Source organism: Lynx rufus, unplaced genomic scaffold (genome assembly GCF_022079265.1).
Source record: "Lynx rufus isolate CCGP_SWC_20201006 ecotype Redwood Valley unplaced genomic scaffold, mLynRuf1.p SCAF_7, whole genome shotgun sequence".
Taxonomy (NCBI): Eukaryota; Metazoa; Chordata; class Mammalia; order Carnivora; family Felidae; genus Lynx; species Lynx rufus.
In genome coordinates, this window is record NW_025814889.1 from 123980291 (window position 1) to 124107330 (window position 127040).

A 127040-nucleotide genomic window follows, 5' to 3' on the forward strand; every position below is an offset into this window, starting at 1 on the left:
ATAGGTTATGAAGTTGAGGTCAGGACAAGAGGAAGAAATCAAAGTGTCACAAGGCCCAACACCAGTAGTGCACGCGGCATCTGAGAGACAAGGAAGTCAGGATCAAAGACCTTGACAGAGTTCTGTGATTTTTTTTTTTTTTTTTATCTTAAGTTGAGCAGGCTCACATGAACTCCAACCACCTACGTGAGCTGGGAATTCAATTCCACTGAGCCAATGATAAAACACACGCCCTCCAACAACGATGTAGATATGCGTGCACCCTGCTGAGAAGCAAAAAGTTAAATAAAAACGACCTCGTTTCATGAGCATTTTCTTTTTTTTTTTTTTTTTTAATTTTTTTTTTCAACGTTTATTTATTTTTGGGACAGAGAGAGACAGAGCATGAACGGGGGAGGGGCAGAGAGAGAGGGAGACACAGAATCGGAAACAGGCTCCAGGCTCCGAGCCATCAGCCCAGAGCCTGACGCGGGGCTCGAACTCCCGGACCGCGAAATCGTGACCTGGCTGAAGTCGGACGCTTAACCGACTGCGCCACCCAGGCGCCCCTCATGAGCATTTTCTTAATGCAAACTCATTTCCATATGAAACTTTGCTTTTTGGGTTATGTTTTTTGCCTTCACCTGTGGAAACACATCGTGTGATCATGTATAGGGCAATTTTTCATCAGGATCATCTGACAAGAATAATGCAGTACATTTTTAAAAAGTGTTAACCCTTTTGCTTTTAATTGTTACAATAGCTCAATAATAGATAATATTGCCACCATACTTTACAGATGAAGAAACGGAAGTTCAAATAGGATAAGCATGTCCAAAGTCACTTGGCTAGTGCGTGGATAGCCAGGATCTAAACACAGGTTAGCCTGACTCCAGAACACATATATTATAGTGCCTCCATATTATAGAGATCATGAAATACCTTAAATCAATGGGTGGGAAATACCTATCCAATAAATGATATTGTAATAACAAGTGGCAATTTGAAAAGAAAAATTAATTTAAGCCATACTCTCACACTACTGTACCAAAAAAAAAAAAGTTATCCAAAATGACAGAATAGGCGTCATAAGTGCTTTATTAACAGACTTCTCTCTTGCCATGTAGGAGGCTAAAATTAAATTGTCAGCCCTTGCAAATATCCACCTTCTCCTAGGTCCGTGCAATCAGAGGTCATTTCTATTTTGGTCTCTACCATGTCCCCAACACCTAGCATAATAATTGGTCCAGAGTGGGTGATAGGTAAATATTTGTCAAATGATAGAATTTAACATAATTTTCAAATTAAAAGAAAACATTATTGAATATTTGTCAAACCGGGAGAGGACTTCTAAAACTTACAAGCTATAGAAGAAATCACCAAAAAAATGGACAGATATAGTTACATTTTGAAAAGACATAAAAGGTAATCAATGGGCTGTAAAAAATATTTTCCACAAATAAATTTATCTTTACTCTAAAAAAAATACTGACATCCTAGTAGACATATAAGCAAAAGACACAAATAGATAAAAAGAAAAACAATGCAAGAATACATATAAATGCATATGCAACCTTGCTAGAATTTTTTTTTTATGTTTAAAGCAATGATACAGATCTTTAAGTATAGGTATATAAACATTGGTGAAACTTTTATCTCACATATAGCTATGGAACTGTAAACTGGTAATTTCAGAAAGCGATTGGAAGGTATATTTAGAAGACAAGTGACAATATATTTCAAAATATATTAAAGCATTTATAATGTTTGACTCAATGATTCCACTTTCTGGGAATCACTCCAAGGAACTAATCGAAATAGTGAAAAACTATAGCCATTAAGACGTTCATTATATTGTTTCTGACAGGAAAAATGGTAAAAGAAAGAAAGCAAACTAAATGGTCTTTGCCAAGGGACTAGCTAAGAGGATAAAAGTACGACCATGGATGGCAGGTTGTGCGTCTGTTAAAAAGACAGTTATGGACTTCTGCTTGTAGCCATAATAGAACGAGAGGGACTAGACTTATCTATCTTCTTCAGAAAATTAGAAAACTGACAAAACACATTAAATAGCTTTTTTTCAGTTATTAGACTTCAGGCAGTATGGGAGCATAAAGCCTAAGCGAACTAGAGTATATCAGAAAAAGTCCGGGGTACCTGGATGGCTCAAATCTCATGGTTCATGGATTTGAGCCCCCGAGTTGGGCTTTGCACTGACAGTGTGGAGCCTGCTTCAGATTATCTGTCTCCCTCTCTGCCCCTCCCTCGCTTGCACATAAACTCTCTCTCTCTCTCAAAAATACACAAAAAAGAAAAAAGAAAAAGTAGACTTCAGAACAAAGAGTATTACTAAGAATAGAGAGTGACGTTCCATGATGATAAAGGAGTCCACCAAAAAGACCTAACAATCTTAAGAGTGTATGCACTTAACGACAGAGCTCCAAAATACACAAAGCAAAAACTGGCAGAAAGAAGAAACAGACAAACCCTTAATATAGTCAGAGATTCAACATTCTTCTCTCACTAATCGATAGTTCAAGAAGACAAATAATCTGTAAGGATACAAAAGATCTGAAAAACACCATCAAACAACCTGACATTTTTTTTTAATATTCCACCCAACAACAGCAGAATACTGATTCTTCTCAAGTGCACGTAGAACAAGAACCAAGATAGATCATATGCTAGGCCAGGGGTCAGCAAACTACAGACCGGAAGTTAAAGCCCATCTGTTAACCTGTTTTTATAGAGAACATTCTATTGGAACACAGCCATTCCCATTCATATATTATATATTTCATGCTATAACAGCAGAGTTGAGAAGTTGAGCCTGTGAGGAGGTTTTGAGTATAAAGTCTGAAATATTTTCTATCTGGCCCTCTATTTTTATTTTATTTTATTATTGTTTATTTATTTTTGGGAGAGAAATAGAGAAAGCAAGCAGGAGAGGCACAGAGAGACAGGGAGACAGAGAATCCGAAGCAGGCTCCACACTGTCAGTGCAAAGCCCAGCATAGGCCTCTAACTCACGAACCGTGAGATCATGACCTGAGCCAAAGTCGGATGCTCAACCGAATGAGCCATGCAGGCACCCCTCTTTCTGGCCCTTTAAACGATGTTTGCCAACCTCCATTCTATGCCATAAACCAAAACTCAACAAATCTGAAAGAACTGAAATCATATAAAGTACACTCTTTAACCACCATGGAATTGAATTAGAAACTAATAACAGAAAGATACCTAAAAAATTCACAAGTTTTGGGAATTACACACTACATTTCTAATTGTAAACTCATGGGTGGAAGAGAAGAAAATTAGAGCAGCGATAGAAATCAGTAAGAAGGCATCGCTTGCTTAGTGGAGGGGCAGGGGACGGAAATAACTTGGAAGAGTCACAAGGGAACTCTTTAGGGCAATGGGAATGTTCTGTATCTTAATTATAGTGGTGATTAGGTAGAGGCATTCATCAAAATTCAACAACTGAACATTTAAAATGGGTGCGTTTAGTGGTGCCTGGGTGGCTCAGTCGGTTGAGCGTCTGACTTCAGTTCAGGTCATGATCTCATGGCTCTTGGTTTTGGCTCAGGTCATGATCTCCTGCTTCGTGAATATGAGCCCCTCATTGGGCTCTCTGCTGTCAGCGCAGAGCCTGCTTCTCATCCTCTGTCCCCCTCTCTGCCCCACCCCCACTCACGTGCGCGCTCATTCTCTCTCAAAAATAAAAACATTTTTTAAAAATGGGTGCATCTAAATTTTATGTAATTTATACTGAAATAAGTTTAATTCTTAAAAAAATCTGAGAACTAGCAAGAGGAAAATATTTATAATGGTTGGGTGAAAAGGCAAGAAAAAAAGCGTAGGCCATAATAACAACAGTGTCAACAAAATGCAGCTAAGTATGGGAAACAGCACACTACAGAGGTGAACGAAAGCTCTAAGCTCAGAAGACCGATTCCCCGGATTCAGGTTCTTATAGTAAGTTTCTCAATTTCACTATGCTTCAGTGTCCTCATCTGCAAAATAGGAATGACAGGATCCATATCATAAAATACTAGAGAAGATCAAACAAGTTATTAGATGCAAAATGCTACGAACAGTGTCTGTAACAAATATCCAATGAATGTTAACTATTATTATCAGAAGAAATGCACATGAGGGAAAAACAGAAAAGAAAAATGATATGGTAGCTGTGTTAGAATGGCTAATTATGGCAGATTGCAGCATATTTATTTCTCTAATCAAAATGACTGTACTCTTACCTCTGGGCTGCCATCCAGGGACATGCCATCCAGACGGAGGAAGACCCAGAAACGTCAGGGCCACGTGAGCCAGGGCCACATGAGCCAGGGGCACGTGAGCCACGGCCACGGCAGCCTCACAGCACCAGAAGCACCCAGGAGGCCAGGATAATGCTGGTGGCATGCATCACCACGGGATCAACTTTGACAAATATCACCCAGGTTACTTTGGGAAAGTTGGCATGAGGCATCACCACTTAAAGAGCTTCTGCCCAACTGTCAACCTTGACAAACTGTGGACCTTGGGCAGTGAGCAGACACGGGTAAATGCTGCCAAAAAGAAAACAACACAGGAGCTGCTCCTATCATTGATGTGATGCGATGGCGCTACTACAAAGTTTTGGGGAAAGGAAAGCTCCCAAAACATGGTGCCTGCCATCTTGAAGGCACCATGGGGGGAGAGGGAGCGGGGCTGCGGCTAGGTAGCTTGAAGCCACGTGGAGGGAGGTTCATTCAATGCTAACAAGTGCTTTTCAAAAAAAAAAAAAAGGCTGTGAATTATAGCTATATTATTTTATAATTAAATTTTTAAATTAAAAAAATCTCTAGAGGCCCCTGGCTGGCTCATTTGGTGGAGCGTGTGACTCTTGGTCTTGAGGTTATGGGTTCAAGCCCCACCTTAGGTGTAAAGATTGCTTAAAAATAAAATCCTAAAATAAAAGAAAATAAAAATAACAATCTCCAGGGGTGCCTGGGTGGCTCAGTCCATTTAGCATTGGACTTGGGGACTTCAGCTTAGGTCATCATCTTGTGGTTCTTGAGTTTGAGCCCTACCTACATCAGGCTCTCTTCTGTCAGCATGGAGCCAACTTCACATCCTGTCTCCCTCTCTCTGTCCCTCCTTTGCATGTTGTGTCTCTCTCAAAATTAAATAAACATTAAAATAATAATAATAATAATAATAATAATAATAATCTCCACATCTTGCTCCAGAACTGCTAATAAAGAGCCTTCCCAGTTTTTGCCAAAATACGGGATTAATGGAGCGGGGAGGGGGAGTAGAGGAGACCTAAACGGAAGGAGTCATTTTTGAGTGGAAAGAAGATATAGAAAAGTAAGATGTGACTTTTAATTTTACTTTAAGGCAATTTAAGTCAAAAAACTTTTAACTAGAAACTTCATTATTACCATAAGTGGAAAACCCTTATCATATGCCACAAATAGATAGTAGCCATAAAAATAAATGCATTAAAAAACAGTGTGAAAAAATTCTAGTTAGATACACTTCTCTTTTTATTGAAAAGGTAGATTAACATGTACTTATTAGAGAGACATTTAAGACAAACTTGTACCAAATTAACTTTCTCTTGGCAGAATCAAAAAGATTGAAGCAGAATTGAAAGGTCCAACATCTACACCAGGAAATGAAAGTTATTTAATATCTGTCCCTGGCCCATCTGACAGCAGCAAGGGGCATCATGGTGGATACACTCCTAGAAGTTGAGCATGAATTTTGGAGTCATATAAACCCTACCTCAAACTGACTCTGTCACTAGGACCTGCACCTGTAAATCTGGAAATGATGACCACACCCATGTGACAGGGTTAAATGAGACTGCATAATAAGCACCTGATAAGCTTTTTTTTTTAATAAAAATTTGTTTTAACACTTCTTTAAAAAAATTTGTTTATGTTTATTTATTCTTGAGACAGACAGAGCACAAGTGGGGGAGGGGCAGAGAGAGAAGGAGACACAGAATCTGAAGCAGGCTCCAGGCTCTGAGCTGCCAGCATAGAGCCTGACGTGGGGCTCGAACCCACAAACTGTGAGATCATGACCTGAGCCGAAGTCAGACGCTCAACCGACTGAGCCACCCAGGCATGGACCTCTCATAATATCCTTACTTAAGATTTCTTAAGCAAGTTATCACTGTTTTATATTTTATAATCTACAAGGTACATACTAAGCCCTCAATGTTTGCTATTCCTATTGTTGTCAAAGTTAATATTACCTTTATAACATGTTTGCCTTCATATTTTGTGATACAGCAGCCTCAACAGTATTACTCCATGGATCACTGCACTTTATAACTAAAAGTTATGAGAATATCTATTAACTGGTCAGAAATTCCTCTGACCTTTTACAGAAATTTCTCTCAATACTTTAAGGCTTAGAAATTTCTATATTCAAATTACCTAACTTTGGCAATTTTACCCTTGACAGCCCCAGATTTTTTTAAGCTTCTTATGCTTAAAATGTCCATTGGTGGGAATGTAAATTGGTACAACTATTCTAGGGGGCAATTTTTAGTATCAAAATCCTTTTAAAACATGTCATATTTTTTACCAAGCATTCCAATTTTTTTTTTAGAGAGATAGAAAATGCAAGACGCCCCAAGCATTTCCAATTTTAAAAATTCATTTTGTATATAAAGATTTATCTATAAGGATTTTCGTTGCAGCAATATTTATGATGGTTTAAAATTGGTAAAAAACTAAAGGTCTAACAACAATAAATCGAACAATTACAGCACAGTCATGACACGAGACAATGTTAATCCATTAAAAGACACCTTGCAAAAATATTTACATGGGAAACTGTTTACCACATATTGACAAGTGAAAAAGAAAGTTCCAAAAATAGTATTATTGTGTGATCCCCATTTAATTTAAAAATATATGTTAGATTTTGGGGCACCTGAGTGGCTCAGTCAGTTAAGCATATGACTTTTGATTTCACTCAGGTCATGATCTCACAACTGATTCTCTCAAGATTCTCTATCTCTCCCTTTCCCTCTCCCTCTCTCCCCTCCTTTACACATTCTCTCTCTCTCTCCTCCTTTCTCAAAAAAATAAATAAATAAAAATACATGTCAAATTTCAACACAGACACCAAGATGCTAGTAGTGATCTAGCTCATTAATGCATACAGGTTATTTCAATTTTCTTCCTTGACCTTTCTTTTAATTTTCAATCTTTTTTATAATGCACATTCATGGCTGTTGAAATCTTAACACAATAAAATTTCCTTTTTTAAAAAAAGCCCTCGAGGCGCCTGGGTGGCGCAGTCGGTTAAGCGTCCGACTTCAGCCAGGTCACGATCTCGCGGTCCGTGAGTTCGAGCCCCGCGTCGGGCTCTGGGCTGATGGCTCAGAGCCTGGAGCCTGTTTCCGATTCTGTGTCTCCCTCTCTCTCTGCCCCTCCCCCGTTCATGCTCTGTCTCTCTCTGTCCCAAAAAAATAAATAAAAACCGTTGAAAAAAAAATTAAAAAAAAAAAAAAACCCTCAAACTCTTCCCAGTAGTCAAGAGGTGGCTAGAACAATGTAAGAAATGTTTAAAGGGCGCCTGAGTGGCTCAGTCGGTTAAGCATCCAAGTTCAGCTCAGGTCATGATCTCAGGGCTTGTGGACTAGAGCCCCGGGTCGGGCTCTGTGCTGACGGCTCAGAATCTGGAGCCTGCTTCAGATTCTGTGTCTCCCTCTCTCTCTGCTCCTCCCCCCTCCACCGCCTCTCAAAAATAAATAAACATTAAAAATTTTTTTAAAAAATAAATGTTTAAAATATGAGTTCTACTTTGTTCTGCCAATACCGAACTCTGGGACTTCATCTAAGTTCTCAGAACCACAAATTTCCTAAGCTTTTTTTTCTTTTTTTTTTTTTTTAAAGGGGATGTGCAGGGGGGAGGTTTGATACAGGAGCATAAATTGGTATAGCCTTTTCTCAGAGGAATTAGTAAATACTCATAGAATTTTGAATGTATATACACTTTGATCTAACTATTCCAAACTATATATTTATCCTCCAGACAAACACGCACGAACACAAAACCTTGTGCATGTTAAAGCATTCTCTGCAGCACTAATCATGATAGCAACAAAAGCTGGAAACAATACCAATGCCTATCAAACAGGACAGCAGATTGGGGCACCTGGGTGGCTCAGTCGGTAAAGCGACCGACTTCAGCTCACGTCATGATCTTGCGGTCTGTGAGTTTGAGCCCCGCGTTGGGCTCTGGGCTGACAGCTCAGAGCCTGGAGCCTGTTTCAGATTCTGTGTCTCCCTCTCTCTCTGACCCTCCCCTGTTCATGCTTTGTCTCTCTCTGTCTCAAAAATAAATAAATGTTTAAAAATTTTTAAAAAGAAAACGAAAAAAAAAACAGGACAGCAGATTTAAAAAGGAATGAGATATCTGGGATGTATTAAATAGAATAAGCTAATGTGTATTGTTCCCTTTGTTTTTTAAAAAATCAAAAATTTCATCTTTAATTTAACCACACACGTACTTTTGCACAAATACACACAAATTTTTGGCAGGATGCATAAGGAACCTCTATCAGTAATGACTTCTAGAGAATGGGAATGAGGAGGTGGGAAGAATCTAGAACTTTTACCTTTGACCTTATACTTTTCTGTACCAACTGGGCATTTTTTTACACCATGAGAATATAATAGTTTTATCATTTAAAACTGAAAGGGAGGGGCGCCTGGGTGGCTCAGTCGGTTGAGCGTCCGACTTCGGCTCAGGTCATGACCTCACAGTCTGTGAGTTCAAGCCCCGCATCGGGCTCTGTGCTGATGGCTCAAAGCCTGGAGCCTGCTTCCGATTCCGTGTCTCCCTCTCTCTCTGCCCCTTCTCTGCTCATGCTCTGTCTCTCTGTCTCAAAAATAAATAAAAACATTAAGAAAAAAAATTTTTTTAAATAAATAAATAAAACTGAAAGGGAGAGTTGTAGAATAACATGATTTCCAAGATTCCTTCCAGCTCTAAAACTCTATTTAGTCCTAACGTAAATTATCAACATGTATGATTGGATCATGCAAAATATCAACTTACCACAAATTAAAATTTAACAAATATTATTTGAAATTCAATTCCTCTTATTTTCTGCTAGTGTCCAAAGTCAATAAAAGACATTGGGTGAATATTTTTTAACTGACATATTTTTATTAAGCAAACTCTAGGGAGATGTTTGTTTTTAATTAATAGAAAAGGGGCACCTGGGTAGCTCAGTCAGTTGAGCATCTGACTCTTGATTTCGGCTCAGGTCATGATCCCAGGGTCATGGGATTGAGCCTGTGTTGGGCTCTGTGCAGAGCACGGAACCTGCTTAAGATTCTCTCTCTCTCTCTCTCTCTCTCTCTCTCTCTCTCTCTCTCTCTGTCCTTCTGCCCTTCTCCCATTCATATTTTGTCTCTCCAAAAAAAAAAAAAAGAAAAGAAAATATGAACTACAAGATTATGGGTGAATTTAATTTAAAACAGGTTTAGGGGTGCCTGGGTGGCTCAGTCGGTTAAGTGTCCAACTTCAGCTCAGGTCATGATCTCACAGTCCATAAGTTCAAGCCCTGCGTTGGTCTCTGTGCTGACAGCTCAGACCCTGGAGCCTGCTTTGGATTCCGTATCTCCCTCTCTCTCTCTCTCTCTGCCACTCCCCTGCTCTGTCACTGTCTCTCTCTCAAAAATAAATAAACATTAAAAAAAAAAAAAAACAACTTTAAACTTGGAGTTCCTGGCTGACTCAATGGGTAGAGCCTGTGGCTCTTGATCTCAGGGTTGTGAGTTCAAGCCTCATGTTGGGCATGGGTTCAAGCCTCATGTTAAAAACAAACAAAAAAAGAGATTTAAACTTTCTAACTGCATAAATAAAAGTTACAGCACCCAGAGATTTTATCAGCAAATGCAGGTAACCATTTTACAAATCCAAAGTCAATTCTCAAGCAAGATATTTGGTGTCAGTTTGGGCAGGGTATAGGGAAAAGATCACAAATAATCCAAAATCACAGTTAAAACTGGTCAAAAAGAAGATATAATGTAAACTACAGTTGCAATTACATTATATATTTAGAAACACATTTATTGTTCTATAGCCAAAATAATGCAAGTTCTACAGCTTGGAAACATTAAACATTACATAAATTGCTTGATGAAAAACCACCAAAAAGTTAACATAAGAAAATAATTATGGCTATTCTTTTTAATGTTAATTTATTTTTGAGAGAGAGAGAGAGAGAGAGAGGGAGAGAGAGAGAGAGAGAATCATAGTGTGAATGGGGGAGGCACAGAGAGAGGGAGACACAGAATCCAAAGCAGGCTTCAGGCTCCGAGCTGTCAACACAGAGCCCGACATGGGGCTTGAACTCAAGAAACATGAGATCATGACCTGAGCCAAAGTTGGATGCCGAACCAAGCAAGTCACCCAGGCGCCCCTAATAATGGCTGTTTATTGTCTTACCTAAAATTTTTTTTTTTTTTTACACATTAAAATAGGACCAAGGAATCCTCTATTTGCTAGGTAGAGCCACATCTACTTTTTTTTTTTTTTTTTGAGCCACATCTACTTTTACAATTTACTATGATGGACACTAGAGAAGCTGGATCAGACACTTGAGAACTTACTTAAAGGCATCAGATGGCTACCCAGGCAACCAGGATTTGAGGAGACGACTCCAGAAAGAAAGGAAGTGTTGAGAAGTGAGCCCCACATTCTCTCTTGCTTTTCCCCTCCAAGTACTTGCTGATTCCTATGCCACAGGAACCTGCATTCTTGGAGGAAAGCACAGTATCAATTTGCTGCACTTGACAGGGCCACTGCTAGAAATACAAAAATCGGAATTCAGGAACGACTGAGGAGGCGGCCTGGGAAACACCATAGGCTTTGCATTGTATTTTCTGGATGCTCAAGCCAAGGTTTCCCACATCCCTGGCGTGCGCTCACAGGTGCTCTCATTTTCTTCTAACCTGGGATATGTTTTATGTAGTGGGAGATAGGAGCCCACTTCACTTTGCTGGAGATGGGTAACCAGTCAAGGCCAGCATCATTTATGAAGTAAACTAGCCATTCCCCTCTAAACGGAAAAACTGCTTTTGTCACGTATTAAATTGAGGTGATCTATTTCTGGATTCTCTCTGTTGTTACACTGATCTGTTTGTATATTCAAACATGCAGTGCACATTTATCAGTCCTTTTGACTGTTCATCATCTGAACCCGTTCCTGTATTTGGGGGAATCTCCATCTTAAGATTCTTATCCCCACCTTATGAGCCCAACCCTCACAAAAAAAGCTGAAAATGCCAGATAAACCCTTTCTCAGCTTCCCTTGCAGCTAAGATGCAGTAGCAGCTAGCTTCTAAAATGGCCCCAGTGATGTCTGACTCCTGGTATTTACATCTTTGGGTAATCCCCTCTCACTGAATAGGGTTACTGCAGAAGTGATGGTGTGTGATTTCTGAGGTTGGTCGGGACTTATTATGGCTACTCCCCGGCTTTTCACTCACTCTGGAGAAACCTGCCATGCAGTGAGCACACTCAAACAGCCCTACGAAGGTCCATGAGGTGAAGAACTGAGATCTCCCACCAAGAGCTATATGAGTGAGCCATCACAGAAGCAAACCCCGCAGCTTGTCAAACCTTAGATGACAGCATCGCACACTGACATCCTGACCGCAGCCTCATGAGAGACCGTGAACCAGAACCACCCAGTTCAGCGCTCCTGGATTCCTGACCTACAGATACGATGAGATAATAAACGTTTACTGTTTTAAGCTGTATAGTTTGGGGATAATTTATTACATGGCGATAGATAATACTTAGGGTCTGGCACCTGACCCAAGTTCTCTATTTGTTTTATATTCTTCAGTAACATCTTCTAGGTTTTTTTCATGTTGGAGCTCTTTCTTGTCAAATTACTCCTAAATATTTGATGGGTTTTGCCTCTAATATACATGAAGTCTTTTAAATTTCCATTTCTTTTTTTTTCCTTTTTTTAAAAAATGTTTTTCTTTATTTTGAGAGAGAGAGTGCAAGCGAGGGGCAGAGAGAAAGGGAGAGAGAGAATCCCAAGCAGGCTCCATGCTGTCAGCGCACAGCCCAATGTGGGGCTCAAACTCACAAACCATGAGATCATGACCTGAGCTGAAACCAAGAGTTGGACGCTTAACCAACTGAGCCATCCAGGTGCCCATTAAATTTCCATTTCTATGTGTTTTTTGCAAGATTAGAGCAAGTCTATTGGTGTTTATATATTTATCTCATAGTCAATAATTTACCAAACATTGTGTGTATGTGTGTGTGTGTGTGTGTGTGTGTGTGTGTGTGTGTGTATATATATATATATATATATATATATATATAATTTTTTTTCCTCCCTAACTAGAATCTCTTGGGTTTCCAGGGTATACAGTCATTTCAACAGTAAGAAGTGATTCCAAAATAAAAGACTTCCAACTTTCTTAAGGTTAATGCCAATTACTTCATGTTCTTGTCTTAGACCCTCCTAAAGAGTGTGGGACAATTCTGACAATAAAAGGCATGTCTGTCTGGTTCCTGATTCCTACTGAAACGGGTTTTAGTGTTTTGCTGTTTAGAATGATATTTGCTATAGGGGCACTTGGGTGGCTTAGTCAGTTAAGCATCTGACTTCGGCTCAGGTCATGATCTAGCAGTTTGTGAGTTCGAGCCCTGCATCGGACTCTGTGCTGACAGTTCAGAGCCTGGAGCCTGCTTTGGATTCTGTGCCTCCCTTTCTCTCTCCCCTTCCCCTGCTCACACTCTGTCTCTCAAAAATAAATAAACATTTTTAAAAATTTAGAATGATAGTTGCTATGATTTTTTTTTATCAAGGTATAATTTACACACAAAATCCACTTTTTTAAGTGTAGAGGTTTTTTTTAATCCATTAACCACCTCCAAAATCAAGATCAAAAGCACTTCCAACACTCCAAAAAGTCCCCTCATACTCTTCTGCAGTCATTCTCTTATATCTTTGCTTCAGTTTAAATAAGATACATGTACTTATGCAAGTCCACCATTAATATTTGTTCAAGCTCTGCACAGAGACCATATCTACGTTGTTCACCCGTATACTGCCGGCACCTTGCATGACACGGGGCACGTACCAGATCAACACTTCCTGAATGAATGGATGAATGACCCAACCAACAGATTCACCATGATGCTCACCCTCATTCCTTAATGCTCCCTGATTGCAACTGCTTTCCTGCCGTCATCTCCCTGGTCTGCATTCTCCCTGACTCCTCACTGTGGGACTACACCTGTCACCAGGTGAGCTGTCCAATGCCCCTGAGGGCACCCCTTTGCCTATATGGTTTTCTCTTCCAAGAAGAAGCTTACCAACAGCAACAACAACAAAGGCAGCTTTTTCCCGTAGTGTCCATGGACATATGGTGTCAAAGGGAAAAACTAAAACTAGAAAGCAAAAGAATCCGATACAAAGCTAGGGAGTTTAATAACAGCCTGGGGTATAAGTTCTGGAGGAACTAGACCAAGATGGGAAGTGAGAATCAACAATGGGTCAAAAATCAGAAGAGGTGGAGACCCCAGGGGAGAAACGGCAAGGCTGGATTCTTTCCTTGTACAAGGTGCACAGCCAGGGATCCCATCTTAAAGGGGCAGAGCTGAGCCAGACAATAGCCAGCCATCTTCTGCCAGACCATGTCTCAGGTCTTGCCTGCCTCATAGATCCCCACCATCATCTGATGAAGCCTCTACCCACAAGCAATGGATCTATTTTGGAAGTCATGTATCATTCTCAGTTCCCTCCAGGTGCAACACTGAACTAGCCACCACTGACCAGTTCAGATGGAATTCACAGTTTCAGAACTGGTTGCTTACTTGTCCAGAACTAGAGAAAAAGGTGAAGAAGTTGAGCTGTGAAATGCAGAAAAGTGAAAGAACCCCCCCCTTTTCTACAAGCAAAAATAATAATAATAATAATAAACAGGAGCTAAAATATACAAAAATGCAATTATTTGAGACTTCTGAATGTAATTTCCACCCTAGCATACTCAAAAAAAAAAAAATACAATCACAGAAGCATTTAAAAAAAACTTTGCAAGGTACCCTTTGCTTACTAATAACAAACGTTGACAATCTGGGCAGATGTAAATAATTCACCACCACAATGTGTAAACACCAACCACAAGAGTTAAGATTGGCCAACCTAAACAGGGGAAGTTACAAAAGATTATGATAGACTTTCAACTGAAAAGCTTGTCTTTAGGAATTCGGATAATTATCTAAAAACAAATTCAAAGTTCCATTTTTTTCTGGAGGAAGCGAGAAGGGACTGGTTTTTATTGGAAACGAGGTCGGCTTCGGGGGCGTATGGAAAGACTAGGTTAAAGAGACACAGAAAATATTTCCAAAGGCGCAAGCTTAGGGTGAGGGACTTCCCTCGCCGGAAAGCCACCTGGTGCTTTGTGTCTTTCTAAACGCTGACTGGGTATTTCTATGAAGTGACCAGGCTGCACACCCTCTCATTTGCAGCCCCACAGGTTTTGCTTTCAAATATCTGCAGGTGTATCCTCCTAAACAGAGTAAACGAGTACTTTTTTTTCTTTCTGTGCTAGACGGAATTTTACGAACACGCGCTCCACCTGGCTTATGGTAGGGATTCTAGGGCCGCTGGTCACCGCCTTTGAGCTTTAGGAGTTGAGGGCATCGAAGTTGTTCTAAATTTTCCTCAAAGGAAAAAAAGAAGCCCCACTCTCCTCTTCTACAAACCGAACCAGGGAGGCCACAGGCTCCGGCCACGGAACGCAGAGATGCAGTGAAGGCTCCGGCGGCTCAAACGATGCCGGAGGAGCCAGATTCGTATTTACCGACCAGAAGTGGAACCCCGACTCGGAAAGGCCGACCCCCGAACACTGGGCGGCTTTGGCCAGGGTGTCAGGGCTCTCCGGGCCTGTTTCTACAGGCTGTGATACAGTAGAGAGTCCTGGAATAAGTACAGACATCGACTACAAACAGAACGAGACGTAAATTCTAAACCACGCAGCACCGAATTCCCGCAAAGACACGTTGGGAAATGCGGAAGAGCCAAGCTACGCAGCTGGTCCGAAGTCCAAAGACTACGATTCCCAGCATTCAATACAGTGTACCTCCCCCACCCCTGTGCGTTGCATGCCGGTAATTGTAGTTTCTCACCACTCCCATCTAAAAAGTGCTCGGGCGATTTTCAACCTCTCACGTGTTTCTCTTTCCCCAGAAGCACTGCCAAAGAGAAAGCTGACGGCGAAAAGTCGCGCTGGAATCATTCCCACCGTGACCCCACGGTAGACCGGGAAAGAGTGAAGAACCGTTGCCATGACTACCGTTTCCCCTGGTCACGAAATAAACGCGCTCGAGGATCCGGAAGTGGTTCCTCTGCGACCTCTCCAAAAGGGAGGATGTGTTCAGTGCTGACGTTCATTGGGTCGTTTCACTTGGAGGCCAAAGCTTCCCAGGCAAAGGGGCGGTCCTGTGTGAGAGGGGCCCGCGGAGCCATTTGATTGGAAAAGAGAAGCTAAGGTTGACCAATCGGAGGGAGCCACGCTTCGGGCATCGGGCACCGCACCTGGACAGCTCCGATTGGTTCACTGCGGTCCCCCCCACGAGTCCCCATTGGGTACAGAGGGTGCGTGGTGCGGCACCATTGGTGGGTTCGTGTTTCCCGTCCCCCGCCCGCGAGAGGCTGGGGTGAAAAGCGGCCCGACCTGTTTGGGGGGTAGTGGGCGGATCGCGCGGCTTGCGGTGTGAGGATCTGAACCCCGTGGTGGGAGGTGGAGGCGGCTCCTGCGATCAAAAGGGACTTGAGACTCTCACCGGCCGCGCGCCATGAGGGCCCTGTGGGTGCTGGGCCTCTGCTGCGTCCTACTGACCTTCGGTGAGTGATCTCGGAGGAGCGGGCACCCCCGGACGCCCCCCTTCCAGCGCGGCCTCTTCTCGAAGGTTCTGGGGGCCTTGAGCCCGGGAGGGGGATAGAGGGGCCTCCGTTGGGCCTAGAGGGATCCATCGCCTTTCCTCGAAAGAGGCTCGGCTCGAGGGAGTTCGCGCACTCTCCTCTTCCTGTGGAAAGAAGAACGAGAACCGAGAACATTTAAATCCCTTGCAGATCTCCTAATATTCGCGCCTAGAGGTCTCAGCCAACTTGGGGTGGGGCGCCTCTCGGGCTCTTGGTCCCCCGGGAGCATTGCGGGTGCCCATTCCGGGGGACTTCTGTCAGACGCAGGAGCCTTCGGCCATCTGAGCTTGAGGACCCCCCCCCCCCCCGCGCCCCGCCACCCAGTCTGCCGAGTCTTTGACCCCGCGTTTCCTTTCTTAGGGGCTGGTCTGGGGAGCGTGGGGCTCTGAGTCAGAAGAAAGGCGGTGTCAGCGTGTTTGCTTCACTTTTGCGAGCTTCTTACCATGTCAGAATCTCATCACCTCTCTCCCCCCCGCTCAGTTGGGCCGGATTTCAGTTCCTCTCGCCAGAGGTTGCGCCAATTCTATTTGTATTCTGATCCGTGATACTGAAGGCCTAAGTTTTGGCGTGGTCACTTGGGAGGCCATGCCTTGGCCTGCGCAACACGTGTGAACGTAGAAGGGACCTGGTATCAAATCTGCTAAACTTTATTTATAAAGCTTCCCAGGGCTGCTCTAGAGACATGATGCCCGCTCCAGCCTCCGCATTTCAGAATCTACTGGAGGGCCCCGTGTCTGAACTTAAATTTAAATGTAAAAAGTATGCCAAGTGGGGTTTACATTGGGTGTTGAAAACTAGTGGATCCGTTCTCCCATGCCCACCTCCCATACTTACCCCCTGAATTTTGCAACCTTACCCTTGCCCTGTTTGGTCATACTCCCTTCTGAGAAGTACCCGAAGCAAAATGGTTACGAGTTTTCTGGTGTTAAATCTTCCTTCAGGGTCAGTCCAGGCTGATGATGAAGTGGACGTGGATGGTACAGTGGAAGAGGATCTGGGCAAAAGTAGAGAAGGCTCAAGGACAGATGATGAAGTTGTACAGAGGTTTGTGTTCTTTTGAAACTGTATGGTTGGGCCCTTGTGAATACTGGAATATAGTCGCTTCTTTTGTTGTCTTTTCTTCAAAGGTCCAGATGACCTGTAACACCCCAAATTTAAATACCTAAAAGGTCAGGGCGGGGAGCATGTTCATCCCTGAGTAGGTCCTAACTTGCCCCTAGGAATGACGGGTCAAAAGGGGATGAATTTCTTTTGAAAACTGTTCTGGTAACTAGATTGTGGAACACTAGCTCTGTGACTTTTCCCAGACCGGTTGGCTTTATATTCGGTAAGTGTATGAAGTTAGTAATTTTTAAGTAACCTCTTGCCCCCAGTGTGGACCCACATATCACAAGTCGCATGCTCTACCAACTGAGCGAGCCAGGAACCCCTGAATGTAGTAACTTTAAAAAAGATTGCTCTCAAATGAGCAGTGTTTTCAAAGTTGGCCCCTTAGGACTTAATTGGCAATTTTGTAGGCCATTAGAGGCCAAAGCTTCCCAGGCAAAGAGGCGGTCCGACATGTGAGGGAACATATAAATGGTTTTGCTTTTTATTTTTAGTAGAGGAAAATTGGGTTTATTTTCCTGACAATTTTAAGAACCAAGTATTCTAGCTCAGTTGTTAAGGTGGTAAAATTTTATTGTGGCAAAAAGATAGAAATAGCGGGTTAGTAATATTTTATAAAGGTTTCCATTTTACCCCTTTAACCCTTAGGGCAAACTTACAAGACCACTGGGCTCTCATAGATCTATGTTTTGGAGAGAACTAAATAAGCAATGCAGTTATTTGTTTGTCAAATTTATTTCCTTAGAGAGGAAGAAGCTATTCAGTTGGATGGATTAAATGCATCCCAAATAAGAGAACTTAGAGAGAAATCAGAAAAATTTGCCTTCCAAGCTGAAGTTAATCGAATGATGAAACTTATTATTAATTCATTGTATAAAAATAAAGAGGTAAGCAACATGTGGGTAGTATTATTTTGTCTCTGTACAAAAGCATACTCATTTACCCTCATAATAAATGTACTTACATAGGAATTTCAGGTAAGTAGTTATTAGCAAAGTTTAAATACCCAGTATGTATATATAAAAATGCTCCCTATGGTGGGGGCGGTGGGGGGGGTTGTTAGACATTTTTACCTTTTTCCTTTCCCCTCCAAATATGGTCATAGCCTGCCAAATAGTCCTGAGGGCAGTCACACAGCCCTGTGTGTTGCATACAGAAAGGTGTTTCTACTCTTACCTGTTTAGGTATCCTTTATGGTTGCTACAGTTCTTTGTGTAAAGAGCTGTGTACCTCCTTTTACCAAGAGAGTAAAGCCACTTCTGTACCATAAGGAGTCTTATTTCATAGAGTGCTTTTTAGAGTACAGAGGAGAAATAAAATGGATTTGACATTAAATCTGATGTTTTGTGTATCTTGAGGCTAATCTAAGTGTGTGTTAACTCTGGCTTCCATTTAGATTTTCTTGAGAGAACTGATTTCAAATGCTTCTGACGCTTTAGATAAGATAAGGTTAATATCACTGACTGATGAAAATGCTCTTGCTGGAAATGAGGAACTAACTGTCAAAATTAAGGTAAGCTTAAAACAGATTTAAAGCAAAAAGAATCCTTAGCGATAGGCAATCTCTATCAATCAGGATAGGCCAGGTTGTGCTGCAGTGGTAAATAATCGCCAAGCCTAGGGGCTTAAATTGGAGTTTAACAAAATATGGCTGTGGGCCAAATCCAACCTGCTGTTTCTTTTTATAAATAAAGTTTTATCAAAACACAGCCATGCCTATTTGTGTGTTATCTGTGACTGCCTTTGCACTACACATTAGGTTTGAGTGGTTGTGACAGAGACCATATGGCTCACAAGCCTAAAATACTTCCTCTCTGGCCCTTTTTCCGAAGAAGTTTGCTAACCCCTGGCTTAAATCCTCCATCAAGGCCACTGTGGCCTTTGCTTTGTATCATCCTCATTCCCGGACACAGGCCACTTGAGTAGCCACCATCTGGAGTGTAGCTGGTTGCCATGGTGCAGAGAGAGCACTTGGAGGGTCTCCCATCCTTTAAAGGCTCTAGCCTGAAAGCTACATTCCTGACTCCCTCCCACTTGGCAGCTCATTGGCCAGAACCAGTCACATGGCCTTAATAACCAAGAATGAAGTATATTCCTACTATGTTTCCAGAAGGCAGAGAGCTGGGAATATTTAGTGAAGGACATTTATCACCACAAATTGCAAATAGAGAAGTTTTGAATCCTTTTATTTTCTTTGAAAGAAATAGGCAAAATATAGAATTTTATTTTTCTTGAAAGTTTTTCCTCAGAAATAACTTGTTTTATTTAGGTCTGTCTCTGCCCTTTGACGTTTAGACTAGTCTCTGCCTTCTTTATATTGCTGCTTTCTCAAATACACTGGAACTTAAGATTTTCTCTATCAAGATGCTCATGTGTAAGAGACAGTAGGCCATAAAATAGTATAAGGAAAAATAACCCAGTTTAGTTTTCTGTATGGGAATTGATGTGGCCAAAAGCGGGTAGTTTCTGAATCTATAGCTTACCGTTTACTTGTCGTACAGTGAGTATTAAGCATATCTAACTATCCCGTTCTTGCCTTTCAGTGTGACAAGGAGAAGAACCTGCTGCATGTGACAGACACCGGTGTAGGGATGACCCGGGAAGAGTTGGTTAAAAACCTTGGCACCATAGCCAAATCTGGAACCAGCGAGTTCTTAAACAAAATGACTGAGGCACAAGAAGATGGCCAGTCGACTTCTGAATTGATCGGCCAGTTTGGTGTTGGCTTCTATTCTGCCTTCCTCGTGGCTGACAAGGTTATTGTCACGTCGAAACACAACAACGATACCCAGCACATCTGGGAATCTGACTCCAATGAATTTTCTGTGATTGCTGACCCAAGAGGAAACACCCTGGGACGGGGAACAACAATTACGTGAGTGTTACTAATTCCTAATGAGAATTAACAGTCCTGGTGAGGATCTTGACTCTGAGCAAGCAGCTTATTCTGGGCCTTCATTCCTTGCCTGTACAATGAGGAAATTGACCTATTCTCATCACTTGAGGAAATCTTTGGAGGCCCTCCTGAGGCCCAGACACAAAGAGTTATGATAGCTGCTGTACACAGAGAGCAAAAAGTCCAAAGGGTTAATTCTTCTAGGGGAGAAGGCAGATTGGAGGTCTCACAGCAATGGGTTGATTGAGGATTCCCAGGGAAGCAAGTCTTGGGAAAGAAGCGTCAGTGGATGTAAAGGCATAGGCACAGCTGTTCAAGGGATTAAAGAAATTCCTCTCAGTTGGTAGTGATTAATCATAGAATTTCTGATCAGCTTTTTTAAGGTTTTCTGAAGATCTGGAGGGTGGCAAGACTGGATGAGAGGAGACTCTGGGTGACCACTGAAAGTACTCAACTATGGGAGTAACTGGTGTTGGGGACAGGTTGGAGAGACCAGGTGCAAATACAGAGCTTGAAGAAAGTTAATGAAAGTTCTTCTGAAGAGAATGTCTCATTTGAGGATGGTTGTAAATTATTGAATCCAAATCGGAGTTTGGTTTAAGCCAGTAACTGTTGTCTGTATAGATGAGGCAGACCTTCTGCCCAGCATCTCTTGGTGTTTATAGCATGTGAAGGAGAACAGTTTCCTGCCTCTCCCCTGCCCCCCAACAAATACAACAGGATACTTCTACTTGCTTAATACTCCTGGAATGTCCGTATGAAGCTGCCAGCTTTGGGCCACATCAGAGAAACCGTATCTCGAGGTCATTTGACTTTTTTTCTTCCTGCCAGGTGAAAATGTGCCTACAGTCTCCACTTTTTTTTCATAATTCAGTTTTAAATTTTTCAACATAAGAATTTTTAAGTATTCAGAATGTAGAAAAGCATGTATCTATCATTCTGACCAGTGTTCTTCACTGAGGAAGCGAATAGTTCTGTCTTCATTTTCATAAATGCTCATTTAATTGAGATTAATTACATGAGTGCATTTTAATACTTCTACTGGTTTATTGTTCCCAATTTACCTTACTCTGCCTTTGTTAGTCCTAGCTCCGGCTCTCCTTAGGACACGTCGCTAATAGTCATGCCCCAGTGCCCTCTGTTAGGCGTTAGAGGAACAGAGGTAAATATCCTGTCTTAACTACAAAGAGATAGAAAAACAATGTCCCAAGAGGCGCTAATGTCGTAGGGTGCTGAGCCACAGGTGAGATTATCTAGATGGAAGTTCCATAAAAGCACACATTTGGTTGAACGTTCCATTCCCAGAGCCTAACACTTGCAGATATTTATAGAAGTGAATAAGTAAGGGTAATCAGGACAGTCTCCTGCAGGTAACATGGATGGCTGATCAGTGAGTGAAACTTGACGAGTGCTTTCTCTGCGTGAAACTGCCATTTTTCTTCAAGTCCTTTACCCAGCATTTATTCTGCAGATAACCATTTGAGTGCCTATTACCTGCTAGGGTTTAGAACTCAGTGGAGAGTAAGACCAGTGCAATCCATGCTTCCATGAGGCTCGAGTAAAGAGGAAGAATGTGAAATAATTTCACAAATGCCAGAAAGGAAGCTAGAGCACACTTCCTTTATCAGGAGGACCTTCTGGGGGCGCCTGACTGACTCAGTCAGTAGAACGTGCTACTCGTGACCTCGGGATTGTAAGTTCGAGCCCCAAATTGAATGTAGAGATGACTTAAAGTCTCGGGGCCCTAGGGTGGCTCAGTTGGTCAAGCGCCTGACTTTTGATTTTGGCACAGCTCATGATCTCACAGTTCGTGAGTTCGAGCCCCATATCAGGCTCTGCGCTGACAGTCAGAAATTCTTTCTCTCTACCCCTCCCCTGCTTGTGTTCTCTCTCTCTTTCCCTCTCTCAAAATAAATAAATAAACTTTATTTAAAAAACAAGAATAAAATCTTGAGGGGCACCTGAAGGGCTCAGTCGGTTAAGTGTCCAACTTTTGGGTTTGGCCAAGATCGTTATCTCACAATCTAACTGACTGTGCTGACAGTGTGGAGCCTGCTTCGGATTCTCTCGCTCTTGCTCTCAAAATAAACAAACATTAAAAAGTAATAATCTTTTTTTAAAGTTGGGAGCTTGCTGAAATAAGGGTAAGTTAGATTCAGATATTCTAGGAAGCAAGCACAGTATATGTTGGAAATTCCAAAGGCAAGAGGCCCATTTAAGGAACTGAAAGTCTAGACTGGAGAAACTAAAGAGAAGACAAAGTGATGAGGTCAAGGTTCCACTTTATATATATGACTTCATCTTCTATTTGACCAATGAAATAGAAGCCCTCAAACAATTCAGTTGCTACCTACTCTTTCTATTCCTAGCCCTAAATTAGGCCCCCGCATACCCTTATGAGAAATTTTGTGAGGATTGAATGAGATCATGAAAGGAACATCGAGTAAGTACTAACTAGTACATGTGCTTCTGTCTTTGCTACTGCAAGGGAGGTATTCTGCATTGTTCCCTAAAGCTGGTCACTACGTCCAATCTGCTGCTTCTCTCCTCCTCCCTCCTCAGAGGCTAAGCATGAATTAATTCCAGCCCCATTGTTTAAAGGCAGCCTTTCCCACATGCTCCCTCTTTACCATCAAAACCTAAACATGTTCAAGTCTCTGTGGGGAAGGAAGAGAGGCAGGTAGTGCCACACCCCCGTCTACTGTCAGGCATATCATGACTGTATCCCCACGTTTCCATTGAAATAAGTCCTCAGTAATCTTGTTGCTAAATCCATTGGATTCAGGGGGGTTTTAATTCACATTGGTCCCAGCAATAGAGTCCTTTTGTTCTTAGTTTTCCTCTTGTGTTTTGGTGTCTACTGCATACCCCTTAAGACAATCGCATAGTTTCCATGACCCTGGGTATCTTTTCGTTTCCTTTCCCCGTTGGTTAAATGTTGACAGTATCTCTCAAAGGTAACTCTTCAGCCCTTTCTCCTTACCTTTGTGTTCCTTATGCAGCCTTCCTACCGTCATGGATTCGGCTTCCAGTTCTTGGTCAGGGTCCTCAAATCTATATTCTTAGTCTGGATCAGAGGTCAGCTGACTTTTTCCTAAAGGACCAGCTTGTAAATGTTTTTAAACATTTGGATGGTAGAATCTGTCACATGTCACACAACTCTGGTGATCTTGCTGGAAAGCGACCATAGACAATATACAATAAGGGTGTGTCCCAGTAAAACATCTTACAGGTGCCAGCCATAGTTGGCAAACCCTTGGTCTGTATGTCCCTACTGGGCTCTGCACTCATATATCTAATTGCCTTTTAAATATGTCTGAGATGTAACCATCAGCTTCAACTTGGATCCACAACTGCACTCTCCTCCAGCCCCTCATCACCCAGATGTTGCTCTGAAACCAGAGCATAGGTTGGCATTTAGTCATTCAAAGGCACCGGAAAAAGGTATTGCAAAGGCTAAGTGATTTATTATGTGGTAGACATTTAGTTTAGCATTTAACTAACAAAAGAGTCCCCTTACCAAATAAAAGGGGGTGGGGAGAGGAGCGTAGGGAAGAAACGGCTAGGACTGCTTTCCATAGGAAAGTGCCATAGGCTTTGTCATCATGAACTATCTACCTGTTGGTGATGCTACTACATTGTAAGCTTTTTGAAGCAGGAAGAGACCCATGATGCAACATTGCCCATATTTATTAGGGACACTCCCGTACATGGGCTCCCCACTGGGTCTGAAGGTATGTTATGAGGTGTTTGGTGAGTGGAGGAGGGTTCCTGCAGAAAGGACAGTAAGTGAGGAAGAAGAGGAAACAACTGCAGCTTTCAGTGTTAGAGTTTTCGAAGCCAGTGCTGTTCAGTAGAACTCTGGAAATACTCCACCCCTGCACTGTCCAGTATGACAGTGCAACTAAAGAACTAACCTTAAGTTTTGTTTAAATAAAATGTGGCTGGTTGACTGTTTTGGTCATTGGAGATATGAACACTATTTTGGATTAGTTTTCTAGCTTTTTTAAGGAACATGTTTTTATTAAGGGTTCATTATCTATAGGAGAGGCTTCTTTTTTTTTTTTTTAAGATTTTATTTTTGGGTAACGTCTACACCCAGTGCTCGAACTCACGACCCTGATGTCAAGCATCTCCTGCTCTTCTGGCTGAGCCAGCCAGGCACCCCTGCATTTGCTTATCTATAATGATCATTTGGTTTTGAGAGCAACTATCAGAGTGCTTGTAATTCCATTTTTTTCTCCAGAATGTTTCAGTGCCTTCTCACCTTGAGCTAGCTTAACGTGTCAGTTCTTCAAATGAAAAACAAAAAAACTAACATGTTGAGAAGGTTGGGAAATTGGCACTTTTTATTTGGGACTAAGGATATTTTTCACACAAGGAATGCAAGGAAGATTCTTCCCTGTGTTGTAATCATATCTGGTATATGGAGCCATATATGGCTCATAAACCATCATTGGTGATGAGAGTTTTTAACGTGAAAAACGGGCCATCTTGGATTACGCCAAACTGTTAGCATTGTCGGGAAGGTATTTAGATTAATTTATAATCAAATCTTTTAAACCAAGGATGTCTTTCTAAACCTGTCTTATTTTCTTTACAGCCTTGTTTTAAAAGAAGAAGCATCTGATTACCTTGAATTAGATACAATTAAAAATCTCGTCAAGAAATATTCACAGTTTATAAACTTCCCTATTTATGTGTGGAGCAGCAAGGTAAATCTACATTGATAAAAATTCGTATGTGCTGTGTTGGCACATATTTAAATCTTTAACCCTTAAGAGCCACGTTTGCTCTTTCAGTATGGGGATACTCAGGGTTTTCTTCTGGAAGACCTGTTTGTTGGAGCTGTAATTTTGTTTCATATCCTCGATGAAACCAGGATTATTAAATAAATGAATTTCACCATAATTCTACTTCACTAGACTGAAACTGTTGAGGAACCCATGGAAGAAGAAGAAGCAGCGAAAGAAGAAAAGGAAGATTCTGATGATGAAGCTGCAGTGGAAGAAGAAGAAGAGGAAAAAAAACCAAAAACCAAAAAAGTAAGTCTGGTTAATCTCCACACTAAAATGCTGTTTAAGGTATGTTCAAGAAAATACAAAAATCCAAGTATGCACAGACTGATCTGGGTTCAGTTTTCATTAATTCTTAAAGGGCTTTTTTGCTCCAAATGGTAAGTCCATAGACCCAACTTTTAAAAACAAGGACTAAGTTTATTTGTTAGTATTTGTGTTTTCTGCCTCCGGAAAGTTTTAAGTAGCAAACACCGATCATTTTTATGAATAGTTTAAAAAGAAATGACATTTTAGTTAGTTAAAAATGAGGAAAAATTGGGGCGCCTGGGTGGCGCAGTCGGTTAAGCGTCCGACTTCAGCCAGGTCACGATCTCACGGTCCGTGAGTTCGAGCCCCGCGTCGGGCTCTGGGCTGATGGCTCGGAGCCTGGAGCCTGTTTCCGATTCTGTGTCTCCCTCTCTCTCTGCCCCTCTCCCGTTCATGCTCTGTCTCTCTCTGTCCCAAAAAAATAAATAAAAACGGTTGAAAAAAAAAATTTAAAAAATAAAAAAAAAAATGAGGAAAAACTGTAATTTGCTTTTTATCAATAGTAATGATAACCAATTGCCTTCTTTGTGTTAAAGATCAATCTTAAATGTTGAGAAAAAAAAAAAAAAAAATAGGGGCGCCTGGGTGGCGCAGTCGGTTAAGTGTACGACTTCAGCCAGGTCACGATCTCGCGGTCCGTGAGTTCGAGCCCCGCGTCGGGCTCTGGGCTGATGGCTCGGAGCCTGGAGCCTGTTTCCGATTCTGTGCCTCCCTCTCTCTCTGCCCCTCCCCCGTTCATGCTCTGTCTCTCTCTGTCCCAAAAATAAATAAACGTTGAAAAAAAAAAAAATTTAAAAAAAATGTTGAGAAAAATGGCTGGCTTTTTTTTTTTTTTTTTTTTTTTTTGAGAGATTTTTGATCCCACTGTCAGGAGCCATAGTAGATTAGGAGTGTCCTTTGGTGTTTCCCACATTCGTTTGTAATGTCCTGAAGTTCTAGGTAGCACTTATACTGTACAACTGCTGCTGAGTGCTGGGGCTGCTAATCATGTCCTGTAACTTCAGGTTGAAAAGACTGTCTGGGATTGGGAACTTATGAATGATATCAAACCGATCTGGCAGAGACCATCAAAAGAAGTAGAAGATGATGAATACAAAGCTTTCTACAAATCATTTTCAAAGGTAAATATTACTTTAGAACTTGATGAACATTACTAAGTCAAAACATTTTTAAATGGTGTTATAACTCTTTCAACACAGTTGGTTTCTGTTTAATCTTGTTTGTTTTATATTATGCATCTTAAAAATTTAAGAAGGAGTCTCTAGGCTTCACCACATTGCCAACAGGTCTGTGTTACCAAAAGGGTTAACAGCTGCCTATGTGTGTAAGCAGATGACTTCCGTAGAACATAATATCTTGTATTGAATGGCTTTTAGCATCATTGGGTCTTTTTTCCATTTCCAAGAATGAATACTTTTTATGTGATTATAGTTGAGACAAAATGTTACATTAGTTTCAGGTGTACAGCACCGAGTCCGTGTGTCTCCACAGTATGCTCTGCTCACTATGAATGTCGCCAGCGTCTGTCCCCATACAGTGCTGTTACAGTACCATTGACTATTCCTTCTGCTGTACCTTTTACTCCTGTGACTTAGTCGTTCCAGACCTGGAAGCCTGTGCCTCCCGCTCCCCTTCACCCATTTTGCCCATCCCCCACTCCTTCTCTCTGGCAACCATCCGTTTGCTCTCTGTGTCTGTAGGTCTAATTCTGCTGTTTGTTGGTTTATTCATTTGGCTTTTAACTCACCTTTAAAGAGCCTGTGTACAACCTCAGACCTTTATTGTGAGGTCATATTCTTAGGAATAATTACTAAATCTGTTTCTTTGCCTATTTCCTTTTACTGATCCCATGTTTTAAGTGAAGAATCTAAAACTAGCATGGATTAGGATTGTTTGAAGTTCATATTTCCCCATACAGCATTTTGTACTAAACAGAATAGTTTAATAAGCTTAGCATGGCTAGATAAAACTTAATATTCTGCGGTTATGTTTGTTTAATCTTTATTCCATCCCTTCCTTGCTCTCCTCGTGTTAACATCCAACCATCTTTTAAGTTTCACCTCTTAAAAACTCCCCTTGGTTCTACTAGAACTCCACTTTTATTCTCTTGAACCATAGTTAGTCCTGGTGTATACAAACATAACGTACTTTCGTCAAGGACAGCTGTATTAGAAATAGAATGTGAGCTACTGGGGCGCCTGGGTGGCACGTCTGACTTCGCCATCTCTGGGTTTGAGCCCCACATCTGGCTCTGCACCCTTAAGTGCTTGGGATTCTCTTGCTCTACCTCTCTCTCTGCCTCTTCCCCACTTGCACACACGTGATCTCTCTTAAATAAGCTTTAAAAAAAAAAAATAGCTAATGTGAGCCACATCTGTGATTCTGAACTTCTTAGAAGCATGTTTTTTTTAAAAGTTGAAACAGGCATAGTTAATTTTTAATAAGTTTGATTTAACCTAACATACCCAAAATAGTTCTACACATAATCATTATTTAAAAACTTAAACACGTTTTACTTTGTTTTGTTTTGTACTGTGTCTTCAAAGTCTGGTTATAGATTTCATACTTAACACGTATCTCAATTCGGATTAGCCACATTTCAAGTGCTAGTACCCACATGTGGGTACTGTAGTGGATAATGCAGATCTAGGGAATTGTCTTTAGGATTTATTTATATACCTCTTTACATCCACTGCTCTAGTCCATATCCCAGTGGAAGAAATGTGTTCCCGAGTACTTCTTTCTGGTTGAACAGTACACTCATGAAGCATTGTATATTGTCATTTAGATAGGGTCAGGGCTTTCATACCCTGTTCTCTGACACATGTGAAACCTAGACCCATGCATCTTTCCCCCAGTTTCAGAGATTGAATGACACTGTGGACGGTCATCAGCAAAACCACCATGTCTAGCCAGTTTATAGGAAAGCAGTCCTAGCCGTTTCTTCCCTACGCTCCTCTCCCCACCCCCTTTTATTTGGTAAGGGGACTCTTTTGTTAGTTAAATGCTAAACTAAATGTCTACCACATAATAAATCACTTAGCCTTTGCAATACCTTTTTCCGGTGCCTTTGAATGACTAAATGCCAACTTTCCATAGGAAAGTGATGACCCCATGGCCTACATCCACTTTACTGCTGAAGGGGAAGTTACCTTCAAATCCATTTTATTCGTACCTACATCTGCTCCTCGTGGTCTGTTTGATGAATATGGATCGAAGAAGAGTGATTACATTAAGGTGAGTTTTTAAGTTGTAAAGGCTGAGTTTAAAATTTGAAGGTATAATTTTCAGAAAGTGACCTTTTCTTGGTCTCTGCTTAGCTCTATGTGCGCCGAGTATTCATCACAGACGACTTCCATGACATGATGCCCAAGTACCTTAATTTTGTCAAGGGTGTTGTAAGTATCTGAAGACTATGAGGAAAGGGGTCGTTAAAAACGGGAGGGGCGCCTGGGTGGCTCCGTTAAGCGTCTGACTCTTGGCTTCGGCTCAGGTCGTGATCTCATAGTTTGTGAGTTTGAGCCCCCAAGGCAGGCTCCATGCTGACCTTGCAGAGCCTGTTTGGGATTCTTCCTCTCTCCCCCACTTCCTCCCACCCTCTCTAAATAAATAAATAAACTTAAAAAGGCAGGGAACAGAAGTATTTTTTTGGTTTGTTGGTTTGGATTTTTTTCCCAGTGTTTCTGTTGCTCACTGAACTTTCTTTTGCCATCTGAAGGTGGACTCAGATGATCTCCCCTTGAATGTTTCCCGGGAAACTCTTCAGCAACATAAACTGCTTAAGGTGAGTGTCTCTGGGAAGAGACTGGCTGGTTTCTTTCCTCTTTGATTGGGCTGTGAAGGACAGGCAGCATTAACAGAGTCCCCAGATTTTGAGACCAGTCCTTGGCTCTTTAGCTGAAGAACTTAATTTTACTCTAGAATTATTAAATCCTAAGAATCTGATTGTTTTTCACCCAATATTTCATAAAAGTTTCAAACATACAGAAAAGTTGAGTGAATTGTGTAGTAAACACCCACATAGACCCACTACCCAGAATATAAACATTAGGGGTCACTCCAGGGTTCTGGGATCAAGCCCTGTGTCAGGCTCTGCACTGAGCACAGAGACTGCTCTAGATTCTCCCACCCGACCCCTCTCCCCTGCTTGCATGCTCTCTAAACATTTATAAACATTAAAACAATCTTGGGATTGTTTCCACTGACAACTTCGTTTCTGCTCAGTCTCACATAGATTGCTTATCGTTCCCTGCCACTTGAGAAGTGGCAGTGACAAGGCCGTGTCTTTCCATCTTTCACCACTGCTCCCCGATGCTCTCACATAGGGAAGGTTCTCAAAAGTTTGAGACCACATTCACTAATGAATTATTCTTTAATTTTATTTAGGTGATTAGAAAGAAGCTTGTCCGTAAAACTCTGGACATGATCAAGAAGATTGCTGATGAGAAGTACAATGATACTTTTTGGAAAGAATTCGGTACCAACATCAAGCTCGGTGTGATTGAAGACCACTCAAATCGAACACGTCTTGCAAAACTCCTTAGGTTCCAGTCTTCTCATCATCCAAGTGACATTACGAGTCTAGATCAGTATGTGGAAAGAATGAAGGAGAAACAAGATAAAATCTACTTCATGGCTGGGTCCAGCAGGAAAGAGGTAAGTTGAACTCTAGCTGTCAGGCATCCTGGTATGTAGCCAACTCCTGAGAAAAAAAGAACTTAATTGTGATGGTGGCCTGGAGTCATTACAAGGCCTGCTCAGCCACTGACAGGAAAGTCATTTATACTCTCTGCACCTCTTATTTCCCCACCTGTAAAATGGGGTTGTTAGTTCTATTCTAGATAAATGTAGCTACTGGGGTATATACCAGGGGTAGACTTGGAAACTTTATCACTTTCTTAATTTTATAGGCTGAATCTTCTCCATTTGTTGAGCGACTTCTGAAAAAGGGCTATGAAGTGATTTATCTCACAGAACCTGTGGACGAATACTGCATTCAGGCTCTTCCAGAGTTTGATGGGAAAAGGTTCCAGAATGTTGCCAAGGAAGGAGTGAAATTTGATGAAAGTGAGAAAACTAAGGAGAGTCGTGAAGCAATTGAGAAAGAATTTGAGCCTCTGCTCAATTGGATGAAAGATAAAGCTCTCAAGGACAAGGTATTCTTCTGGGAGTTAAAACCTGTGAAATTTTAGCATCTGCGTTTTATTTTATTTTTTTTTAACGTTTGTTTCTTTATTTTGAGAGAAAGCTCAAGCTGGGAAGGGGCAGAGAGTGGGAAAAGTTGCGCAGAACAACATTTAATATAGTGGTTAAATCTTGGGGAGGAGGAGCTTAAAATTATAAACTACAGGGACACCTGGTTAGAGCTTACAGCTCTTGATCTCGGTGTCCTGAGTTTGAGTCCCACATTGGGTATAGAGCCTACTTTATGTATGTATGTATGTATGTATGTATGTATGTATGTATGTATATTTTTGAGAGAGACAGAGACAGAATGTGAGTGGGTTGGGGCAGAGAGAGAGGGAGGCACAGAATCTGAAGTAGGCTCCAGGCTGTCAGCACAGAGCCTGACGTGGGGCTCGAACTCAGGAGCTGTGAGATCATGACCTCAGCCGAAGTCGGACGCTCCACTGACTGAGCCACGCAGGCACCCCAATAGAGCCTACTTTAAAAAAAGGTTTATAAACTACAAAGAATTAAAAGGATAATAATGGCTATTGTGTACTGTTCAGTCATTTTTTTTTGTAACTGGATGTTTTCTGTAGTTTAATACTGCCTTTGTGGTAACTTAAATTTTTATTGGTTGAATTTAAGTTTTCTGTGTGTTTAAAAGTTGGTGTTTATTTTTGACCAAAAAAATTCCTATTATTAAATGTCAAGAGTTTCCTAAGAATCTGAATAAGAGGTATTTTTATGCTTGTATTTGATCTTAAGTGATGAATCCTTAAGGAATTGAAATGCAGTTACTGAATGACCTTAATTATTGGTATTTACATGTATCTAACTTTTGATTTCTTATCTTAAGATTGAAAAGGCCGTGGTATCTCAACGTCTGACAGAGTCTCCTTGTGCTCTTGTGGCCAGCCAGTATGGGTGGTCTGGCAACATGGAGAGAATCATGAAAGCTCAGGCCTACCAGACGGGCAAGGACATCTCTACAAAGTAAGCACCCTTGGGAAGGTCCCTGCAAGGTATTCGTTCTTAGCCAGCCTTCCTTTTGTAGATAATGCCAGCGAAGAACTGATGTGTTTTTAAGTGGCCACCACTATCGGTTAGATAAAAGAGGAGACAAGTTTACAGAGGGATTCTTCTGACATTAGATTGATAAAGGAAAGGTGTTGAACTCATGATTTATTTTAAGGTATTTTTATTTACAAATGGAAATGTAATCTGTTACGTATATTGTCCATTGCTTTTGCATATCCTTGGCCTGGTATGTGTACTTCTTCATTTTTAGATATTAATAGTTAACAGATGAGGTTAGTGACCTTGTCATTTATCAAATGAGTTACATGCTTTTTAACTGCCATCCCTCCTTCCCCAAATAGTATGCCCTGCAAAATAAAGGGTAAAAGACCCATGGGTGAACAAGTTTATGAACTCAAGGGCTGAGTGCTAGACGTACACTGGGTCTTCAGCTGCCCTTTATTTTCAGGGAATATATATATGTCACATTTATATTGTAATGTCACAGTGGTAGTCTTGAAAATGATTTCTTCCCTGCTTTTATTCTCCCGTCTCCCATCTGGAATGTCTTTTTTCTGTTTGCTCTCTGCTCATGTTTTCCCCAAGGCCTAGCTTAAGGATTCTTCTCACAAGTGTAGTCTCCATGATCACAATTTCAAAACTCTGTATATATGAAGTATATTTCATATCTAGTGAGACTCCCTAACATATGTTTCCACAGTAAAGTGCAAAAATGGTGTCTTGCTTCTGTGTCTTATCCCCCTGAAGACTTGATAGATTATAAAGTTTAGGTGGAAAATAGGTTTCTGCTTATACTCCATTGTAATAGTATAGTAGCCGTTAAATAAATGTCCATTTATTTCAGTCATTTATGAACAGGAAGTTCCCTTCCATTCAGTGAGCAAACACCTGCTGTGTCTGTCCACAGTGAATAGATATCACTGCTCTCTTTTTGCCATTCAGACCAGTCAGGATAACAAACCAAGTCTTAATCTTCTAAATTCTGCATCTGTAATGGGTTTACCCCGAGAGGGGTAGATGCAGTTCCTCCCTGTCCTCCTCTCTAGGAGGGAGACCAGTCACAGCTGACAGCAGAAAACTAACAGTATGAAGGTATATTTAGAATGCATTGGGAACTCCGCTCAGATAAAGAAACAACTAATGTGTCTTGGAACCATATTGGTGAAGGCATCGTGGAGAAGGTACTAAAAGGCAGAACACGGTGTCGTGTAGCGATATACATAAGTCTTGATTTTTCCAAGAGCTATGTATAATTTTAAAAATTTATAGAATGTGGGAAATGTATGGAGCCTGAAGTTTGGTGTTAATGTTCGTTTTTACCCCTTACCAGTTACTATGCCAGCCAGAAGAAAACATTTGAAATTAATCCCAGACATCCCCTGATCAAAGACATGCTTCGACGAGTGAAGGTGATTAATACTGTAGTCATACTCCTTCATCTTTTCCTTGGGATACTTTGTACCTTTTAATATTAATCAGATGTCACTTCTTTCATCTCAGGAAGATGAAGATGATAAGACCGTTTCAGATCTTGCTGTGGTTTTGTTTGAAACGGCAACACTACGGTCAGGATATCTGTTACCAGACACTAAAGCATATGGAGATCGAATAGAAAGAATGCTTCGCCTCAGTTTAAACATTGACCCTGATGCAAAGGTTGGAAATAATTTATTGAAATGTTTGACTCCCCAGTGCCACACGCGGTGCTAGAATTAATAAGAAATCCCCTTTTATATCTTTTTTTTTTCTTTACCTGTCTCCCTTTGCTAGCTTGACTGTTGAGTCTAATTAGCGGATTTACTGTGCGGTTCTGGATAAAAACAGGAGTGAAGTTAATTCCGATGTTAGTACGTTTGAATGAAGTGGAAATAGATCCAAGGTATTGGATCCATTAATGAGCTTATAAATGGTGCCCTTAGGTGGAAGAAGAACCCGAAGAAGAACCTGAAGAAACAACAGAGGACACCACAGAAGACACAGAGCAGGACGAAGAAGAAGAAATGGATGCAGGAGCAGATGAAGAAGAACAGGAAACAGTAAAGGTATACATAGCAAGTCAAGAATGGGACTTGCATTTTAGTTCTTGCAAAACTAGGCAAACTTTTATTTTCAGTTCTGTCATTAGGACTGCATAGCTTCTAGAAGTCAGACTTCAGGAAATCTCCAAAATAGGCATCTAATGATGAAATTCAAAAGCTGGAGCAGCTCCTTTTTTTCTGTTTAAAGTGTATACTTTCAGCTGCCCGCTCCTTTTGTTCCTTTATTTTAGCCATCCAGTCCTGAGACATTGGTAAACAGATTTTCCCTTAGCCCACAAGGCTTCTGTATTCTCTGCCACTGGCTTCTGCCTTCCTCTATGGCAGCATGAGCCCGATGGAAATTTTTGATTATTTCTGTTCAGGAGTCATTTATCTTACTGTTAGCTTCGAAATGATCCCGCAGATTGACAAATGTCGTTCTAGCCTACAGCTGAAATAATGGAAATACGCTGGGCCCATTTCGATTGTTTCTTCATACACGAACCTTCTGTGAGCTAAGGTGTTTTTTTTTTTGCTAGTTTTTAATGTCTTCTAAGTTTTTTTTTTTATTTTCACAGAAATCTACAGCTGAAAAAGATGAATTATAAATTATACTCTCACCATTTGGATCCTGTGTGGAGAGGGAATGTGAAATTTAAGTCATTTCTTTTGGGAGAGACTTGTTTTGGATGCTCCCCCCAGCCCCCTTCACCCCTGCACTGTAAAATGTTGGGATTGTGGGTCACAGAAAGAAGTGGGTTTTTTAGTTGAATTTTTTTTAACATTCCTCATGAATGTAAATTTGTACTATTTAACTGACTATTCTTGGTGTAAAATCTTGTCATGTGTATAAAAATAAAAAAGATCCCAAATACTATGTCTTGCCTGTCTTCATAATGATTATGTAGAACTATGTATACTTGGTCGATTTTTTGTTTTTAAATCCTGTGTTTGGGGGTTTTTTTCTCTTATAAAAGTAATTCATACATACCAAAAAGTCTTTTTTAAAACTAATATTTTAAAAAGTCACCTATATAGAGAAAAGATAATGTTCCTTACAGAAGAATTCCAAAAAAACAGGTAGATAGATGCTCCCCCTTGCAGGAGGTGGAGCTTAAACTCCTTTCCTTTCTGAAAGATGGCTAGACTTAGTAGCTGTCCTCTAGCAGACAGAAAGGGAAAATCATTTCTTTGTAGCAGAGAAACCTGGCAGAAGCTACCTTAACCTAGTGATCAAGGTTAATACCAGTGATTTCCTGTATCCTTGTCAGGATACGGTAAGGGTAAGTCTGGTGTATAATATAGTTAATGGTTCCTTGGCTTTGACACCTACACCATGGTGATGTAAGAGGATGGCATCCATGGAAACAGGGAGAAGGCACGTGGGGATCCTACTATCTTTGCAGTTTTCCTGTAAATCTAGAGTTACTCCAAAATAAGACTGTTTCTTAAAACACCCATAATCCTACAACAGAGATAACTAGATGATGAGTGCTGGTCCTCAGCAAGTGATCATTTAATTTCTTTTGAAGTGTATTATTTATGAGAAACTGGTTTCTGTACTTTGACTAATTGTGTAGCCATCTGAAATGGTAGTCTTATTTAACTGTGGCTAGGGAGAGAAAATCTGAGTTGTATATTCAGAGATCATATGTGTGAGAGGAAATTCTGTGGAAACTTAACTTTACTATGATAACTTTAATATTAACTATAATACAACTTTACTGTTTTGTTAGGGACTGAATTTTCCTGATAATCTAGGACGCTTTTCTGGGCTTCTTGTATTTCTGTTGGTTGTATGCTTCCTACTCCTCCCTTCAAGCTATTTTTCTAGGGTTAATTTGCAATAATCACTTTAATGGCTACCTTGCTTGAATGTGTATCTTTTTTAAAATCTGTTTCTTTTAAGAAATAAAACGGGAGCTCCATCAGTCATCGTCATCAGGAAACATGCTATAGTTAAGATGTGGCTTCTTTTTGTGATACGATGTTATATTATTAGCTATTAGTTGTACTAGTTTCCAATTTTTTGGCCACTATACATTACCATTTTTAATAAAGATTGTTATAAAGAAATTAAAGCCATCGCATTGCATTAAATTAATAACATCTGAAACTTGCTCTTCAGAGTCTTCCAATTGCAAATTCTGAGTTTCCATTGTTTCCAGCAGGAAGCTTAGAAAGCATCGTACTCCCTCAGTTTTTGGAAAAGCGAGCAGCTACGTCCAAGACACCTTGCACAACTGTTTGACCTAATTTAATTACCAAATAACTTGCAACTGGTCCATCTTGAGTTGTTTTCTCCCACAGCTTTATTAAAGAAGAATCTAGTACTACTTTTGATTTTTGGTTTGTATGTCACCGATTTGGTTCTCCAGGAAGCACTAGGATGGAGTTTTTAGTATACAGGATGTTCGTTAAGGAGTGCACTTAAATCAGCACCTGTGGAAGGAAAGGAAATGGGATGGAGCAGAGGGAGAAGGGGAGAAGCAACGCATGTCCAAAGATGGCCCCAGCCAGCCCACAGGGAACTGAGCCACAAGGGGCCCCTCAGAGTTGTGCCGAATGGCAGGAGGCATGTGGCTCTGAGCAAGGCCACTCTAGCTGATAAAATCCCTGCAGAGGCCAAGACAACCGAAGGCTGCTCCGTGATCAGCATTTACGGCCTTATTTACTGCCTTTCCTCAGGGAGTCTATTCCCGCATTTCCATGGCCACCATAATGTATATTTTTCATAACGGGTTAACTTCAAAACAGGAATACATACATACTTTGGTGAAAGTCACTTAGAATCCTTAGAATTAGCACTTTACTGGGATGCTCAGTCAGTTAAGCATCTGACTCTTGGTTTCACCTCAGGTCATGATCTCAAGTTTGTGAGTTCAAGCCCTGCATTGGGCTCTGGGCTGACCCGGCAGAGCCTGCTTGGGATTCTCTCTGCCCCTCCCCCACTTGCTTAATCTCTCAAAAATAAACAAACGTGAAGAAAAAAAAAAATCTGAAAAACTTTCCTTGGAAAAATAGCCCTAGAGAGCCAACTGCTTTATCAATTACTTTTGTCCTTTATAAACTCAGAGGAAGACTTGAAATATGTATATTACTTTCCTAGGGCTGCCGTAACAAAGTACCACCAACTGGGTGGCTTAAAACAACGGAAATGGATTCCCTCACAGTTCCGGAGGCCAGAGGTCTTAAACTCCAGGTGTCAGCCAGGCCACGTGCTGAGACTCTGGCTAGAATCCCTCCTTGCTTCTTCCTGGCTTCTGGTGGTGGTCCGCCATCCTTGGTGCTCCTGGGATCGTAGTTGCATCCCTCCGGTCTCTGTTGTCACCTGGCATTCTCCTAGTGTGTCTGTGTTCTCTTGTAAAGACACCAGTCATGTTGGATTAGGACCCACCCTGATGACCCCACCTTAACTTGGTTATATTTGCAAAGACCCGATTTCCAAATAAGGTCACCTTCACAGGTACTGGGGGTTAAGACTTCAACATCTTTTGAAAGAGGACACAATTCACCCAATTACAAAGCTCATTTAAGCTTTTCAGTTATTTTAAAATTTATTTTGTAAGAATAATTACATAGTAACATGGTTTCTCAAATTTGGGGGTAATGAACTTGCGACAGTCCAAGTGACATCTTTCATAATTTTGTCAAGTACACAATTAAAGAACTTCAAACTTTGGAGCGCCTGGGTGGCTGAGTCACTTAAGCATCTGACTTTTGATTTATGTTCAGGTCATGAGCTCTTGGTTTGTGGAATCGAGTCCTGCATTGGGGTCTGTGCTGACAGCACGGAGCCTTGGGATTCTCTCTCTCCTGCCCCTCGAGGACCCCGACTGCACGATTGCACGTGCACACGTTCTCTCTCTGAAAAATAAACTTAAAAAAAAAAAAAAAAACTTCAAACTTTAAATATTTCAACTTAATTCAGTTTAGTAGCACTTTCCAGTTTTGGAGAAATATTAACTTCATACCATAAGCTTTCAGTGTCAATGGCACTTTTATTATAGTTAATTCAGAATTCCCATTATGCCATGATAGTCAAGCTTATTCAGAGAAATAACCCAGAATTATAAGGGCAGGGAACACTGCAGACATTCTTTCTCACATAATATTCAAGACTAAGTATCTATTCACATTCAAAAAGCTGATGATACATATTTTGGTAGTTTTCAAGAAATAGTGGTCAATCTGTAATAAAATCTCAACGCATCAGCTAACACCTGAGCACCTCCTCTTGCAGTTCACACTGCATTAGGTGTTTAAAGACAAGCAGTTGACTCAACAGACTTTAAAAAGATGTGTTTAATACTTAAAATATTCACGGAGTTCTTGACAGAGTTGTATTTTGAAGTTTCTATTGCTGAGAAACTTGAGGTTCATGTTGTCTCTTTTTCAGTCCCAAAAGCTCCGTTTTGAGTTCTCCAGGCTTTGGTGGAATTTCAGGTATTGTCTATCAAACAAAACAAAAAAACACAGATGCCAGTGCTTTCTTAGACTGTAACTAACTGTGACCTGAAAGGCATCAAAGAACGCAAAAAGTAGAACAAAAAGTCCCTGTGCACTCAGTCATAAATCCTAATTATAAGAACCTGTGTCTTCAGTATTACAGGACTCACAGAGGGAGTTTCCATCAACATTAAATGACAGATCACAATTTTAATAAAGCTTTCCACATTTTGAAACTCATTCCCACACCACTTACTCTCCACCATGTGCCTGGCACAGAAAACAGTTATTAGAAATCAACTGATTTATTCAAAAACAGTAAGTGCCTATTATGTGCAAATTATAAAGAGAAAAAAAAAAAACAACTGACTTCAAGAAAAGTGGTCAGGAAAAGCTTGACGTGACAGCTTTAGTGACACAGTGAGATATAATTCATATACCATACCATTCACCTGTTTAAAGTATACGATTCCAATTCAGTGGCTTTTGGTATATTCACAAAGGTGTGCATCCCTCACTACAATAAATTCTAGAACTTTTTCATCACTCCAAAAAGAAACCCTGTGCCCATCAGCTGTCACTACTATTTCCACACAATCCTGCCCCACACTAAGCCACTGCCCTGGGCAACCATTAATCTTTTTGTCTCCACAGATTTGCCTATTCTGGACATTTCACATAAATGGAATAATATAACATGTGGTCTTTTGTGAGTAGTTTCTTTCACTTGGCATGTTTTCAAGGTCTGATCCATGCTGTCAAATATATCTGTACTTCATTTCCTTTGAGGACAGAATAATATTCCATTAAAAGGATAGACCACGTTTTACTTATCCATTCACCAGATGATGGACATTTGGATTGTTCCCACTTTTTTATCTTATGAATAATACTTCTGTGAACATCTGTGTGTACAAGTTTTTGTGTGAACGTATGTTTTCATTTCTCTTGGGTATAAACCTAGATGTGGAATTGCTAAGTCCTATGACTCTATGTTGAACTGGGTCAGGAAATGCCAGACTGTTTTCCAAAGCAGCTGCACCATTTTACATTCTATCAGCACTGTTGTAAGGGGGTTCCCTTTACTCTACATGCTCACCAACACTTCTCATGAGCAGTCTGGTTTTGTTTTTTTTTTATTAAAAAAAATTTTTTTAACGTTTATTCATTTTAGAGACAGAGAGAGACAGAGCATGAATGGGGGAAGGTCAGAGAGAGAGACACAATCTGAAACAGGCTCCAGGCCCTGAGCTGTCAGCACAGAGCCCAATGTGGGGCTCGAACTCACAGACCGTGAGATCATGACCCGAGCCGAAGTCGGTCGCCCAACCGACTGAGCCACCCAGGCGCCCCCAGTCTGGTTTTTTTAATTATAGCCATGATAGTGGTTATGAAGGGTACCTTACTATGGTTGTCATCTGCATTTCCCTGATGGCTAAAGATGCCGAGCATCTTTCCAGGGGCTTATTTTGTCTGAAAAGGTGACTTCCGAACAAAGACATGAAGGAGGGTGAGGAAAGCGGCCATGCAGACATCTAGGAGTGTTTCGGGCAGAAGGAACCACAAATGCAGAGGATCTATGGCAGGAACGTACCTTTACGCACAAGGAAAATCAAGGTGGTCAGCACAGCTGGCATTAAGTATTCGACTAGAAGTTAGGAAGAGACGAGGACAGAGGGGAAAAGTGGGTGCAGAGATGCAAAACCAGTGGAGAGTTCTGAGCAGAGGAGTGACATGACCTGACTCAAGCCAAGCGTAAAAAGAGGACAATGGCTTTTACTGAGGAAAGACTGGAGGGGAGCAGGGGTGGAAGGCAGAAGCCAGACCAGGGAGCTAACACAGTCCCTGAGGTGGGAGGTGACTGACAGTGGCTCGAACTAAGTGGCAGCAAAGGAGGTGGTGAAAAGCAGTGAGATTCTGGATATATTCTTCAGGTGAAGCCAATGGGATTTGCCGTCATGCACAGTATGAGACAGGCGTTAAAGAGGACTGCTAGGTTTGGGCCTGAACAACGAGAACAATGGAGTCACCATCCACTGTGATAGGCAAGACTTCAAGGGCAGGTCTGTTGGAGGAAGGCCAGGAGCTCAGTTTTGAACATGCTCACTGCACATCCAAGTGGAACTGTCCAGAATGATTCAGAGGCATGTCTCTTTCTATCAGCTATCAGCTTCCACTGTAAGGTCCTGAGGAAAGGGACCACATCGTAATCTCATTTCTTACAACCCTATGAGGTTATAAAAAGCAGGCAAAAACTGTGCTCCATGAATAAATCATTGCTCAGGACCCTTATAAGCTCATAAGATTATAGAGAAATAAAATCTTTACTCTAATTATTTTATACAAAACTGGGAGATTATTCTGGTATAATTTAAATCACATCAAAAATCTCAAATAGCCTTTCAATGCCTGAAGTCCAAACACCGTGATCTGGTCCATTTTACTCTGTCTCCTAACAACTAATTAATCCTAAAGAAATAAAATAGTTTAGGAAAGAATATGGGGTTTGGGGTTTGGGGTCGGGGTCATAGTCAGAGGAGACGTAGGGACCTAAGAGACGTGCTTCACAGCAAAATTCTCATTTTGAAGTGAAAATGACTTTCCACAAAAATCAGTGATGAGAACTGGAATAAAAGCTAGAGTAACTTGTCTGACAATTTCCTATCTTAAACTAGTCCTAGGATGTTGACATTCCAATGCCTTTAATACAAGCAAAGAATATAGTTTGTTTCCTGTTCATTAAACTGTGAAAAAGAATTAACTTAGAAGGGCTCTTTTTTCCCCCAGGTCACGAAAGGAAATTATATGGGGGCCCCTGGGTGGCTCAGTCAGCTGAGTGTCCGACTCTTGATTTTGGCTCAGGTAATGATCCCAGGGTTGTGGGATGGAGCCCAGTATCCAGCTCCACACTGATCATGGAGCCTGCCTGGGATTCTTCCTCTTTCTCTCTCTCTCCCTCTCTCCCTCCCTCATTCCCACTGCTCCTCTCCCCCGCTCACACATGCTTTCTCTCTCTAAAATAAAAAAAACCAAAAAAAAGGACAAAAAGGAAATTATATGAAATCACAAAGCCCTATAAAATATAATAATATACTATACTGTATATCTGAAACTAATATAACACTGCATGTTAACTGGAATTAAAAGAAAAACCTTAAAAAATAATGAAGTACAGTAACAGCAGGTTTCAAATTTCTACAAAGTATATACAACCACCCACTTACACACACAGGCACACGTGTGGAGTAATTTCAGTTGCCAATACATTACAAAACTAAAATGACAATTCAACTTTTATTAAAAGAAAGCACTTTTCTTTACAAAATATGTAATATATATAATATAGATTTTTATATATTATATATGTATATATATACATAGTATATAACTTTTAAAAGACTAAAAAGTTTACTGACATCAAAATTTAACAATGTTGGGGCGCCTGGGTGGCTCAGTTGGTTGAGCATCCAACTTCCGCTCAGGTCATGATCTTGCAGTTCATGGGTTCGAGCCCTGCGTCGGGCTCTGTGCTGACAGCTCAGAGCCTGGAGCCTGCTTAGGATTCTGTCTCCCTCTCTCTGCCCCTTCCCTACTCATGCTCGCTCGCTCTCTCTCTCTCTCTCTCTCAAAAAATGAATAAACGTTAAAAAAAAATTCTTTTTTAATTAAAAAAAACAATGTCAGCAGAGGTTCTAAATAGCAGTTTGTGTGTATATGGTTGTGTCTGGAGACAACCAAGAATGAACACTTTAACATGAGTCCTGAGACTGCATTTTTTTGACCACCCATTGTTTTGATAATAGATTATAAATTAAGGAAAACGGAACCAGTAAAAGTAATGCAAAAGTAAATGAAACTGCAAAGAAAAGCTCAAGCAAAAGCACGCTTTGTATCCCAGGACAGAGTGTCCGCCTTGCATTCTTGCCTCCATTCCTATTCTGAGGAGCTGAGCTGCACAACTCGAAAAAGCATCCTTGATGCTGCTCGCTTAAGACAGTACTGAGCACCCGCTCTAGGCAGCCATCAAGGTGTCTTCTGCTCTGGGCTCCACCCAGACCTTCCAGCTGTAAAGACTGAAAGACCCCTACAAAGGCCAGAGGTTGTTACAACAGTGAGTCATTGCCAGAACAGCACCAACAGACGCAGGTAAAGAACACAAATCCTTTAAATGTTAGTAAAGCATCCAGCATCCTACACGTAGCTGGCCAGCCCTAGCCGTTGTCAAGTCCCTAGAGAGGTACTCTACTGCTGATGTCATCACCCAATCAGGATGAAGTGGCCTGAGACGCTTCAGTATGGTCCTTCTAGAGATTGTGGTTTCATGCTGCCTCTTCTCAAGGTCCGAGCAGCAACCTTGCATACTCCCACTTATAATGAGAAGAGTGAATCAAAGGGCAATTTTTGGTCAATTCCCCAGGGTCAAATAACAGGCAATCCTTCCTCTGTGATGCCTGCCTGATGTCAATTCCTCATGAATTAATGACTCAATTGCATTTCTGTGGAAGGTTCTTACACCTTTTGGTCTCCACTAAGTATCCTTGATGCATCCCCAGAACTCAAAGGAGAAGTCTATGGTGGTAAGAAAGAGCTACGTCAGCATTGTTTGTACAAAAACTAGGTACCACCAAAATGTCACTAGGGGATTGATTAAATAATATATGGAACAACCATATAAGGAAATGCTATTCAATGGTCAGAAAGAAAAAAGGCTATTGATATAAACATGTGTCTATTCATACAGATTTTAACCGAAACAAGCAAGTTACAGAGAATTGTGTATATGAATGCCTATTTACATATAAATTCTGTGTGTGTGCTTATTTCAACAACAGTAAAAGTCTGCAAGTAGACACTAATCAAAAAATGGTAGACGTGTGGGGAGCAGACTGGGGAAAGGGGGTTTTAGTAAATGGGAAGGAGGGATTTGCACATTCTCATATACATGCCTGAATTCAAGCTGAATGTTTTACATGGGTGTTATACTACTTTATTAACAGGATCCAAAAAGAGAAACACTAAACAGAAAGCTTGGGCTTCAAATCCTCAGTAAGCTATGTGATCTTGGGAAATCATGTTCACTCTTCTGAACCTCAGTTTACTCCTCTGAAAACAAGAATACCTCCAAAACCATCGTTGTCAATTCACTAAAACTAAACATAAATGGTTGGTTCTCTGTGTTACCTGTCCAGAGTCCGGGCAGAAATGACCGTTCCCTATGCGGTGCTCCAAACCACTCTATTCACACCTGTAGCATAATACCTAGCACACATTTGTCATTCTTTCGCTGTGCGTCCTTGCCTCCACCTCCACCAGACCAGAAGTCTTCAAAAGCACCTGTAATTCCCAGTTCTAACTCAATGAAGGCTTATTACAATTAATGTAAGTTTCTCCCTCTTTTGAATGCCTATATTCCCTCATTCTTCAATCATCAAATATTTATTGAGCATTTACTACATTCTAAGCTCTTTCCTAGGTGACTGAGATACAAGGGTGAACGACGCAGGTCCAGTCCCTTCATGGAGATTACATTCTGGTGGAGGAAACAAAGAACAAGTCAATAGACAAAGGAATAAAATACTTGCAAACTGTGACAAGTCCTTTCTGGAAACAAAGAACAGAGACATAATAGCACAGAAGCAATCCTTTAGGAGCTGTCCAAAGGACCTTCATTGCTGGAGGAGATATTTGAGCAGAGACCTGACGTTTTGAAGTAGGAAACCAACCCCAAGATCTGGGAGGAAAGCATTCCGGGATGAGAAAAAGCATGGCCTTGAGATGGGGACAGGCTTTATGAGTTTGAGAAACCGCAAAGAAGCCAGTGTGGCTGCAACAGTGGGAACAAGAGGTAAATGGCAGATTAAGGCCAGTGGTAGGCAGGTGACATGCTAAGACCCCTGTAAGGCCTTGTTAAGAACAGGTCATGCATTGCTCTTAATGCAATGGAATGCCATCATAAGGCTTCAGGTCCAAAGCAGAGGTGCTTCTAGTTTCGTTTTAAGATGGTCTGCGTTGCTGGGAGGAGAATGGAGTGGTCCAGGAGCCAGGACCACAGCCCCTCCTGCACTCACCAGGTCCGGCAGGTAGTACCTGTGCACCACTTCGGCCCCGGCGCACATGGCCAGGAGGCTGGCGGCGAACATTTTCAAGTAGGTGGCCCAGGACACGCCCGCGGGCATGGTCGGTGGGCTAGACGGGGAGGAAAGGCGGAAGGTGTTAGAACGCTCCCAGCTCAAGACGAAACAGGCCACCGCGTTCTCTCCCACCCCGCGCCCCGTGTCCCCAGTTACGAAACGAGCGCGCTGAGGGTCCAAACGAGCGCGCTGAGGGTCCGAACGACCCCTCCACGCCCGAGAGCAGCCTCCCAGGGGCTCTTAGTGTGGGGGCTGGGCCTTTGGAACTTAAAGGCAGATCTTGCACATCAAGCGGAAGGCCGACACCTGGTGGCTTCCCCGCGACCCTATCAACCCTAACAGAAGGGAAACTGCACACCGCACTCCCTACTGGCCCTAACGGCGCGCCCGGGGAGACCTTACCGCGAAGTGCCCTACTTTCCGCAGACTGTCCCACCACGGCCGGAAATGCGCCGGGGTAGTAGCCGACAGCCGGCGGGCGGAACCAAAAGTACAGGGCCTGGGAGCCGCATCGGACCAGAAAGTTGGGGGCGCGGGCACGTGACCAGGCAGAGTTGGGACTTTGGACCGGAGCCGTTGCCTATTCTTTGTCTCTCTTTTTTTTTCTTTTCTGTTTTTTCTCTTCTCTTTCTTTTTCTTTTCTTTTCTTCCTTTCCCTTCCTTTTTCTTTTCTTTCAACTTAATTCGGGCTCATGACTCTCCCTACAGTAAGATCTGCCGTATAGTCGGCTGTCGAATTTCGGGCTCGGAGCTGGCAGAATTATTGTCCCCGGTTTGTCCTTTCACACGCCCAAGAAAGTTGCTTGCGTTTACCACCTTTTTAGGAGGGGGTGGAGGTTGGCATGCTGACCAGGACGTGCTCAGATGAGGTCACCCTCTAGTGAGTGAAGTTAAAAGCTCTCTCTGTTCTTGTGCCCGGCGTCCTTTGACCTGAAGCAAAGGCACACTCACACTGTTTCCTTAGGCTGCGGTGCTACTGGAAAAAAAGAAAACTGAAGTCGACATTGTTTAATCTGTTCATATTTAGATTGTGCTATGACTATGAATTGATTTTTGTTGAGAAAAAGGTAACGCAAGACTATATCCTGAAGGCTTTTGGTTGTATATATAACATGAATCATGATACACTCAGCTTTTAAACACTTTTATGGAGGTATATTCGACATAAACCACATATTCTAAATATGCAAATTGATGAGGTCTGGCATTTGTACACCTGTGTGACCATTACCACAATCAAAATAATCAACATATCCATCACACACAAAGTTTCTCTATGCCTCTAATTCCTCCCACTGTCTCCTCTGGATCAAACACTGACCTGCTTCCTGTCACAACAGATAAATGTGCATTTTCTAGAATGCTCTGTAAATGGAATCCTGACATACTGTCGGTCTAGCTTATCTCATGCAGCACAATTATTTTGAGATTCATCCACATTGCTGCATGTATCACTAGTTCACTTCGTTTTACTGCTGAGTATAATTCTACCACAATTGGTTTATCCATTCACCTTTGGTGGACATTTTGGTTGTTTCCAGTTTGGGGCTTATAGGAATAAAGCTTTTATGAACAGTAAAATATATCAAAAAGACTAATATACAGGCCTGTGAACACATGCTCCATTTCTGTTGAATGCTTTCCTAGGAGTAGAATGGCTGCAGCATATAGCAGGTAGGAGTATAGTCAACTTTTTAAGAAATTGTCAAGCTGTTTTCCAAAGTAGGTATCCAGTTTCACACTCTCACCAGCCGTGTTGACAGCTCCAGTTCTTCTCCATCCTCTTCCAACACCTGGTCTGGTTAATCTTTTTAATTTTTAGGGACTCTAATAAGTTGGTAATGGTGTCTCATGACTAATGATGCTAAGAATCCTGTTGTATGCTTATATTTGGTGACATATCTGTTCACATCTTTTATCCATTTTTTATTGTGTTTGGTTTTTTATTATGAGTTTAGTCATCTTTATGTATTATGGATATAAATCTTGTATCAGATAGATTTGACCTGTAAATATTTTCTCCCCGTCTATAGCTTGTCTTTACTTTTCCTTAATAATCTTTTGAAGAGCAGAAGCTTCTAACTTTAATGAAGTCCAATTTTCACTTTTCTCTTTTATGGATCATGCTTTTTGTGTGCACAGAGCAAACACCCAGGAGACTGGCCCTGCCTGCCAGCAGGAGAAACGATTTCCTATCCAAGAGCCTAGCTTCTTACTTCTTGAGCTCACCACTCAGAAACCTTCACTTCGCCTTAATTTCTGCAATATTCTACCCTAATTCATTCACTTAAAAGTACATAGGGGCTACACATTTATTCATGTTATTTAGTTAACATGGGTTTCATGTTAGAAAGGAGCTCTCAGGTTAACTGATTTAAATAGATGCCTCAGAAAACGACAAGTAATTTTTGTTTATTTGGGATCTTGCTCTGTATCTCACATTCCTGTCTCTGAGAAGTGAAAGCTACATCAGATTTCAAACATTAATCAAATTCCTGACATACCTGTTGAAAATGGCAGATACTGATTAAATTCCATATTAAAGGTCAGAGGTTATTTTCTAAAAACAGTGCAGAAAATAAGTTAACTTCTATTAGGATAATTACACTCTTTCTAAAAAAATTTTTTAAATTATACACTCTTGAGGCGCCTGGGTGGCTCAGTCGGTTGAGCGTCCGACTTCAGCTCGGGTCACGATCTCACAGTCTGTGAGTCTGAGCCCCGCGTCGGGCTCTGTGCGGACAGCTCGGAGCCCGGAGCCTGCTTCGGACTCTGTGTCTCCTTCTCTCTCTGCTCCTCCCCCACTTGTGCTCTGTCTCTATAAAAAAATAAGTAAAATGTTTAAAAATTTTAAAAATTATACATTCTTATTAACTAAGAAAGTATATACTTTAAAAATTCTTGAGATAGGATATGTAATAAGAAGTTTCAGGACAAGATCTTTAAGGCAAGATAAATACCGGCTTAGCACAGCTAAAACTGATTTGGGGGGCACCTGGGTGGCTCAGTCCGTTGAGCGTCCAACTTCGGCTCAGGTTATGATCTCCTGGTTCATGAGTTCTAGCCCCACATTGGGGGGCAACTTGGCTTTAACTCACAACACTGAGATCATGACCTGGGCTGAAGTCAAAAGTTGAACGCTTAACCAACTGAGCAACCCAAGTTCCTCTATCTTTTGAGTTTTCTGCCATGAATCCAAAATCATTTTATGCAGTGCCTAATTCCCATTCATATTGTAGTCTATCAGTAACAAGTCCTATGTATGTGTATCTTGTGTCTCTCTTCTTAGAAGGACACCAGTCATTAGATTTAGGGCCCACCTTAATCCAGTATGACTTTATCTTGATTTGATTACATCTGCTAAATAAGCCCACATTCACAGATTACCAAGTGCACACAAATGTGAGGGAGACAGTATTCAATTCAGCACAAGCTCCTATCACCTACTCAAAAACTTAAATACATAAGTGAAAGTTTAAACATTAACTGGAAAAAAACGTTCAAAGGCTCATGAATTTTAAGAATAAGAAAAGTCAGGGGCACGTGGGTGGCTCAGCTGGTTAGGCGGCCGACTTCGGCTCAGGTCATGATCTCGTGGTCCGTGAGTTCGAGCCCCGAGTCAGGCTCTGTGCTGACAGCTCCGAGCCTGGAGCCTGTTTCGGATTCTGTGTCTCTCTCTCTGACCCTCCCCTATTCATGCTCTGTCTCTCCCTGTCTCAAAAATAAGTAAAACGTTAAAAAAAAAAGTCAACTCTTTTGAAGCCTAGAAAATCTTGTATTCTCCCCTAAAATGAATGTTCGTTAAAGCCCCCTGACACACAGATTTTTTTCTAAATCATTTGCTTGGAACATGTAGCGATTCCCCCAGGGCAACACCACCAATACCCCATTTTACAAAATAAAGCTTAAGTATTAAAGAGCTGTAATAAAAGGCTGAGTAGATACAACAGAGTGTGTGAACCACAGGTCTCCTCGTTTGCTCCCTCTCACTTGGTAGAATAAACTCCATTATAATGGCTTTTCAAGCTTTTTTTGATTGTGATTCACAGTAAGAAATACATTTATAGGATCATGGTATGTATGTACGTTTGTATGTGTAAACAAAACAATACTTACGTTTATTATAAACGCTTTAACACTTGTTATTCTGTTGTATTTCTCCTAATGCTTAGTTTCAGGACCCACTTGAAAATCTGCAGTTTGGAAAACCCTCCCCCATAGTAAACCCTGTTGATAATAAGATGCAACTGACTGACAGAACAACAGCTAAGAAGGAAGCAAGTTTACCAGGTTCCTCACAGGGAGAGGAGGCATTGGGAGGAAGAGGGAAACAAAGTGAAGCAATTGGCTCTTCTTTTGCTGTTGTCCCATCATATAAGGTTTCTTTGAAGTAGAGACGTATTTGGGAAAGATTGGAGAAGGACCTTTCTCCTAGGCTTCCACAAACTCTGGTGGGCAAGGCTCACAAGCACAAGTTTGTCTTCCAGATTCAGAGGGTTAGAGAAAGACAGGACAGGAACCACTTTGTTGCAGTTGCTTCACCACTTCCTGGTTTGATGTCCTGCTCCCCAGCATCTCTACCAGGAAACTCTTCCTTTTGCAAGGCAGAACTGAGCAGAGGCCCCTGGCCTGCGGAGGTCATGACTGGAGCTGGCAGACCCAGGACGCACAGCACTCCACAGAAACTCTACATGAGTGAAACGCTGAGTAAAGGTTGCAGCTCTTTATACACATTTTTATTTATTTTTAATTTATTTGAGAGACAGAGACCGTGGGAGAGGGGCAGAGGGAGAGAGAATCTGAAGCAGGCTCCATGTTCAGCGTGGAGCCCAACGTGGGCTCAATCCCAGGACCCCGGGATCATGACCTGAGCTGAAATCAAGGGTCGAACAGTCAACTGACTGAGACACCCAGCCACCCCTTTACACACATTTTTAGTCACTAGAATTCTGTCTCTGAAATAACTGAGGTAAACTATCTGCTTTAAAACTTTTCTGGACTGTGGTCCTGAGTGGTTAGAAAAACCAGAAAGAGAGAAAAAGAGAGAGAGAGAGAGAATGGGCTGTTGTTCATTCAACAAGTCTTCACTGGATATCTACCGTAAGTCAGGTTCTGAGTAGTACCTACTAATGGACAGAGCATCTGTAAAAGACCCGAAAAATTTAAAAATATTAAAAGTTTCCTTGAAGCAAATGCTATGATACAAATTAATCATAAATAAATTCTGTATTTACTCATGAAAGCCCCTTGATGGATCCCAGAGTGATGAGGATACATGAAGCACAGATCATAGTCCCTTCCCAGTCCATGTTACATTAGTGAGAAATAAACCTTGGTTGCTGTAAACCACTGAGATTCAAAGAGGACTTCAACTACCTCCATTTTGACCCCAGTCGGTATTCTCTAAGTGTTTCTTTCCAGTTTATCTCTAAACTCAGCAAAATACTCACAAGGCAATGCAACCCATGCTGAGAACCAAAACTACCCCTCAAGAAATAAGGACTGCCCTGATGCCAACAAGACCTTGTGTGATTGACCTGAGGACAATGATCAGCCTGCCCCTGTCCCACCCCTTATATAAACCTGGAAGTATTTTCAGCCCTTTGAGACGCTAGCCCACTGTCTTCCCGGTGTGGGCCTCGGGGAAATAAGATCTTGTTTCACCACCATTCCTATCTCTACCTTTGGATTTTGTCAGCGGTAAGTGGACAAATCTAGACCGTTTGGGACCCTGGAGCTGGGTGCTCTCGCACCGTAGGACCCAGATTACAAGATTTTGGAGTCATTTGTTACCACAGTCTAGGTAAAGCTGACTAATACAGCAGCCATGTTTTTCATCACGCAAACTAAAGACACAGAAAAGCCTCTCCCCGTTAAGAGTTATTTAGTGAAGTCCTCATACAAACACCGGTGACAATTTGAATACTAATGAAACAAAAATCAGCTGGAAGAGCCATTGAGAACTAAAGCAGAAGGGCTAGTCTGTAACGTAATAAAGGGGCATGGTGCTTAAATGACATCTATCGTACACTTAAAACGTCAATATTTTTGCATATGCAAATTAAAGCAGACATCGGTTCCCGTAAAACTTTACATTTTACGAAACAGTTTTATTAGAGTTACACTCATTTTACAGACTAGTGAACTGATGCGCAATAGTAAACTGATGGTATGGTGACCTCAACTCCCAGGTTTGCCGTCTCCAAAGTCTCTTATTTCCCCCACATCACACTTGATAATTGATACTTGATAACGCAAAACACTGTTTTTTTAATCGGTATAAAACTTGGGGTGGAAAGGCCTGGATAACCCTAATAAGCATAACCATCTCACCTACACATCGTCCCCAAAGGGCATCTCCCACTCGTCACCCCCAAGCGCCCACCAGCGACGAATCTGATCGGACAAAAAGCTTACGTAAGCACAGCGCTCCTCATCCCACCGTTTTTGTCCTCCACCCTTCCCGAAAGGCCAAGCGGCGAGCAGAAGAACCAACGAGAGGGGGGCGAACGTGATTGGGCTGCCTGCGTCACGTGACGACCACGAGGCGTAGGATTTGGCTCGGAGCAGACGGAAGCGCCGCGCGTAGCGGGGGGGGGGTGGTCAAGACTGGGAGGGGGGGAACTGGAAGCTCCGGGGAGGAGCCTGAGCGTCCGCCGCTGTCCCAGTTCTGCCAGCAATCGTGTCCAGTCTCTGATTATTGTTGTACCGCCGTTGGTACGCCGCGGTACTACGGAGACCAGTCGTTCGCCTGCCCAGCAGGAGTAGCCGCTGACTAGAGCGGCAGCGGGGAATGGAAGCGGAGAACGCGGGCAGGTAAGCCCGGGGCGGAGCGCCGCCCTTCCCCCCAGCGCCCCTCGCGGCGGGGTTGGCCGGCGGGCGCGCGCACGCACGCAGGGGTCTTTAAAGGCCGCGGCCGGAGTACAAAGACCTGGCCTGCGCGTGCGCACTGCCACCCTCCTCTGGCCGCTCGGAAGCGGCGCCACCTGTACCTGTGCCCTTCTTCCGGCCTTCCCGGCATCCAGCCGGCTTTAACAGGCGTTAATAAGCGACCCACAGGGTCTGGTTAATATCTCTTTCCGGTTGTCATTCTTGGCTACGTTTGCCTTCACCCTCCGTTATTATGAGAAGAGCTGTAAAGATGGAATATCACGCGTATTACTTCTGGAGCTCTAATTTTAAAATTAGTAGTTTTATTGTGGCTTCCTTTCCCGTAGGTTTAGTAAGATCAACGTCAGGGGCCACAAGGTGGATAACATTGCCGTACAAAGTCTCTTGAATTCTGTATTATGACTAATACTCCCAAGTAGTCATCTAAAAATGCTTTCTGGTGATCTTGGGGGGTGAACTTAATCTAACTTTTCAGTATGTCCTTTGAGGAGTGTTAGATTCGTGGAGAGAACGTTTGGCAAACGCAGAGATTGCGAGATTCGAACTCCTCGCAGAAAACTAAATGAAAAAATTCATTAGATAGGGTAGCAGGATCCTTAAGAAAAACTAATGATTTACATTGGAATAAAATTCTGTAAGATCTAATAATTTTCCAGACTCTCCAGGGCCCTGAACTTAGGCAAGATACTTCACTTCTCTGGGCCTGTTCATGTCTGTAAAATAGGACATCTCTGGAATCCAGTTCTGACATGCTGTGAATCTGTGTTATGTGGAAGGGATTAGATCACCAAAACAGTCTTTAGAGGTTAGAAAAGGAGGTGTATAAAGTGTGGTCTTTATCCTGGCTTTTCTGGTCAAGTCCTGAAATAAAGTACTGCACTTCCTTCCCAAAAGAACTTTACATTTAAAAATTAACCAGAACTTGTGAAATTCACTCCCACCTTTGCGATCTTACTTCAGATCAGTACTGAAACCTGGGTGAAGTCTACCATCAAATGAATTACACATTAGAAGATCTTGCTCAGTGCTTCAGAGCAAAGTAATAGGTCTCTGGTACGATGTTTACCTAAAATTTGGCTTATATGCTGTCTTAACCCGTCCACAAGGTTATAGATCATTTTTAATTTGACTCACAAAGTTTTAACCTCAGGAAATAGAGAATTTTGTGTTAGTAGTGTAAGGGCTTTATCTTTGGGGATTCTGAGATGACTGAGGCCCCAGATAATCCTGAGAAAGTGGTTCTCTGTCACTCTTGACTTCATGCTAATCAAGGAGTAGAATGGAATGCCGGATATAATGAATTTACTTTTTATTTTGGAAGAGTAATTTCAAAAAATTCAAAGGAAAATATTCCATTAATATGGACTCTTTTTTTAAAAGAGAAGATAGTTCAAGTATCATAACAAATAATGTCTACCCAGAGAGGAAAAAAGGAAGGAGAGGATCAGTATGTGTCTAATGAGCTTTGGCATGGAAAGGACATTTATCAAAAATGGAAAGTAGGATGCCGAATCAAAAATGACTTTGTAAAAGTGTGACATGAGCTACTGAAAATACAGACTGGAAAGGTTAACCCTTAAGTGAAATCAGCCTTTCTGGAAATGTTAGGGACCAAAAAGAACTTTTTTAGTTAGGTGTTGACATCGAGGGCAAGAAAGGTTTGGATTTTCTGCCTAGTCCACCGCCATGGTGTTAGTAGATAACAGGAAACAAACATTTGTTTCTAATTTTTCTTATCTCTATGTTAAGAAAAATGATTAGAGACAAGAAATGGCAGAATGAATGTCTTTAAGAGACAAGATCAATGAGGGCATTTAAGAGAACTTTCAGCTGCTCTAAGAGAAATCCAGTTTCCTGGCCTGGATAAATTATACGTCAAATGAGAAGCTAGATTACAGCAATCTTTAAGAACTTGCAGATAACAGGAGAGAGACCTGAAGCCTGAAAATAAACACATGAGTTCCTGTTTCTTCCTAGGTGGAGTCTGTCTTCTAATTTATTGACTTTGATCCTAAACAAAATTTCTACTTTTCAGTGGTTATTGAGCATATTTAAAAGGAACCAGTGGCCACTAGGTTACAGTATAATTTGGGAAAAAAGCAAGATGTATCAAGCTAGGTTCATTCCCTTTTGGATAATGATACTGGACTAGACAGCATCAGGATGATGCTGACAGGAGGTACCTAAAAATTTAATCCTGTCCTGCTGTCTTTATTATTATTATTATTATTATTATTATTATAGCAAAATTATTATATACCAGGCACTGTTTTAAGTGTTTTACATATGTTGACTAATTTAATCCTCATAACCAACAAATTAGGTACAACTATTTCCATTTTGCAGATGTGGAAACTGGGACACAGAGGTTAAGGAACTTGAGCAGAGCTGAAATTTGAACGCAGGCAATGTGGCCCAAAGTCTGCCTCCCTGACAACTGTGCCACATATCACTTCTCTGTGGGCAAGACGAAGACGGACTGATGGCAGTCCAGTTAGGTGGAATCAAAGCTGGTTTACTGCCGAAAGAATCGAGGGCAGGCTGAAGAGAGGTCTATATTGATGTGCCTTGTCGTTCTACCCCAACTTGTTCTTTTCAGCAATTTAACAACTTCCAGGTGCTGTTGGAATGCTGATAAGATTTGTGAATGACCCAACTCTGGAAGAAGTTTGTGGAATTGGTAGTTTAAATCAGAATCCATATCCTAACAGCTGGAGTGTTGAATCATCTTTTACCAAAAGAGGCACAGTTCTGTGCTGAGGTGCAGAAGTATCAGTGATGTGAGGGAGAGGTAATAAAAGGGCAGTTTTCATTGACGTTAAACTCCGTTTGAATCAACAGTATAATGTGGGTTCTAGTAAAGTTAATGTAATGGATTCTGCAGTAGGACGCCAGGATGAGGAAGCTGAGCCCTGCTCGGTTTCAGGATGATGAAGCTGTATCTGGAGAATTTTTATTTTGTTTTCTTTTAAGCACCAAAAAATGAAGAAGAGTTGAATGAATTGGGGACTCTGGCTTGTTCTAAATCTTTGTATTTATAGTTTCTAGTAGACTATGTACCGTAAATACCCAGTAATGTGTGGTGAATACACACAGTTCCACTTTGCAATATTAAATGTAGTCTTTAAATAGTTATGACGGTATTCCATTGTAGTTTATATACCTAATTCTCTTTAGTTGAGAATTTAGATTATTTAGCACTGATTTTGTGTGTGTGTGTGAGCGTTTTGTTTTGTTTTGTTTTGTTGGGGGAGAGAGGGAGGGAGGGAGGGAGGGAGGGAGGGAGAGAGAGAGAGAGAGAGAGAGAGAGAGAGAGAGAGAGAGAGAGAATCTTAGGCAGGCTCCACACTCAGCACAGAACTTGAGGCAGAGCTTGATCCGCAACTCTCTGGTCATGATCTGAGCTGAAATCAAGAGTCAGATGCTCAACCGACTGAGCCGCCCAGGCACCCCATTGATTATTATTTTGTAATTATTCAGTGTTGTATAATCATATTAATATGAATATTAAGTGAATAATAATATGAATATTATTAATAATATTAATATTAAGTGAAAATAATAAAATATTGCTATGAATTGTGTTCTTCTAAAATGCCTATGTTGAAACCTAATCCCCAATGTAATGGTATTTGGAAGTGGGGCCCTCATGAATGGGATTAGTGCCCTTTTAAAAGAGGTCCTAGAGGTCCCTCACCTCTTCCATTTTGTGAAGATACAGCAAGAAGGCCACCCCTATGAACCAGGAAGTAGGCTCTCAGCGGACACTAAATGGTGTTTTGTTGTAGCAGCCCAAGAGGACTAAGACAAATGTATATAGAAAAGAGCAACTTAAATCTTTAAAATAGTGGAAAATACCTGAGTATTAAAGAAGTTGGAGGTGTTCATTTTAGAGAAAACCTTAAAGAGTTAGTTTTTGAAGTACAGCAAAATCTGAATTAATTGGACTCCTCAGTCAGCTGTGTGTGTGTGTGTGTGTGTGTGTGTGTGTGTGTTTTAAGTAAGACTGTTAGGAAATACACAATTCATTAGGAAAATACACAGTATATCAATTTCAGACGGCTGTAAAAACCAGTGCTTTGGGCACTGATGTTCAAGGGAAAGGGTGTGCATCTCTGATTTGGTCCTGCCGTGTGCTTCCCTGCTCAGATGCCCTCTACCCTCATGCCACTGGGGATCATGCCAGAGATCGTATCTGAGAAAGCAAGACCCAGTTTTGTTTGCCTGTGTCTCTTTTGGGTAATACTGATTGTGTTTATATTGTTGTATATCGACATGGATGTCATATCTAATTTTGGGGGCGGTTGTCTCTTAAGTTATGACTTGATGGGAGGCGTAAGGTTGCTAGTGAGGCTTCTGTCTCTAGTAGCATCCAAGCAGAAAGACTAAGACTCGCTAGGGAACTAATTGCTGGTTGCCCTGGGGTGTGACTACATCATACTTCCAGACTGAAAGACCCACCAAGGCCAGAATTCAAGGAAATGTGTGCTAGGTCCTGGCACTGCCTTTGCCAGAAGCAGAACAGGCACCAAAGAACCCGAGCGGAAGAGACAATCTTACTACCTTAGCTGAGTTTCACACATTTCTGGATAATGAAGAGACCTGTATTCATCGGGGTGGGTAACCATGGAGGGCTAGTCAAGGGTGTGGTTGGCCTGTGATGCTTTTTGGAGGAGTGAAAAATGAGTAGATGTCCTCCCGCCCTCCAAAAAGGGGGGTGTGAATGGAGCCTAGGAGAGAGGAAGGGGTGAGCTTCAGGCAAAGGAGAGGCACAGAACAGTGTGGGGACAAACCAATGATAGGGAAGAAAAGTGAGCAAGGGGAAATAAGGTCATCCCTCATGCTTGGAAATTTGATACTAAATTTGAGTTACAGAAAATAAAAACTCTGGGATCTGGACAGATTTGGTCCCATTTCCTGTACATCGTCCACATATGTAAAAATCATTTTCATGGTGAGAGAAGGAGTCCGAGAGGAAGAGTTATGACCAAGTGCTCTTGTGTCCCTGTCCCTCGCACAGAGAAAACAAGCCTTGTAAAGTTGGCGTGATTCTGAATTACAAAGGGGCAAGTGTATATAAATACAACAAATGTATTAAATATCTTCTAATTAAGGTTGAACAGGTTTATGCTGCTTACAGTTGTAATTATCGCTGGATAATAGGAAATTGAGTTATCTAGAACTCTAGTTTCCTAGCTTTGAAGTCCTCGAAGGTTTTTTGCTTGCTTCTGCCAAATAATAAGAATGTTGTGTCGCACTCTCTTTCCTTTTGTTCTGTTAGGAAGCCATTGATGATAAGACTGAATTTAATACTTAAGATAGTGTATTACCTTAGAACTTACACATCATATTTCTCATTTCTTTATTTTTCTATTTCTGTTCTATTTTAACTTCCTGTAAAGTACCAGAGGTCATTTTTAGAAACATTAAGGGACACGCTGATATTATAGATAAGTTTCTCAATTTCTTTCAAAATTGATATATATCTCTAAAATAACACTTCTGGGTTTTTTTCTTCCTTCTCATTTTTTTCCTCAGCCAACTGATTTCTAAACTTAATTTTCAGGTTCTGCACTTCACATCTAAGTATGACCCTGAAATATGCGAAAGCCACATTTTGGAAATTTGTTTTTTAAATTTCAGAATCCTTTTGCCATGTAAAATCTTCCTAAATTAAATACTTTAAGTTTGGACTTCGTGAAGTGCTTGAAATGGGACACATCTGTGAAACTCTTGAGAGTGGTGGCCAGAAACATGGGCGAGGGTGGAAGGTTGTCTTCTTGACAGTGTGACTAGACTAAGAGATGTCCTGCATTCTTTGGCCGCTCGCTTATTGTGACTTAACTGCGGCTGGCCTCAATCAAAGGTTACAGTTCATTGTGCTGGAATATCTGAAGGGTAACAATACAAGATCTCTCAATGTAACCTAGCAGTATCTGACCCCTCCTTAGAGTATTTGAGTAATAAACACTGAACAACCAATGATTTTACAGTTCATCAAAAGGAGCTATGAATATTATTAAAGAAAAGTGTGGTGGAAAAAGAGGACATTTTACTTTGTGCCAAGCATGATTTAAGCGCTTTTCTTCAACTTTTACATTTGAGATTCTAGGACTTGTCTACATATTTTCCCAACATGCAGCCTTAGGTTATAATACTGTTTCGTGTTCCTTTCTACTTTAAAGTCTGTATTAAACATTTTCTGTGCTTTAAAAAATATCAGTACATTAATTTTGCTGCATAGTCTTTTCATGTTACTAGACTAAAGTTTATTGGATTGTCGTACCTATTTTTTATGTAACTGGAAACAATATATTTAAAGAAGTAAAAGTCTTAAGATATAGTGTAATACCTTTCTAATTCTTAACCTTTTCTTTAACAGCTTACCCTTGAAGATAGCTTGAAGCTAAAATTCCTCTCCAGTGGTTTGTCCATTAGGATTTGGCCCCTGTCTTTGAGCGTCCGGGATTTCAGCCTGGGCACCCACAGATAGTCTCTTACCCTGTGTCTGCTTTGGCCATTTAAGCTTCTGCTTTAGTTTGCCTCCCCCGCCATCCCAACCATTTTATTAAGATATGATTTATGCATAATAAGATTCATTCATATAAAATGTACTAGTTTATCTTATTTGTTTATTTATTTATTCATTTGAACGAGCAAGCGGGAGAGGGGCAAAGAGAGAGGGAGACACAGAATCTGAAGCAGGCTCCAGGCTCTGAGCTGCCAGCACAGACCCCAACTTGGGGCTCAAACTCACAAGCCTCTAGATCAAGACCTGAGCCAAAGTCGGACACATAACCAACTGCACCCCTAGGCGTCCCTAGCTTTTCTTTTTAATCTCTACTTTCTGAGCTTCCCCTTTTCTTTCTCCATAACTAATAAGTGAGTAGCTTGCCACAGAAAACGACTTTTCTCTCCAGATGGTAAATGACACTGACCCATTTTATTTCCTAGTGTTTTCCTTCCCGTTGTGTATGTAATGGCATCGTTTGGCATTAGATGTAACTTGAGTTTCAGAAAATACATGTTTGCTTCCGTAGCTTTTGTGCTGTAGGCAGCAGTGTGAGACAGTGATGGGTAGTCATGAGAAATTGGTTTTTGGCCATTGTTTTTTGTGTTCCTTATATTGAACTGAGTACTTGTAACAAAGTCTGAAAGATGTTCAGAGAAGAGATTTAAAGTGTTTTTTTCCCCCATAAATTCACAGATATGTGCAAAATGTCCATTTCTAGCCCTCATCTAGTGGTAAAAACCCAGCAACAATTTAAAACCAGATCCAATGCATAAATCATTAAATAGGCAAATAAACCAAAAGAGAACCTTAAGTAGATTGGAGGGAAGGCAGGAATGGGGAGTTGTTGGTCGAAGGAGAAAAACTTCCAGTTATAAGATGACCACGTTTTAGGGATCTAATGTACATGGTGGTGATTAGAGCTAATAATACCTTGCTACGTACTTGAAAGTTGATAAGAGAGTAGATTTTAAATGTTCTCATTACAAAAAAGAAATGGTAATTAGTAATTATGTGACGTGATGGAGGTATTAGCTAAGACTTAGTAATCATTTTGCAAAATATGTATCAAATCAAAACATCATATACTTTTAACTTACACATTTCATGTCCGTTGTATCTCAGTAAAGCTGGGTGGGGTTAGGTTGGAGAGGATCTTATGACCAAAGAATTAAATGTGAAGATAGAGACAAACTGTTTGTGTGGACACTTTAACCCTGTATGAGCTGCTGTGCCTTTTAAGTCTCTGCTAGCAAATTCCCATGATCTCATTTCAGAGAAAGCACAGGCTGACTTGACAGGATTGGTAAGTTTTATTGCTGACACATCTTGTCATTAATCAGTGGGAGAGTTCCTTAATATTGGTTAATAGGCACAAAGTAAAAATCGGGTGAATACACACATTTAGGAATAGACCTTCCTCCTCCCTTTGCCCCTATTATCGACTCTATATATTACAGTCTGACCACACAGTGTTTGGATCCTAAAGGTTTTTAAAGCCCATCGTTTAAACTTCTAGTCGGGTAATTTTATTGACATGTCTTGTACTTAATTGTTCTTTCAGCTACTCCCTTCAGCAAGCTCAAGCTTTTTATACATTCCCATTTCAACAAATGATGGCTGAATCTCCTGATATGAATGTTATGGACGAACAGCAAATGCCAGCGGAAGTTCCAGAACCAGTGCCTGCTCAGGAACCTGTACAAGGTAGTTTTCATCAGGATAGTTGAGAAAAGTAGCTATTGGATTGGCCAGCTTATGTAAGAAAGGGTTTAATGAAGAATTTTTATTTTATTTTAGTATTTAAAACGTTAACCACTTTTTAAGTATGTGCCAGGCACTGTGGTACATTTGGGGGAATAAAAGAACATGGATCCTGCCCTCAAATAGCTCATAATCTAGTAGGAGAAAATAGTAAGTAAACACATAGTATGCTTTAAGCACACAGTGCTGAAGAGGGGCACAGGGTGCTGTGAGAGCTCATAGGGTTGACACTAACTCGGACCGAGGTTCAGAAGCAGCTTCCCAGAGCTCTGGAAGTCAAGGGGGAGGAGACTATATCCCCATGAAGAATGGGGTGGGGAACATTCCTGGCCTAGGGAATAGCATGGGCAAAAGACAGATGTGAAGAATCATGACAGTTAAAAAGTAGTTATTCTGTGTCTTTGGGAGTCTGGTGTACAGCAAAAAAATAGTGATCAATGAGGCTGGAAAGTGCCTTGTAACTCGAAGAATGTATGTTCTCTTCTGAAGGTGGTAGGGAGCTTTTGAGAGAATGGAAGCAGAGGGTGACTTAAACAGAGTCACATTCTGAAAGTCAGCCTGGGAAAAATTATAGAGGATAGAATGGATGGTAGGGAGTAAGGCAGAATTTGGAGGCAAAAAGTGGATTTGAGACTGAATAATCTGAGGGTGATATGAGGGAGACCTGAGGGGATGGAGAGAAGAAGGTAATGGTTTTCTCCAGTGTAGCAGTATTGTATGAGAAATGTGTTCAAGAGTTTCATCTTATGATTCCAGAAACACATCTGACTCCACTGCATTGGAGATACCCCTGCCGATGACTCTCCTATTTTTCTGGGCTGGCAGCACTGGGACTTCCCAGCTACAGGCCAGTGGAGGTGGATCCCTTCGCGTAGAGAGTGGCTGAATCAGTGTGGGGTAGAAGAGAGGAAGGACAGGATGCTGGGTTAGGGAACTGCCTAATGGTAGTAGAATGGAGGAGGGGCCTAAGAAATTAAGAGAGATGTTAAACAAGGGTAAGAAAAGCACACCTTCCTATTGGGTAACTCTAGGTCAGTTGTTCTTGACTGGGCGTGTTTCCCGCCCCCCCCCCCCCCCCAAGGGACATTGGGCAATATCTGGAGACAACTTTGATTGTCATGATTGGCAGGGTGCTACTGGCGTCTATTGAGTAGAGGTCAAGGTTGCTGTTAAACATTCAGTAATATACAGGACAACCCTGTATATTACTTAAACAGAGTAGCATTCTACCAAAATCATTCAACCTAAAATGTTAGTAGTGCTGAGATTGAGAAGCTCTGCTTTAGGTCCTAAGACATCCCTGGTCTTGCATATTTTTTCTTTTTTCTTTTCTGTTTTTTGAAGTTTATTCATTTATTTTGAACGTGCAAGAGAGAGTGAGGGAGGGGCAGAGAGAGGGTGAGAGAATTCCAAGCAGGCTCCACACTGTCAGCACAGAGCCCAACTTGGGCCTCAAACTCTCACGAACTGTGAGATCATGACCTGAGCCGAAACCAAGAGTCTGGACACTTAATTGACTGAGCCACCCACGTGCCCCCCTGGTGTTGCCTTTTTTTTTTTTTTAATTAATTAATTAATTTTTTAACATTTATTTATTTTTGAGAGAGAGCACGAGCCAGAGAGGGGCAGAGAGAGGGAAACACAGAATCCAAAGCAGGCTCCAGGCCTTGAGCTGTTAGCACAAAGCTCCATATGGGGCTTGAACCCACGAACTGTGAGATCATGACCTGAGCCAAAGTCAGATGCTTAATCAACTGAGCCACCCAGGTGCCCCCCTGGTCTTGCCTTTTGAAGACTACTTTCCCACCCAGAGATTTCATCTTCAGCATCTCTAAATTCACCTCTTTGGCTGTGTGTGGAACAGAATACACTCATCTCTAAAACAAGCCCACAAGCCATTTGAGGTTTTCTATTGCTGGAAATTATGGGAAAATCGAGTTAAAAGGTTCCCTTCCTCCCTATTTTTTGCTCTATTTATTTTCTCGTTTATTGCGCTGTTTATGTATTTACATTTAGAATTTCTATAAAATAGGACCTGAATGCTTTAAATCCCTGGGGAGATCAAGATGACAGGGAAGGGTCCATGGGAAATCAATCTATGATCATTATGTACGTTTCATCCCGAGAACAGCTAGCAGAGGAAGGAGGGCAGGGTATAGGGCCTCGAGAACCCCGTCCTAAGATGAAGGAAGAGGGAGGGTACTGCAGAGGATGGTGAGGCTGGGAGATAGGAGAAGGTAGCAAGGGCGTCGATGGGGTGACTCTACTGGGAAAGCTGCCTGATGTCCTTAAGTTATGTTTTTCTGCATCTACTTCATTGAAATTACTGTGTTTCAGAGACTCCAAAAGGAAGGAAAAGAAAACCCAGAGCAACGGCACCAAAAAAACCGGTAGAACCCAAAAAGCCTGTTGAGGCCAAAAAATCTGGCAAGTCCACAAAATCAAAAGAAAAGCAAGAAAAAATTACGGACACATTTAAAGTGAAAAGAAAGGTAGACCGTTTTAATGGTGTTTCAGAAGCTGAACTTCTAACCAAGACCCTCCCGGACATTTTGACTTTCAATCTGGACATTGTGATTGTAAGAATTTTTGTCCTCATTTGGTTTTATAAGTAGTATTGGTGAATTAAATTTACATAACCTCTGTTCTTGCAAATAGCATTTTGTTGAACCATTTCTAAGAATCCTTTTGGTAGTAAATGGTGTCATTTTGTCACCTTCATAAGGTTGTGGACACATATGGATGTGTTTAAGAGGATGGGCTCCAGAGTACGGCTGTCTGGTTTCAGGTCTTGCCATGTGGGTATGACCTTGAACAAGCCTTAACCTTCCTAACCACCAAGTTTCCTTATTGGTGAAGCAGGGGTGATAATAGTACCTTCCTCATAGGATTGCAGTTAGGTAAAATAATCCACGTGAATCACTTAGATTGCACATTACGTGTGAGTTCTCCATAAGTGATAGTACTGATTTTGAGCTCTGATTTTTGTCAGTAACTGTAAGAAACATCAGCATGCAAACAACTGTAAATGACGTGGAGTGAGCGGCTTGGTGGGAGTGGAGAAGCAGGCTGTGGCTGGACCTGGGCTCAGCTGATCGGTTGCTCCAGGCCCTCTCTCTTTCCAGTCCGGTTGGGTGGAGGTGGGGGCTTGGGGACACGAGGGAGTCACACTGTTTTTTATCTTTAAAATTTATTTTTGTTTTACTTTTTTTTTTGCATTGAAGTATAGTTGACACACTTCCATTAGTTTCAGGTGTACAGCATGGTGATTTAACAAGTTTACTCATTATGCTGTGCTGACGGCAAGCGTAGCCTCCATCCCTCACCATACGCCGTTGCCATGCCGTCGACCCTGGTCCCCGTGCTGTGCCTCCCACTCTCCTTCACTCATTTTGCCTGTCTCCCCTGCCTCTGGCCACCACCAGTTTGTTCTCTGTATTGATGGTCTGCTTCTGCCTTTTTTTTTTTTTAAAACTGGTTTTTCAAAACAGCAGCAACACTTTTGACATAAGGGGAATTTTTTTTTCCCTCAAAATGAAATACTTTATTCAGATCAAAAATAGGTACTTGATAAACGGGATTGCCGATGATGCTGGATTAAATTTTTATTTTAATAAATTTAGTTTTGTCCATCACTACTCCACAGAAGCCCTCAGGCGGTAAACCCTACTTTTCAAGACTTAAGTGTATAAACATTTTTTGCAGATTGGCATAAACCCGGGACTAATGGCAGCTTACAAAGGGCATCATTACCCTGGACCTGGAAACCATTTTTGTAAGTAGTTCTTGCCTTTATTTTTTTTACTTTTAAACTAGATATCTTTGTTAATAGTTTGGGGTTTTTTTTTTCCTTTTTAGCCAAACTGTGTGGGTTTTTTTGTTTTTAAGTTTATTTTGAGGGGAGGGGGAAGAGCACAAGCGGGGGAGGGGCAGAGAGAGACAGAATCCTAAGCAGGCTCTATGCTGAGCATTGAGCCCCCAACCAAGGGCTCGACCCCACAAACTGAGATCATGACCTGAGTGGAAATCTAGAGGACGGTCAACCAGCTGAGCCCCCAGACACAAACGTGTTTTCTGTGCATGGGGGCACAAAAATAAAAGGCTTGAAAAAGATATGTCACTGTTCATGTTTTGGTGTAAGAGAATGGAGGAGCAAGAAAAGTAGCACTTTCTCTTTTGTTTTGCTAATTGTTTTAAATGAGTTTTACTACTTTTTAAAATGAATTTTCTTTTTTAGTTGTTACCTACAGTCATAGTAACAATAGTACATCATTGTGCCAGTATAGACAGAACACTGACCTTTCCAGATTTCTGCTGATCTTATTTCCTAGGAGAGATGAAATGCATTGATCGTTGGGAATCAAGCTGTGACAGTTAAGAAATTCTGTGACTAGAGACATTCTGTTTTTCTGATTTTTTTTTAATGTTTATTTATTTTTGAAGGAGAGAGAGACAGAGTGTGAGTGGGGGTGGGGGCAGAGAGAGAGGGAGACACGGAATCTGAAGCAGGCTCCGGGCTCTGAGCTATCAAGCACAGAGCCCGATGCGGGACTCGAACCCACAAACCGCTAGATCATGACCTGAGCCAAAGTCAGACACTCAACCGCCTGAGCCCCGTTGTAGGCGCCCCTACTTCGTATCTGTATTAAAGACCCTCATACTTGTAGAGTGAATTTTAAACCCAATTGTAACTACTATTGTCTTAATATGTAAGTCGACTTACCTAACACCACCTAATAGAAAAAGGCATGCAGTAGGCCCTCAGAAAATACTAGTTGGTTATCTAAGAGTTACATTAAAAACATTTAGGGCAGAAGGTACAATAATGTGTTTTGGAACTAAGGACATATTGTCTCCATTATTTAAAACAATTTCTAAGAGACGTTTGAATTTTTAATTTTTTCCATTGTCAAAGTGTTGGAATGTTCTGGGTCTGTTGGTGTATGTTTGTCTCTTTGAGGTATTCCAGGGGCAAGCAGTGGTATGACTAGTTCCTAGAAAGAGAACCAGTTTTGAAGCACTGACTAGCTGTATATTCTCAACAGCCATTTACCTTAACTGCCCTGGGAAGAGGAGATAAAAATAGTAATTAATATTTCATAAGATCATTATGATTAAATGAGATAATCCATGCAAAGGGTTTATTAACACATAGTGATTGCTTGATACGGTATTTGACCTGTAATTTCCTAAATATCCTAAATGTTTTATTTTTTTTTTTAATTTCAGGATAAATGTAGACTACCATAGTGATTCATGGGGCAAAAACCTTTGACCTACATGCAAATAAACTGAACTCTCTTTCACAGGGAAGTGTCTGTTTATGTCAGGCCTGAGTGAGGTCCAACTGAACCATATGGATGATCACACTTTACCAGGAAAGTATGGTATTGGATTTACCAATATGGTGGAAAGGACAACACCAGGCAGCAAAGATCTATCCAGGTAATTTCATTCATTTTTATAGGTTGGAACCTGACCATGCTGGTGTCTCATATACTCTAGGAACGCTGTATGTATCTAGTGCAAGCTGAGCTTAACAAGTATATGAATTGATGTTGTATTGAAAGCTCTCTGAATTCAGCATATTATAAATATTACCGCACTTATATTTTGACTACTTTTTAATTCAATTTTAGTAAAGAATTCCGTGAAGGAGGACGTATTCTAGTGCAGAAATTACAGAAATATCAGCCACGAATAGCAGTGTTTAATGGAAAATGTAAGATTTACTTTTAAATTTTGTCTTTTTTCTTTGCTAACATTATGGACAATGTAAATATGTTTGTATTTCATTTTAGGTATTTATGAAATTTTTAGTAAAGAAGTTTTTGGAGTTAAGGTTAAAAACTTAGAATTTGGACTTCAACCCCATAAGATCCCAGACACAGAAACTGTAAGTCCTTAAAATTATATTTGTATATCAGCTAAATATGAATTTTTTTTCTAGCTAGTTTTCCTTTTTTATTTGTCCTTTCCATTGTAACTTGTGCCATGAAAACAAAGCACTGGATTTTGTTGAGTAATAGTTATCTATCAACTCAAACTAATAGTTGCAGATTAATTCAGATACTGTTATTAAAGAAAGAAACATTTGTCAGATAAAATGTCTTATGTTATTTGGCTAAAATATTGAGAGGAGCTGGCTAACTTACTACATTCAAAATATATTTAATGGCATATTCTTACCAAATTCAAGTAGATTAGCCCTTACTCAGTATGAAACAAACATATAAATACAGACATGCTCCCAATTAGTAACACTGCTCAGTGCCCCCTGTTTGTATATCTTAGCCCAGTGTCATTGTGGAGCCATCTAAATAGTGTGCAGCCCGGTTGCAGACAGACATCCAGACAACCTGCTTGGCCCTTGGTGTATTTACTGTCTTATACATAAAGGCATCACTAAGTAACAGTGGTTTTCAAACTCTGTTATTTCTGTATCGCTTCTGCAGACACTTACTTAGTTCAGATTTTGCTTCTTAAATCTAGTTTTAAGTTTTGTTTACAACTTAAAAAAAATTTTTTTTTAATGTTTCTTAATTTTTGAGAGAGAGAATGAACAGGGGAGGAGCAGAGAGATAGGGAGACAGAATCAGAAACAGGCTCCAGGCTCTGAGCTGTCAGCACAGAGCCCAACGTGGGGCTCGAACTCACAAGCCGCGAGACCATGACCTGAGCTGAAGTCGGACACCCAACCAACTGAGCCACCCAGGCTCCCCTTGTTTACAACTTTTTGAAAAACAACATACAAAACACAGGCACATGTGTTATAGACAACATTTTATTTATTTTTGTTTTTTCTTTTTATTCTTTTCTTTTATGTTTATTTATTTTTTGAGAGAGAGAGAGAGCCAGAGGGCAGCCAGGGGACGGGCAGAGAGAGAGGGAGACACAGAATCCAAAGCAGGCTCCGGGCTCTGATCTGTCAGCACAGAGCCCAAGGAGGGGCTGGAACCCACAAGCGGAGCCGAAGTCAGATGCTTAACCGACTGAACCACCAGCCGCCCCTTTTTTTGTTTTTTGTTTTAATAAGTTTTTATTTGTTTATTTTTGAGAGAGAGAGGGAACAAGTGGGGGAGGGGCAGAGGGGAAGGAAGATAGAGGATCTGAAGCGGCCTCCCTGCAGACAGCAGAGAACCTGATGCAGGGCTCAAACCGACAAATCGTGAGATCATGACCTGAGCCGAAGGCAGCTGCTCAACCAACTGAGCCACTCAGGCACCCTGACGACATTTTAAATGATGGAGGAGCCAGTGTGTCAACAGGTTTTTGTGGAGACCTCAGAATACAGTTTCTGCCACCTCCGTACATTTGCACTTTTCCTTTTTAAATTTCTTCTGTCTTTAACTTGTTACAAATATGTCATTGACAGAGTAGGTGGTAGCCCTGGTCTTTGTTTAAACCAAGGCCTACACTTACCTACTTTAGTAAAATTGTACAGGTGAGTTCATTGCTTCCTATAGATTACCTCATTATTGTCCCTTAAGAGCCAAATGAGGTCAGGTACATCTCTTGGGTATTTGTGCCCGTAATAGGGTAGTACTAACTGAATTTGAATCCTATCATGATAGGTAATTTTAGCTCTTATATTGAGCTGAGAGTATTTTTATCTTTTAAAATATATTCTTTATCATGAGATTTTAACAGTTGTTGATGTTAGTGACTCTTCTTTGAAACACAAAAAAACTTTCAAATTTCTGGATCATTTTAATTGAAGAATATCTTAGGATTCGAAAAAGTGCTACTACACAACCTGGTAGCATTTGCATCTGCATATATTTATGAGTCAGGAGTTTCTAAATGCTTTCTACACAAAAGAAAATGAATAATTTGTTTTCTATAATGTTATGGAGGCCAATATAAAAAAAAAGTGCAAGAAATTGCAACTGGAAATTCCATAAACTAACAGCCTCACTCTTTGATATACATGTGATATATATTGTTATATATTTAGTATTCTATGAAGAACAATTTGTCACCATTATCCAAAATGATAAATGTAAATGTCTTTCTGCTGGGCATTGCACTTCTAGGAATTTATCCAAGAGATACACTCACACATATTCAAAATGAAATATGTACAAGCTTTTTCACTACACCTTATAATGATAAAAGACTGGAAACAACCTAAATGCCCACAGCTGGGTCTTGGTTAAATAAGTATGCCAGTACTACACAGCTGCAAAAAAAGAAAGTCTAGGGGCACCTGGGTGGCTGAGTCAGTTGGGTGTCCAACTTCAGCTCAGGTCACGATCTCATAGTTTGTGAGTTTGAGCCCCGTGTCGGGCTCTGTGCTAACAGCTTGGAGTCTGGAGCCTGCTTTGGATTCTGTATCTCCCTCTCTGCCCCTCCCCCTACTCATGCACTCGCTCTCTCTCTCTCAAAAATAAATAAAACATTAAAAAAAAAAAAAAGTCTTTTTACTCTGCTCTAGATATCTGTTACAGAATTGTCTCTGAATACATTGTTGAGTAAAAAACCAAGGTGTAGAACAGGGAATAGAGAACATGTTACCATTTGTGTGTTTTTTTAAAAAGGGTGAGGGAGAGTACATATATTAGAGACATTTGATTCTATATTCATAGAATACCTCTGGAACCAGCAACTTTGATTGCCTCTGGGAAGAGAACTGGGTGGACAGAGACAGAATTGGGGGGAATACTTTTCATTGTATACTTCTTTTGTGCCTTTAGAATTGTGAACCATATGTTCACTGTTAAAAAGACAAGACTGTTAATTGGTAAATGAACATGGGGGGAAAGCCTCATTATTTTTGATTTATTGACTTTGCAATAAGTAAATTTTACAAATTTTAACTCAAGAGACAAAACTGCTGTTACTGATTTTACATATATTAATATGTGATAGGCATCATAATTAATCCCCCCAAAGATAAATTTTTAAATCTCAATGTGAGTGGACTCAATAGATTTGTAACATTTATGTAACTGTAAAATTTTACGATTTTAGCTCTGCTATGTTATGCCATCATCCAGTGCGAGATGTGCTCAGTTTCCTCGAGCCCAGGACAAAGTTCATTACTACATTAAGCTGAAAGACTTACGAGATCAATTGAAAGGCATCGAACGAAATACAGACGTTCAAGAGGTGCAATATACATTTGATCTACAGCTGGCCCAAGGTATGTTTCCATTTTCGCCCTGTTTTTGGGTGTCATGGATATATACACTACTGAACGCACGCACATTGTGAGTTTAAAAGCAAGAGAAAGGGGAACAGTTACATCGTCAGCCAGAGTGTTCTGACAACGGATGTTAGTCACTGTTAAAATCTCCTTTTACCAAAGTTACCCATCTGTCGTGGGTGCTCCTACAGATGTCGAAGATAGAAGAAGCAACATAGCCTACTGGAAATTAAATCTGATAGGCTTTTACAGTTCCAATGAGTTAATTTAATAAATGTTATAAAGAGTTTAAAAGATGGCAACAAAAGATAGATCTCCGCACACTTGAACATTCAGGAAAAAGATTTGTTCATGAGGATTTCTGAATAAAGCTGTTTTTAGAACCGTTGTACAAAAACAGCTGTAAATCCCTTTTACCCTCTCCGCAGAGGATGCAAAGAAGATGGCTGTTAAGGAAGAAAAATACGATCCAGGTTATGAAGCAGCGTATGGCGGTGCTTATACTGAAAATCCGTGCAATAGTGACCCTTGCAGCTTCTCTTCCAATGGGCTAAGTATGTTCCTCCGTACGTGTCTGTCTTTCTCTCTTCCTCTCTTTCTTTCTTGCTCACGCGCACTAGCAGGGGAGGGGCAGAAGGAGAAGGAGAACGAATCTCAAGCAGGTTCCATACCCAGTGCAGAGCCTACACCAGGACTCGATCTCACGACCCTGGGATCCTGACCTGAGCTGAAATCAAGAGTCGAATGCTCAACCAACTGAGCCACCCAGGAACCCCTATTTGTTTCTTTCAAACACTTGGTTTTGTCAGGACTGGGGAAATGCACTTTATTTTTTTTTAAAAGAGAATGAATTATTGAAGTGTGGGAATGGTACTATGAAAATCTTTTTAGTGACAGTGAAATGTGATGGTTATCTGAGGTTTCACCACGTAGGTGTTAGCAGCTCATTTTCATTAAGTCATTACGTCATTCTAATCACATTCCCTCCCTGAATGACCATTAAGGGTTTCTTAGTCCTGTATCTGCTAAGAGAACAGAAATTTATTATTGTATTGAAGAAGCTTGCTGTTTTAACGGCAGTCCTCCTCCGCTGGACTGCTAACATCTCTTGATGAATCGTGTAAAGCTTTTTAGATAGAATGAACTAACCTTCTTCTCCCCACCCTGGCAGCTGACAGTGGAGAATCAACTTTCAGTGACATTCCAAATGGGCAGTGGATGACCCAGTCGTTTACAGACCAGATTCCTTCCTTTAATAATCACTGCGGGACTCAAGAACAGGAAGAAGGAAACCATGCTTAAGACTGGTGTTTCTCAGCTCTACCTAAATGCTGCAGTTTTAATGCAGTAGTCAAGAAGGGGCTAACTGAAGCATTTTATTAGTATTTTATTCTGGTGATATAATCATATTATGGTTGTGTGGTAGAATCAACTGTATGAACCTGAGTAAGCTTGGAAGAAAAAAGCACGGTTTTTTGTGTATGAGTTTTTGTATTTGAATTAACCACCATTCCAGCTTTTTATAAAGTATATTTCATTATGAAGAAATTGATTTTCTTTTGGGAGTCACTTTTAATCTGTAATTTTAAAATGTAACTGTCCGAATATTTATACTTGATTATGAACTGTGCATAAACCCAGATATACCATTATTCCTTTTATGCCTAAGAAGGGCATGCTAATAATAATTAGCACCGGTCAAGAGGCAGATGTGTTGAATTCTATATGTGAAGCTAACCCCCAGGGGAGTCCCATGTGGTGCTGTCTAGCGGTGTTTGACGGGCTCCCTGAGGCGTACTCACCCTCAGACCCCTTGGCCTCACCAGCAGGGAGGGTTTGGGAGAGTTGCTCAGCCGTAGAAATGTCAAGTGTGGCCTCACCCAGCCTTCTCTGACAGGGCGCTGAGCCCTGCCTTTGGCCTCCTCACCCCTGCGTGTTAATCCTCTAGTATAGGCAGAAACTGCCCTGCTGGAATGGTAAATTCCAGAGAATGCAGTAGACCTTTTAAAGTTTGTTATTTCTTCTGTGTTTTACTTGAGAGACATACATTTGATAGGGAAGGAACTGAATTTTTCTTACGGTATCTAGCACCTCCTTGGCTTTAAGGGCGTAACATGGAAAGTGGTGAGAAATGAACTCAGGCTGAGCAACAAGAAGCTGGGGTGTTTGATAATCTTATTTAAGCTGGTGCTTTATGTACGTGAGATGTATTAAAATAACAGAATTTTTCTTGCTATGTGAATCTAATAAGCTGTCACTTAAAAAATTTTCTCTGCGTCATTGCTGTCTGTTACTGTGGACTTAAGTGAGCCTCGTGGCAGGGTTAGTTTGAAGTAACGTACTTGTGTGATTTTCTAATGCCTTTTCCATGGTGCTACAGATAGTCCAGACTACTAGGCCTGGTGGATAGTAAAGCTGGGTATTCAGAAATGCCATTTGCAATTAACTCCTGGTCACTTCTGAATATCCTGATTTCATACATACCCAGGGAGCATGCTGTTTTTCAATATGAAAATATTTATGAGGTGTTTTTTTTTCCTAAGAGATTATATGGCTTGTTCTTCTCTATATGATAAGAGAAACAAATTCTTGTGAATCTTAACATACTTTTTAGCTGTGGCTATGATGGATTTTATATTTCTTTTAGTCTAGGTCAAGCTGTGTAAAAGTCATTCATGTTATTTAACTCATGTACTGTACTGCTGTTTACATGGATGTTTCATGCGGGTGCTTTGAAGTGCCTTGCATCAGGGATTAGGAACAATTGAATTATTTTTTCATGGGACTATGTAAAGCATGGAAGTAGGAATTGCTTTGGTATATAATGATTGTAGCTTTACAATAGATTTTTTTTTTTTTAATCTGACTGGAGAAAATACCCTTAAAATTATAATGGACCCTCATTAGAGAATGGGTTTGAGGATTTTCCAAGCCTACAACAATGGTGTTTTTCATTACATTTGACAGATGAGTAGTAAACGTTGATATATCCCCTATGTGACAATATGAGACTTTTTCATTAAATAATATTGGAAAGGTTTTTAAATTCATTTGGAAGTCTGATGGTTTTTACAATAAAAATACCAAGAACGATTATCCTAAGTTGCAGGTTTTTCTGCAGCACAAGTGACTGGTATTCTTTCCCCCTTTACGCCTCAGATCCGTCTACCTTGTGTTATGTTTAAGGTATTGAATAATATATGTACTGCAAATCATTTAAAAATCTGCATATCTTTTATTTTTACATACATTCATGTTTTAAATGTAGTTTGTTGTTTTACAAAAGACAAGACTGGCAACCTGTGAAAAAATACCTATGTGTGAAAAACACATTGAGAGATTTTAAAAACTTGTGGGTACAGGTTGTCATTGAGAGTTAAGCAAATTGATTGCTGAAACCTAGGTGGGTTTATTTCCTTCCAATAATATATCTCACTCACATCATCTTGATTTCCATAATTACCACTTACACTTAAGGAATCAGTACCTACGTAATCCAGGGTACTATTTGCCCACAGTAGTCTTTGTGTTTTACATTGTGGATCATTTGTACCAAAGGTACTGCTCATAAAGAACAATGATATAGTAGGGCTATAAATGGACAATTCCACATTTTTATACAGGGAATATATAAAATGTCGTTACATCAGCTGCTGTGGTGATTGAGTTTAAATATCCCTGCGGGGTCAGGAACAAACCAGCTTTCCCATAAGTCGTTGTGAACACTAGGGAAGTCCCAGGGTTTATGTCTTCCATTCCAGTGGAGTAACTTTGCTTCCTGCAGAAAATGCTCCGAATATCTGGTATCTGGATTCCAGCCTTCATTGTATTCAGAAGAAAATAATAGGCTTGTTAGAAAGCAAACTTTTTATACTGAATGAGTACAAGTTCATTATTTAAAAAATTAAGCAAATCAAAGAGTATACATGGAAGAATTTACCACCTCCCCTAAATCTCCAAAATAACCACTGTTAGAGTTTCTCATGAAATCCTCCTACAAATATTCTACCTGTATGCCAGTGTGTGTGTGTGTGTGTGTGTGTGTGTGTAATACAGCACATGTGGAGTTACTGAATTGTTTTTAAATGCTCATTTTTGAGAGAGAGGGAGGGAGGGAGACAGAATCCAAAGCAGGCTCCGTGCTGTCAGCACAGAACCTAATGCGGAACTTGAACCCACGGACTGTGAGAGCATGACCTGAGCCAAAATCAAGAGTCAGATGTTTAACCGACTGAGCCACCCAGTCGCCCCAAAGTTACTGAATTATTTTTAATGGCTACATGGAATGCATATATAATCATTTATTTAGTGAGTTCCTTATTAAGGACATTTAGGTTGTTTCTGTCCCCTCACTAACATAAGCAGTGGCACAGTGAACAGGCTCCTGTGCGGGTTTGTGCGTGTCTACAGATACATTTGTGGGGTAAAGCCTTGCAGATGGACTTGCTAGACTGAAGGGCGCATGTGCCTTTACATTTTGATAAGAGGTTGCCAGCTTGTTCCCAAAAGAACTTGGATCAGTTTCCCTCCCACATAGAGTTTATAGGAGTTCTTGTTTCTCTGCATTTTCCCTCCTTAGTGTGTATGACATCTTCCTGTAACAGTCGTGTTTTTACCTTATGAAGCGTGACAAAGAATAATATTCACTTTTTAACACAAAACTATCTCCATTTGAATATTATTCCACTTACAAGGAGTCACTTAGGGTGTGTTTATCCCAAAATTGCCAGAGTATTTTTAGAACCTCTCTTCCAGAAGTACTTTAAGATTTTGAGAACGTAATTTTTTTAATATCCTCTATGATGTTAAATTTTCTTCCTATGAAAGGAATTTGACATGTTTTTAAAAATCCATTAAGGAAAGAGAAGGTGGTGAATAGCTGGAGTTGTGTTATTCTAGCTTAACATATACAAGAAAAATAAAAATAAAAATCCATCTTCCGTTATTCATAAACGTAGCTGTGAAGGCAGTTACAGAAGAGAAGCTGGGTGTTTCAGGCTATGGTTATGTAACTGGAATAATTATCAACTTCCAGAGAATCTATACAAAGGAAATGTTCATTTGGGAAGAAGCACCTTAATTTTTTTCTTTAATGTTTATTTTTGAGAGAGAAAAAAACACAAGCGGGGGAGGGGCAGAGAGAAGGAGGCACTGAATCTGAAGCAGGATCCAGGCTCCGAGCTGACAGCACAGAGTCCAACACGGGGCTCGAACTCACAAACTGGGAGATCATGACCTGAGCCAAAGTCGGACGCTTAACCGACCGAGCCACCCAGGCACTTCTATTTTTTTTAATGTTTACTTGTTGTAAGAGAGAACACAAGCAGGGGAGGGGCAGAGAGAGAGGGAGAGGCGGAATCTCAAGCAGACTCTGCTTTCAGCACGGAGCCCCACACAAGGGCTCAGTCCCGTGAACCATGAGATCATGACCTGAGGTGATAAGCTGGATGCTTAACTGACTGAGCCGCCCAGGCACCCCAGGAGGAAGCAACTTAGAGTCTTCACTGAGTGAGACATCATCTCTCTGCTCCACGATTGGAGGATTCTATATGGGCTTGCGGTTTGCTTTAGCTAAATACGTTTCATAAATTTTTTATGTCTTAAGCCTACCAGCTTAGACCCAGACTTAATACCCATTAGTGTTACATTGCTTCCTGCTTCCAAAACACTCTAAAGCCAAATCATTTTTCAAATGATTTCTGTGTAGATTTACTTTGCAGACTTCCCGGATTCCAAAACCTTCCGCACAGATGTAGTCTCTGTTCTACAAAGAGAAATGACTTCTTTCTCTTGGGAAGATTCTGCCCCTCCCTACTTACCAGCTAGAAATGTGAGTGAGTCTCTGTTCCAAGATCATAGAATCCTCTAACCTTATCCATTTAAGCTCCGCATAGCTGTTCCTACACATTTTTTGTAGACCTACAACTTTGATGAGCTTTTCTGCACATTGATTACAGGGAAATGTTGATATTTGACCTAATAGGGAACCTAACATTATAAATCAGATGGGACACTAGAATCCTTAACTTGCCTGTGTTGCTCCTGTGTGCATACAGAAAATCGAGGAGGATTCTGGTAGTAAGGCAGAAGCAAATCTATACAGAATCCTTACAAGGAGACTGGAGCCCAGCTTCAATGGCTTTCTGTGTCCTTTCTTTTAAAAGGGAGAGTAAGGGACATATATACCACCTTGCAGATTGTTCTGAGAATTAGAAATAATATTCACCTTTATCACCAGAACCTAGCCCATTTCTTGACAATGTAGAGGGTACTTAGTAAATACACATCCATAATCTATTGTCTCCAATTCTAAAATAATCTTCAAATGTCTGAAAACAAAAGGATTTTTAACTTTTTTGGTAGCAAAACCTAGATCCCACTCAGGGTATTGCATAACATAAACATATGCATTACATTACATTTTTGAAATTCAAAACCTTTCCAATTTCTAAACAGGTCTGGCCCAGTGCTTTTGGCTAAGGGATTGTGGCCGTGTGTTTGAATGTATGTGACTGTCTTCTGGGCCAAGCTGTGTTCTAAGCAATTTACATGTATTAGGTAATTTATTCCTTATAGAAACTTTATAAGGTTCTATTAGCTTCAGTTTACAAATGGAGACACTAAGGCATAGAAGGGTTGAACAATTTGCCCAACATGGGTAATAGCAGAACTGGGATTCCAGTCCATACCCAAGAGTCTGCATGCTTGTGGTGAAGAGTGAATGCAAGACGTGCTACACAATCAGGAAACAACTTCTTTTTAAAAGATAAGCCTCCACCTATCTAAACTCCTCACAAAACACGGTGTTAATTTGTTCGGTTTTGCCCACTGCAGGCTACTGCAAGAGGGCAATAAAGGCGAAGTGGAAAAGTTTTGACAGTAAAGGCTTGTTGTAAGAATAGCTAATGTTTATCGAGCACCTACCATATGCTAAGCGTGAGTCTAATGGCTTTTCTAGAAACACATTCCTAGAAACACACCTCTCAGGAAGGCCAGTTTTGTCAGCTGCATTTGTAGACTGAGCAGCGGAGGTTAAATAATGTGTCCAAGATCACCTCCAACATCACCCGGAGGACTGGATCTCAGGAAGCTGGTGTTATATATAGCACACTCTCCTCGCCTTGTGCTCGCAGGTCTAGAACATGCACATTTGTGTTGTCTTCCTAAAATACTTACCCAGGTGCCGTATGTGCCACAGGGGGTTGATGGTGGAGTATTTCCCATGAAACACGATCAGCATCGGGGAGGTGGCCACCCCTCCTCCCAGGGAGCTGCTGTAGAGATTTTCCCTAAGAAATGGAACAGAAACGCACCATTTGGCCTGGAGCCCCACAGACTCCTATAAAGTAGAATCTACTAATTTTGAAAGATGTGAGACCATCTCTCGCTGTATAATAAGACTATGGTTTTTCACTTTCCCCCAACTTTTTATTTTGAAAATTGTCAGACAATACAGAATTGTAAGAAGGATACCATGAACCCCATACCATCCACCTAGATTTACAGCGTAGCATTTTACCATTTTCGTTTTTATCCTTTTTTAATGGCAAATACTGAAGATCAAATTCTGATCCTACATTATTTAGAATAACTTTACTCACAAATTCAAAGTTATGGTGGTATTGAAAATATCCAGATAGAAAAGAAGAACAGGAAATACAGTGAGATGATAATTGCGGTTGTGTTAGAGGGGTTTTTCCCCCCATATTTTAAAACTTGGATGATGAAAAAAAAAAAAAAAAACTTGGATGATGAAAAGTGATACATTTTTAAAAACTCAACTTCCAAAACCAAAGTTGAGTTTATGAAATAATTCTTTTTAAGTTTATTTATTTTGAGAGACAGAGAGTGCGAGTGGGGGAGGGGCAGAGAGAGAGGGGGAATCTCAAGCAGGTCCACTCTGTCAGCACAGAGCCTGACGTGGGGCTCGAACTCACAAAACTGTGAGATCATGACCTGAGCTGAAATCAAGAGTTGGATGCCCAACCGAGTGAGCCATCCAGGCACCCCAGAGTTCATAAAAATAATTCTTCAAAACAAATTATGTAGGAAGAAACTCAACTGAGAAATGGTTTTCAGTGGAAAAGGTTCACTAGGATTCTGGGAGAAGACTTAGAGTCACATTACTAATTCATTAGAAAAAATGTTTGTATAATGAGATTGTGCAGGATCTCGGTTCCACTGACATACCGTTTGGGGACAGAGTTTCATCTGCTGTCTCCATTCTTTCTCACCCATGCCTCTGTAAGCAAATCTGACCTAAGATGTCTATGAAATATTTCTAACCCCTGAGATATGCATAGAAAATTAATTACACAATTTTGTCCCCAAGCAAGGAAAATGGTAGAAGGGTTTACACCTACTCCACATTTTTTTGCATCCATTTCTCCAGTTGTTTGGTGATACGTTGATGCTTCCATTCCGTCATGTTGGCGACAATCACGCCGGGATTGAAAGAGCACGTGCTGGGGCTTATGCCAAGGTCTTTTATGGTCTTCTTCCTATAGTCCAGATAGCCCATGTATGTATTCTGTAAAGGAACAGGATATGCCTTTGACCAACACATCTTTTGTTTCTGGAAAACGATCATTTTCTTGAAACCATTGGGCAGCGTTTCTGGGTTTCCTCCTGTGTCACAAGCCATTTCCTAGTGTCCTTTGCTGTTTTTCGTGTTTCCCCAACCTCGAAAGGCTGAGTGCCCCCTAGTCTCCTTGCCTGCACCTGTTCCTGTCTCTAGTACGAGCTCCCCAGACAGCCTCATCCGGTCTCGTGGCCCAAAATACTATCTGTGCAGCCAGCCTTGACCTCTCCTCTGGATTCCCAAAGCCTGCTACATCTGTTGGCAGATACTGCGTCTCCTTCTGGATGCTTAACAAGGCAGCTCTACTTACATCCAAAAACTGATCCTGATCCTGGCCGGAACTCGCTTCCCCACAACCCGCCTACCTCAGTTACCGGCAACACTATTCTTCCAGTTACTTGGGCAAAAAACCCAGGGCCATTACGTCCTCCGTGGCTCCTTCACACTCACTTTGCATCCAAATCTGTCAGCAAGTCCTGTTTGTCTCATCTCCCAAAATATATCCATAAACCAACCACTGCCTATGCTGCAGCCTTCCCGGTCTGGGCTGTAATCCCCACTCACAGGACGTCCACGAGCCCCTCCTAAACTGTTCCTGCTTCCGCCCTTGTCAACTTCACTCTGTCTCTATGTTATTCATCTGCTCGAAGCCTCTCCAGTGGCTTTCCGTCTCAGTAAAAGGCAGAGTTCCTAAGATGTGTTGCATCTGCCCCCAGCGCCATGACCTTTCTAGCCTATTCTCACGCCGGTTCCCTCTGCCACCCTGACCTCCTTGCTCCTGCAATAAAAGAAAGACACACTCCTGCTTCAGGACCTTTGCACTTGCTGTTACCTCTTCTTGGAATGCTTTCCCCCTAAATATCTGCTGAGCTAATCCCCTGACTTCTCTTACGTGCAGGCTCAGCGACACCATGTCAGGGGAGCCTTCCCTGATCACCCAATTTGAAATACAACCCAATCTGCATCCTGATCCTCTGTTAAATATTTTTCATACTGTCTTTTCCCACTAACATGTAAACTTCACAAAGGCAGGCATTTCAGTTTTGTTCACTGTACTGCTGGTACCTAAAACAGTGCCAGCACCATGGTAAGCACATGGGTGGTTGTGGAGTGGCTGTGATATGAGGCGGGACATTACTGTTCCACCCACACAGGCTGTCACAATCCACCTCAAGCTCAGTGCGATGCCCAAGCGCAACACGGAAATCATGGACACGCTCGAGCAGTTTCCATGTGCCAGCCTCTGTTCTAGGAACTTTGCACATATTACCTCGTTAATTGCACAGTCACCTTACACGTATTAACTAATTTAATTCTCACCATAACTCTACAAGGGAAGTACTGTTATTACCTCTGACAACCGAGGGAGAACCGCATGGCCACGCACTTGCCCAGGGCTGCAAACCTACTAAGGGGTGGAGCCAACCTGTTGACTAAGGTCCTAGGCCTCAAAGTATGTCACACCTCTACTGTCAACACATCTAAAATGATGTCCTGGAATTTTGTTTAAAGAACAGCATTTGATTCTTAATAACACCTTGTATTTTAAAGCCATCCTTTTAGTTTCAGTATTACGGACAGGTTCGACTTCCCTCATTTCCACCAGGGTAAGTTGCTCTTTACCCTTGAGCAAAATCAGTATTTTCCTCTGTTGAAAGGAAAACACAAAAAAAGCAATGATCAAAACTCTGACAACAGAACCAAAAGTCCAGGGACTGTCTTACAGGAAACCCCATCTCGGACAGGGGTGGTTGCAGCCACTTAGGTAACACCTGTCACTTCTGGAGCATTACTGCAGGCTGGAGCTCTGGCATCGTGTGATTTCATCACAGCTCACAAAAACCAAATGAAACAGGTACCGTCGTTGCCATGTGTCAGACAAGCAGAGAAGGACTTGCAGGGCTAACTTGCCCCAGAGTCGGTACACACGGAGCTGGGGCCGAACGGACAGCCCGGGCCCTGTGCTGCGCTCCAAGGTTAGATGATTGTGCGCTGTGAGGAAGGGAAGGGAAGGGAACAGCAGAGCGAAGCCAGGACCTCCACGCCAGCGAGCCCACCTGCAGCCCCACAAATCTGTTCATGTCCTGAGCGGAGGGCAAATCGCAGTCATCCGAAAAAGCTGCCGCGTGGCCCAGGGCCAAAGTGGTGTCATAGAGTTCCTGGATGTCACCTGAATTCAGAAAACACCAGTGGCTTAAATATTATAGCATTTGGTTTTGAGCTAGATAGAGCCTTAGATTGTCCAACAGTCCCTGATTTTGCTATGGAGGAAAAGTATGTGATCTCAATTTCGAGTGGCCTGGCGATTTACTTAATAACATAGTTTGTCTCAATTCAGACAGCCACTTGATGATAAGCTCAGATCGGCACTGGCTAAATGTCTTTACTTCCATTGCCATGTAGAGACCACACCAGTGCTTAGCTTATTTGCATGTGAGAGAGAGAGAGAAAGAGAGAGCAACACTTCGACACCAAAACATAGCTCACTTTTAAGAATGTCGTGAGGGAGACTTTATTCCTCTACATTTTAGGGATGCAGAGAAAGGAGAGGCTACTGAGCTATTTATTACGGACTTCAACAGTCAGAGAGTGGCTCTCAGTCAACTGGACTGTCCAGGGAAGTGAGTTATCAACCCCCGTTTTCAAAACATCCCCAAATTTATAACAATACTGTTCTCCCATCTTGAATACGCAGTCACAGTCGCTGGGCATCTAGCTACTTGGAAACTGAAGGAGATAGACAGTTATTGTACTTATCGGCTGCTCCTTTTCCGAGCGTTCTTGGCAGTCGGCGTGTATACCTTGTACGATTACGTCATCGTCCAAATAGATGACTTTCTCATGTTGATGGATAAGCAGAGGGAGATAAAAGCGGACAAAGTTCAGCTGTTAAAACAACAGAAAAAAAAGTGATGGTGGGGAAGAGGCATATGGCTCAGTGTCTTCTAGTGCTCTTATGGGGGTGGCTTTGACCATGGCCTCAGTTCCGCTCCAGGTGTGGAGCAAAATAAAACAGTCCGTAAAGATGCCTCGCTGCAGCTTCCTGGTTCCAAGTTATCCGGGCCCCGGGCTGCAGCTGATGCTGGCCCATCAGTGCCCTTCTAGACCCAAACCCTCATCTGCCGAGACTGTGACATGACTTGGGTCTCCGTGAGCCACTGTACTGGGAGTCACGGAGGCTTCCTGGTCAATCTTTTAGGACACAAAGTGCCTGCCCTCCTCTATACTAGTAATTTGATTACCGTCAACTAAATCAGCCTTACACACACACACACACACACACACACACACATACACACAGGACACGGGGGCACAGGGGCATCATCCCAACCACGAGCTCAACCTCTTAGCTCCCTGGACCAGAAAAAAGTCAGACAAGCGTGAGCTGAGGGTGAGAGTCATATGGTTTCATTAGCCATAACACTATCGAACCCAAAGTTCTAGCTCAGCTCACACTCTGATAATAAATATAAGGAACTGGGGAAAGATAACGTCATTAGAGGGCATAGAATTCAGTACACTTTCAAGGACGGATGTAACAAGCATATGCAGAAAGTAGCTGCATTTTCTGTGAACCTGCCATCAATACTACTCTTCATGCAAGAGAGTCCCTTTAGTAAGAACTCTTGCAGTAAAATACCTTAAGATTCCCAATTCTAGGGGAAAAAAGCGGTGTCTCCTGAAAATATTACCTTAGTTGATACTATGAGGTATATCATCTATCTCGCTACTGGTTTTCCTTAGCTGCCGGGATACTTGGGCTAAATTCAACGTCCAAATACAGCACACATAACATGCTGTCGGTTGGGAATACTTTTCCTGGCCTCACTCTTTGGCCCCTACCCCCAACCTCTACAGGCATATTCACACACAGAAATGCATCCTATGTTTTCTTATGCTTCATTTCTGCTTGAATAGCTTCATTTTATTTATGTGAACCATCTTAAACCCTTCCGGAGCAGGTGACTTCTAAATTATAAATAAGCAGACCTTGGTGGAGATCTGACACTGCTTCAAAAATATTCTGTCTGCATCCCAGTGGCCACTGCTCCCCACTGAGCAAGGGTCTCACCGAAGACTGTCCCCAGCACGTGCACGATTCCTACTCACAGGCTGGAGCAATTCTGGCCTTGATGAGTCCGGTCTGACCTTCCCCTTGAGGACTATCGGGTTGAATTCCACGATTTTAAAGTTTATTTCTCTTAGTTTAGAATGTTCAATCCATTTTCTAAAGAGATGACAACAAACAAACAAAAACAAACAAAAAACACCTCTAGCATATACACCTCCAACCTTTTGCCTCAATTTCCCTATTGCCTCAGAGTTGATCTGTGGCCTCTTTCGAAAGTTACAAATAAAATGTGTATAACCTTAGTAGAGTTTAGTCTATAAAACCTTCTGATTTTTTTCCCCCCATCTGGTCTGGCTTCCGATCTTTCCTCTCTTTTTTCTTTAATTCACATAACTCTGCAAAGGAAATGAAGCAAAACAGTAATAACCAAATAGCTCCCCAGATCCACATAATCTCCACAGGAAACTGGGAGAACAAAATGTGTTCCTTCTTCCTTACAAAGCATCTGCAGATCCTGGTCCCTGTTTGCCACGGGGTTACCAGATTTTGTCAACTGATGAAGCAGGACATCCTGGATCTCCTACCTGCCTTCTTCCTCTGCTGTTTCCACTCCAAGGACGATTTGAAGTGATCCTGGCCTCTTTGTCTCTGTCTCTCCATGTTCCCGACCTTTCCTCGCTTCCCGCCTTCCCCTCCTCCCTCCCCCCGACCCTCTCCCCTCATGTCTGCTCAGTCGCACACAGTCTGCGACTATCTTTTATCCAATTCATGATACAATTCTTGGCAGAAATTATCTCAAAACAATTGTTAATGACTAAAGCCACACATGGTAGCATCTGTGGTTGCTCAGAAGTTGACAAATCAATCCTTGGAACAAAATTTAGATCTGCAAAATTTGAACCATAAAAAGCAGCCATTTACACAATGTTATATGTCAATTATATTTCAAATCCGGAGGTAGGGAGAAGTCATGTCAATAAGAAAAAGATAGACAACCCTACTGAAAAACTGGCAAGAGACTTGAATGCGCAAATCTAAGTAGCCAAGAAATGTGTGAAAAAAAGTGCTGGGCAGTGGGGGGACCCTGGGTGGCTAAGTCAGTGAAGCATCTGACTAGGCTCAGGTAATGATCATGCAGTTTGTGGGTTCAAGCCTCCTGTCAGGCTCTGTGCTGACAGCTGAGAGCCTGGAATCTGCTTCAGATTCTGTGTTTCCCTCTCTCTCTGCCCCTCCCCTGCTTGTGCTCTCTCTCTCTCTCTCTCTCAAAAATAAACATTTAAAAAAGAACATTTAATTTTTTTTTTTAAAGTGTTCAATCTCATTTAAAATAAAGGAATCTCAAGTTAAACCATGATGAGATAGCCCTGGACACCTATCAGGATGGCAAAGTTAAAAAGATTGACCATACTGGGGCGGCTGTGTGGCTTGGTCGGTTAACCGTCCAACTCTTTTTTTTTTTTTAATGTTTATTTATTTTTGAGAGAAAGAGAGATAGAATGTGAGCGGGGGAGGGGCAGAGACAGAGGGAGACACAGAATCTGAAGCAGGCTCCGGCCTCTGAGCTGTCAGCACAGAGCCGACGCAGGGCTCGAACTCACAGACCATGAGATCGTAACCTGAGCTGAAGTCGGACACTCAACTGACTGAGCCACCCAGGTGCCCCAACTCTTTTTTTTTTTTTTTAATGCTTATTTATTTTTGAGAGAGCACGAGGCATGGGGCGGGGGCGGGGTGCAGAAAGAGAGGGAGACACAGAACCCGAAGCAGGCTCCGGGCTCTGAGCTGTCCGCAGAGTCCAACGCAGGGCTCGAACTCACAAGCCGTGAGATCGTAAACTCAGGTGAGGTCAGACGCTTAACTGACTGAGCCACCCAGGCACCTCAAGTGTCTGATTCTTGATTTCAGCTCAGGTCATGATGTGGGCTGACAGTAGGGAGCCTGCTTGGGAATCTGTGTCTCCCTCTCTCTCTGCCCCTCCCCTGCTCAAAATCTCTCTCTTTCTCTCAAAGAAAAGAAATAAACATTAAAAAAAAAAAAACCTGACCATACCACATTGGGTGGTGGTTGTTACGTGGGTATGTTTACTTTGTGATGACTCACTAAACTGCACGCAGAATTTATGCAATTTTCTGTTTTTGTATTATACTTCACTGAAAAGAAAGTTTTGTTTTGTTTTGAATAATTTAAAACGGTCTAGTGGACTAGACAACCAAGAGCTGGGAAACAGTCCCTGCTCAGATGTCATCAAGCCGGGGCGCCTGGGTGGCGCAGTCGGTTAAGCGTCCGACTTCAGCCAGGTCACGATCTCGCGGTCCGGGAGTTCGAGCCCCGCGTCGGGCTCTGGGCTGATGGCTCAGAGCCTGGAGCCTGTTTCCGATTCTGTGTCTCCCTCTCTCTCTGCCCCTCCCCCGTTCATGCTCTGTCTCTCTCTGTCCCAAAAATAAATAAACGTTGAAAAAAAAAATTAAAAAAAAAAAAAAAAGATGTCATCAAGCCCTGGAGCCGATGCACTTCTGTTCGAGTACAAACCCTTGCTCAGACCATATGACACAAGCCACCCTTTGGGGCTTGGTTATCTGCTTTTCATACCCATAGATAATTACCCATAGCCTGTTAACAGCAGGCTAAGTGAACAATCTGCAAAATAAATGAGAAGAAGAGTGAGAAATGAGACAGAAAATCTAGAACGTGTACATAAGCCCTCAAAACCCACAGGAGCCAAAGACCATTTAGATTAGGAGTGAGTGTCAGCCACATCTCAGTATCTCCTAATGGTGCCAAGACCTAAAAATCGCATTGTAAAAGTCATGCATAAATAACATCTTCAGGGGCCTGCCTGGCATGGTCAGAAGAGCATGTGACTCTTGATCTTGGGGTCATGAGTTCAAGCCCCATGTTGGGTGTAGAGGTTACTAAAAATAAGTAAACTTAAAAAATAAATACATTCTCCTTCTGAATAATGGAAATAACACTAGAAATACCTTGAACTTCCCGTCGTCACTGCTCTCCCCAATCCATCCATCCTCCCCAGAGACAGTCACTGCTGGCAGATGGAGATCTTTCGGGTCTTTTTCTTTGCAGAAACACATATATGTACATGTACACATTTATGGTTTTTTTTTTTTTTAAGATTTTGTTTTTAAGTAATCTCTACACCCAACATGGGGCTCAAAATCACAACCCCGAGATCAAGAATCACGTGCTCTACTGACTGAGCTAGCCCGGTGCCCTTGGTTTTTTGATTCTTTAAAAAAAAATTATTTATTTATTTATGTATTTATTTATTTATTTATGTATTTATTTATTTTTGAGACAGAGAGAGAGCATGAGCAGGAAAGGGACAGATAGAGGGGAACAGAAGACCTGAAGTGGGCTCTGTGCTGACAGCAGCCAGCCTGATGCAGGGCTTGAACCCACAAACTGTGAGATCATGACCTGAGACGAAGTCGGGTGCTCAATCGACTGAGCCACCCAGGCACCCCCAGTTTTTTTATTGTTTAAAGCTACAAGGTGAATGTTTATGGCCCCCTCCCCCCAAATTCATTTGTTGAAACCTAATCCCCAGTGTGATGGCATTTGGAGGTGTGGCCTTCAGAAGGTGATTAGGTCATGAGCGTGGAGCCTTCAGGAATGGGATGAGTGCCCTCATAAAAGAGACCCCAGTGAACGCCTCTACCCCTCCCACCACGGGAGGACGCAGCAAAGACACAGCCCTCCATGAACCAGGAAGCAGGCCCTTCCCAGGCATGGAATCAGCCGATGCCTAGAGCTTGGGCTTCACAGCCACCAGAACCGTGAGAAATACTTTTCTGTTTTCACAAGCCACCGGGTCTGTGGCATTCTATTACAGCAGCCCGGATGGCTTAAGACATTCATAAAATGGTTCACACTACATGAGACGTAGTGAAACTTTCATCTTCACATAACAGCATGTCCCGAGGATCTTCTTTGTCAGTATACACACATTGCCTTCTTTTTGCCAATTTACGAAGTGTACATTATTTAAAAAATTTTCTTAATGTTTATTTATTTTCGACAGAGAGAGAGCATGAGTGGGGGAGGGGCAGAGAGAGAGGGAGACCCAGAATCCGAAGCAGGCTCCGGGCTCTGAGCTGTCAGCACAGAGCCCGACTCGGGGCTGGAACTCACAGACTGCGAGATCATGACCTGAGCCGAAGTCGGAAGCTCAACCGACTGAGCCACCCAGGCGCCCCGAAGTATACATTATTTAAACAAGGAATAAGTGTGTCTATTTTCCTGCACTGGATATTGTTGTCCTATTAATTTTTACCATCTTGATGAGTGAAAAATTATGTCACTGTTGTTTTAATTTGCATTTCCCTATTAGTAACACAGAATACTTTTTCATGTTTGTTGACCATTTGTATTTTTTCTTCCGTGACTTGTCTGTATTGTATGCGCATTTTACTACCCGATGCTTATATGTTTAAAAGTTTTTTGTAAGAATTCTTTATATTCTTTGGATAGTAATCCTTTGTCTGTAATACATGTTGAAAATGTTTTGTGTAATTTATTGTGTGATTAATTTCACTTACAGTGTTTTTCATCATTTAAAAATTTTTAAATGTTATGCAGCCAAATCCGTCCATTTTTTTCCTTGTGATTTGTGGGCTCACAGAATCACTTTCCATAGCAAAATTATATAATTATCCTGCTCTTTTATAGTAATTTAAAATTTGATTTTCTGTTTATTTCTTCTAACTCAGTTTCCAACTTACTTTGTAGTGTGTTGTGTGAGATAGGAAAGAGATCACTTTGCAGTTCAAAAGTTATAATTAGTGATCATTCTGGGTCATATTAAAATGATACTATATTAATATCCTCCCAGGTTAAGAAAGCAGAAACTGTTAATTTTTTGTTTTGTTTTGTTTTGTTTTTCAGAGAGAGAGGGCGTGCACATGCACGCGTGTGGGGGAGGGGCAGAGGGAGAGGGAGAGAGAGAATCTCAAGCAGGCTCCATGCCCTCTGAGCCCAACAGAGGGCTCCATCTCACAACCATGAGATCATGACCTGAACCAAAATCAGGAGTTGGACACTTAACCGACTGAGACACCCAGGTGCCCCCCATCTTTTTTTTTTGTTTTAATTTTAGAGAGAGAGTGAGGCAGAGGAGAAGGGCAGAAGGAAAGAGAGAGAATCAAAGCAGGCTCCACACTCAATGCAGAGCCCAACACAACCTTGGGATCACGACCTGAGCCCAAATCAAGAGTTGGACACTCAACTGACTGAGCCACCCAGGCACCCCAAGATAAACCATTTTAGAAAGACTTCCGGGGCGCCTGGGTGGCTCAGTTGGTTAAGCATTGGACTCTTGACTTCAGCTCAGATCATGATCTCACGGTTTGTGAGATGGCGTCCCATGCTGGGCTCTGTGCTGACAATGTGGAGCCTGCTTGGGATTTTCTCTTCTCCTCTCTCTCTGCCTCTCTGTTCCTGCTCTCGTGCACGTGCTCTCTCTGGAAACAAATAAATATTTAAAAAATAGAGAGAGATTTACACACAACTTGCCTAAGGCTTGTAGTTCTTTAGGTCATTAGCCAATTCACTTTAGCAGAGTGATGCAACGCCCAACCAGATTAATGAGACTTTGCTGGAAACTTCCTTAGCTATACCACACATTCATCAGGTCACCCAGTAAACCTCAGGTCATCCCCTCATTAATTCAAATGACATTCATCAAGCCCAAAACAGAAGGAAATGCATTTAAGGAAAGATAAGGAAGATGAAGAGAAAGTTGAAAACTCCAAAGTCTATAGTACACAAATTACCGGATTCGAGACAGAGTGTTCCGGAGTCCAACGACATAGAACAGAATGTTGGCATCGGTGTTGCTGTAGATGCTATTGATGGCAGCCATGGCGGCACCCATTCTCCCTGCAGCAGCACAAATCACCACAGGAATCTCATCCTCCATTTCCTCAGGAGCCTCAGAGTCATCGTCTGGAAACATCACAATCACTGTCTTAGAACATGAAGGAAATTCATAGTAGAGCCAGTTCAAATTGTCTTCCACACTCCTGGGGGAAGACGGCAGAGTGTGGAAGAGACTGCCAACCATTCTCCAACATCCAGTCTCTTCTTCTTTCAGAAATAGAACATGGGGTGGGGCGGGGGGAAGAAATACAACATTGGAGTTTTAATTTTAGCTGGCATCTAGCCAACCACTAAGAACGGATTTCTGAGACTCCCTAGCAAGTGTGCATGATCAAGTTATGACCAACGGAAGGTTAGCGCAAGTATGTGTGTGATTACTGGATTTGCCTTTGAAAGCAACGTGCTACCCTCCCCTTCCCCTGGCCCCATTCCCATTGGCTGGAATGTAGATATGATGACAGAAGTTAGGGCAGCCATCTTGGACCACTACTTGGAAGCTACCTGTGGAGGACACCAAAACCCTAACACAGAAGGAACCTTGATCTGGATGACCGTGGAAATGGCACATCATTGTGTGGAATGACACACATTCATTCACTTGAGAGAGAAAATGAACTTCTATTTTGCTTCAGTCACTATGATTTTGGAGCTCTTTTACAGAAGCCAGTCGGACACACATGCACACAGTTGAAAAATATGTGAAGAACTGGAAAGTCTCATTTGATCCGACAGTTCTCAACTCCTTCCTAAATTGGAATGTTTTCCTGCAATGCTGCTGTAAAAGCTACTGCTTGTGATCTTCCTTCTCCTCTCCGCCCTCTAGTCAAGTCTCTCAAAAGTCGACAGCAAGAGAAAGGTGGTAAATGAAAGAGCATGACTAATGCACAAGATGAATAATTGATTGTTCTTTTGAGCTGTGGCTGTGATGTAAAATACCAGTGTCGTAACATCTTATTTTGGCATTGCAGTACAATTTTCCGGTATGAAAGATAATAATAATCAGTATGAAGAGTGGCCACTCTCAGATGCCCTTCTGGCTTTTACTTAAAGCTCTCTTGACAGATAAGTACCACTCAGACGCGGGGCAGTTCTAGCTGATATTTAATCCAACAAATATATGAACTAACCACCAGGTACTGTGCTTTATGTAGCTTAAGAAACATTGAAGGGCCTCTCCCTTCTCCTACCTCTCTTCCCCAGGCTGGCCACCACGTCGGAAATGTCCACCACGAGAATAATTCTGTTTTCACAGTATACTTACTGGCACAAGAGAACGCTCATAATACAACATTAAGGGGGAAAAGAATACAAAATTTCTCTCTAGTATTTGATACACAAAACCACCACAGGAATCTCCTCTGGTGTATGATCCCAATGGGATATACACTTACATACATATTTTCAAATGGATCTACATCTGTTTATGGAATTATGAGTGATTTCAATTTCCTTACTTGCATTTCTTATATTTTCCAAATTCTCTAAAGCAACCATGGATACTTTTTTTTTTTTAATGTTTGTTTATTTTTGAGAGAGAGAGAGAGCACAAGCAGGGGAGGGGCAGAGAGAGACAGGGAGACACAGAATCCGAAGCAGGCTCCAGGCTCTGAGCTGTCAGCACAGAGCCGGCTGCAGGGTTCGAACCCACAAACTATGAGATTATGACCCGAGCTGAAGTCGGACCCTTAACCGACTGAGCCACCCAGGTGCCCCAACCATGGCTACTTTTATAAACAAAAAGGAAAATATTTCTTAAGGGATTATTCCTTTTGGACTCAACTGTCATTTTGGGGAGGTTCCCTAATCATGCGGTATGTTGCCTGCAGGCAGTGAAGTGAACTGCCCCAAATGCAAATTTGACTCTATTTCTTCACTGCTCACCATTCTCCAGTGGCTCCTGTAAGGTAGAGAGCCACCTTCCCTTGCCTGGCACACAGGTCCCTCATGATCCAGCCCCTACTCACTTCCTTAGCCTCGACTCCTTCTACTCCAGCGATACCAAAATACTGAACACTGCACCGGGTGGTCCCTTTGCTCAGTGCCTTTGCACATAGTGTTCCAGATGCCCAGAATGCTCTTTCCATCCTTTCCTGCATGGCTAACTTTTACCCATTCATTCCAAATGCAGTGTAGACATCAGAACCTCTGGGAAGACTTTAACAGCTCCTTACACGGCGCTCACTTTGTCCGTGTTTGTGGGTGGACTGACCAGCTGCATTGCAATTTATGTGGTTGCATGCTTTATCTTTCTCTCCTATGAGGGCCGAGACAGTATCTCGTTCATCTCTGTCTATTCATTTGCGGCTAGCACAGTGCCTGGAACATAGTAGATTCTCAATACATTTTGGAGGGAGGGATGAATGGATGGGTGAATTTTTTAAATACCTCTATTTGAACATTTGCCACACTGCACAGAAAGAATCTATTCATGTGTCTGTCTCCTTCACTAGACTGTGAACTCATTATATTTTCCCTGCTGAGTCTGGCACCTAGGAGGCACTTAATAAAAGTTTGCTGGACTGAACTGAACTGATGTGCCGATCGTACAGAACAGGGCCCTGGAGGAATGATTCCCCGACTACTCCTAGGGGCAAAGAGAGAGAGAAGGGCTGAAAAGCTGGGGGCAGAACGAGGCTCTCAGGAAATAGGCAGAATGAGGGAGGAGGAAGGTGTCCCCATGAAAGAGGGCCACCCAAGAGATCAAACAGCAAGTCTGCAGACACGTCACACTGCCACGCTTCTTAGGAGACTCTGCCGGTCAGAGGAGCTGGGAAGCGAACCTAAGCCAGAAACACCGCTCTTTGCCAAGAAGTCTTTCCTGGACAGAGTATAGATGAAGACACACTGGAGAAAGATTGGGAAAGATTTATCCACTGTAAAGTCTACACCAATGTGGCATCCTTGCAGCTTCTCTGGGAATCACCCACTGTGCCAATTGGTACCTATGCCAACTCACCCAAAGGTCTGGCTATGTGAAACTGCTTGGTGCCCATACGATCTCTAGAAAACATCATGTTGATGGCGGTATGGAATGAAAATGTATTATGTTGCATTAGTCCGTTCCCACAAGCAGCTCTTACCAGACCATGCCCATTTCTAGAAAAAGTGAAATGTCTGCTCTCCCCGTGCCAAATCTCTGAATCCCATTTCAAATTAGGATTGGTTTTAGCCAAGCATATAAACTTGCCTCACCTCAAATGGGCCAGGAGTGAATCACCAGCTAATCACACAAAAATTATCAGGAGATTAGATTGAATGTCATTATCAGAATACACAAGGGGCTCCTGGGTGGCTCAGTCCATTAAGCGTCTGACTTCGGCACAGGTCATGATCTCACATCTCGTGAATTCGAGCCCGCATCCGTCTCTGTGCTGACGGCTCGGAGCCTGGAGCCTGCTTCAGATTTGGTGTCTCCCTCTCTCTCTGCCCCTCCCAAATTCATGTTCTGTCTTTCAAAAATGAATAGATAAAAAAAAACTAACTAAAAAAATTATAATTTTAAAAATAAATGTAAAAGAAAAAAAGGGGGGGTACAAAGTCAGTCGGTTAAGCCTCCGACTTCGGCTCAGGTCACGATCCCAGGGTTTGTGAGTTTGGGCCCCGCGTCGGGCTCTGTGCTGACAGCTCAGAGCCTGGAGCCTGCTTTGGATTCTGTGTCTCCCTCTCTCCCTGCCCCTCCCCCACTTGTGCTCTGTCTCGCAAAAATAAATAAATGTAAGAAAAAAAATTAAAAAAAAAAGAATACACAAAATGGCACCATGCCTTTCTTCAGCAAATGATTTCACAGGGTTTCTGGACATTACCTCATAACACCAATTCTTTGAATTACTATTTTTGAAAATATAAAAATTAATATGGAATAGGCAAAGCACCAAGGATTTTTCGGGGCAGTGAAACTGCTCTGTATTCCATAACGGTAGGTTAATGTCCTTATACATTTCTCACAACCCAAGGACAACATCAAGAGTGAACCCTAATGTAAACTGTGGACATTGGGTGATAATGTGTCCATGTAGGTTCAACAGTTGTAACTAATGTACCATCTGGTGGGGGATGTTAATAGTGGGGGGAAGCTGTGTACCTTCCACTCAGTTTTGCTATGAACCTAAAACTGCTCTAAAAAACCAGTCTATTAAAAATATTGACATGCATTTCTTGAAAAAATTCCAGCCCCAAATTCCAGTAAGTCATGGTGATTTTCTGCAGACCTCTCTACCCCCATTCCAAAGGTAGATCTCTGTCACCCGTGCAGTGTACGCCTCTCAAATCCTTCTTTGTGTTGTCCCAAAAGGAAATATACCACCTACACGTGTTATTTTAAAATCAAAATGAAATCATACTTTTCATGGTTTTCTACAACTTGCTTTTTCCACTTAACGTATCACGGACGTCTTTCCATCTCAACATTATACTCTTTTGAATGTTACTTCATAACACTGATTCTTTTCAACATTGAATGGGTTAAAGATGTGATCGTGAACCCATTGATGTGTTCCAAATACTTTGTTTATCAGTATGTGGTTGATTAATAGGCCAGGATGTGCATTTCCTTACACTTGTTTTAACAGCTGCTATGAAAGCTACTTGTTTCTCTCTGCGGAGAGAAGAAATGTGTTGGTTTACGGGCAGGGAGCGAAGCGTGAGGACTCAAGAACGTGAAGTTCAGACAACTTTTGACTTCGTAGGGCTTCCTTTCTCTATTGAGGCATAATTTAGCTATCGTTAGGACTGAATTGTGTAAATCTGTACGTGGAAGCACTAAACTCCAGTACCTTGGGATGTGACTGCATTTGAGGACAGAGCCTATAAGGAGTAATTAAGTGAAACTGAGGCCATTAGGGTGGGGCCTTAATCCACTATGACTGGTGTCCTTATAAGAAGAGGCAGAGACGCCAGAGATGGGAACACACAGAAAAAGCCATCTGAGGACGGGAGAAGGCAGCTGACTGTGAGCCTGGAAGAGAAGCCTGGGAAGAAACCAACACTGCCAGAGCCTGGATCCTGGACCTCCAGCCTCCAGATCTGTGAGAAATCAAACTTCTTTTCTGTAAGCCATCTAGTCTGGGGTAGTTTCTTTTTTTATATTTTAAAAAAGTTTTTTCCAACGTTTATTCATTTTTGAGAGACAGAGGGAGACAGTGTGAGCAGGGGAGGGGCAGAAAGAAAGGGAGACACAGAATCCAAAGCAGGCTCCAGGCTCTGAGCTGTCAGCACAGAGCCTGATTCAGGGCTTGAACCCATGAACCGTGAGATCATGACCCGAGCAGAAGTCGGAAGCTTAACCAACTGAGCTACCCAGGCACCCCATAGTCTGTGGTATTTTCTTAAGGCAGCCCAGGCTGACTAATACAGATTTCTTAAAATTTGCAAATATTGGGAGTTTCTTTTTTTTTTTTTTTTTTTTTTTATTTTTGGGACAGAGAGAGACAGAGCATGAACAGGGGAGGGGCAGAGAGAGAGGGAGACACAGAATTGGAAACAGGCTCCAGGCTCCGAGCCATCAGCCCAGAGCCCGACGCGGGGCTCGAACTCACGGACCGCAAGATCGTGACCTGGCTGAAGTCGGACGCTTAACCGACTGCGCCACCCAGGCGCCCCGGGAATTTCTTAAAATTTCCTGTTTCAGGTATACAGTTCCATGATTTTTAGTAAATTGATAGAGTTGCACAACCATTACCACAATGCCACTTTGGACCATTTCCAGGGGTGCCTGGCTGGCTCAGTTGGTGGGGTGGCCAACTCTTGATTTTGGCTCAGGTCATGATCCCAGGATTGTGGGACTGAGCCTAGAGTCGGGCTCCGTACTGGATGTGGACGCTGCTTGGGATTCTCTCTCTCTCTCTCTCTCTCCCTCTCCCTCTCCCTCTCCCTCTCCCTCTCTCTCTCTCTCTCATTCTCTCTCTCTCTCTCTCCCCTCCCCCCCAACTCTTCCCCTTGCCTTCTTGCACTCTCTCTCTCTCTCTCTCTCTCTCAAATAAAAAAAATATATATTCATTTCCCTGAAAAGTTTCCTTAAACTGGGTTATAGTCAATCCACTCCAGCTCTCAGCCCCTGGCAACCACTGATCTCTTTTCTGTCTCTATAGATTCACCTTTTCTAAAAACTTCTCTAAATGGAGTCATATAATATGTGGGCTTTCAGGTCTGACTTCTTTAATTTAGCATAATCTTTGAGAGTTTTATCCACATCCAACTTCTGGAGTAGGCATCAGTCGTTTGTTGCTTCTTATTGTTGAAAAGCACTCCATTGTGTGGATATACTACATTTTATCTAATCTCTGATTTACATGTGGATTGTTTCCAATGGGGCTACAAAGAATGATGCCCTGGGCAAATCTGTATGCACATCTTTATGTGGAAATCATTCTCTTTCCGGATGCTCCTTATGTTTATTTAAACCAGATTTTATGTGTTTTTTTTTTTTTTTAATTTTTTTTTCAACGTTTATTTATTTTTGGGACAGAGAGAGACAGAGCATGAACGGGGGAGGGGCAGAGAGAGAGGGAGACACAGAATCGGAAACAGGTTCCAGGCTCCGAGACATCAGCCCAGAGCCTGACGTGGGGCTCGAACTCACGGACCACGAGATCGTGGCCTGGCTGAAGTCGGACGCTTAACCGACTGCGCCACTCAGGCGCCCCCAGATTTTATGTGTTTTTAACTGTTTTTCTTTTTAGTATATTTATTTATTTTTGAGAGGGGAAGAGGGGCAGAGAGAGAGAGAGAGAGAGAGAGAGAGAGAACCCCAAGCAGGCTCCACACTATCAGCACAGAGCCTGACCAGGGCTCTATCCTGTGAACTGTGAGATCATGACCCAAGCAGAAATCAAGAATCAAATGCTTAACCGATTGAGCCACCCAGGCTCCCCTTAACTGTTTTTCTTAAATGAATTTTTAAATTAAAATAAGTCAGCTTTGTGAGAGTAGGGACATTGTTTTTCTCACTGTTGTGGGTCCAGTGCCTAAAGTCTCTGGTTTAAAAAAAAAAAAAGAAAGTATGAAATGAATGTATATAATGCACCAAAATATTAACTATATTTGTCTTTGGCTGATATAGCTACAGGTAATATCTTTCTCTTCTGTATTTTCCATAAATGTATTTGCGAGACTATATAAAACTACAATTATTTAAAAATAGGGGTGCCTGGATGTTTCAGTCAAAGGTTTGTGCAACTCTTGATCTCAGGGTTGCAAGTTGGAGCCCCACATTGGGGGCAGAGATTACTTAAAAATAAAATCTTTATAAATAAAGAAACCATTTAAAAATATAATACACAGACTACAGTACTTCTTAATTTCTATGAAGGATGACTCTGTGTGTTTAGAGGTTGTGAAGGTGTCATCTCAAGCAACCCACCCCTCAGGAGGGAAATCGGGGTCCTGAGCACAGCTGGAAGAGGACATAGGGTCAATGCAGGATCTTTTCTCAGCTGGGGGTTCTGAGGCTATTGGTGCCGCAGTGGGAATGAACCAGTGGGGAGAAGGGACAGAAGGTGATGTGCATAAGCAGCATTATTGGGAGCCTCCAAGGACGGACACAGAGCCAGTCGCCCGAAGCGTGGTCTGAGAACCAAGTGTCATCATCAACTGGGAGTGTATCACAAGTGCGTGCAATCCTCAGGCCCCACCCCAAATCTACTGACTCAAAATTTCTCGGGATGGGTCCGAGTATTGTGTTTTAACAAACCCTAACTGTGATTCTTATATGTGCTGAAGTTTGAGTAGCACCGATCATTGTAGAACATCATTGAAAAGTTGGCCTTGGGTGGATATTCTCACCAGCAGGTCCTTGGGAGCTGACCAGATGGTTGCCTGTCTCTGAACCAGCTACTGAGAGGAAGCAAAGGAACGCATTTAAATCACATTCCCAGGCATCCCATCTTGATGGGTTATATGCTTATTTACCTGCTCCATTCTTTTTTTAATTATTGTAGTAAAAAACACTTAAGATTTATCATCTTAAGCATTTTTTAAATGCACAGTTGGTGTATTAAATACATTCACATTGTCGTACTACTGTCACCACGGCCCCATCCCCATAATTCTTGTCAAACTTACAAAACTTTTACAAACTCACACAACTGCAACTTCTACCCGTTAAACAAGAACTCCGCAACCCCACGCCCCCGGCTCCTGGCAACCATCATCATACTTTCTGTCTGGGTGACTGTGACTATCAAAGTCCCTCATACAAGAGGAATCGCACAGTACTTATCTTTTGGGGCCCAGCTTGTTTCACTCAGCATACCTGTTTCGTTCCTGAGCACAGTCCCCTTATGAACTTTCTTATACAGAATTCCACAGAGGGTCACAATCAGAAGGAACAGCAACACCTGATTGACTGAAATAAAAACAGAAACACATTCAGGTGTAACCTCTCAAGCTGAAATTGCGGGAAAGTTTAGAATGGTCATATGAGCAGATGCCTTCCCTAACCAACATCCCGGCGGTGGTCTGGGACCTTTCTTTCAGCAGATGGCATGCGGAATAAAGGGTTAACCTGGGATGCTGTTGCAGCTCAAGGGTACAGAGACGTAGCTTAAGGAGGATGGGGGGGCTACTCCCAGGCAGCCTGATGGCAGAGGCTACGACCTTAATGCCGACATGAGGCTGCCTCTGGAGCCAATTTCCGTGCATGAACATTTGGTTTCAATGAACAGCCAACAACTATATAAAGCTTATGATGAGCCAGTACTTATTATGAGTACGTGTTCTCAGTTCACTCGAACACTGGTCAAGGATGACATACAACAAATTCTTGCCCTGAGTAAGAGGACGGAAGGTCCAAATATCTCTTCCAGTTCTAAGCATTCGGGACCATCTGTTCCACTTACCCTTGGCAACGACTGAGAAATAGAGTGATAAAGGACAGTGCTTTCCTAAGTACAGAGCACATACCACTGATTGTACATGAGATGGTTTAGGAGGTTTGTGACCATGGCATTAAGTAACATTAAGTCACAGCATGAGAAGTTTTAATTTCATGTGCAGGCAGGTAACAAAAGCTACCCAGAAGTGAGTAACATTGTTCTAATCATACATATGTGTATAATCGTCTTCTTTTTAAGATAGGAGATAGCTTATTCTGTTAGCAATAAGGATAAGCACTTTCTTTTTTTACAATTTTTAATGTTTTTGTTTATTTTGAGAAAGAGAGAGTACTAGTAGGGGAGGGGCAGAGAGAGAGAGAGAGACACAGAGTCCAAAGCAGGCTCCAGGCTCTGAGCTGTCAGCACAGAGCCCGACATGGGGCTCGAACTTGCAAACCATGAGATTATGACCTAAGCCAAAGTTGGATGCTTAACCCACTGAGCCACCCAGACGCCCCAGGATATACACTTTCTATTATAAAGTACACATAAATTTTAAATGAGTCAATTTAAGGAAACAGTTAAGTCATGCATAGGACAGAAGAAACACAGATGATGAAAAATTGAGAAGGTGGTGCATTGCTGTACATAGAGCACAATCACCTGAAGTTTGGAAAATGTTGGTAGGAGAGGAAAGGGCCAGGATTTCAAGTCAGGCTCAAATCTTGTTTCTGCCACCTCTTAGCTGTGTGGCCTTAGACAGGTTACTGAATCTCTCTGAGCCTCAGTTTGCTCATCTGCTCAATGAGGATTGTAATTGTAGTAATAATCATTGTCTCACATGCAGGTTTTGAGAGTTAACAAAGGCAATGTAGGCCTAATAAAGACTTTATAATTGTTATGTATTATCATTTACTATTTTTTAAGTTTATTTATTTATTTTTGAGAGAGAGAGAAAGCACAAGTGAGGGAGGGCAGAGAGAGAGGGAGAGAGAGAATCCCAAGCAGGCTCCGTACTGTCAGCGCAGAGCCCAATGAGGGGCTCGAACTCATGAACCATGAGATCGTGACCTAACCCCAAATCAAGAGTCGGACACTTAACGGACTGAGCCAACCAGGCACCCCTATCATTTACTGCTTTTACGCATTGAGATATTTACATTTATTGTCCTCCTACAGATCTCTTTTCTGGCCCCTGGGCCTTTGTCTTCCCTCTTGTAGAAGGAAGGAGTTAGTCTTCACAGATGTCTTCCAGAGCTACATTCTGAGGCCCAACGATTCTACTGTGCTTACATCCAGCTTCTCTCTGCCTTTCTGGACTGTGAGATTCAGCCAGAGAAACTAAATACGAGACTCAGTTTAAAACCAAACTATAGAGAAATAGCAGGTAAGGAAGAAAGTCCTACAGTTTACCAATACGTGTGATAAATATTCATCTGCCACGGCCAGTTGGGGAGGCAACTCAAAGTCTTCTATCACCTGACTCTTTTCTTAGTATATGTATGCCCTATGCACTATTTTGCATATACTTAGACCAAAATACTATTCACGGTTAATCTGAACTTCAAATCTAACTGCATATCTTGTCTTTTCATCTGTTTGTTCAGGCAGCTCTACCCTGAGGCTGTCACACAATTAGGTTACTATGCTTCATCCCAGGTTCACAGACTACTAGATCTAAAATCAAGGGCAGGGGCGCCTGGGTGGCGCAGTCAGTTAAGCGTCCGACTTCAGCCAGGTCACGATCTCGCGGTCCGTGAGTTCGAGCCCCGCGTCAGGCTCTGGGCTGATGGCTCAGAGCCTGGAGCCTGTTTCCGATTCTGTGTCTCCCTCTCTCTGCCCCTCCCCCGTTCATGCTCTGTCTCTCTCTGTCCCAAAAATAAATAAACGTTGAAAAAAAAAAAAATTAAAATCAAGGGCAAATTCAGGTTTTGATGGAGTCTGAAGATTATATAATTTAAGGTGACTCTTAAGAATAGGAACACAAGGGGCACCTGGCTGGCTCAGTCAGTGGAACATGCACTCTTGATGTGGGGGTTGTGAGTTTGGGCCCCATGTTAGGTGTAGAGATTACTTACACGAATCAATCAATCGATATTAAGAATAGGAACAGAAAATTACAAGTGCTAAAATTAGATAGGAACATGAATGTTTATTTAAAGTAAGAAAATAAATTCTATTTGTTAAGTTTTATAGAAATGTTTGCCCCTTCTCATGATGAATCCACCTGTGGACAAAATACTTAACAACTTTCCACAGGAATCATCCTGAATGATGATGCCAAGAACTCTGCCTGTGGGAAAACCATCGTGAAAACAAAGATCTCAAAAATAAGACAGTTCAAGACTCAGCATCAAAACAGTCCTTTAAGCGGCACCTCGGTGGCTCAGTCAGTTAGCCGTCTGACTTCGGCTCAGGTCATGATCTCACAGTTCATGGGTTTGAGCCCAGCGTCAGGCTCTGTGCTGACAGCTCAGAGCCTGAAGCCTGTCTCGGATTCTGTGTCTCCCTCTCTCTCTGCTGTTCCCCTCCCTTCTCGCACTCTGTCTTTATCTCTCAAAAATAAATAAACATTAAAAAATAAAAAAAAACCAGTACTTTAAAATATCTATTTTTAATAATCATGATTGTCAAAAGTGTAATCTTACTTTTTCGTAACAAAGCCATGTGTGTTCACGCAGATGCAAGCTGTGACCTGTGGATTAAAGAATAAAACTTTTTGTAAAACAGAATCAACCCCAAAGTCATCATACAATTACTAAGGATCGTGTCTTTGAGTATCTGATATGTGGCAAATTGTGCAATCATTCCTTACTGTTCTGAATCTAGAACTTTGGAAAAAAGTATCTCTTAGATGTATAGGTCAGCCCTTCAAATTAATTTCTCTGGCTGTACGAACAGTCCAAAGGGCCCCCAATAGATAATCTTGCATATTTTCAGCTATCATAATTTCATTCCTTTGATAAGGAAATTTTCACATCTTCAGGGATCCCTTGTGGAAACAGAACTATACCTTACACTAAATTCAACCATGCATTCCATGAGTATCTATTGAGATCCTACTAATAGCCCAGCACTGTGCTATGTACTGAGGATGTACCAATGAACAAATCAGTCCCAGTCCCTACCATCATGGGGCTTTAAATCCTGTGGGGAAAACAGATACTAAAATGTAACAAATAGATTATGGTAAGAGGTATGAAGGAAACAATAGAAGTTCTGGGACACAGATCAGTAGAGGTGAGGAGTGTATCAGGAAGAGAAATCAAGAAAAGCCTCATTGAGAAGATGCTCTTCCAAGAAGAGCAGGAGCCCACGGAGAGAAGGCAGAAGGAAAGAGCAAAGTGCAAAGGAAAGGAAACAGCAGGTGTGAAGGCCCTGTGGCTAAAAAGAGCTCTGGGTATTCTAAGTACTGCGAGAAGTTCAGTATGGCTGGAACATAGTGGACTAAACAAGAGACTGGCCAGATGAGGCTGGAGACAAACCGTGTTGTCTATAAAGGAGTTTGGATTTTATTTCATATGCGTGTAGTTCCCTCTATCAGCTTTTGTTTTCATTAAAGTCCCAAAGCAATATTTTCAAACATCTCCACAGATATTCTGATGGTAAAGGAGAGTGGAACTCAAAGTCAGCCATAAGGAGCTCCAAAATATTTACACATTTCTTGAGTTACCTTCAGATTTGTGTAAACTGTCCAAGAACGAAGGGAAAATAATGGCTCCTTTCATTGCTAGCAGAGGTCCCCTCAGGGAGAAAAGTCTTTGTTATTATGAAGTCAGAGACTTCCGTGCATGGATGGGGTGGGCAGGGGTGAGAGCGGGAACATGTGAAATGAGTCTGAGTGAATGATCAACTGGAATCCTGGGGTTGGCAGCAGCCCAAGATTATTACATGAGAAGGAGAAAGATCCCATAGCAGAGGCTGCCCCTTGCTCATCAGAACATCTGGCCTTGGGGCAGATGCCCCCCAAGGACTTTTCAAGAATTGAGATGCCCAATATTCAGTCCATAGTCTTCCGTCCTGCTCTGCATCTCCTGATCCCCACCCTGTCGCCACTCTGCTTTCCCCCCTGGGTCTAAACACGTGTATCAATGTGTTCGGGGGAAATCAAGGAAAGGGATCCGTGTTCCCCATGCCGGACGTGGAGAAGTGGGGAGAGACGCAACTGAGATGAAGTTCTGTGGGGACTCTGAACGTAGGAGAATGTAAGCTGTCAGGAAGTCATGAGGATTTTGGAGGGGATATTGGATGGGGGGAAGGTCAGTCCATTTTACTTGAATCTCCAAACCTATGGCTGCTGGCAGAAATCTTAACTTTTAAAAAAAATTTCCTTTTTTTAAATGTTTATTTTTGAGAGAGAGAGAGAGAGAGTGTGTGTGTGTGTGAGCAGGGGAAGGGCAGAGAAAGAGGGAGACACAGAATCTGAAGCAGGCTCCAGGCTCTGAGCTGTCAGCACAGAGCCTCACGTAGGGCTTGAACTCACAAACCATGAGATCATGACCTGAGTGCAAGTTAGACGCTTAACCGACTGAGCCACTCAGGCACCCCTTGACTATTTGTGACACACAAGTCTCAAAACTTTGCTAAGCCTACAGACCTCTGTCTAGAATAATGTTTTTTAAAGCTTAAAAAATATATTGTTTTACAAAGAAAACCAATTACAAAATTTTAAAGAAAAGGAAGCCATCAGAACATCGGTGGGAGGGGGGAACGCAAACTTGTGACATAATAAAGTAGCAAGTGTTAGCAAGTGCAAAGGTGCTGTCAGTTGAGGTGATGGTGAGCTTTAAAAAAGTGTGAGGTATCTGTAACCAGTATAATATAATATAAAAACATCTGGGGGGCGCCTGGGGGGCTCAGTTGGTTAAGCATCCTACTTCGGCTCAGGTCACGATCTCGCGGTTCGTGAGTTCGAGCCCCACGTCGGGCTCTGTGCTGACAGCTCAGAGCCTGGAGCCTGCTTCAGATTCTGTGTCTCCCTCTGTCTCTGCCCCTCCCCTACTCGCTCTCTCTCTCTCTCTCTCTCTCTCTCACAAGTAGAAACATTTTAAAAACAAACAAACAAACAAACAAACAAAAAACACATCTGATTTCTGCAGGCGATGATGGCGCAGGTCCTGTGGTAACTTCTGTGACTTGTCGCCTACATTGACAATTGAAGGAAATGCTCACTTCCACTCAGTGGTGAGTGAAAATAAAGTTATGATTTTTCTCTCATCTAAGTACATGAAATCATTTGAAATGTATCCATGGGCACCATGAGGGTCTGTGCACCCCAGGTTGAAGGTTAGACCCCTGGGCAAGGTAGACTCAGCTGACATCTGGGTTAAGATGACATTTGTGCTGTTTTATCACCTAGAAAAACTGCTGCCCTGGGCACATTTGCCTGGTTTGTCCTGAGGCTTTTCATTCGCCCTGGTTCCCGACATGATGTTCCAGGTGACAGGCAGGGTGAGAACCCGGTCCCAGGCAAACATCAGAGAGGTGAGGCTGATGCGCAGGGACAGAGGAGTATGGATGGAAAAGCAAGCCCTGGGAGGAAGGCTGGAGGGATGCCGGAGACAGATTTGGGATAAGATTTCCTATCTTGCATTGCCATACACTGTTAAGGGTCATTAAAATGCCCATCCTGGCAATGTCATATAGGCCAATGTTGAAATGTCCTCTGCCTCTATATTGAAGATTACAGAAACTAAAGGAGGGGCCAGGATACAAAACAGAGGGGGACTTTCACTTGATATTCTTTCAAGGCTTATACTGCACGTATTTAATAACCAACATGGCCCTCGGCACCGAACAATTAAAATGGGCCCCAGCTGTAAAAGCTGGAGCAGACCCAACTGATATGTTCTAATAAACAGAAGACTTGGCACCTATAGAATGTTGAATCATGTGCATGGATTATCTGTTCAAACAAATAGTTAAGTATAGGAGATTCTAAGAGTGTGTGTGTATGTGCACTCACACACATACACACACACACAAAGATGCTACCAGTCCAACTTTTTACACAGAGCACTTGCCTTTGCATGAGACAAATTCTGGGCAAAATCTAAGAGGCCTATCAACCAGACGTATTCCAGGAAAAACATCTTTTTTTTTTTTTTTAACGTTTATTCATCTTTGAGAGACAGAGACAGAGCATGAGCAGGGGATGGACAGAGAGAGGGGGAAGGCACAGAATCCAATGCAGGCTCCAGGCTCCGAGCTGTCAGCACAGAGTCTGACCCGGGGATCGAACTCATGAACAGCGAGATCGTGACCTAAACCAAAGTCAGATGCTCAACCGACTAAGCCAACTAGGTGCCCCCAGGAACATATTTTAACAGAAGAAGCCAACTGCTTCTTCAGAGAATGAATTTTAACACATGCATAAATTCTTATACTAATCACAACAAATGAAATAGAGAACGATTTCAACACCTCCAAAGAATTCTCTTGTGCTATCCTTTTGTAGGTAGACCCTTCCCAACACCTAGCTCCTGGCAATCACCAATCTGCTCTCTTTCCCTATGGTTTTGCCATTTCCAGAATGCCATATAAATGGGGTCATACAGGGTAGCTCAGTCAGTTAAGCGTCTGACTTAATTTTGGCTCAGGTCATGATCTCATGGTTTGTGAGTTCAAGCTCCACATGAGGCTCCACACTGATGGTGTGGAACCTGCTTAGAATTCTCTGTATTCCCCTTTCTCTCTCTCAACAATAAATAAAATTTTTTACAAAAGGATCATACAGTACACGACCTTTTGTGACTCTCTTCCTTCACTTAGCATGATATATTTGGGATTCATACTTGTTGTTGAGTGTATCAATAGCTTTCTCCTTTTTATTGTTGAGTAGTATTCCATTGTATGGATGTACCACAGTCTATCCATTCACCCACAGAAGGACATTGGAGTTATTTCCAGTGTTTTGTTATCGTGAATAAAGCTTTTGTAAACTATTATTTATAGGTTTCTGTGTGATTTTAAATTTTCACTTCTCAATGGTAAATACTTAGATTACTGGGTCATTGGGTAGATGTGTATTTAACTTTATAAGAAATTTCCTGTTCTCCTTAGTGGTTGGGTCATTCTGCATTCCCGCCAGCCATGTAAAAGAGTCTCAGTTGCTCTGCATTCTCGTCAGCACTTGGTGTTGTATTTTTTTTATTTTAGCTGCTCTAATAAGGCATATTTCACTATGGCTTTAACTTGCACGTCACTAACAATTACTCACGTTGAACATCTTTTTATGTGTTTATTTGCCATCTGTATATGTTTGTGATGGTTAATTTTATGCATCAACATGACTGGGTCATGAAGTGCCCAGGTATTTGGTCACATATTATTCTGGGTGTTCCTATGAGAATGTTTTTGGATGAGATTAATATTATTTTTTTTTAATGTTTACTCATTCTTGAGAGAGAGCAAGCAGGGGAGGGACAGAGAGAGAAGAGGACAGAGAATCTGAAGCTGGTCCTGCACTGATAGCAGAGAGCCCAATGCAGGGGCTCAAACTCACAAACCACAAGATCGTGACCTGAGTCAAAGCTGGATTCTTAACTGACCTGAGCCTATGGATGAGATTAATATTAAAGTGGTATATTAAGTAAAGAAGATTGCGCTCTTTAATGCCGGTAGGCTTCATCTAACAAGTTAAAGTTCTGAATAGAACAAAAATGCTGATCTTGCCCTGAGTTAAGAGAGAAATTCTCCAGCCTGACTGCCTTTAAACTGGGACATTGGCTTTTTCCTACCTTCAGATTCAAATGGAAACACATGCTCTTTCTGGGTCTTGTGCCTGCCGCCATCAGACTGGAGCCACTTCACGGCTCCTCCTGCTTCTCAGCCTTCAGAAGGGGACTGGAGCAATACCACCGGCTGTCCTGAGTCTCTAGTTTGCCACCTTACACTGCAGATCTTGGGTCTGTCGGTCACATAATCACATGAGCCAATTCCTTATAATAAATCTCTTCTACATACGTATACATCCTATTGCCTCTGTTTCCCTGAAGAACTCTGGCTAATACAATGGTGAAGTGTCTGCTTAAATCTTTTGCCTAATTTCTTTTTTAAAATTATTTATGTTTTCATTTATTTTTGAGAGACAGAGCATGCGTGGGGGAGGGGCAGAGAGAGAGGGAGACACAGAATCTGAAGCAGGCTCCAGGCTCTGAGCTGTCAGCACAGACCCTGACGTGGAGCTTGAACTCACGAGCCGTGAGATCATGACCTGAGTCAAAGTCAGACACTTCACTGACTGTGAGCCATCCAGGCACCGCTTTTTGCCTAATTTCTGATTGGATCACCGCTTTTCTTACTTTTGAGTTTTGAGAGTTTTTTATATGTTCTGGGGATAAGTCCATTGTTGGATATGTGATTTGAAAAATACTTTCCGCAGGACATGACTTGTCTTTTAATTTTCTTAACAATGAAGTTTGCAGAGCAAAAGTTTTTAATTTCGATAATGTCAAATTCATCATTTTTTTTTCTTTTATGGATCATGCTTTTCATGTGATGTCTAAGAACTTTTGGCCTAATCCAAGGCCATGATGAGTTTCCCTTGTGTTTCCTTCTGAGAGTTTTGTAGTTTTATATTTTACATCTACATTTTGAGTTAATTTTTGCATATGGCGTGAGTTGTGGGTTAATTTTTTAACATATAGAGATCCAGTTGTTCCGGGACCATTTGTTGGGAAGACAGTCCTTTCCACCGAACTAATTATTTTTGTTAAAATTCATTCCAATTTCAGAGTGTCCAAAAGGACACTTGAGATCTGCCAAGGCGTTTGAATCTTGAGGTCTGTGTGTCCCAAAGAAAGGAGAGAGGGCTCAGCCGAAGGTTAGGATTCTCTCCTACGCTTTCTATAACGATTGTAGATCTGGACAGCTGTCAGTGGCTAAAAAGTCAAACATTCCACAATGTTCTCAAAGTAGCACCCTGCTTACACAGAGGCAAAACAAGGGCTGAAACATCATGAAAAAGTGTCAAGTGAACGTTTCCCCAAATTCAAATCTTATCTTTGCACAGTATTCTGGAGTATTTTGTGCTCTGAAATCCAAGGAAGCTAACACACCCTTTTCCTCAAAATGCATGTAACAACTTTGTTTCCTGGCTTTCGCGGTTCACAATTTATCTTTATGGTTATTACAGTACTTTCTATACTCATTAGAATAAGCAGTGGCATAAAGAGAAGCAGAGGATAAAAACATAGGCTTGATGAAGAAAATGAAGTTTAGCTGTTAGAATTTTAGCTTATAAAAATAGATTAGAATTTACTTATGTATTTATTTATATTTATTTTTCAAGTTTATTTTTGAGAGAGGGGGAGGGGCAGTGAGAGAGGGGTACAGAGGATCTGAAATGGGCTCTGTGCTGACAGCAGAGAGCCCGATGCAGGGCTCAAACTCACAAACCATGAGATCATGACCTGAGCGGAAGTCGGACGCTCACGCTCAACTGACTGAGCCACCAGGCGCCCCTAGATTAGAATTTAGATTACAGGGGCGCCTGGGTGGCGCAGTCGGTTAAGCGTCCGACTTCAGCCAGGTCACGATCTCGCGGTCCGGGAGTTCGAGCCCCGCGTCGGGCTCTGGGCTGATGGCTCAGAGCCTGGAGCCTGTTTCCGATTCTGTGTCTCCCTCTCTCTCTGCCCCTCTCCCGTTCATGCTCTGTCTCTCTCTGTCCCCCCAAAAATAAATAAAACGTTGAAAAAAAAAAAGAATTTAGATTACAGTTAGATTATAAAATAATTTAGATTATTTTAAAAATTCAGTTCAGCCTAGAAATCTAAAATAAAATTATGTCACATTTATATGTTCATTCCCTTCTTTGTAGCATTTTGCCAATCACCCAGGAGCAGGCAACTGACTTCCTTTATCTTAAAAAAAAAAAAAAAAAAGGTTAATTTGCTATAAATAACAATTTGTGTTGAAAACCCAAAGTTTATTTTAAAATTAAGTTGAGCCTTCTTAATTACGGTTCTTCAAAGGAACTTGTGAACTTGACATTTGACTGGAGGCAGCAGTCAGCAAACGGAATAATAACCTTTAGAAACCAGCAACATGGACAGAGAGAGCCTACGGGAGGCAAGCAAGAAGGGGGGGATGTCCAAGCACCCAGGGTTCCCTCATGAATCAAAGTGTTGTGAGAACTTGTTGGCAGTGATCTTGGGAAACTCTTCAATAGGAATTTGGTTCAAGTCTTTAACTCGCTGTAAAGAACCATCTATAACATCCTTTTAATTTCCCAGGCTCTAGGCTGAACACCCAGGGTGCATGTGCACTGGCCCTTCTCCTCTTCCCCTCTTACGCCTGGGAAAGAATCGCGTCAAAGCAGCACATTACTTAGGATTCTTTGGATATTGATTTCAGGTACTTTTTATCCACTTATGATTTTAGATGATATGCATTCAGCTAACTCTTTAAGATGATGTAAGCATAGAATGGTCTTTGGCCACAGGCCCCCTCCTCCCCAGTCCCTGAACAAAGGCCATCTGGTAGTAGGGGAGAGAGACTGAGGAGAAGGTCAAAAGGATCTGAACTTGAGCCCCTGATGCCAGCTCTTCCCTGGGCAACCCTGTTAGTCAAAACAATACATTTAGTTTCTTGCAAACAAGAGTCCTTACAAATACATTCCCTGTGGCCAGAATCATGTGCACATATGGGGAGAGATTTGCAGGGGCCAGATGACAATAATAGCTACTGTTTATTGCAAGCTTAATGTGCACCCGAATCTGTGCTGACCATTTAGGTATACCATCTCCTTTAATTCTTACACATTTCAGGTGGATATATTGCTCTCTCCAGATTTCAAATGAGGAAATTGTGACTCAGAGAGGTTCAGTAACTTGCTCAAAATCACACAGCTACTAAAGGGCGGGGCAGGGATTTGAAGTTAGGGCTCTCTGACTTCAGAGCCTATGCTCTTTAACCGCAAGGTGCTGGAGCCGTTCGAGGGCCATTCGGGCTACCCCAGGAAGCAGGTGACGGCACTGTGTGCGGATGGGGTGTCAGTCAAGTTTGGACTGTTTGCCCCTGAGTGCTCGGTTACTGTAACGGCTGAGATCATGCCAGAAGCAGAAAGATCATCCGGCTGGCTCATCTGAGAAGGGGGCTCATCTTTCTCCCATCCAGCACGCTGCCAATTTGAAAATCCCTTTAAAACGAAACAAGAGGTTGGGGCGCCTGAGTGGCTCAGCCGGTTAAGCGTCCAACTCTTGATCTCGGCTCAGATCGTGATCTCGGGGTTCCTGAGAGGGAGCCCCATGGCGGGCTCTGCATGGAAAGTGTGGAGCCTGCTTGGGATTTCCTCCCTCCCTCTCTCTCTGTCCTTCCCCCGCTCATGTTTTTTCTCTTTCTCTCTCCCTCTCCCTCTCTCAGAATAAATAAGTGAAACAAGAGGCTTCAGGAAACTCGTAGCGGCACATCGAATTGCAAGGCATGGCAGCAGCAAGCCAAGGAGAGAAATTCCTGAAGCAGATTCTTGTAGGAAACTTTTGAGCAGCTTTTAGTATAGAAGGCAGGAGTGGAGTCTTTGAGAAGCATGTACTTCCAAAAGAAAGCCTGTTTTATTAAAAATTTTTAAATATGAGGGGCGCCTGGGTGGCGCAGTCGGTTAAGCGTCCGACTTCAGCCAGGCCACCATCTCGCGGTCCGTGAGTTCGAGCCCCGCGTCGGGCTCTGTGCTGACTGCTCAGAGCCTGGAGCCTGTTTCCAATTCTGTGTCTCCCTCTCTCTCTGCCCCTCCCCCGTTCATGCTCTGTCTCTCTCTGTCCCAAAAATAAAATTAAAAAACGTTGAAAAAAAAAATTAAAAAAAAAAATTTTAAATATGAAATTGTAAAGATTGGCATCCTTTCCCTCTTCGCAATTTCATCTCATGTCTGATGGTGGCACTTTCTGTGTAAGCCGTTGTGAATTGGTGTTTCTGGTGCTTGCAGTCAAAAGCATTCTAAGAGATCAAGTAGGTGCTCACGAAACATTTGCCGCTCCTAAAAATGAGCCGATTACGTGGATTTGGTAGGGGCATCAGAGTTGTAAAGAGGTAGAAAACTGATGGGAGGAAGTTCAGGGGCTCGGGATTCAGGGAACAGCTGGGGAGCATCCTAAGACCCCGTAGAATAGGAGGCAGAGACCTGGGGCCCAGAGAAACTGGCATGTTTGGGGGCAGAGCATCATCTTGTGGGTCAACACGGTCCCTGTGTGTGAAGAAATGCACCAAAGGACTCATTCCCGTGCTGCAGAGGCCCGGGTGCGTGGGAGATACATCACCTGTCGGCTCTCTCTCCTTTACACATGTCCTGTCCTGTGCACATCCTGTCCTGGGCACAGCCTGCAAGGCTCCACACTCCCCTGCTTGTCCGCAACCTTTCTTTGCTTTTTTGTTTGGTTTTGGTTTTTGGGGTTTTTTAACGTTTATTTTTGGGAGAGACAGAGTGCGAGTAGGGGAGGGGCAGAGAGAGAGAGGGAGACACAGAATCCGAAGCAGGCTCCAGGCTCCGAGCTGTCAGCACAGAGCCCGAGGCGGGGCTCGAACTCACAAACTGTGAGATCATGACCTGAGCCGAAGTCGGAGGCTCAACCGACCGAGCCCCCCAGGCACCCTGTGTGGGACCTTTCTGACGGCTCATCCTTGGTCTCTTTTGCTGGTTCCCCCTATTGCCTGAGCTTCTAAATGTTGGAATGCCTCAGGACTCCGTGTTTGATTTCTTCTCGCTCTCAACTCCCTCCTTAGGAGGCCTCATCCCGTCTCACGGCTTTAAATCCCATTACATGCTGCCAGCTCCCAAAGGACTGTCTACGGCCCCAACCCGTCCTGTGGACCCCGACTCCTAAAATGCACTGCCCGTGGGGCACATCCACGTGGGGACGTCCACCTGTCCGAAACCGAGCTCCTGATATCCACACCCCCAAATGTGTACCACCCCTAATCTTCTCCAACTCCGTTAACGGAAAGTTCATTTTTCTAATTGCCCCAGCAAAAATAAACTTGCTGTTATCCTTGAGCCCTCGCTGTTGGTCACTCCGCCCATACAGACAGCGACAAGTCCTGTCAGTCCTACCTTCAAAATATACCCAGAATTTTTGCCCCCGGCAGTGCCTCCACTGTGGCCCAATCACCATCACCCTTTGACTGAATTGCTCGGCTTTTGTTTCCTTTTAGCTGATTTTCGACAAAGCATCCAGAGTGAGCCTATTAAGATAGGAGTCGGGTTGCGAGGCACCTGGGTGGCTCAGGTGGTTGAGCGTCTGACTCTTGGTTTTGGCTCAGGTCATGGTCTCACAGTTTGTGGCTTCAAGCCCCGTATCAGGCTCTGCCCTCTCAGCACGGAGGCTGCTTGGGATTTTCCCTCTCTCTCTCTCTCATTCTCTCAATAAATAAATAAATAAATAAATAAATAAACAAACAAACAAACTTAAAAAAAAATAGGAGTCAGGTTATGTCATTTTCTGTTCAAAACCCTCCAAGGCCTCCTGTCTCCTTCAGAGCAAAAAATCCAAGTCCTTATAACCTCCTCCAAGATATCACATGATCACACCGGCCTCCTTGCCAGACATTCTCCTGCCTCAAAACCTTTACACATGCTGTTCCCTCCACCTGGAATGCTGTTCCCTCCACCTGGAATGCTATTGTTGCCACCTGGAACACTCCTCCCAGATATCCATGTGGCTAGCTCCTTCATGTCCCTCAGAGTCTTCATCAAAAGCTCCTCACCCCAGCCATACATGTATCACTTCCCCTCAGCAGCTGCCTGTGTCAGCACTGGTTTATCGTCCGGCCTCCCGAAGACAGATTATAAGCTCCGCGAAGGCAGGAAATGCCTGATTGTGCACTGGCATGGGTCTCGCACAAGTGCCCGGCACTATAAACCCTCAAAACCACTTCTAGACTGAAGAGAGGAACGTGGCCCCTCCCCTCCGGAGCTGCACAAGCACCCCAAACCCCATCTGTTCACCACTGAAATCGGTGTCCCCCCACCCCCCAGAAGTCCTCTTCTGCTGAGCTCTGGGCATCCCCTTCACCTCCTCCCTGATGGCTCATTCACTCCACCAACGCCTACAGTTTCAACCCCTAAAAGGTTCTTAGCCCATCCCTTTTCTGCTCTGCCTCGTCTTACCCACTCATCGACTCTGCAATCACCTGCCACCTGGCCTTCGTGACTCCAGAATTTCTGCCCCCTGCCCTTCCGCAATCTATCACCGGTATAACATAGTGACTCTTTGTGTTGTTTGCTAATCACATTAAATTAATTTTACATGCAGTTTGAGTACCTTTATTTTTTAAATGTTTAGTTTTGAAAGGTGGGGAAGAGAGGGGGAGGGACAGAGGGGGAGGAGGACAGAGAGAGGGGGACAGAGGATCTGAAGCAGGCTCTGTGCTGACAGCAGCAAGCCCGATGAGGGGCTCGAACTCACGAACTACAAGATCGTGACCTGAGCCGAAGTCAGACGCTTGACCAACTGGGCCACCCAGGTGTCCCACACAGCACCTTTAATTTTTTGGTCGACTTTCCTTTTCTTCTTATTACCTGAGACATCCAAGTCTACCAAAAAGTTGAAAGAATGAATCTTAGCACTCACATACCTTCTATCAGATTCATCAATTGCTAACTTGTTGCCATATTTACTTTCTTTCTTATTTCTCTCTCATATATAGGGCAGACACCATGACGCTTGACCTCTAAATATCTCAGCATGCATCTCTCAAAAACAAAGGCATCCTCCTACATAACTACAACACCATCATCACCTCCAGGAACAAGAACATTAATGTAATAACATCTTATAAATAATTCATATTCGCATTTCTCCCATTATTGTGACATCATCTTTTATAGTTTGCTTGTCTTATCCTTAGTTTCTTTTACTCTTAATCAATCTTCCCCCACCCACACTGCCTTTTTATTTTTCATGACCTAAATTTTTTTTTTTTTGAAGAAATCAAGTTCAGTTGTCTTGTAGAATTCTTTTGCCTGACTTAAAACTCAACTCAGATTGGGGCACCTGGGTGGCTCAGTCGGTTATGTACCCGACTCGATTTTGGCTCAGGTCATGATCTCACAGTTAATGAGTTCAAGCCCCATGTCGGACTCTGCACGGACAGCACAGAGAATTGCTTGGGATTCTCTGTCTCCCTCTCTCTCTGCCCCTCCCTGGCTCATGCTTGCTCTCTCTCTCTCTCTCTCTCTCTCTCTCTCTTTTAAAAATAAATAAATAAAGTAAAAAAAAAAATTAAACACAACTCTGAATGTCCCTGTCCTGCCTAAAGCCCTTCACTGGAAATCCACTACTGGAAGGTTAAGGTTGGAGTTTAAGATGTCCATAGGTCCTCCGTGCCATGACTTCTGTCCAAGCTGAACTGTTTGAGGCTTTGTCTCCAGCCATCCACTGTCCTCCACACCCAGTCGATGTTTTCCTTGTCTCTGAACTTCAGTTCATGCAGTCCCTTCTGCCTTAAATGCCCTTTCTCCTCTTTTCCCCAGTAGATTGTTACTTATTTGTTAAAAACTCAATGCAGGCATCACCTCCTTCAGGAAGTCTTACTTGATTACCCTGTCTGGCTGCTCCCCTGATCTTCGTTCCTGTCCCTATCCCTGCACTCAGAACTGTTCTAATGTTATGAGTGTGCCTGTCTCCTCCACTAGACTGTGAGGTGACTGAGGACAGGCACTGTGGCTTGCCCACCTCTGTGTGCCTCAACAAATGTGTGTGGAATGAATGAGTGACAAACAGGAGAGAGGAAGAAAGGGAAAGGGGCTCTTGCCCTGTTCTTCAATCCCAGGAAGAAAGGGGGCAGCATACCTTTACTAAGGAAAAAAGCCAGAAGGAAGGGGCTGTGGATCTAGTCGAGGAATGAAAGCAGAGGGCTCTGGTCTTCTTACCAGCCTTTTACCCACTGTCAAAACAACAAGCCCTAGGAACTGTGCCCCCTGGTCCTTTGTAAGCTTTCCTAGGCTGAGTGACTTTCTGTGTTGTGGTTTTCTGCAGCAGTAGATAGCCAAGCCTTTGGCATTAAGGAGTCTGTGGGCTTGTCCTCAAGACAGGAAGGAAGATGGAGCCACACAGCCAGTGTTGGAGAGAAGAATCCCTGGGCAGGGGACGGGATGGCTGCACATTCAAAGGGCGGAGGAAAAAGGCCAAGGTCCTGGGGCCTGTGACTAGGAAGAAAAGGAGAGTTTAGGGAATGGGTCTGGACCTGAGAAATGTCCGTTAAGTTTAAAAATGGGCACCTGAGGGGCGCCTGGGTGGCGCAGTCGGTTAAGCGTCCGACTTCAGCCAGGTCACGATCTTGCGGTCTGTGAGTTCGAGCCCCGCGTCGGGCTCTGGGCTGATGGCTCGGAGCCTGGAGCCTGTTTCCGATTCTGTGTCTCCTTCTCTCTCTGCCCCTCCCCCCGTTCATGCTCTGTCTCTCTCTGTCCCAAAAATAAATAAACGTTGAAAAAAAAAATTTTTTTAAAAATGGGCACCTGAGGGGCGCCTGGGTGGCTCAGTCCAACTTCGGCTCAGCTCATGATCTCATGGTCTGTGGGTTCAAGCCCCACGTCGGGCTCTGTGCTGACAGCTCGGATCCTGGAGCCTGCTTCAGATTCTGTGTCTCCCTCTCCGCCCCTCCCCTGCTCACGCTCTATCTCTCAAAAATAAATAAACATTTTTTGGGGGTGCCTGGGTGGCTCAGTCGGTTAAGCGTCCGACTTCAGCTCAGGTTGTGATCTCCCAGTTCCTGGGTTCGAGCCCCGCATCGGGCTCTGTGCTGACAGCTCAGAGCCTGGAACCTGCTTCGGATTCTGTGTCTCCATCTCTCTCTGCCCCTCCCCTGCTCACGCTCTATCTCTCAAAAATAAACAAACATTTTTGGGGGGGGGCGTCTGGGTGGCTCAGTCGATTAAGCATCCGACTTTGGCCCAGGTCACGATCTCACAGTTCCTGGGTTCGAGCCCCGCGTTGGGCTCTGTGCTGACAGCTCGGAGCCTGGAGCCTGCTTCCGATTCTGTGTCTCCCTCTCTCTCTGCCCCTCCCCTGCTCATGCTCTGTCTGTCTCAGAAATAAATATTGAAAAAAATTTTTAATAAAATTTAAAAAAATAATAAAAATGGGCCCCTGAAGACCTTTCACAGGGAGCTATTTTACCAGATGCCAAAGAGTTTGGGCCCATGGCCAAATCTGGAAAGAATGTTTTAAGACCTGGCAGTAGCTAAGTGACTGAGCTCTGCCTTGGAAGAAAAGGCAAAAGTGGGAAGGACTCCAGAAATACATTTCAAAAATCAGAGCCCCTAAGTGTTATTCTACATGCCGGCTCTAATCAGTTGGTAAGGACTTTCAGTATTGCTAAATTGAGAAGGAATCTAAAGCCATCACCAGAAAAGAAAGAAAAAGAAAGTAAAAGAAAGAAAGAAAAAGAAAGGAAAGAACATGGAAACCAGAAGGAAAGGTAAAAGAGGGGGGCTCCTTCAAGTTACTGTTGAGTGGTTTAAATCTGGCAGGGCACCTACCTGGGTGGAAATATCACAGGCTTTGTTGCCCCACTCCTTAGCGATGCAATCCTGGGCAATTTACAAAACCTCATGAGCACATTGGGGCTGCGCTGCAGATTTAATTAAATAGCCTATAGTAATAATAGGTAACACTCACACAACAGCCTTTACATATGTTCATTAATTCAGTCCTCACAACGACCCCCGTAAAGTGATTATCCCTGATTCAACCACGAGGAGACTAAAGTTCAGGGAGGGTGATACAATTAATGAGCTGCAGAGCCCAGGCAGTCTGGCTCTGAGCTCACATTCCTAACCATCTTCAGAGCCGACGCTTTCCATTGCTGATTGCAATCATCCTGGGTCAAGCAACTGACGTAAGCTCCGTGATTTAACTTCACCCCACGGGACCTTCACCCCTGGGGTTCACGCGTGGCATAAAGCAACCAGTAGAGCACTTCGCCTCAACCCATGCCACCTACAGAGCCACGAACAGGACAAGAGCAGGGATTCACCTGAAGAAAAGGGAAAGGACAGCATCGGGACTCAGGAATTTGGCCTCTGACAAAACATCTCTGGCCTTTTTACTTGTTTGCTCTAGCATGAAAGGTTCACTCAAGATGGACCCAAAGACAGGGGAGCCAGAGGGGACAGGGTGCAGTGCGTGGAGGGTCTGTTCTGCTTTCTCCTGTGTTGGAACGATGCATTCTTGCACAAAATGGCCTTCGGGCAGGTGTCCCCAACCTCTGGCTTCTGTGCCAAATCCTGCCCATTACTGTTTTTTTGTTTTGTTTTGTTTTTTGGGGGGCTTTTTGTAAATAAAGTCTTCTTGGAAGATAGGCAGGTTTATTCTTTAATGTGTTGTCTAAGGCCAGTCTCACACGACAACAGCAGATCTGCGTAGGCGCAATGCAGACCGTGAGGCTTACGTGGCCACCTCTCCGGCCCTTTGCAGAAAAACTGCTGATCCCAGCTGGCCGCTTCAGGTCAGATTTTCTAGATATCAATATGGCACAGGCGATCGAGCTCATGTCCTGACCTAGAGAAGGAAGGACACCACGTCGGCTTGGGTGTTTGCCAGGGGAGGTGTGAAGGAGGAAGTCCGTCTACAAGGGGAGCTGAAGTGAAAACAAACGGGGCCAGAGGAGGATATTGCAGAGTGTGCTCTGAGAAGCGCTAATCAATGTTATGTGGTAAAATGGTTCGGGGGTCAACTGGGAACTTCTGTGTCAAACAACCTTAAGCAGATCTCTCTACTGCAGGACTTCTCAGGACCTTTAAAATGCCACTTTGCCTTGGGATTTCTCAGAGTGTGATATGGTTCACCGAACGCATCTTCCCTATGGGACTATGTTCTTCAGAACATTCTTTGGGAAATGCTGAAATAAAAGAAGTATTTAGTATCGTGCTCCCTGGCAATGAGAAATGAAAAGTATGAGAACCGTGGCTTAATGAGCTGTGCTTCTCTCGGGAAGGAAAGAGAACAAAGAAGAAATAAAAAGAGCCAGGGTGAAAAAAAAGAAAAAAGAAAAGAAAAGAAAGAGAGGTGTCTGAAGGGAGGAAGGAAGAAAGTAGGACCCTGGAGAAACAACATGAGGAAGTGAGGAACACTTGGGAGACTGGACTATCAGAGGGAACAATCTGCCAAATGCTGGGCTGCCACCCAACACAGGACGCGTGGTCACTTCGTCATCACCACGGTCATCATCAGCACCACCCGAGAAGCTAACCTTCCCTGAGGCCTCACTACTCTGCAGATGCTGTGTTACGTCCTTTAGACACACGATGTCACTTAATTCCCATTTTCCAGATGAGGAAATAGAGGCACAGACAAGTAACTACTCCGAGTCAAAGCTTATAAAGCTTGTTAAGTGGCAACGTGCAGATTTGACTCTGTGACCTGGAGCCAGAGCCCGTGGTCTCCCTGCTGCCCTGCCCCACATGTACCTGCATTCGACGCAGGGCTGGAGTCCACTGTGCAACTCAAAATGCATCCTACATAGAAATGTGAAACCCAAAATGCGTCCTACACAGAAATGTGCAACCCAAAATGGATGCTGCACAGAAATGCAATGTGAAGACACGTGGAGGAAAAGACAAAACAAACCAGCCAATGTCACTTTGGATATTTAACGACACGGGGCCAAACAATTAGAAGACTAGCACCATGTTTTAGATAGCATCATGTTTTCTTCCTCTCTCTCTCTTCTTACTCTTGTGTTAACTATTCCTTTTTTCTTATAATTAAAATTTTTTTTCATGTTTATTTATCTATTTTGAGAGAGAGAGAGAGAGAGAGAGAGAGAGAGAGAGAGTGTGTGTGTGTGTGTGTGTGTGTGTGTGCGCGTGCTTGGGGGAAAGGCAAAGAGAGAATCCCAAGCAGGCTCCACACTGTCAGCGCAGAACCCGATGCGGGATTCGATCTCAGGAACCATGAGATCGTGACCTGAGCCAAAAGCAGATGCTTTGCCAAATGAGCCACCCAGGCATCCCCTTAACTATTCCTCCTTAACTGATATCATAAGTTGCATATCAGCCTATATCAGGCTTATCCAATGTGTACATTCATTCGTAAAGTGAGCACAAGACAGTTTTTGAATGTTAAAAAAGCATTTTGAACCCAAACACTATGATTACTGCATTTATAAATAAGCCTCACTTAGACTTCCACAACTACCAATTCCTTTTTTAGAATGGGGGACCTATGAATAGCTTCCCATGACAGCTTCTGAAAATGTGAATCACAGCTCATTTAAATCTTTTGTGGCTCAGGGGCGCCTGGGTGGCTCATTAGGCGAAACATCCGACTTGGGCTCAAGTCATGATTTCACAGTTTGTGAGTTTGAGCCCCGCGTCAGGCTCTGTGCTGACAGCTCAGAGCCTGGAGCCTGTTTCAGATTCTGTGTCTACCTCGCTCTCTGCCCCTCCCCCACTCTCACTCTGTCTCTATCTCAAAAAATAAATAATAAACATTAAAAAAATATATTTTGAAATCTTTTGTGGCCAGAAATGTACCTGCATTTAAATACTAGCATTTATCCCGTCCTACCTAACCACTGATTGCCATGCTTAAAATACGATGAAAATAGTAAATCACACTGGACAAGGGGGTTCAACCCAGGTCTGGATAAAAACAGTCCAGCCAGCATGTGAACAACTTGCACACTGAGTATCCTGGACTTGCTGCAATAGCAGAAAAGAAAGAAAGAAAGAAAGAAAGAAAGAAAGAAAGAAAGAAAGAAAGAAAGAAAGAAAGAAAGAAAAAGAAAAAAAGGAAAGAAAAGAAAAAGTTCCCTCTGCATGCTACAAACATTGGCTGGGAGCTCCTGTAAGCAAAGTTCTCGTGGGACAGGCCACCTCTGATTTACGTCCTTGAGTCTATAGCGAAATAAAGGGCCGCTGCAGGCCGGCCAGGCTGCAATGGAGAGGCCGCCGCGCGGCTTGCCAGTTTCTGTTTACCTGGTGAACGGTGAGGGCAGGCTGCGGGCGCCTCGGTCCAGAAGAGCTGCAGGGCAGAGCGTTCCGCTCGCGGCTGGCCCCCGGGCTGCTTCAGCTGCTGCTAACATCCCATTGGAAAGCCCAAAGCGCTGAGAGCCCCGAGGCCAATATTACGTTTCCAAGAGAGGATGCCTGCCCCTGCCCCCAGCACCCCCCCTTTGCTTGCGTTGACTTTGGAGCGGCTCGGGTTTCTTCCACCCCTGCGCGAAGCAGCTGGGAATCGGGGCGTTGCGCTGGCTGCGGGGTGAGGCGGCCCCTGAAACCACTTCCAGATGTGCTTGGCAGGCCGGCTCCTCGCCTGGCCCGGGCTTCCTCTCGCATCCTCCTCCGGCAATCTGCGTGCAAATCGTTTTGAAAACAAGGCAGTGCTGGAGGAAACGATTCAAAACTGGAGAAGGGCAGACTCTTGGAGGGTGAATTTCCACCACACGATGGGTCTAAGGTAAACTTTGCAAGAGCAGAAGTGGAAGAATTAAGTTCACACTGATTTTAAGACTATCTTCACAGCCACTGGTTTCTCCTGAAATGTCCCAGTCATTAAAATGCTGTGGTCCCCAAATTAAAGCCCAGCTAACAGCTATGCTCTCATTCTACCAAGGCAATAATAGCAATGGAAGTTTTAAGATGGCGTGTTTTGAGCCTGAACATGGAAAGGACTCAGGCAGGGACTCAACCCCACCCAGCTCTGGGCTGTTCAGTTTCTGCTATTGATTCTCAGAAACCCAGGAAATGGTGCCAGCACGTTGCCTGGGATCATGGAATTTAGTTCCGCAACCTCTGTCCTTAGCTCCTACAAGGAAATGAAGATCCCCTGCTCACTGGTTCTTTCTAAAGTGGTATTTCCCAATAGAAACATCATGCAAGCCCTCATGTAATTTTAAATTTTCTAAAAGTCACTTTAAGGTAAGTACAGGGGCTCCTGGGTGGCTCAGTTGGTTAAGCATCTGACTGTGGCTCAGGGCATGATATCGTGGTTCATGAGTTCAAGCCCCATATGTCCCACTCTGTGCTGACAGCTCAGTGGAGCCTGTTTGGGATTCTTTGTCTCCCGCTCTGTCTGCCCCTCGCCCCCTCTCACTCTGTCTCTGTCTCTTTCAAAAATAAAACAAAAACATTAAAAATCTTTTTTAAAAAGGTAAGTACAAAGAGAGGGTGCCTGGCTGACTCAGTAGGAAGGGCATTTGGGTAGTGAATCGAGCCCCTGCATTGAGCATAAGGTTCCTTCAACAAATAAATATATGAACTTAAAAAGAGAGAGAGAAAAACCATGTGCCAGGTGCTGGGCTAAGCATTAAAAAAAAAAAAGATATCAGGGAAAGACAAATCAAAACCATGATGAGATATCACCTCACACCTGTCAGAATGGCTAAAATTAATAACATAAGAAACAACGGGTGTTGGCAAGGATGCAGACAAAGGGGAACCCTTTTGCACTGTTGGTGGGAATGCAAACTGGTGCAGCTACTCTGGAAAACAGTAGGGAGGTTCATTGAAAAGCTAAAAATAGAACTACTCTATGACCCAGCAATTGCACTACTAGGTATTTACCCAAAGGACACAAAAATGCAGATTCAAAGGGGTACAGCACCCCAATGTTTATGGCAGAATTAGCAACAATAGCCAAACTATGAGGAGAGCCCAAATGTCTATGGACTGATGAATGGATAAAGAAGATGTGGTGTATATACACAATGAAATATTACTCAGCCATCAAAAAGAATGAAATATTACCATTTGCAACAATGTGGATGGAGCTACAATGTATTATGCTAAGTGAAATAAGTCAGTCAGAGAAAGACAAATAACTTATGATTCACTTGTATGTGGGATTTAAGAAACAAAACAGATGAATATATGGGAGGTGAGGGAGGGGAGGAAGAGAAGAGAGGAAACCACAAGAGACTCTTAATGATAGAGAACAAACTGAGGGTTGATGGAGGGAGGTGGGTGGGGCATGGGCTAGATGGGTGATGGGTATTAAGGAGGAGGGCACTTGTGATGAGCACTGGGTACTGTATGTAAGTGAATTCTATGTGTTGTAACTGAATTCTACCCCTGAAAACAATATTGTGCCGAATGTTAACTAAAATTTAAATTTAAAAAAGTGTAAGCACAGGGGTGCCTGGGTGGCACCTTCACCTTACTTGGTTAAGCATCCCACTCTTGGTTTCGGCTCAGGTCTTGAACTCGTGGTTTGTGGGTTCGAGCCTCGTGCTAGACTCTGTGCTGATGGTGGCAAGACTGCTTGGGATTCTCTCTCTCCCTCTCTCTCTCTCTCTCTCTGTCCTTTCCCTGTTCCTTCTCTCTGCCTTTATCTCAAATTAAAGAAAGAAACTTAAAACATTTTTTAAGAAAGATAAGTACAAAGAGATAAAATTTTAATATTTTATTTAACAATATATACAAAATATTATTTCAATATGTAATTAATGTAAAATTTTATTTATTTATTTATTTATTTATTTATTTATTTATTTATTTATTTTTGAGAGAGAGAGAGAGAGAGAGAGAGAGAGGGAGAGGGAGAGACAGAGCATAAGCGGGGGAGGGGCAGAGAGACAGGGAGACAGAATCCGAAGCAGGCGCCAGGCTCTGAGCTGTCAGCACAGAGCCCCACGCAGGGCTCGAACTCACGGACCGTTGAGATCATGGCCTGAGGTAAAGTCAGACGTTTAACCGACTAAGCCACTCGGGCATCCCTAAAATATTATTAACAAGATAGTTTACATTCTTTTTTGCATTAAGTCTGAAATCTGGTGTGTATTTTCACTTGTAGCACATCTCAATTCAGAGACCAAATTTCATCACAGACTGGTATGTATTTAGATTTCACAAAATTTACAGTTTAAAAAGTAGGCTCACATACTCAGGATGTTCCAAACGTACTTAATGGCTTTCCAATTACTGAATGCAGTATCAGTGTCCCAACTTAAATTCATTAACAGTGAGTAAAATTTAGAAGTCGGTTCCTCAGTTGCACTAGGTCACATTTTAAGTGCTCAATAGCCAATGTGACAAGTGGCTACTATATTAAACAGGCATCTCTAAAGGATTTAGTGTTTGTTTTTTCAGACTTGAGCTTGGAGAGGGAATATCTGGAATAGCTTCCATTTGTACAGAACTTTGGACATTGACAAAGCAACCGCACATCTTCTGTTTTTATTCTCGTAACATTGCTGTCAGGTAAGTTGAACAGATGTTGTTGGCCCCAATTTGCAGATAGGCAAACTGAGGCTTTGAGCATGTTAAAGTCCAAGTTCCCAAAGCAAGTTGGTGATGAAGCCAGGACCGGAATGCCTGTCAGCACTTCTCACCTGCTTCTTATTTGAGGCGTGTTCCAAATACAGTAAAACCTTAGACTGTAACTTGTTCTGTGAGTGTTCCACAAGATAAGCAAACATTTCTAATACATTTTAACTTGATATAGAGCGGTGTCTTGCAATACGAGTAGTCCGTGATGCTGAACGTCACATGATCACAGCTGAGCCAATGGTTCTTCTCTCTCTCGCTGCAAGATTGTGGGTGATTGCTCAGATGCTTGGTCTCAGGCCATGGTGTTTGGCAGAAATCAGTGATTTTCCAGAACACTGGAAGGTGCCCACAACTGGCACTAGTATATTTTTTGTCACTTCAAAGCACCAAAGACAGGCCTTTGCTTTTCCATCCAAGAGTAAGCTTAGGGATGCTTTGCTTCCTCCTAGCTCAGGCTGCCTGCAGACAGAGAGAGACCCTTTCCTCTGCTGCCTTATTGCCAGTTCCATTAAATACAGTGCACGGCAAGAGTTTGTTAACACTGGACTGTAAAAAAAAAAAAAAAAAAAAAAAAAAAATTTAAAAAGGGGCGCCTGGGTGGCGCAGTCGGTTAAGCGTCCGACTTCAGCCAGGTCACGATCTCGCGGTCCGTGAGTTCGAGCCCCGCGTCGGGCTCTGGGCTGATGGCTCAGAGCCTGGAGCCTGTTTCCGATTCTGTGTCTCCCTCTCTCTCTGCCCCTCGCCCGTTCATGCTCTGTCTCTCTCTGTCCCAAAAATAAATAAACGTTGAAAAAAAAAAAAACAAAAAAAAACACTGGACTGTAGTCAACATCCATGCGAGCATATACAATGGCCCCCATGCAGAAGAAGATTCCATCGAGCCAATAGATAGTAGTGACATCGACAGTGATAGTGAAAGTCGTCCTGCACAATAACCCTCCTCTCCCAGGTCTCCCTCACCAGCCACGGAGGCTTTCAAAGGTCAGTGCAGGTTAATTTGTTTCTTTGTCTTTATATTTTGTATTTTCTTTATTTTTTGTATCATATTACAGTATTGTAATCATTTCTATATGAATGTTTTTGGGTTGTGGAACGAATCTTCTGCGTTTCCATGATTTCTTATGGGGAAATTCGCTTTGACATACAAGTGCTTTGGATTACAAGCATGTTTCTGGAATGAATTGTGCTCGCAAACCAAGGTTTTACTGTACCAGGATTTGTGGCTGCAACTCGAAGGGTTAAACCACATCCACTGTTTGCGCATTCTCCACTTACCTGGCTGTCCCCATCACTGTTCATAGGGGTAGGGAATTATCCGCTGCCCTGGTGGTGTTCCCTTACATCCTCCTATCCTGAAGCCCTCACACAATCCAGGAAGTGTGTCATTTTTCTCTGAAGCAGGCTTGACATTATGCTATTCCTCTTTTCACTTCAAGGAGATGTACTCTATTTTATGGGACAACTTTACTCAGTGTTTTAGCTAACAGACATGGTTGTGACGTATTCGTCTCTGGTTGTGGCAGATACATTGAATGCACGGATCACCTGGGGGGAGTGAGAAGGTTCCGTGGCAGCACAGAGTACTGCCGTCAAGCACTCCTGCTCCAGTCCTCCTGGCTCTCACTCGGGCAAACGTATTTCCTGGTTCAGGGCTTCCCCCTGCCCTTCCAAAATCATGTGCCATTAGGAGCAGCAGGACAGTCCATCAGACGTGTCCCACGGCATCGTGGTGGAAAGCCCTCCAAACTGACTCCTGCCCCTCCCAGTTTCCTCCAAAGACGGGGTTTTCTCCCCCTTTTGTACCTCTGATCCACTTAGCAGAATGCCTGCCACAGTGTGAGAGCTGGTGAATAAGCAGGTTCGGAGAGTATGACAACCAAAGTAGCCCAGAGGGAGACTCACAATTGAAATAATAATTATGTTGTTTTCATAGGCTCTGTTTGTTACTCATATTAACTTCCATATGGACCCAAATCTCTCTGACTGTTTTTCGTACCCTTTCTCTCTGACACTTTACTGTCTCCAACTTTGGAATCAGTCTCCTTTATTTCCAGTGGGCCATGTTCTAAGGATGCAAGAGGCTTACCACCTACGACCTTGATTTCCACACTGTGTGCACAGATGCTTCGCTGGGAGAAGAAATGAGACCAGAAAGAGATACAGGTTTTAAGGGATACTCTGATAAGTGCAGTGGTTACCAGTATGGGCTGTGGGGACAGACAGACAGACCCAACTATTAGCTCAGACTTTATACTGAACACATTACTCAAAATCTCACCTTCAATTTCCTGAAGCCTCCAAGGACTCGTATGAGGGTTAAAAGACGTCATGCTCGTAAAGGGCTCAGTGAGGGCTCAACACACGGAAGTTATCACGGCCGTCCCCCCTTATCTTCGGGGAGTCTGTCCCCAGGCCCACAGTGGATGCCTGAAACCATGGATAGTTTTCAAAACCCTATGTTTTTTGCATATGTACCTATGCAGAAGTTTAATTTATAAATTATGCATAGAGATTAACAGCAATAATGATAAAATAGAACAATTACAACAATTTACTATAATAACAGCTATGTGAATGTGGTCTCTCTCTCAAAATATCTCATATTGTACTCACCCTTCCTCTTGTGCTGATGTGAGATGACAAAACGCCTGCGTAATGAGATGAAATGGACGAAGTGACGTGAATGACGCAGGAAGTGTGACATAGTATTCAGCTTCGGTGCCCTCTGTCATCAGAATGGAGATCTACTTCCCAACTGTGGTTGACTGAGGGTAACTGAAACCTCGGAAAGCAAAACCGCAAATAATGGGAGACTAGTGTATTATTACCATTAGATGAAGACACCCCAAGGTATGAACTAGGGAAAGGAATTATAAGAGTAAGTTATTTGTAACTTTTTCTTTACAAAATCCAAAAGAGTTATACGATGTTGCAAACACTCTGGTATCCTACTTAATAACCCTCTCTGCTTCTTTCCTTGAAATAGAAACACTCTTTCACTAGGGGCAGTAATAGCCCAGTTACAAATATCCCCGCAGGGGCGCCTGGGTGGCTCAGTCAGTAAAGCGTCCAACTTCAGCTCAAGGCATGATCTCTCAGTTTCTGGGTTCAAGCTCCCACCTTGGGCTCTCTGCTGTCAGTGTGGAGCCCGCTTTGGATCCTCTGTCTCCCTCTCTCCCTGCCCCTCCCCTGCTTGTGCTCTTGCTCTCTCTCTCTCTCTCAAAACTAAATAAATATTAAAAAGAAGACATACCTCCCCAGACATCCTGCAGCTAGAATGGCAGGTGAGCAGAAGGAAGTTTGCTGTCTGTGACTTCCTAAAAAGCTACTGTTTTCCTGGCAAAGAGCCGTTTAGTGCCTTTTGCCATTTCTTCTTGTCTGAAGTCCAACCTGGATGCCCGGAGGTGGAGTGGCCATCTCGAAGCTCTGGGGATGAGAGGTCCACACTGTGCTGCTGCATATGACCACATATGCACAGACTGCAGTCTTGAGTCAGTCAAGGTCCTGGCGTGCCGGAGACCAGCTCCAGCAACCAGGGGTTCCCGAAGGAAGAACGGCGTCGGTGAAAATAAAATAAAACTAAAATAAAAAACTAAAATAAAAATGGACACAGACAACAGCAGTGTGTTGACCTGGCCGATTTATTGCAGTAAACGTGGCATTATATATGCGAGTGATTTCCTTGTAACATACGCCATCTATGTTTTTCTAACATTACCCAATTCTAAAATTGTTCCTTTGTATAATCACCCGATAAGGAATAACATGATTGTTTTGTCATAACATTCCCTCCTGCCCTTTGCTTATTAATTTCTTTTATTGTTTTTATTATGTATCTATGTTTATAATTTATAAAGTATTTACTTTGCTGTTTTCACGAATTGTCATTTGTCTCTCAACACCTCAAGTGGAACAGCTACAGGGACATGACCTCTTAGCTATTTCCCTGAACCATTCGTGGTTTTGAAGAACAAAAGTGTTCGCCTGGGTCCGAGGTGCCAGGAAGGGGGCCAAGAGGGCCTTAGAAACCCACGCCTTATACATTCTCAGAGACACAACGCACCTAGGAACCAATGAACCATTCTGTACTTTAACCGACTAGGTTTAGTCATCATCTGGAATGCCTCCTGGGGGGCCAGGTGGGCCGAGGGGTTGAAGTCACCTGTGCCCAGAGATACACTCCTTAGTTGCCGGAGTGAGGCTTTCAAAATCCACACGTCTCTCCTTTACAGGCCCTCTTTGCTGGCAAATGTATGAGGCTATCCTTCCTGTAAGTAGAGGAGTCGCCATAGGGGATGGCAAGGGCTAAACGTAAGGCCGCACAATTTCTTGCGGAACCTTATTTTCTTCCCTAATGGTTCTTTTCCCAGGGGGCCTACCGAGGGCAATTCCCCAACAGACAACACCCCAGGTAGTTTTAAGGCCGAGTTACCTAAAAGCGGAAGTACAAGAAGCTTCACTGTGGGTGGTGACCCTGCAGTCACCAATCCGTCCACAGCCCGGGCCCTGCCACTCAGGCTGGGGAGCTCGGCTTCCAGCACTGGCAGGACACAGATGGCTCTCTCCAAACTAATGGTGGAGACTCTGAAAAAAGGGCATTATTTGGAAAGGTCAGTATTAAGGAAACACAGGTTAAGAAAGGGTCCAGTTAGGGAGCTGTGACCACCTGTAACTCTGGAGGGCAAGGGAAGGAGGGGTTTCCAGGACTGGAAAAGAAGCAGCCTGCACTGATCACACGAAAGCGACTAGAAGGCTAATCACCCCAAGTTTACAATCTCTTGTTGGTGGTGCCCCCCACTGGCCAAACTCTACTGGAAATCAGAGGGCAGGGGAGCTCCAGTGACATATTGTCTTTAAGTCAGCCTCTCAGGACACTGAACAAGTTGAAGAAGAGTGGAGAGTAGGTACATAGAAGCAAATGGAAAATATCCTTGCCCAATGTGGGTAGGTTCCCCTGATGTTGTAGCATTCAGCAGCCCTGCACATGTTAAGGAGGGCAGAGCAAGAGCACAGGAGGAGCCTAAGTCCCCGATGGCACCGGGAGTCGCCATTGCAGCTGTGAACGAAGTACTCTGAAACATCTAACCATATGAGGAAAATAAACCATCATGTGGGTAGGTCACTTTGGTCCAGTTTCAGTTATATGCCCACAAGCAGTCCTGTGTGATTTGTATGCATCTTACATTTGTGGTATCATTAGTTGATACAAAGTATATCTGAGTCATTTTCACTCCGTGTTTACTTTGTATTAGTTGAGAGTCAAATGTTCGTCATTCCTTCTTACCCAAAGGGCCTGCCTTGGCTGAGTGTACTACTTGGTAGATAAGGTCTTAGATAAAATCTGTTAAGGCTGATAGAAGGACTAGAAGGAAAGGAAGAAGCAATCTATAGCAGCAATGAATCACTACATTGGGTCAGGCTGAGAGCCTTTGTTATTGCCTCTGTCTCCCAGGGCTGGGCTCCAAGATCACCCACGTGGGGCAGGAACTAGAACTAAAAGGAGCCTCGGCTCCCTCACTTTTTCCTGATGGGGCTCAATGATGGGTCATCTTCTTGTCCCAAGAGGAGGCACTCCGGGCTCTTCTCTGTTACCAAGCTACAGCCACTGCACCTGCAATGGGCCTCTTTCGCCCTCTTTCGCACAAGAGGAGTGCTTTTCTTCCTCGGCTCGCGCACCAGTTGCCTGTTCCGGTAACTGGTGTGGGCACTACCTGGCCTAGAGTCCTGCCTTGCTCTTGCCAGCTGCCCTTCCCATGCCTTGGCCACAGCCCTAGCCAAGACCCGTGGCTGGAGCCCTGCGATCTGTGAACAGACCTCTCAGACACCATCTGCTTCTCTCATCTCAGGAGCAGTGCCTGCCCTGCCTCTCTGCTGAGTCCTGCCCACCTACTGGCACTCCCCAGAACTCCTCCCCAGACCTCTGCCAATAAGCCCTTGGCCTGAGTCCTCAGTGGAGATTAAGGTATCCTTTGGACGTGGCCATTTACACTCTTGGCTGAGAACACAGAGCCGTCTGCCACCTCCCGGCACCAACCCCTCCCTCCCTGGCTGACTCCTCAGTGGCCTGCAGCTCAGAAGGAACAGTAAAAGCAGTAGTAATATAACGAAAATGACAAAGATGATGCAAATAAAACAATCTACTATGTACTAAGTGCTCACTGCATGTCACACACCACCTACGTGCAGCATAGCCCTTGCTTTGCGTGGCGACAGCACAAATTTCAAGTATCAATCATTTGGTTTCCTACATCAGGCCCTCAACAATACAGTTCACCGTTCAAATCTGTTACCCGAGTACATTAACTGTGAGTACTTGCCTAAGTACAAATTTTGCTGCTAGCTTTTTAGTCCATGAAATGACTATGCAGGTAACAGATCCAAATCATGATCTGTGACCAATCGTGTCACTTCTCTGTCAGTCAGCCAGTCAATAGATGACTGGAATTTGTTATTCAGTTTATGCACAGACAACAAAGCATGTGGTCATGTTGTCTCCTTCATTTCCAGTGGTAAACACCTGTGATATTTACAAAAAAAAAAAAAGGATAATCGAATTGCCAACAAAGATAATAGTGTAGCAAGGAAACAAAAAGCGATAGTGGTGAGAGTGAAGTTCAAGTCAAAGGTAAATGGAGATAGAGAAGAAACAGCTGGCTGTGGGATGACATTGTCACTCTGTCACTATTCTACTCTGGATATGCAGCCAGAAGAATTTAGTAAGGGTAAATTTATGAACATAACTGCAGAGAGTAGCCGTGCAGGAAAGAATGAAGATGTTCCAAGGGAAGAGACATGGATAAAAAAAAAAAATCATCTGTCATCTCAAAGATATTTCATGACATCGGAAGTGCAAAGAATAAAATACAGAAAGCTGATCCAAATCTGGGAAGGAGTATGACAGTTTGCCAAGGCATGGAAAAAATGCTCACTCTGCACAATAAGTTATATGACAGACAGGAAGGTAAGCACTATTCAAACTACCCTCGATTGAGTTTTATACAAAAACAAAACAAAACAAAAACCCCCAAACTCAAACATTTAATTCTCAATGTTTCTAACGATTCAAATTACAGGATAACAAATAAAATATTGGGCCTACTAATTTTCTCATTTCCCTAGGCACTTAAAACCAACAAGAAGAGTTGGTTTTCTCTTTGTTTTCTAATGTTTATTTTTGAGAGAGAAAGACAGAGTGTGAGTGGGGGAGGGGCAGACAGAGGGAGACACAGAATCCGAAGCAGGCTCCAGGCTCTGAGCTGTTACCACAGAGCCCGATGCGGGGCTCGGACTCA

The 127040-nt window shown here is 42.6% G+C and overlaps 4 protein-coding genes and 1 long non-coding RNA gene across 8 annotated transcripts; 2 read left to right on the forward strand and 3 right to left on the reverse strand.

The window, feature by feature from the left end:
• The first annotated feature begins 15720 nt into the window (after positions 1–15720).
• HSP90B1 (heat shock protein 90 beta family member 1) lies at positions 15721–34168 on the forward strand. The gene is made up of 18 exons (XM_047065639.1): positions 15721–15880; positions 16900–17002; positions 17811–17952; positions 18462–18578; positions 19609–19940; positions 24565–24676; positions 24887–25006; positions 26071–26187; positions 28166–28303; positions 28387–28464; positions 28785–28850; positions 29453–29722; positions 29977–30222; positions 31092–31228; positions 32604–32682; positions 32774–32929; positions 33193–33315; positions 33870–34168. Exons 1-18 carry the CDS (start codon positions 15832–15834, stop codon positions 33897–33899), a joined length of 2415 nt encoding a protein of 804 aa, XP_046921595.1. The 5' UTR covers positions 15721–15831; the 3' UTR covers positions 33900–34168.
• Positions 34169–37038: 2870 nt separating this feature from the next.
• Positions 37039–44490, reverse strand: LOC124502106 (protein BRAWNIN). Of its 3 annotated transcripts, none has more exons than XM_047066577.1 (4): positions 44274–44490; positions 43809–43926; positions 37608–37744; positions 37039–37170 (listed from the first exon to the last, which is right to left on the reverse strand). In XM_047066577.1, the coding sequence occupies exons 2-3, from the start codon at positions 43914–43916 to the stop codon at positions 37649–37651; spliced, it is 204 nt and encodes a 67-aa protein (XP_046922533.1). In that variant the 5' UTR covers positions 43917–43926; positions 44274–44490; the 3' UTR covers positions 37039–37170; positions 37608–37648. The 3 variants fall into 3 exon arrangements, with proteins under 3 accessions (XP_046922533.1, XP_046922530.1, XP_046922532.1); XM_047066574.1 differs by having other exon boundaries at positions 37604–37744; positions 44274–44485; XM_047066576.1 differs by lacking the exon at positions 37039–37170 and having other exon boundaries at positions 37273–37744; positions 44274–44487.
• A 6029-nt stretch (positions 44491–50519) lies between these two features.
• TDG (thymine DNA glycosylase) lies at positions 50520–71235 on the forward strand. The gene is made up of 10 exons (XM_047066119.1): positions 50520–50687; positions 58838–58980; positions 61375–61616; positions 62743–62812; positions 64347–64482; positions 64677–64759; positions 64839–64933; positions 68011–68182; positions 68614–68739; positions 69357–71235. Exons 1-10 carry the CDS (start codon positions 50665–50667, stop codon positions 69485–69487), a joined length of 1221 nt encoding a protein of 406 aa, XP_046922075.1. The 5' UTR covers positions 50520–50664; the 3' UTR covers positions 69488–71235.
• A 178-nt stretch (positions 71236–71413) lies between these two features.
• Positions 71414–98210, reverse strand: GLT8D2 (glycosyltransferase 8 domain containing 2). Of its 2 annotated transcripts, none has more exons than XM_047066121.1 (9): positions 98192–98210; positions 94982–95074; positions 86628–86799; positions 80877–80994; positions 79568–79652; positions 78824–78936; positions 76549–76715; positions 75362–75474; positions 71414–72004 (listed from the first exon to the last, which is right to left on the reverse strand). In XM_047066121.1, exons 1-9 carry the CDS (start codon positions 98208–98210, stop codon positions 71832–71834), a joined length of 1053 nt encoding a protein of 350 aa, XP_046922077.1. In that variant the 3' UTR covers positions 71414–71831. The 2 variants fall into 2 exon arrangements, with proteins under 2 accessions (XP_046922077.1, XP_046922076.1); XM_047066120.1 differs by having other exon boundaries at positions 86628–86817.
• Positions 98211–120125: 21915 nt separating this feature from the next.
• LOC124502371 (uncharacterized) lies at positions 120126–122834 on the reverse strand. Its single transcript, XR_006959900.1, has 3 exons — positions 122362–122834; positions 122027–122175; positions 120126–120294 (listed from the first exon to the last, which is right to left on the reverse strand). It is a non-coding gene; the product is annotated as an uncharacterized LOC124502371 (long non-coding RNA).
• Positions 122835–127040: the final 4206 nt, after the last annotated feature.

Excerpts from the sequence above, each read along its gene's own strand:
- HSP90B1 (XM_047065639.1), top strand. The coding sequence starts at position 15,832 with ATGAGGGCCCTGTGGGTGCTGGGCCTCTGCTGCGTCCTACTGACCTTC. Across the intron at positions 19,941-24,564 it reads GGACGGGGAACAACAATTAC|CCTTGTTTTAAAAGAAGAAG; the intron begins GTGAGTGTTACT and ends TTTTCTTTACAG. Across the intron at positions 26,188-28,165 it reads TCTACAAATCATTTTCAAAG|GAAAGTGATGACCCCATGGC; the intron begins GTAAATATTACT and ends AACTTTCCATAG.
- LOC124502106 (XM_047066577.1), bottom strand. The coding sequence starts at position 43,916 with ATGCCCGCGGGCGTGTCCTGGGCCACCTACTTGAAAATGTTCGCCGCC. Across the intron at positions 37,745-43,808 it reads GGTACTACCTGCCGGACCTG|ACAATACCTGAAATTCCACC; the intron begins GTGAGTGCAGGA and ends TTTGTTTGATAG.
- TDG (XM_047066119.1), top strand. The coding sequence starts at position 50,665 with ATGGAAGCGGAGAACGCGGGCAG. Across the intron at positions 50,688-58,837 it reads GAAGCGGAGAACGCGGGCAG|CTACTCCCTTCAGCAAGCTC; the intron begins GTAAGCCCGGGG and ends TTGTTCTTTCAG. Across the intron at positions 64,934-68,010 it reads AGATCCCAGACACAGAAACT|CTCTGCTATGTTATGCCATC; the intron begins GTAAGTCCTTAA and ends TTACGATTTTAG.
- GLT8D2 (XM_047066120.1), bottom strand. Across the intron at positions 79,653-80,876 it reads GGCCAGAATTGCTCCAGCCT|CTGAACTTTGTCCGCTTTTA; the intron begins GTGAGTAGGAAT and ends TTGTTTTAACAG. Across the intron at positions 72,005-75,361 it reads GTGGCACATACGGCACCTGG|GCTGGAATCCAGATACCAGA; the intron begins GTAAGTATTTTA and ends AATACAATGAAG.